General features: G+C 52.7%; 2 protein-coding genes across 2 annotated transcripts; one reads left to right on the forward strand and one right to left on the reverse strand.

Annotated features, from left to right (window-relative positions):
• Positions 1-21,794: 21,794 nt before the first annotated feature.
• Positions 21,795-79,409, forward strand: PRRX2 (paired related homeobox 2). The gene is made up of 4 exons (XM_037994016.2): positions 21,795-22,292; positions 76,151-76,338; positions 77,356-77,534; positions 78,952-79,409. Exons 1-4 carry the CDS (start codon positions 22,034-22,036, stop codon positions 79,085-79,087), a joined length of 762 nt encoding a protein of 253 aa, XP_037849944.1. The 5' UTR covers positions 21,795-22,033; the 3' UTR covers positions 79,088-79,409.
• Positions 79,410-96,758: 17,349 nt separating this feature from the next.
• PTGES (prostaglandin E synthase) lies at positions 96,759-111,265 on the reverse strand. Its single transcript, XM_008005961.3, has 3 exons — positions 111,068-111,265; positions 106,529-106,611; positions 96,759-97,812 (listed from the first exon to the last, which is right to left on the reverse strand). Exons 1-3 carry the CDS (start codon positions 111,191-111,193, stop codon positions 97,563-97,565), a joined length of 459 nt encoding a protein of 152 aa, XP_008004152.1. The 5' UTR covers positions 111,194-111,265; the 3' UTR covers positions 96,759-97,562.
• Between the last annotated feature and the right edge of the window lie 30,699 nt (positions 111,266-141,964).

Here is a 141,964-nt window from a genome sequence, read left to right on the forward strand (position 1 = left end):
TGGCCTCCCAGGCCTCACTCTGCCAAGTTGGGCCCCTCTCCCTGGCACCTGCCAGACAGCGAGAGTTGCCCAGCCCAGGAAAAAACATTTAAAGGCACATTTCAAGACAATCCGATGGGTCTTAGGAGTAAACTTTTTTTTTTTTTTTTTGAGATGGAGTCTTGCTCTGTCGCCCGGGCTGGAGTGCAGTGGCGGGATCTCAGCTCACTGCAAGCTCCGCCTCCCAGGTTTATGCAGGTGACCGCCACCTCGCCCAGCTATTTTTTTCTGGTATTTTTTAGTAGAGACAGGGTTTCACCGTGTTAGCCAGGATGGTCTTGATCTCCTGACCTTGTGATCTGCCCGCCTTAGCCTCCCAAAGTGCTGGGATTACAGGCTTGAGCCACCACGCCCGGCCAGGAGTAAACATTTTTATATTTATTTATTTATTATTATTATTACTTTTCAGACGGAGTCTCACTCTGTTGCCCAGGCTGGAGTGCAGTGTCAGGATCTCAGCTCACTGCAACCTCCCCCGACTGGGTTCAAGCCTACCAGGTAGCTGGAATTACAGGCATATGCCACCACGCCAGACTAATTTTTGTATTTTTAGTAGAGACGGGATTTCACCATGTTGGCCAGGCTGTTCTCGAACTCCTGACCTCAGGTCATCCACCCGCCTCAGCCTCCCAAAATACTGGGCTAACAGACGTGAACCACTACGCCCAGCCAGATGAAACATTTTTAAATGGGCAGAGTAAGCCCTCTACCACGAGCAAAACAAACTGTACAAGGAAACCCAAAGCATGTCCAGGTCCAGCAACGAGGCTCGACCGGCAAGGTTGAGGGTGCGGCAGCAGTGGCTAGTAACTGCTGGCTCTGGGCGTTGAAGCCGTTGTCAGATCCGATGACAGGTTCTCAGAAAACCGTCCCTGATGCCAGACATTCAGAGTGCCTCAGTTTGCTTCCTCTTCCATTACTGAAAGGAGCAGGAAGGAAGGGTGGGGGTGGGCAGCTGGGTTCAAGACCCACTAGCTTGGGCCTCCTAGAAGCAACTGTAGACTACAAGGGTCCACGGCTCCCCGCACACGTCTGCCTTGATTCTTGCTGAGGGAAAGAAGTATCTTCCTGAGTGAAATCGGGACATTTTGCTCACACGGAAATGGAGATTTCCAACTTGCCTTGTAAAAATCAGAAGGGCCCAAATTCTCACCAGACAGCAATGAGCATCCGGATGGGACGCTTGCCCTGGTTGCACCTGCCTTACTCTGAGGGTTTGGAAGCGTCTGCCCCCTGCTTGAAGGGTCCCCCACCCTCTCAATGGATCACAAGGCCCTGAACGGTACAGCTGCTCTCAGAAGACCCAGGTCTTCACAGCCCCTCTCTCGTTTGATCACGCAACACATTTGATCACATGACACCGTGCCCGTGTTGAGTCAGGCCTTGGTCTGTGAAGACCTGGGTCTTCTGAGAGCAGCTGTACCGTTCAGGGCCTTGTGATCCATTGAGAGGGTGGGGGACCCTTCAAGCAGGGGGCAGACGCTTCCAAACCCTCAGAGTAAGGCATGAAGTAAGGCATGAATATTTGGTGCACTGATCTCCCTAAATCCTGTTAAGTAGGTGATATTATCACCCCATTTATCAAGAAACGGGCTCAGAGAGGTTTGGGTGCTTGTCCCAGGCTGCACTGCGAGGTTGGCCCTCCAGCCCTGGTCTGTGCAACTTCCCAAGCTTCTGGCCTCCGGGACTTGAGTGTCCTCACAGTTCCTTCAGCTCTGGGCTCACGACTCTGGACATGCAAGACAGGGAGTTGACCCCCGCCCTCTCACAGCCCTGGGGCACCACCCTGTGGAGCTGGCCCTGCTGCCTGCCCGCCGCCCAGGCTCCTAACGTTAGAGGGCTTCGTGCCCCCGACCTCCCTCCTGTTAGCAGGGGCAGCCTTCTTTCCTCCATCTGCCTCCCGTTAGGGCTCTGTCACTCAGAGCCTCTGGTTCCAGCTCTCCACTTCTCTCTCTTTTCCTTGCCACTGCCTGGCCAGGCCAGCCCCTTCCTGCCACCCACCTCCAGGGATCTTCAGCAGGATGAGGGTCCTGGGGACAAGGACCCAGAGCTCAGCCCTGTCCCTGCCTCCTAGTCCTCAGGGAGTTTGGGAGTCACTCTGACTCGCCAATATACAGAGGGGGATGACCTTAATATATAAAGAGCTGCTAAAAATCAACAACAAGAAGGCAAAAACACCAATAGAAACACAGGCAAAGGACATGCACAGGTGAGTCACAAAGGATGAAAAATGGTCAAAAAACAGGGATAGACACTCAGCCTCTCCTGTGGTCCAACAATGATGGTAGCTAGTAACACGTGGGGTCCTTCTCTATAACAATCCAATAGAGCCCATTACAGAATAGCAGGTACCATATGGTCCCATTTAGGAAAACGTGTGTGTGCCCGTGTGTGTGCAGGAATCATTCTTAAAGGCCCCACGCTGAGATGTTAATGGTGATTGTTTTGGGTGTTGGGATCTGGGACTTTTTACTCTTCTTTGTGCATGAATATATTTCCTCTTTTTTCCTCCAATGAGTGTGTCTTACCTGAGACTTATTATGTAAGCCCAGGGCAGAGAATCAGGCCCTGCCACCCCTCCTGGGATTGAAGGCAGGCCCTGAACACCAGCGGGGGACCCAGGCCTGTCCATAAAGCTTTCTCCCTCTCCCAGGCCATGGAGTGACAGCCTCCTCCTCAGCACGCAGGCCACTCACCCTGGAGGTCCCCCAGCCTGGACTAGTGCTTCACTCACTTCCCTCCTGAGTGGCCGTGAGTCCGTCCACCTGCCCGCCTGCCCAGGCTGGCTGCAGGTATGGCCAATCAGCAGCAACTGTGGCCTCTGCCCGAGTGTGTCCCAGTCCCATGCATTCAATAAGAAGCTCAACAAGTCTCATCAGCTCATCACGACACCCCAGGAAGTGATCCCAGGACTCCTGTGTCATGGTCTAGGAGAGACAGCTGACCAAGCCAAGGTCAGCGAGTGAGGGGCCCAGGGAGGGGGCTTCACACCCAGGGCCTGGCTTCCAACCCCTACTGGAGCCCCTCGAAGAAGGGCACCCACCACCTGCCCGGCCCCTGTCCTGCGTGCGTGTGTCTGTCATACTCACCCACACTTCCACACACACCACTCACACACATAGCACACACACCACTCAAATACACTCACACACATAGCACACACACCACTCAAATACACTCACACACATAGCACACACACCACTCAAATACACTCACACACATAGCACACACACCACTCAAATACACTCACACACATAGCACACACATCACTCAAATACACTCACACACATAGCACACACACCACTCAAATACACTCACACACATAGCACACACACCACTCAAATACACTCACACACATAGCACACACATCACTCAAATACACTCATACACGCTCACACTTACCATGCACACCACTCACACAAATACGTCACTCACACACACTAGCACACACACCACTCATACGCACCACTCACAAACCACACACACACCACTCACACACACACACCACTCACACACTCACACACACCACTCACACACACCACTCACACACACACACCACTCACACACACATGCACACACACACACCACTCACACACATGCACACACACACACCACTCACACACACCACTCACACACACACACACCACTCGCACACACCACTCATACCACACACACCACTCACACACTCACACATACCACTCACACACACCACTCACACACACACACCACTCACACACACATGCACACACACACACCACTCACACACATGCACACACACACACCACTCACACACACCACTCACACACACACACACCAGTCGCACACACCACTCACACACACACCACTCACACACACCACTCATACCACACACACCACTCACACATATGCACACACACACCACTCACACACACACCACTCACACACACACCACTCACACACACCACTCATACCACACACACCACTCACACATATGCACACACACACCACTCACACACACACCACTCACACACACCACTCACACACATACATACCACTCACACACACATACACACACATACACACACACCACTCACACACACACACACACACACACAGCACTCACACACACACACCACTCACACACACCACTCATACCACACACACCACTCACACACACATATGCACACACACACACCACTCACACACACACACACCACTCACACACACACACCACTCACACACACCACTCACACACATACATACCACTCACACACACACACACACACCACTCACACACACACCACTCACACACACATACACACACACACCACTCACACACACTAGCACACACACCACTCATACGCACCACTCACAAACCACACACACACTACTCACACACACACACCACTCACACACACACACCACTCATACAACACACACATACACACACACACACCACTCATACAACACACACATACACACACACACACACACACACCACTCATACAACACACACATACACACACACACACCACTCATACAACACACACATACACACACACACACACACACACACACTGGCTCTCACCCTTTCATGTTTGCTCATAAACACATACACACTCTCACCCAGTTGCACACACACTTCTGCACACACATTCACACTCAGATATTCTCTCACACACACACTCTGACACCCTCACAAATACACACCGTCTCTCTCACACATACTCTCACACACCCACTTTCTCAGGCACGTAATCATACAAGTCACTCACACACACACGCACGTGCCAGGCTGGGTAGCTGCAGGGAAAAGTGGTCTGGCCCCATCCCAGGATGTTCACCCTCCACGGTGCCTGCTGTCTCCCCAGGAGGGGCTGTCGGCCGCCAGTCCTGTCCCTTAGAAGGCCCTGGAGGGGGAGAATTAGGGAACCCCCCCTTTTATTTCTTCTCTTTTTTTTTTCGATTGGTGGCATTTCCATAAAGTGAGATATTTAGAAACGTTAACTATCACCACAAGGACCATTTCAGAGCCTCCAACTTCAGCCCCCGGGCAGGTCCCCAGGGCACCGGGACAGATGAGGGCCGGGCATATTTCTGAAGTGTGGTCATGGAAGTGCCGCCCTCCGCTTCCCTCCCTTCTGCCCTTCTCCTCCAGCCTGGCTCCCCCTTCCTTTCCTTTCCTCCTCCCCCCACAACCTGACCCCACCCTGACCCCCGACCCTCATGACCCAGGAGTGTCCCTGCAGGAGGCCCAGCCTGCCTGTTCTGCCACAGTCCTCAGGCTGGAGGGGCAGGGCCGGATTCCTGGGCTCCCAGAGGCCTGTGTCTGTCGGCTCAGGGGGGAAACTGAGGTAGCAGGGGCTGGAGCAGGGACCGTGTGGCAGGACAGTGGCTAGGCCAGTGAAGGGCTTTTCTGGCCCCTCCCTTATTCTGTTTACTATCCTTAGAAGCACCAAGAAGCATTTCAGGGGCCCCAACCCCCAGGGCGACAAGCCCCAGAGACCTCTGTACTTCTGATGGCCGGGCTTGCTTTCCCCTCCCTACCCACCGCCACCAGGAAGCCCGCCCTGCCGACCACAGCCCCCTACTCCTGGCGCAGACACTGCCAGGTGGTTCCTGGTGCTTGGTCTGAGGGTGGGGCCTGTGACAGCCAGGTAAGGGTGGAGCGAGGCCCTGGTGAAGCCCCCAGGTGGGCAGCCCAGAACCTGGGACAGGATGCCACAGGACCCCGCTTTCTCTGCTCTTCCCCCGTGCCCACGTGGAACCCTCCTCTCCCAGGTGAGGTAAGTCAGCAGTCCAGGGCAGGATGGGAAGGTGCTGAGCGCCCCGGGCGTCTCGCCCTGCGTCTGGAGGGAATCTGGGGCCTGGGCTCTGGCCTAGCTCTCTCTCAGCCTCACTGCCCATCTGCACACGAAGGGGTGGGCTCAGGGTTCCCCTAAATTTCTTCCACCCCGGAAGTCAAGGGTCCTACTGAGAGCCTAGCAGGAAACCTTCCAAGAAATCGCCTTGGCCTATTCCCGGGGGCAGACCTTCACCTTCTAAGCGTGGGTCAGCCTGCCCCTGCTTCTCCCCAGCCCGGCGAGTGATCCTAGCTCGGGCTCACCTTCTCTAAACCTTGCTCATTCTGCCCCGTGGAGGCCGAGGAGGGTGCCCTTCAGGTCTGAGCCTGCCCCAGCTCTGGCTGGTAAGTGGGCCCAGAGTCCTGATCCCAAAGAGTCCCCCATCTCACCCCTGCTGGCACCCACTTGGCATCAGTCGTGGGCAGTCCAGCCCCAAGGTCAGAGCTCTGTGGCGGGGGCCGCTGGGGACCCCTCCAGCCACTGCAGCCTGACCCAGGGCGGGTTCAGGAGCACTCAGACCCCTTTGGAAATGGCAAGGGCCACAGTCCTTTGTGCTCCCTGGGAAGCCCCCCACTCCACCCCCACTGGCCCTGCGTGGCAGAGCCGACGGCAGGAAGAATCGGGTCAGCCATCCGTCAGGGAGACGGAGTGGGCCCGAACGAGGGCTGTTCAAGGAGGAGAACTGGGGAAATTTGATCATTAAGAAACCCTCCTGGCTGTCTGGGGGAATTTAATTAAATTGCTGGAGAAGGCTGAGAGAGAGGGCCACATCTGGAACCAATATGTGGGCTTTGATTTTTTTTTTCCCCTTCTCTTTCTCTCTCTCTCCCTCTTCCCATCTCACTGCTGTAAAAGGGAATGTAGCCGAGCCTTGGAGTATTGGTTCCTCTGGGACAGAATTCCAGGCAGATTGAGAGGAGAGAGACGAGGCAGACAGAAACCAAAAATGAAAGACAGTGAAACCACGATGGACACAGAGAGAGGCAGAAAAACAAATCAAGAAGAACCGAGACAGGCAGAGGCAGGAAGGAGGGGGAGGTGGGCCAGGCTGGGCTTTGGGATTTGGTCATGAAGGTGTAATCGATGACAAGGGTTAAAGACCCATTTTACAGACAGACAAAGTAAGTCAAGTCCTGGAGAACTGCAGAAACCAACATCCCAGGCCAAGAATCCCTTGGGTGGCCAGCATTGCGTTGCTTGGTACATGCCTCGTGGGGTGAACCCTCCGACACACCTAGGGTGTAGATACTGTCATTATCCCTGTTTGCAGATGAGAGGGGATATGACTAGCCCAAGATGACAAGGCCCAGGAGTGGCAGTGCAGGGATCTGGTCCTCAGTCTGTCTGGGTATTGTCTAGACATGCTGCACGGGTCGCTTGGATTGTGGTGATGTCATCTGGCAGCTGTGGGGTTCGTACTTGCTGGTGCCAGGCACTGGGCTAGGCTCTAGGGAGGCAGCAGTGTGGTTGCTGGGCCCGACGCTTCCAGCAAGTATGGGGTGTGCTAGGTGCCGAGTACTAGTGGGAGCCAGGGCAAGGCGGCCCCACCTGGGCAGTCTGCAGTGGTTGAAGTGGGCCCTCCACCAGGGCCGGAGTGAACTGAGAGAGGAGGTGGGGGCAGAGGCAATGGGGCCTCTCTCTCTGCCCCTCTGGAGGAGGAACCCTCCCGGCCCCAGGCCCCAGCACTAGGCTGGGCCAGGGTGGGTGTTCATGCCCTGGGAAAGGTAGATGGTTTTCTCACCTTAACCCCCAAGGCCAAGCTATCTGACACTGTCCTGGTCCCCTCTTTCAGCCAGTTTCCAGCATACGACATGAGGCATCTGTCTCTGGTCTCCAAGCGTACCGTTTCCTCCCAGGTTCCAGAGCGCCCAGGCCCACACGAGGTTCCCAAAGGCCTTTCAGCCAGGCCTGCAGGCGGTGAACATGGCCTCTGGCCTGGGCAAGCAACCTCTGGGGTAACCTTCTCCCCTCTAAGACCCAACACCGGCTCCTAAAACCCAACTCCAGCCCCCTGCTACCTGCTTCAAAGCTGGCTTCAGCCCCTGCAGAGACTTCCCCCAAGAGAAGCCCTCGTTCCCGGACAGCCAGGGGTCCCTTCCCTGCTCCCATCCTGCCAGGGTGACTGACGTCCAATCCTGCTTCCACCGTGGCACCTGTATTCTCCTCCACTGCGCTAGTGGAACAGCCGACTTCAGTCTTCCTCTCTTGGCTGTGGCCCCAAGGGCAGAGGCCACTCCACCTGGTCCCCAGTGTCCAGCCCAGGGTGAGCAGAGGAAGGAGCTTGGTACATATTTGTGGAATGGATGTCCCATAACCTTGGTGCGTGCAGGGTTTCAAAATATAACTTGAGGCTAGGCGCGGTGGCTCACTGTAATCCCAGCACTTTGGGAGGCTGAGGTGGGCAGATCACCTGAGGTCAGGAGTTTGAGACCAGCCTGGCCAACATGGTGAAACCCCATCTCTACTAAAAATACAAAAATTAGCGGGACATGGTGGCGCACACCTGTAGTCCCAGCTACTCGGGAGGCTGAGGCAGAAGAATCACTTGAACCTGAGAGGCAGAGGTTGCAGTGAGCCAAGATCATGCCACTGCACTCCAGCCTGGATGACAGAGTGATATTCTGTGTCTCAAAGAAATATATATATATTTTTTATATAAAATTTATATTTAAAAAATACAGAATTTTTATAGAAAATATATATCAATTTTTTTTTTTTGAGACGGAGTCTTGCTCTGTCGCCCAGGCTGGAGTGCAGTGGCCGGATCTCTGCTCACTGCAAGCTCCGCCTCCTGGGTTCACGCCATTCTCCTGCCTCAGCCTCTCGAGCAGCTGGGACTACAGGCGCCCGCCACCTCGCCTGGCTAGTTTTTTGTATTTTTTTAGTAGAGACGGGGTTTCACCGTGCTAGCCAGGATGGTCTCGAACTCCTGACCTCGTGATCCGCCCGTCTCGGCCTCCCAAAGTGCTGGGATTACAGGCTTGAGCCACCGCGCCCGGCCTTCAATTTTTATATATACATAAAAAATATATAAAACTTGAGCTCTTGGGCATGCAGGGGAAAGTGAGGCACAGTGAGACCAAAAATGCTACTGTGGGTTGCAGTCCCTGGAAACAGGTAAGGCCGGGTGCTCTGAGGATCCTTTGCACATGCTAGGTCTCCTGCTTGGCCACCTCTAGACCTGGTCCTCCTACACCTACTGAATGCAGCTCCACCTGCAAGAGTGGGCTTGTATGGGCATGGTGGCTCATGCCTGTAATCCCAGCACTTTGGGAGGCCGAGGTGGGAGGATTGTTTGAGCTTAGTTTGAGCTTAGGAGTTGGAGACCAGCCTGAGCAACGCAGCAGACCTCATCTCTACTAAAAATAAAAAATAGGTCGGGCACGGTGGCTCAAGCCTGTAACCCCAGCACTTTGGGAGGCCGAGACGGGTGGATCACGAGGTCAGGAGATCGAGACCATCCTGGCTAACACGGTGAAACCCCGTCTCTACTAAAAAATATAAAAAACTAGCCGGGCGAGGTGGTGGGTGCCTGTAGTCCCAGCTACTCGGGAGGCTGAGGCAGGAGAATGGCGTTAACCTGGGATACGGCGCTTGCAGTGAGCTGAGATCCGACCACTGCACTCCAACCTGGGCGACAGAGAGAGACTCTGTCTCAAAAAATAAAATAAAATAAAATAAAATAAAATAAAATAAAATAAAATAAAATAAAATATAAAAAAAGTTAGCCAGGTGTGGTGTGTGTCTGTAGTCCCAGCCACTAGGGAGGCTGAGGTGGGAGAATCGCTTGAGTCTGGGAGATTGAGGTTGCAGTGAGCTGTGATTGTACCACTGCACTCCAGTCTGGGTAACTGAGTGAGACTCTGTTTCAAAAAAAAAAAAGAAAGAAAGAAAGAAAGAAAGAAAAGAAAAGAAGAAACAGGCCGGGTGCAGTGACTCATGCCTGTAATTCTAGCACTTTGGGAGACCAAGGCGCATGGATCACCTGAGGTCAGGAGTTCGAGACCAACCTGGCCAACATGGTGAAACCCCGTCTCTACTAAAAATACAAAAATTAGTTGGGCATGATGGCGCATGTCTGTAATCCCAGCTACTCGGGAGGCTGAGGCACAAGAATCGCTTGAACCTGGGAGGTGGAGGTTGCGGTGAGCCAAGATTGCACCACCGCATTTTAGCCTGGGTGACAGAGTGAGACTCTGTCTCAAAAAACAAACAAAAACAGTGGGCTGAATACCTCTTCCTCAGGGAAGCCCTCCCTGATACCCCTCTCTCGCCCTCCTTTATGGTCCCTGATCTTCTTGCTCCTACGTTCTCTATCAATATTGGCTCAGTGACTTCCCCGCATGTCTGGGCCATCTGATCACAGCTTTATCCCCAGGGCCCCACCCAGTCCCAGATAGTGGCCGCTCCTGTTTAGTGGACCCCACTCTTGTTGTCAAGACACGAAGGTTTGAGGAAACTGGGGGCTGGCTCAGTGAGTGGGTTGGTGAGAGGCAGAGCTGGGACTTGAACTCAGATCTGTGTGGGGCGGAGTCACTGGCACTATTTCCTCCTGGGGCAAAGGAGGGAGGCCTCCAGGAATCTGAGGATTCAGGGCTGAGCAGCGGGAGGCGGGTGGGGTGTGGGTGGGAGGGTGGAAGACCCGAGGCCGGGACCCGAGGCCAAACTTGCTGTACTGAGATCTGGGTGATCTGACGGGGCAGGGTATGGTGGGACATAAAATACAGCTCTCTGCACTGAACTCCTCGGGAGGGAGAGGGAGAGGGAAGACCAGTGGCCGGGACAGCCAGCCAGACTGCAGGACCATTCACACGTCCCGCTAATCTGAAACAAACCAAGGGGGAGGCTCAGGGTCCCGCTTGGAGGCCCTGACAGGGTGATGATATACAGATTTTTAAATAAATGTATCTCATTAGGGACGCATTGTCTGGTGAGAGAAAAATGATGTCCTTCCCCGCCTTGCCTCCCATTTCCAAGAAAAAAATCCAATGCCACAGCTAAAAAGGAAATTGCATTAATACAGATTGTTTTATTTAAAAAACCTTGACCTCGACTTCAAAAAAAGTCATTAGACATTCTCTTTTCTCAAAGGCTGCCGGAGTCATTACGGGGAGGCCCGTTCCTTTCTCAATGACTTACTGTTCCTGCGCTGCTCGGGGAAATGTGTGAGGGATCCGGGAGTAATTTAAGGCTCCCTGCAGAAAGGTGTGTAAATCTTTGCATGTCTAAAGAAACTTTACCAGACCACTAAGTCAGAGGAAAAGAAAACTGGAAGAGTCCGCACCCCCTCCTCCTTTTTTCCGTTTCTTTCCTTTGGAGCTCTGATCTCTTTGATCGTAAACATGGTCATATTTCACCCCCAAAATATCAGCAATCAGTGGACTAAGGAAGTGGGAACCCACGGGGAGTTTCGCCGCCGATTAGGCCCTTGGTTTAATTATTTAACGCCTGCCTGGATCGTGCAGGCTGTGAACACACCCTCCTGGCGAGGGTTCAAGAGTAAGTTATAAATAATAATAACTGTTATATCCCCAATTAAGCCCGTGAGCTGAGAGCCTGGTCCCAATCCTCAGCCCCGCCTGGTCCTCAGCCGCCGTGCTCCCCATCACCACACGCCCCCCCATGCTGTGTGCAGCGGACAGCCTCACACAGCTCCACTGCACCACAGGGTAATCACAGCAAGATGTCGCAGGGCCCAGGGAGGGAGGAGGGCAGGGCCCGAGGGCTCCGGAAGGCTTTGGGAAGGCTTGGCCAGGCCTCAGCCTGTGCCGCTTGCCTCAGGCATCCTTCCCCGGACTCCCAGGGAAGGAACGACAGGGGAGAGTGGGGAAGGTTTGCCAGGAGATAGTTTGGAGAACAGTAGTTGGGGGTGGGTCCTGGATTTGCGGTTAGTCCTTTCTTCTCCGAGCCTCAGTTTCCCCATCTGTAACTGGAGGGAGTTCTCCAGCAAGGGTCATCCTGGGAGCTGTGTCTGTCCCAGAAACCCAAAGCCCACAGTTTGGAAGACGTCTTTGTTGGAAGAGTGGTCAAGCCCGTCCGAGTTCAGTCTGCAGTAGCCAGGCTGCTGCAGCTGGGCCATAGCATCTCCTCAAGAGGCCCACTGGGGTTCATGGCCCGGTGCACACCCGGGATGCCTCAGTGTATAGTAGGTGCTCAATAAATCACTGTGGTGTGAATCATTCAGGATTGTTTCCCACGGGGCTCCCTGTGAAGCCTGCAGCCCCTGAGGGGTCGCAAGGGGGTTGCCTGGCCTACAGCCATGCTCTCCTGGAACCCTGCACCAAGTAGGCGCCCAAAAGTAGCTTGTCATTTGTTTCCACACCCAGATCTGAGCCTGTCCTTGCTCTGCTGGGTCCTCAGGATTCCAACCCACCTAACAGCCCCCACAGCATTGGCCAAAGCACAGTCTATCACCCTGGTGCCAGGCATTTCCTGCCAGGTGGGCAGTGGAGATTTTGACCACCACCATTCAACCAGATGCTCGCTCTTGGGCTTGCCATGTAGGGAGCCCTGCTATGTGCCAGCCGCCCCCGCCTCCTGTAGCGGCTTCTCCTGTGTAAGGCTTGGGGGACTTCATGGTGAAAAGGACACATGAAGTCTCTGGACTCTCAGCTACAGCATCAAGAGGGCACAGCAAGCAGCTTACAATGAGGAAGCTGAGGCTCAGAGAGGGAAGTGAGTCGCCCAAAGTCACACAGCAAGCCCACAGTGGGACCAGCCTCGAACCCAGCAGGATCTTCCCACTTAGGACAGGTTCTCCCTCTATGTTGGCTTTCTCGAAACCTTTCTTCCCATCCACAGGTGATGTTCACTGAGTATTTTCAACATAGAGGCTCCTGCTAGGCTTTTTATTTACGTGGATCATTTCATTTGATTCTCAGAACCCTAGCGGGTAGGTGCTATTATTACCTATGGCTTCACAGGGGTGGAAACTGAAACCCAGAGAGGTGAAGTGACCCACTCAATCTCCGGCAGCGGGAGAATGTCGGATGCAGGGCCAGCACCTATAAAAGATTGAAAACAAAAACAGGAAAACAAAGAACCATGTGAGAGGAGAAGAAAACGGGGGCTAATACACCGACTTGCCATCTGGACAGATAGAGCTACTGTGATTATGTCATAACACTAGCTCTGGGTTTCCTGGTAGCCAAGGCAAAAAGGGGAATACAGCAGGTTAACCAGGTTTCATTTTTTTTTTTTTTTTTAAAGGAGAGACTGTCATTCTTCAAGAAAAAAGATAACTTCCTGGTCCTTAATTCTCATGGAACAACTTGGCGTGATGGTTGAGAGCCTGACGAACTTACTGGGACACAGAGCTTAAGCTCTCTGAGCCTCAGTTTCCCTTCCTTGCATGAGAGTCATAAGGAGGCTTTGAGACAAGTGGTCTCTGTTTCCCCATCTGTGAAACAGGCCTGGTCCTTGAGTCATTGACGATCAAGTGTCTTAGTATTAATACATTGCTGGGCTTACAGTAAGGCTCCTTAAGTGGGACCTTGCTATCATGGAGCACATCTTTATCTTTGAATTTGCAAGTAGGTCAGAACCTTTTTCAAAGGGTTGTACTATTTTGACCCTCACCAAGAGCTGAGCGCCCATCACTTACTTCAGCAGGGTATCCCAGTCAGGAGATCCTCAGGAAGGAAACCAAGGCTAGGAAAGGTTGGGCAGCGAGCCAAGAGAGATAGCCAGATATTCTGCCCCACTGGGCTCAGCCTCCGCTTCCCAGGGGGTAGCCTGGGGTCTGGGATAAGCAGGGAGCCCTGCTGTAATCTCAGCCTGACACAATATTTACAGAACGCTGTGATCCGTCACGGTCACGCCTGGTCACGTCTGAGTCACATCAGCCTGCGGTGTTTACGATTCTCCAGACACACAGCAGTGAGCACGACTTCGCCTGTGTGCCTTTGTGCCCCATCCTTGCTCAACTGCCTTCTTCAGAACAGGATCTTAGGTCTGTGGCCACAGGGGCTGATCAACTGAACCAGAAGGGCTGCAGGATTCCATCTTGTCCTTGGTCTCTGTTTCCCCATCTGTGAAATGGGCCTAGTCCTTGAGTCATTGACAATCAAGTGTCTTGCAGAGGTTGTGATGGTTAAAGAATGACACTAATATAACTCAGTAAGAAATAGAGAATTGTTCCAGTGGAAAATCAGTAGTGAGGTCGGGTGTGGTGTCTCACACCTGTAATCCCAGCACTTTGGGAGGCCAAGGCAGATGGATCACTTGAGGTCAGGAGTTCAAGACCAGCCTGGCCAACATGGCGATACCCTGTCTGTACTAAAAAAAAAAAAAAAAAGCCAGGTGTGGTGGTGGTGTGTGCCTGTAAGCCCAGCTACTCAGGAGGCTGAGGCACAATAGTCGCTTGAACCCAGGAGGCGGAGGTTTCAGGAGCTGAGATTTCCCTTTTGCCCTCCAGCCTGGGTAACAGAGTGAGACTTCATCTCATCTCAATAAAATAAAATAAAATGGGTAGTGAATATAAACAGACATTTCACAAATGAGAAACGCAAGTGGCCATTAAATATCAGACACTTACCTTTAGCAATAACTCCAGATATGCAGATTGAAACAGAGAAATACCTTTTGAAATTTAAAGTAAATTGTAGTAGCTTGTGCTAGCAAGGATTCAGAGAAGCTGCCAGGAATAGAAGTTGATACAACCTTTCTGAAGACAAAGCAGTAATATTATCAAAAGTCTTTAATCTGTGCAGAATCTTTGACCGAGTGTGTTTGTGTTTTTTTGTTTGTTTGTTTGTTTTGAGATGGAGTCTTGCTCTGTCACCAGACTAGAGTGCAGTGGTGCAATCTTGGCTCACTTCAACCTCCACCTCCCAGGTTCAAGCAATTCTCCTGCCTCAGCCTCCTGAGTAGCTGGGACGACAGGTTCACGCCTCCACGCCCGGCTAATTTTTTGTATTTTTAATGGAGGCGGAGTTTCACCATGTAGCCCAGGCTGTTCTTGAACTCCTGAGCTCAGGCAATCCACCCGCCTCAGCCTCCCAAAGTGCTGGGATTACAGGCGTGAGCCACCACACCCAGCCCAGTGTGTTAGTTTTCTATTTTTTGTTACAACTTATCACAGGCTGGTGAGGTGGCTCACAACTGTAATCTCAGCACTTTGGGAGGCTGAGGTGGGTGCATTACTTGAGACCAGGAGCTTGAGATCAGCCTGGGCAACGTGGTGAAACCCTATCCCTACAAAAAATTAGTCAGGTGTGGGGGCCTGCACCTTAGTCCCAGCTACTCTGGAGGCTGAGGTGGGAGGATGGCCTGGGCCCTGGGAAGTCAAGGCTGCAGTGAGGTATGATCACACCACTGCGCTCCAGCCTGAGCAATGAAATGAGACTTTGTCTCAAAACAAAACAAAACAACAACTTATCACAAACCTATGATTTTAAAAACACAAATAGGGCCAGGCGTGGTGGCTCATGCGTGTAATCCCAGCACTTTGGGAGGCCGAGGCGGGTGGATCACTTGAGGTCAGGAGTTCGAGACCAGCCTGGTCAACATGGTGAAACCCTGTCTCTACTAAAATTACAAAAATTATCCAGGCATGGTGAAGCACGCCTGTAATCCCAGCTACCGGGCAGGCTGAGGCACAAGAATCCCTGGAACCCAGGAGGCAGAGGTTACAGTGAGCCGAGATCATGCCACTGCACTCAAGCCTGGGCAACAGAGCGCTCGCTCTGTCTCAAAAATAAATAAATAAATAAATAAATAAATAAATAAATCACATATTGATTATCTTAGCTTTCTTGGGATCAGAAGTCCCGGGCTACGATCCAGGTGCTAGCAGGGCTGCTCCTTCTGGATCCTGTTTCCTGCTTTTTCCAGCTCCTAGAGGCTGCCTGCATTCCTTGGCTTGTGGCTGCCTTCCTCCATCTTCAAAGCCAGCAACAGCCAACAAAGTCTTTCTCACATTACATCACTCTGACACCAACTCTGCTGCCTCCCTTTTCCACTTGTGATTACTACATGGGGCCCACCAGCTAGATAATCCAAAACAATCTCCCAGTGTTAAAGTCAGCCAATAGGCAGCCTTAATTCCATCTGTTACCTTAATTCCCCTTTAACACATTCACGGGTCCCAGGGATTATGATATAAACACCTTTGGAAGGTCATTATTTGCCCACCACACCCTATTCTACGTATTTATTCTTAAGAAAATAACTGTGCATGTATAGCAATAAGGAATAATGTATTGCTAGGCTTTCATTAAAAATAGTGGTGAATGGACTATTTGAGGACAAGGAAAGAAAACAGGAGGTAAACATACTTCCACTTTTATAATATAGGACTGTAGTACACAATCCTATATTTAGGACTTTATACTATAGGACTATCTTTCTTCATCTATCGAGATATATAGAGATAAACTACAAAGTTAGACTCAAATTACTTTTACCTCATTCCTTTTTCTTGTCTTATTGCTTTTTCTAGGCCTTCAATTCAATATTGAATAAATAAGATGATTATCTCCAACCCCTTTCATTAAACCAAATTTAAAAATATGTCTTGAAGCCGGGCGTGGTGGCTCATGCCTGTAATCCAAGCATTTTGAGTGGCCGAGGTGGGCAGATCACCTGAGGTCAGGAGTTCGAGACCAGCCTGACCAACATGGAGAAACCCTGTCTGTACTAAAAAATATAAAAATCAGTCACGCGTGGTAATGTATGCCCATAATCTCAGCTACTGGGGAGGCTGAGGCAGGAGAATCGCTTGAACTGGGGAGGCAGATGTTGCAGTGAGCTGAGATGGCACCATTGCACTCCAGCCTGGATGACAGAGACAGAGTGAGATATTGCTCAAGAAAAAAAAAAAAAAGAAGGAGAAAAGAAAAGGAAAAAGAAAATGGGGAAACTGAAGTCTAAAGAGTTTAGGAGCCTTAATGGAAGCCCACAGTGACTGGGTGTGGTGGCTCACACCTGTAATCTCAGCACTTTGGGAAGACGAGGTGGGCAGATCACCTGAGGTCAGGAGTTCAAGACCAGCCTGACCAACATGGAGAAACCCCATCTCTAGTAAAAAAATAACAAAAATTAGCTGGACATGGTGGTGTATGCCCATAATCTCAGCTACTCGGGAGGCTGAGGTAGGGGAATCGCTCGAACCTGGGAGGCAGAGGTTGCAGTTTGCCGAGATTGCGCCACTGCACTCCAGCCTGGGCAACAAGAGCAAAACTCTATCTCAAAAAAAAAAAAAAAAAAGAAAGAAAGAAAGAAAGAAAAAGTCTTGAATGCCTCCTGTGTGTGTTAAGGCCCTTTAGGAATGGGTTATAGGTGATTTTTATTCTCTTAATCCTAATGATGCTTTCTAAAATTTCAACCATAACATATTACTTCTGCAATAAGAAAAGTTACCTTTTCATTTTTAACATGTGAGCTTTTGAGGCAAATATGAGTTTTCACTGAAGGTCAGACCTAGAACTTAGCCTCAGATGGAACCACCAGTAAATAATCAGCTCCTTCTCCATGAATCCCGTCTGGTGAGCAGGGGCCCTCTTGATTTCCCTTCCCTTTCTCCCCGGCTGGCTGCAGTGCTCAGCTCAGTAACCACAAGTTGATCTGAGAGGTTCCGAATGGGAATCCTATTTGCCCTCCATTTCCTCTTCTGTGTTAGCCTCTCAGATATATCAAAATCATTATTAAATGATTTATTTTTAGCCATATCCCTTTGGGGTGATGAGTCCCTGAGTTCTGCCCTCCTGGGGTTCTCTGAAGTTTCCTTGGGTGTATTCCCAGGCTGGATCAGAGCTGACGCTCATGCTCAGCAGGTTATAAAACAGGTGGTAAACATACTTCCACCTTTATAACATAGGACTATAGTATACAATCCTAAACATAAAACTATATGTAGGACTGTATACTATAGTACTTTCTTCATCTATCTATATATAGAGAGATAAGCTACAAAGATATATTTGAATTCTTTTTAGTTCATTCATTTTTCTTGTCTTACTGCTTTGTCTTATTGCATAGTGCAGCAGCCTGTGCCCCTTGCCCCACCCTGCCATCCCTGCTCCAACCCCAACTCTCACCCCCAGGCTGGGCAAGGGAATGGGCAGCAACAATAATGATGGCAAATCCACAAGAATGCTTTGGATTGGTTCTTCTACTATCCCTATTTTACAGACAATGAGACAGACTCAGGATGAGCAAGGGACATATTCAAGGCCATGCAGCCAGTAAATGGCAGTGGGTAGACTCACACCCATGTCCCTCAGCTGCAGAGTCTGAGTTCACCATCCCTGCCCTGTCTACTTCTCAGAACATATGTTTATTTTATCTATTTTACGTATTTATGTATTTATTTATTTTTTAAGACAGAGTTTCACTCTTGTTGCCCAGGCTGGAGTGCAATGGTGAGAGCTTGCATCACTGCAACCTCTGCCTCCCGGGTTCAAGAGATTTTCCTGCCTCAGTCTCCCGGGTAGCTGGGATTACAGGCACCCGCCACCACGCCCAGCTAATTTTTTGTATTTTTAGTAGAGACGGGGTTTCACCATGTTGGCCAGGCTGGTCTCAAACTCCTGACCTCAGGTGATCTGCCCGCCTCAGCCTCCCAAAGTGCTGGGATTGCAGGCATGAGCCACCACACCCAGCCAGATGTTGAAAAAATAATCACTGTTAACATGTATTAAATGTTCATTAGGTACCAGGTATCCTTTATTTATACATCAGCTTATTTAATCCTCCTAACAGCTCATTTTCTTTTTTTCTTTTTTTGAGATAGGGTCTCACTCTGATGCCCAGGCTAGAGTGCAGTGGTGCCATCCCAGCTCACTATAGCCTCAACCTCCCAGGCTCAAGCAATCCTCCAATCTCAGCCTCCAAGTAGCTGGAGACTACATGCCAGCTATTTTTTTTTTTTCTAGAGATAAGGGTCCCACTATGTTGCCCAGGCTGGTCTTGTATTCCTGGGCTCAAATGATCCTCCTACCTCAGCCTCCCAAAGTGCTGGGATTATAGGCCTGAGCCAGCACACCCAGTCAGCTCATTTTACATTTGAGGCCCCTAAGATAAAGAGGCTAAGTAGATTGCTCAAAGATCAGGCAAGGTCTTGATCTACACCCAGCAGGCTGGTGCCAGACAGCCATCATGCTTCAGAGATGGAGTTACCTCTCAACATGTGTAGGATGAGTAACTGCAGGAGTGAGTGGAAGAAGCCAGTGTGGCCACTGGCCATGCCGAGAGATCAGAACACTGCACTTCCCGGCTCTGGGCCTCGCATTGCCCATCTGTAAAACAAAAGGGCTTAGACCAAACTATTTCCATGATTCTCCCAGCTCTAGAAGAGCTTTCACCTTCTTTTTGGCCTCAGTTTTCCCATCTGTCATTCTCTGTGTGTTCGAGGCCATGGGCCCAGGAGTTCACCTACTATGGAGTCCCCATTGTGCCCAGGAGACAGGCTCTTCGTTACACCTTTTCTACTGGTAGGGAGCTGGGGCTTGGAGAGGGGAGGTGCCAATTTTTTTTTTTTTTTTTTTTTTTTTTGAGATGGAATTTTGCCCTTGTTGCCCAGGCTGGAGTGCAGTGGCACCATCTCGGCTCACTGCAACCTCCGCCTCCTGGGTTCAAGCAATTCTCCTGCCTCAGCCTCCCGAGTAGCTGGGATTACAAGTGCATGCCACCATGCCCAGCTAATTTTTGTGCCTTTAGTAGAGATGGGGTTTCACCATGTTGGCCAGGCTGGTCTTGAACTCCTGACCTCAGGTGATCCACCTACCTCAGCCTCCCAAAGTGTTGGGTTTATAGACGTGAGGCACCGTGCCCGGCCAAGGTGCTGAATTGGAGGCCACATGGCATTACAGGACATAGCTGGGGCTGGAACCTCATCTCCAACACAAAGCTGTTCTGCCTCTGGGATGAAGCCTCCAATCGGTGGGCTGTCCTTTTCCTGGGTAAGACCCCTTCACTCTGCGTGTTTTTGCTGGGTGCAGGGGCAGGGTCCTCCCAGACACCCTGAGCCCAGTAGTGGCCCCACTCTGCTCAGTTCCTCAGAAAGTGGTTCAGCCACACACACTGTGGGCAGCACAGGGTATGCCCTGGAGCCCAGACTGGGCTCCTGCCAGCCACCTAGGATGAGGGAGACTGGTCTCTTTGCCGGCCTTTCTTGCTGGACACTCCTTGGGGCAGAGGTCCAAGGAAGGAGAACCCCGTCACCTCCAAACCCTCCCTACCCATGTGTGCGCCTGCACGGATTGCTGTGGCTAAAGACACTTTGGGGACACTCGGCCTCACATTTTTAATTATTATTTTTTCTTTCATTTAATTAATTTATATATATTTTTGAGAGGGAGTTTCACTCTTGTTGCCCAGGCTGGAGTGCAATGGCGTGATCTCGGCTCACTGCAACCTTCACCTCCCAGGTTCAAGCGATTCTCCTGCCTCAACCTCCCCAGTAGCTGGGATTACAGGCGCCTGCCACCATGCCCAGCTAATTTTTTAAAATTATTATCTTTAGAAAAGACAGGGTTTCATCATGTTGGTCAGGCTGGTCTCGAACTCCTGACCTCAGGTGATCCACTCCCCCCTCGGAGTCCCACAGTGCTGGCATTAGAGGCGTGAGCCACTGTGCCCGGCCTACTCGGCCTCATTTTGAGGGCGATTCCTTTCCGGAGTGGGGGGGGAACACAAGCGAGTCACGCTGTGAGGATTAACCTATTGGTAGGCTTTCCTTAAAAATAGTGTTTCCGATCAGCGCGGAGGCTCACGCCTGTAATCCCAGCACTGTGGGAGGCCGAGGCAGGTGGATCACCTGAGGTCAGACGTTGGAAACCAGCCTGGCCAACACGGCGAAACCCCTCCTCTACTAAAAATACAAAAATTAGCCGGCCATGGTGATGCACACCTGTAATCCCAGCTACTCGGGGAGGCTGAGGCAGAAGAATCACTTGAACTCAGGAGGCGGAGGTTGCAGTGAGCCGAGATTGCGCCACGGCACTCCAGCCTGGGGGACAGAGTCTGACTCTTGTCTCAAAAATAAATAAATAAACAAGTAAATAAATAATACATAAAAATAACAAATAAAAAAATAATGGTCCGCGGGCTTTCAGGGATGTGTGTGGGCCGGTTTTCCATGTGGGAGCCGGGAAGGGATGTCCTGAAGGCTTCCTCCGGTGGCGACTTTGGCTGAGGTGACTTTATGCCTGGTAGTGAGGGCGACAGAGGGATGGGCCGGTGAGCGGCTGCCCTGGAGAAAGAGCCGTGGCATCCGGGGGGCTTAGGGTCTCAGCTCTGCTCACTCCGCACATCTTTTCTGTGCTTTCACTGAAAAACAAAACAAAAATAAGAGCGGACGCCTAATCTGCGTCTTTCTTTCCTGTCACCCGTCTCAACCCGGCTGTCCTCTGTGTGTGCGCTAGGAATCTGCAGCGAAGCGCCTGCCTCCCCGCTTGGTTTTCCTTGGGGAAGGGCCTGGGGCCTTCCGGGGGGGTGGGCACCGGGTGTGTGGGTGTGTGGGGACCTGTCAGGGAGCAGCGGGGGAGAGGCGGGGTGGGCGGGGGTCGCGTACACCCCAGGAGCCTGAGGATGCGCTGCTTGCTGGGAGAGACAGCCTTGGGGCGGGTGGAGTGCACAGAGCTCTCTTGGCCAGCGCGGGCAGGCGGGGCCGTTGTTGGGGGCGCTGGGGGGAGTGAGGCTGGAGCTGGGAGTTGGGGGCTCTTCCCCGTTGTCTCTGGGCCACCCCCTCCACCTGCGGAGGCGATTGTAAATGGAGGAGGGGAATCCCTCTGCCATCACCTCCCAGACACTTGGGGGATGGAAAACGACAAAACACGGAACCTCCCACTCCCTAAAAAGTGGGTGGGGAGGGTGAAGGGAGGACACCCCTTCCCCTCCCCCAGCGCCAGCAGCCGGGGTGGGGGCGGGCGAGGCGCGCGGGGAGGAGGGGGCGGAGGAGAGGACGGAGGGCGAGGTTTGCTTCAAGAAGGGGCGTGTGGCCGGCGCAGCGCGTGCACCAGCGGCTCTCGAGCCAGCGGCCGTGGCTAAGAAGGGGAGGGCGGAAAGTTTGTTTCCCCGACGTCAGCGCCGGGCGGGCCGCGGAGCCAGGAGGCGGCGGGAGCTGGGCAGAGCGCGGGGCGGCCGGGGCGCTCGCTCCGACCCGCGCCCGCGACGCTTCCTGGGACCCGCGCCCGAGACCCCCGCCGGCCCCCCCGGGGCCGCTCGCGGGCATGGACAGCGCGGCCGCCGCCTTCGCCCTGGACAAGCCGGCGCTGGGCCCGGGGCCGCCGCCGCCGCCACCCGCGCTGGGGCCGGGCGACTGCGCCCAGGCACGCAAGAACTTCTCGGTGAGCCACCTCCTGGACCTGGAGGAGGTGGCGGCGGCCGGGCGGTTGGCGGCACGCCCCGGGGCCAGGGCCGAGGCGCGGGAGGGCGCAGCACGGGAGCCGTCCGGGGGCAGCAGCGGCAGCGAGGCGGCGCCGCAGGACGGTGAGTGCGGCCGGCCAGGGACGGGGGCGGTGGGGCCGGGGCGCGGGGCCCGGGGAGCCGGCGCGGGGCGGGCGAAGATGCAGGGCGCGTGGTCGGCGGTGGGACCTCCGGGGGCGCGTGTAAGTGACGGTGGGCGGCGGTTGACCAGCACTCGGGGCTGGGGGATGGGGACCCTCTTCGGGTCTTGGGGTGCGTCCCCACGGGGAAGTGCGCTGCCTTCGCTCCCCGGTGCTCGGCTCCCCAACAGCCTGGGAAGTGGGTGTGGCTGCTGCCGCGTTACAACTGGGGAAACCGGGACCTGAGTAGGGCAAAGCCGCTGAGCTGCACGTTGGGGTTTCAAACCCGCCCCCTCCGGCACGAGCGAGCGCCGCCCCAGCTCCTCCTCGGTCTTAAGTCGGGCTCTTTGGGGGGCGAGGGTGCCTGCCTACCCCCACCCTCCAGTTTGCCCCGGGAGCAGCTGCCTCGGTGGAACGGCCCAGCCAGGCCTCTCTTCCCCTGCGGAGGTCAAAGGTCATCAGGAAGGAGCTTTAAAAACAAACAACCCACCCAAGTGGCCTTTTTCAAAAAGTGACACAGGATGGCAGGGTCCTGAGCCCTTGGTAAGAAGGGGAGGGACTGGGAGAAGATGGAGAAAAAGGAAAGGCCCCAGCCCTGGACGGTTCAGCGGGGGAGGGGAGGACCGGAGTCCTCGCAGCTCAACACATACTGAGGATGGGGGCCGGGTTATCCGAAACCAGGCCCCTGTCCCCTAGCTCTGGGGCCGGCCTGCTGGGGGCTCTGGGTCCTTGAAGTGTGCCCGCCTGATTCCAGCAGCCCTCCCACCCGCTCCTGGGGACACTGTTCCCTGCACCAGCCTCCAGGTCTCAGGGTGTCCAGGCTGGTGGCTGCGTTCCTCGGCTTTTCAGAGACAGGAGGTGCAGGGAAAACAGAGGTGGCTGCGACCTAGTCTGAAACCATGTGCGTCCACCTGCGGCACGCCTACCTTTCACTGGGCACCTTCTGAGTGCACCCAGCTGCTGCCAGCCTGTGGCTGAGATGAAGCCACTGGCTCCCTCACGGCAGTGGCCACCACTCACCGGCCCCAGTGGACTGGCTGCTGGCTGCACCCTCTGGGGTGAGTGTGAAGCCAGCAGACCTCCCAGGAGTTGGGGTTTAACTCCCCAGTGGAAAAGGGGAGGGAGATGTTGACTCTGGCCCGGAGGAAAGCAGGTGCCCTCTGGTTTGTGCTGGGGGAATGCCCTGCCGGCCCAAGGTCATTTGAGGACCTCAGCGGCTCTCAGCCGGCCCTGCAACCCCAGGACAGAGGAGAGGTCCCAGTTTTACCCTGATGAAGGGAGACTCCAGGGGTTGGGAAGAGAAGGAGGAACAACTTGAAGGTGAAGGGAAAGAAGGAAGGGGGAAGACAAGGAAAGGAGGGAGAGAAGGAGGAGAGAGGAAGAGGAAGGAAAGGAGAGGAGAGAGGGGTGAGGAGGGAAGGAAAGGGGCCAAGGGTGTCTTGCCCTCCAGTCCTGGCCAGGGGACAGGATGCCCATTTCTGCCCTAACCCTGCTGTGGGGACAGACAGGGAAGGTCGTGATTTTCCCGGACACAGTGTGGAAGGTCTCTGGTGGCGGGTTTCCCCGGGGATCCCAGAACGGCTAGTGTCAACTAGGGATGTGGGCACCTAGACAAGGCCCTTGGCAGCCTCCGGGCAGCTGGGTGTGCAGTGAGTTAGCCACCTGGGGCTAGCTCTCCTGGAGAGCCCGTGAGGCCTCCAGGCCTTCTCCTAAGAAGGGGCATGGGCACACTGGGGGTACTCAGGCATGCTTGCGACACACTGGGTGTGGGATCAGGTGGGATAGCATCTGAGCCAGGCTCCAGGAGGCGCTCTTGGGCTGGCCCCTGTCTTGGACGCTACCTAGCTCTGCCCTGAGGACGATGGAGCCCTGGCAGGGAGAGTCCCTGGCCTCCGCCAGGGGTGTGGTCTGGATCTGGGTCTGCAGGCAGAAGGTGGAGAGAGGGGACTGCGGGACAGGCGCCAGTTCCCCACTCATCCCTCTGAGTCAGATGACCCCACCACTGCCACTTGCTGTGGACTCCCAAGTCCTGAAGGCTCCAAAGGTGGGGGAGATGGGACCCCTCTTTCCCCATCCTGGACCCTTTGAAAGCGGGCAGCCAAACCTCGCTGGGCTTGCTGGGACTGCAGACCCCAGTCCAGTGGGCTGGGTCTTGGGCTGCGGCATCATCCTCCAGTCCCAGACATACAGGAAGAGCCCAGCCCCTCACCAGGGATCCAGACATGCTTGGAGGTGGGTTTTCTGTTGGCTCTTGGAGTTGTTTTCAGGTCCAGAGAAAGAGATGGTCTGGCCGTTGGTGGCGGCTCACACCTATAACCCCAGTGCTTTTGGAGGCTGAGGTGGGTGGATCACTAGAGGTCAGGAGTTTGAGACCAGTCTGGCTAACATGGTGAAACCCCATCTCTACTGAAAATACAAAATTAGCCAGGCGTGGTGGTGCATGCCTGTAATCTCAGCTACTGGAGAAGCTGAGACAGGAGAATCGCTTGAACCCGGGAGGTGGAGGTTGCAGTGAGCCAAGATTGCACCACTGCACACTCCAGCCTGGGCAACAGAATGAGACTGCATCTCAAAAAAAAACAAAAAAAACAAAACAAAACACCAAAGAGAGAGTGCCCCCACTACAAAAATAAGGGTTTAGCTGGGCGCGCAGTGGCTCACACTTGCAATCCCAGCCCTTTGGGAGGCTGAGATGGGTGGATCACGAAGTCAGGAGATTGAGACCATACTGGCCAACACAGTGAAGCCCCGTCTCTACTGAAAATACAAAAAATTAGCCAGGCGTGGTCGTGGGCACCTGTAGTCCCAGCTACTTGGGAAACTGAGGCAAGAGAAAGGCATGAACCTGGGAGGCAGAGCTTGCAGTGAGCCAAGGTTGCACCACTGTACTCCAGCCTGGGCCACAGAGCGAGACTCATTCTCAAAAAAAATTAAAAAGAAAGAAAGAAAGAAAAGAAAAATAAGGGTTAGCCAGGCGCGGTGGCTCACGCCTGTAATCCCAGCACTTTGGGGAGCTGAGGCAGTTGGATCACAAGGTCAGGAGTTCAAGATCAGCCTGGCCAAGATAGTGAAACTCCGTCTCTACTGAAACTACAAAAATTAGCCAGGTGCGGTGGCAGGTGCCTATAATCCCAGCTACTTGGGAGACTGAGGCAGGAGAATTGCTTGAACCCGGGCGGCAGAGGTTGCAGTGAGCTGAGATTGTACCATTGCACTCCAGCCTGGGCAATAGAGTGAGACTCCGTCTCAAAAAAAAGAAAAAGAAAAAAAGAAAGAAAAAAAATAAGGGTTAATGGAGGACACCAATGAATTAGGAATTAATATGTGGGATAGCAGGCTCAAACTTTTTTTTTTATTTAAAAGTTTTTGTTTGCACAAAGCCACCAGTAGATAAAGCCCGCCACTGCCGATGACTTTCTAAGACCAGGCTCCCTCCAGAAATGGCCGGGAAGACTGTGGCTTCGACGGTGACTCAGAACAAACCAGAGTCGCGGGTTCCTTCCTCCCCAGTCAAACGCTGAGGGCTGCACCAGGCGCTGAGCTATGCCAAGCACGTTAGGAAAACAAACCCTGGTTTGCTGCCTTTGCAATGACTTACAACAAAAGAAACCACATTAATAACTGAGATTTTCTTTAAAGCATTCCCTCCTGTGGGCAGGGCGGAAACAGGGACGTGGACACACTGGGAAAATAAACAAAGTCCCTAGAGCCAGGCAGGGGTGAGGCCTCTGGCCAGGGAAGGCTGGGCAGCCAGTGCTCAGGGCTGCTACCTGCTTTGGAAAACCCCAGGATTCACTGCAGGAGAAACCTTTGGGATCCCACGTGGATTCACTTTCCATAGATTCGGGAAGATGAAGTGCTTGCATCTAAGGCACGGGACAAGGCAGGGTGAGGTGGGAGCCCTCGGGGGGCTGTCGGTGCATCTGTTAATAGGGGTGAGTCTGGTCTGTGGTGGGGGTCCCCAGGGCTCAGCACGGGGTCTGAAGGGACCCCTGAGTTACGAGACTGGCAGATCTACCTCTACCTTCAATTATTTTTTATTGCGGTAAAAGATGCCTAAGATCAGATTGACCATTTTCACCATTTACAAGAATTCTGTCTGGTGGCATTAAGTCTGTTCACATTGTCGTGCACCCGCCACCACCATCCATCTCTAGAACTTTCTCATCTTCCCAAACTGAAACTGCAGCCCCTTGAACACGCATTCCCCCTCCCCCAGCCCCTGGCACCCAGCAGTCTGCTTCCTGTCTCTGTGGATTTGACTACCCTAGGGATCTCGTATATAAGTGGAATCCTACAGTATTTGCCCTTCTGTGATCGTCTTATTTCACTTAAAGTGACGTCTGCGGGGCTCACCCATGTAGCATGCATCAGAGTCTCCTTCCCTCTGAAGGCTGAATCACATTCCAGTGTAAGGATGGACCACATTGTATCCGTTCACCCACCTACAGACGTGTGGGTTGTTCCCATCTACTGTGAACAGTACCGCTGTAGACACGGGTGTACAATTATCTGTTCAAGTCCCTGCTTTTAATGATTTGGGGTATCTACTCAGCATTGGAATGGCTACATCCTATGGTAGTTCTACCTTTAATTTTTTAATTTTTTATTTTTTGACTTAGTCTTGCTCCATCTACCAGGCTAGAGTGCAGTGGTGCGATCTTGGCTCACTGCAACCTCTGCCCCCTGGGTTCAGGTGATTCTCCTGCCTTAGCCTCCCAAGTAGCTAGGATTGCAGGCGCCTGCCACCATACTTGGCTAATTTTTGTATTTTTATTTTTATTTATTTTTTTGAGATGGAGCCTTGCTCTGTCGTTCAGGCTGGAGTGCAGTGGTGTGATCTCGGCTCACTGCAACCTCCGCCTTCCCGGTTCACGCCATTCTCCTGCCTCAGCCTCCCAAGTAGCTGGGACTACAGGTGCCTGCCACCATGCTCGGCTAATTTTTTTGTATTTTTAGTAGAGACAGGGTTTCACTCTGTTAGCCAGGATGGTCTTGATCTCCTGACCTTTTGATCCGCCGGACTCGGCCTCCCAAAGTGCTGGGATTACAGGCGTGAGCCACCGCGCCCAGCCTAATTTTTGTATTTTTAGTAGAGATAGGGTTTCGCCCTGTTGGCCAGGCTGGTCTGGAACTCCTGACCTCAGGTGATCCACCCACCTCGGCCTCCCAAAGTGCTAGGATTACAGGTGTGAGCCACCGTAAGGGACCATAATACTGTTTTCTACGGCTGACTTCGGTTTTTAACTGGCCTCCCTATAACTGATGCTGAAACAGGGCATCATCACAAGACCAGAGCCAGGCTTTGCAGGAAGAGACAAAGGGGTCCCTCCAGAGCCCAGCCTTTGAAAGACAGCTTGCGTTCCTCCCCCTCCCCTCTCCCCTTGCTTCCCCTTTCTCTATTTCCTGGGACAAGGGGAGTCATGCAGTCAGTGAGCACTGGTTGGGGGGCTGGGATGCTGCAGTTGGGGTCCTTGCTTTTGCCGTCCTCTCCGTGTGTGACCTTGGGGGTGTCATGTCCCCTCTGTGTGCCTCGCTCACCACCTGAACAATGGGAGATGGTGTACAAGGGTTGGGAGCTTGGGAACCCCATGATGGGCATGTCTCCCCAGGATGTGGGGTCTCTGAGCCTGGGTCTGAGCTGGGCCTGGTGCCTGGACCCTTAGACAGGTGACCGTGTCTCAGCGGGAGCCCGGGAGCAGGGAGGGAGGAGGAGTGAGCGAGAGGCTGAGTGTCCAGGGAGCTTTCCGTTTGGGAGCTGCTGGGCCTCCCAGCGTGGCTGGGGCGGGACAGTGGCCTGCATCTCGGCCTCCTTTTGGCCAGGGAGGGTTGGTTAATTGTTCGTGGTTCCAGGATGTCTTGCTCCTCTGTCCAGTAGATCATCTGGGTGGAGCTTGGGGGCCTGGCACAGGAGGCTTAGACCAGCTCGCCCTTCTGTGTGGGCAGAAGCTCAACAGGCTGGAGCCACCACTGTCCCCTCCCAGAAAACTCCAGAAAAGTAGCTTGGAGCAGTAGTGACAGTGTCGGCTTACACACTACCCTTGACACCTGAGAAGAACCCTGAGAGTCAGTGTTGCCATCTGTGGGATAGGAACCAGAGCTGTGGTATCCCTCATAGGGTGTGGTGAGCCCTGAGCGGATGAGGGTCCTGGGTACCATGCCTAGTTCGTAGTATCTGCTCAGTAAAGTGTCTCCACGGCAGCTCCTGGAAATGCTCTCTGAGGGCCTGTGAGTCTGGCGAGACGGGTGATGCCATCCCTATATTTTGGAGGCCCAGAGAGGCAAAGCAACCTGTCTGAGGCCTCACAGCTGGGAAACGGGGGGAGAGATTTGGTTTTGGATCGCAAATCCAGGCCTCCCTCTCCTGCACAGTCCTTGGGCTGGAGGAGTCAGGGAAGGGGAGCCCGCCTGGCTGTTGGGGAGATTCTGGCTGAGGCTTGTTGGGGACTAAAGCGGGTGGGTGGGACAGGCCCAGAGGGGCGGCACAGAACAGGGCTCTGGGACAGACCTGTGCATATGTTAGGCGTTTCTGAGTGGCTAGGGGCAGGAAGGAAGGTTTAGGGTGGCTTGTCCTGGGCAAGGATGTGGGGTCAGGCTGGACGGGGCAGAACTTGGGGCACTTCCATGGTTTCCTAGATCCTAAAGGAGAGTGGCTCACCCTGGGTGGAAGGGGACCTTGGGGGTGATTTAAGGGGACCCAGTGCTTTCCTGAACACACCCTACAGCAATGTGCCAACCTGGGCCAGAGGCTGCGCCAGTGGAGCAGAAGTGGGTGGCCATGGTGGGGCTGAAGAAAGGCATGAGGGGACGTGGTGAGAGTGACCAGGAAGCCTCATGGGCACAGCAGCCGTGTGCTCTGCGTGTCAGCTGGGGTGTCACAGGCCTCACTGGAGTTGTCCTCCTGTGAGCCGTGTGAAAAAGGTCCTGTGATTATCCCCATTTTTTTTTTTTTTTTTTTTTTTGAGATGGAGTCTCGCTCTGTCGACCGGGCTGGAGTGCAGCGGCTGGATCTCAGCTCACTGCAAGCTCCGCCTCCCAGGTTTACACCATTCTCCTGCCTCAGCCTCCCGAGTAGCTGGGACTACAGGCACCCACCACCTCGCCTGGCTAGTTTTTTGTATTTTTGTATTTTTTTGTATTTCTTAGTAGGGGTTTCACCGTGTTAGCCAGGATGGTCTCGATCTCCTGACCTCGTGATCCGCCCGTCTCGGCCTCCCAAAGTGCTGGGATTACAGGCTTGAGCCACCGCGCCCGGCCAATTATCCCCATTTTATGAAGAGGGAAACCGAGGCTCAGAGAAGTCAAGGTTCCCATTCCTGTAAGATTCCAGCCTGGCCTTCCTGGTCCAAAGCCCCTGATCGCCACCACTGCCCGAAGCTGCCCCTGGCTCCCTGGAATGCTGGGGTGGCCTGACCGGGGATGTCCACCCCCAGGCAGGTGCAGGCTGCATTCAGGGGGCCGTGGGGTGGCCCGGGGTTGGCTGGGGTTCTCCTCAATATCTCCAGCAACCTGGCCTGGGCCATGTCCCAGGCGTGAGGGAGATGGGTCAGGCCTGGAGAGTGGGGACTGCCCGGGGCTGGGGTGTTTGAAGTGGGAGTGTAGGGGGGATGCCCTTCCCCTCCTGCCCAGAAACAACTGGAATGGCCTCCGTCACCTGTCTCCAGCTGCCCAGATGCACGAGAGCCGTGGAGGGTCCCTGTCTCTGTGGAGCAGCAATAGGACAGGTTCCCTTCCCCCTCCGTCCCCAGCTCCCGCACTTGGTCATTCATTCACTCATTCATTCTACAGTCATTTTCCGAACACCTGTAGTGTGTCAATCCTTGAGTCCCACTGCCGGCCTGTGGTTCCCAGACTTCCAGTTTTCAAGTCCGGTAAAATTCCCAGTAACTGAGAGGAACTGGCAGACAGTGGACAGTGTTAAAGGTTTGCCAAGAAAAGCCATTTACTCACAGCCCTGATGTCCCCACCCTTTCATCCGAGAAAGAACCTTTTAGTATCTTCGTCTCTGAGTAAAGAAAGGTTCTTGGCTGGTCAAGGTGGCCTAGGCCTGGAATCCTAGCACTTTGGGAGGCTGAGGCCGGAGGATTACTTAAGACCGAAAGTTCAAGACCAGCTTGAGCAATGTAGCAAGACCTTGTCTCTACAAAAAATAAAAATTAAAAACAATTAGTTGGGCATGGTAGTATGCACCTGTAGCCCCGGCTACTCGGGATGCTGAGACAGGTGGATCCCTTGAGCCCAGGAGTTCGAGGCTGCAGTGAGCTGCACACCACTGCATTCCAACCTGGGCAACAGAACAAGACCCTGTCTCAAAAAAATTAAAAAAACTAAACAAACAAAGGTTCCCAAAATTGACTTCATTTAGCTTCACAAAAAGCTCACTCATTGCCCCTATTTTTGTCATTTTGTCGGTGAAAACTTTGTCCTAGGCTGGCATTTGGGAACCACATGGTCTGGCTTTCCTGGACTCCCAGACACAAAGACACACACAGACCCACACCCCCCATGCCACACACACACACACGCTCAACAGGCACACCCCCTGACATCATGAGGGCTCCAGCCTGGCCCCCTGATGGAGCCCTGGCTGTTAGTGGTCAGGGCGGTCACAGCGGCTGGAGAGTAGATGGGCAGACGCATCTGCACCCGTGTGGGCCAAGGGTTAAGTGCCTTTTGCGAGGTGGTGAGTAGGAGAGAGCTGTGGGAGCTTCCTGTTTAGACAGAGGGAGGTTGGGGAAGTTACCTCGCTGGCTCTCACACTGAACAGACGAAGAGATGGGGTGCCCGGTGGTCAGCATCCGGCAGGTAGGGAGGTGACACGGGCAGCGGGGCAGGTGGCAGAGCATCCCCAGCCTGGGAGAGGCAGAGCTGGCCACGGCTGACCCTCCCAAGGAGCATGGGCTTGTCGGGACACCCTGCTGTGGCCAGAACCCGGGAGCCACGGAATCACCCAAGTCCTGGACGCAAAGGTTGTTAGGAGACCCAGAAAGTACTGGGTCCCCAGTTGCTCTCGCTGCCCTGAGCCCGGGTCCAACCGCCCCGCTCTGTGTCCCTTCCACATCACGGAAGCTGTTTGTGCCCAGCCAGGCTCTGGGGGGCCACCAAGATGACAGGATGGGTCCACATGGGGCCCTTAATGGCTAATGGTATCTTTTTTTGTGTCCTAAAAATGAAGCAGGCTCTGGAAGATACTATTTTGGTTTATCTCTGTGATCGATTCTGCTTTTCTGTGCGTGGGATGGGCAGCCTGGACCTTCCGGTTTGGGGGTGGTGGGAGGGGCTAGGAGTGAATGGGGGCGACGGGTCATGGAGCAGCCAAGGAGCTGAGGCCTGTAGAATTGGAGACCGGGCAACAGGCTGCGAGCTGCAAAACTTGCGGTCTTTGGAGAAGCCTTGGGAGTGAGACAGTGACAGAGAAGGAGGCCCAGGCTGTGGGGCCTGGAAACTTCCACAGAGGGACGCTCCCCCCAGAGCTGAGCGAACACCTCAGTTGCTTGAGATTTGACAAGGTGAGGGCAGGTGACCTCCCGTAACTCTGCTGCTCAAGAGGCAGTGAGGGGGGCCCCAGCCTAGGAGTCAGGACATGGGGTTCCGGCCTTGCCTCACCCAGCTCTACAGCTTGAGACACACCCTGTTGCTGGTCTGAGCCTCCGTGTCCCCATATGCAAGACAAGAAGGTTGGACATTTGTTTACGGGCATATTTTTTGTGGTCCCAGGAGTCCCTATATTAGAATCACCCAGGGAGCTGGTGCGTGTTCCTAGGCCCCACCCTGACCCACCGGATCGGACTCGGAGCCTGGGCCTGTGCATCTGCATTCAATAGCACCCCTGCCTGGTGATTCTTCCACCCTGCTGTGGGCTTCCTCCAGAGCTGACTCTACCTCTATCGCCCTCCTCAGTTTACCCGAGTGGAAAGCGGTCCTCTCGAGGGGACGGAGAGGCTGGGCAGAGCTGCGCAGGATGTATAAGGCTGGCTCTGGACCTGGAAGGGCTCGGAAGTGTCCAGTATAAGGAGAGGGAGGGGGCTGCACTGAGGCTGAGCCCCAGCATCCCCAGGGACTGGATTTTGTGCCGAAGCTGCACCGCCGGGTCTAGGAGGAAGCATTTGCTCTTGACCATCCACCACCATCCATTGAGCACCTACTGAGTACCAGCCCAAGGCAGCCCAGGGGATTGGAATGCAGGGGTGATGTGATAGGGACAATTCCTGTCTCTTCCTCACCAGCATCCTGACCCCCTCTAGCTTCGGTGGCCAGGGTCAGGGTGTGGGGGGGTGGCGGTCAGAAACCCCCCTGCTGAGCGGGAGCCACTGGACAAGCCCCCTCCTGCCATCCTCCCAGCCCCTCCTGCCCCCTGCTACCCTCCCTCCTCCATGGGCTCCCCTCAAAGGGCTCCCTTGGGGATGGGGATCCACTACCCCCAGGGGGCAGCTGCCTTGCCCCAGACTTTGTCCTCCTGCCCCCGCCCCCGCCTCCCTGTCTGTCCTCCCCCACTGCTGGTCTCCCCCTCGCTGGCCTCCCCTCTTGCCGTGGGCGCAGACGTTTACACGCCAGAGATGGCGTTATTAAAAATGACATTTAACCAGAGCTGGAATTACCACGCGGATGGCTGCAAACCTCGGAATCAAAGCGGGAGCCGCCGGGCGGGCGCGCCTGGCAGGGGCCTCGCGGCCTCTCTCGCCGCCAGAGCTCTGCACGGGCCTCCCATATAAAACCCCGCAGAACGCCGAGGTCTTGAAAGCCAGTGCACCTCCTTTCATTAGACTAACAAATAACACGTAACAGAAAACAGCTGTTAACAGCAGCCCCTAATGCTCTCAAGATGGTGCTTCAGGCAGCCGGTCCAGCCAGTGGGCAGCCGGTGGGTAACCCAGCCTCAGGTGGAGGCTACCCCCACCCCAGGTGGGTGTGGCGTGCCTGGCACCCTCCCGTTTTTCCAGGCCTCCATCTGCACCCTCCCTGACCTGGGAGCCTCCCTCTCCTTCTGTCCTTCCTCCTGCTCAAGTCATTCACCCCGCTCCTTGTTGAGACCCCGTGTCTGAGGGTCTGTTTGCAAGGGGTTGGGCCCTGGGACGGTGGGAATCAGGGGTGACATAGCCAAGAACATGGGAAGCAATGGCCGGATCTTGAGCTCCAGCCCCGCCTCTGGCCCGCTGAGGGACCGTGGCCAGTTTCTCTCCAAGCTCCTCATTTGTCATCTGGGGAGGACAAGAGTCACACCTTCTTGCAGGGAGGTTTTAAGGATTTGGGAGATGATGGAAGTGGAGTGCTCAACAGACAGACAGACAGTGCTCAGAATAAAGAGTATCTGCAATCATGGTTACAGCTGGGGAACCCGGTGCTCAGAGAAGCTAAGTGACTTGCCCAAGGTCACACAAGGGGTGGAGAAGCCAGAGCCCGTGTGCTTTCAGGACACTGTGAAGCAGGGACTGAGGCATTCAGAAGTGAGTGTGAACCAGCCCCTGCCCTCAGAGGGCTTCTAGTCCACAGCTGATGCAGAGGGTGAACTCCCCAGCCCTCACTGAGACCAGGCAACCCCTCGAGGCCCCCACCACTAACCCTGCGGGCTTGGAAGCCAGAGGGGCCTCCAGATGCAGACATCATTCCAAGTGTGGGTGCTGGGAGACTCGGGGCCTTCCCAGAACCCGAAGCGTGATCCCCGCAGCTCAGAGGGGCTCTGTCCTCAAACCTGGAGAAGGAAGTGCTGCATCCTAGGCTAGGGAGAAAAATCCAGAGAAAACCTCCCTAAGTTAGGAAGAAAGACAAATGGGCATTTTGTTTCATTTCCCCTCATGATGAAACCACAGTAAAGAGACCCCTTTGCCTTTCTCCTAAGAGACTGCATGTTAAACTCGGTGCCTCCCCACTCCCCACCGTGATCCTGCTCTGCATTTTGATTGCAAGGAAACTGCATAGGATTCTCCTCGTTTGCTCGTTTGTTCAGCGCGCATGCGTGTTGTTTTGAGGCATGGTGCTGGGAAAATCCCAGTGAACAGGCCAGCCCTGGTCCCAAAGGGCATAATCTCAGCACAAAGCGCCCCCAGCGATCCCATTCTTACCATCTGCCAGTCTCTGAGCTCTAGGATTTATGCAGAGCCTCCCACTGAATCACTCAGCAACCTCACGAGAGAGGTGAAGCTTCATCCTCATCTTACAGGTGAGGAAACTGAGGCTCAGAAGGATAAAGTGACTTGACCTAGGAAATACGCAGTGATCCCCAGAGCCCAGGTATCACACTGGCCGCCCCACGCCGGTGCCTCAGATGGCCAAGGAGCCGTGCGGAGTTCTCTTGCTAAAAGCAGCCTAGGCTCTTCCTCTGGGGGAGGCCCACGAGGGATGGGGGATTCCTTCCCACCTCCTGGTTCCCACCTGGAGACCTCTGCAGTGTCCTGAGGAAGGCCCCCCTCCAGGCCCCCCGTTTCCAGGAACACACCCATGCAGACACTGGTCCGTGGCGTGGTCAGGCGGGGAGGCTCCAGGCCTCGCTGTGATGGGGAGGGGGGTGGCCTGGGAGGGGCCCTTGCCTTAGGGAAGCTCGTGTTTCCTAGAGACATCATGTTTTAATTGGAAGGCCAGCCTCTCCCGCAGAGCCGGCCGCCCCACCACCACATCCCTGGGGGAGGAGAGTGTCAGGGCTCAAAGCGGGAAATTGCTAGAGACAAGAAGTAAAAACGGACTACTCTGGTTTCACTGGGAAGGAAGAAAGAAAAGGCAAAGATCTAATATCAGCCGAAAGCAGGGTTGCTGTTTAAATAAAACTGTTGCTGTTGCAGCAAATTCAAGGCTGGGGCTGCTTTTTCTTTTCTTTTTTTTTTTTTTTTTTTTTCAATTTTTTTTTTTTCTTTTTTAATTTTTTTTGAGATGGAGTCTCACTCCGTCACCCAGGCTGGAGTGCAGTGGTGCAATCCCGGCTCACTGCAACCTCCACCTCCAGGGTTCAGGTGATTGTCCTGCCTCAGCCTCTTGAGTAGCTGGAATTACAGGCAGGCACCACCACACCCAGCAAATTTTTGTATTTTTAGTAGAGATGGGGTTTTGTCATGTTGGCCAGGCTGGACTCGAACTCCTGACCTCAGGTGATCCGCCTGCCAAGGCCTCCCAAAATGCTGGGGTTACAGGTGTGAGCCACTGCCCCCGGCCTAGGGGACGGCTTTTTCAAGGGTCTGGTTTCTCTGTTAAGGGAGGAAAAGTTGGGGAGGCATTCTGTGAACCCTTCTCTCCTTCCACTAGTATTGTTGAGCACCTACTGCACGCCAGGCCCTGGCCAGGCACAGGGGCCCCTGTGGGAAACAAGGGAGCTGTGGTCCTTGGTATGAAGGAAGACATGCTGGATGCTATGACGACAGACGATGGGCCCCTACATTGTCTGGAGGTTCCGGGAAGGCTTCCTGGAGGAAGCAGAATTTCAGAAAGGACCTCAAGAATGAGTGGAGTTGTCCAGAAGAGGAGGTCAGGGAGGGCACGCCGGGTGGAGGAAACGGCAGACGGAAAGGCTCCGAGTTGGAAAAAGCATGGCCGTTCTGGAGCAGAAAGTGTGGGAGAGAGCACGGTGGGGGCCTTCGATCTGGCAGACCTCGTTTGAGATTTGTGACTTTTGTATTAAGAGCAGTGGGGATGCGTTCTGTGTGTCTGTGAGTGTCCAGAGTGGCCACTCACTCCAGCCCTCTCTGGGGGCTCTCTCAGTGAGCATCTTTTCCGGTCACATGGGAAGCCAGTGTCTGACATGGGGATGACAGTTGTGTCTCAGTTGCCCAGAGCTCGCTGGGCTGCCCCAGTCTCCAAAGGAGCTGACCACAAGCCCCTAACTGGCTGCCCCTGGCCCAGCTGCTCTGAGACCTGCACTGCCTGAGAAGCCCAGATCCTGAGCCAGCGGGGGAAAGCTCCAGGAGCCATTTAGAGCCAGAGGGGGGGCAGGTGGCCATGCCCCATGTCGTAGTCCACCGCGTGCAGGATGGCAGCACCAATCGGGGAGGTGGGGAAGGGGGTGCAGGCAGCCAGGCACTGGGCAGCCATGGCTGATGATGAATTCATGGTGTCAGGGACCCAGGACCAGGGCTGTGTGTCCCAGGTACATGATGACCCTGGGGCGGAAGCTTTGTTCACAAGATGAGGAAGGAAGGCCATCCCAGGCTATCTGACCTTGAATCCTGTATTCCACAAGAAATGGAGGGAGTCGGGGGTGCTGTCGCAGAGTCAGGACAGTTAAGCTGGGTGACGGTGGCAGCGGGGAGGTGGCTGTGATGGCCCACCTCCATCATCGTCAGCCCCGTGATCCAACAGGACCATTTATTGTGCACCTGCTAAGTGCTACACCCTCTGCATGGATCATCTCATTAAATCCTCCCGAACACTCTCAAAGGCAGGCAGTTTTATGACCCAATTTTCCAGTTGAGGAAACTGAGGCACAGGAAGGCAAGTTACACAGTGAGTACATGGGGGCACCAGGCCTTGGGCCCTTGACTGTGGTCTGTTCCCCACCCCTGCCGACCTAGAGTCCCTGGATTGGGCTGACTGCGACCTCACCCAGCCACTCCAGGCCAGTTTAGGAAGGGAAAGGTAAGAAGGTTCCATAACGCTGCTGAATGAAACCACAGCTGCTCCCTGACCCAGACAGGCAGGCTAGGGCCGGGGCAGCCCCTGTTGTCCCCCCATGCAGCTCAGTGGATGCAGGCAGAGAAAGGTAGAGCCAGCTCCAGAGAGCTCCCAAGGGCACCCCTCCAGGGCCTCCTCTTTCCAGGGACAGGACGTGCTGGGGAATGGCCCAGCTCCGCTATGGAGATTCTGGCCCCAACCTCAGCTCCACTTGCTGGGTGATCTTGGCAAAGCACTCGCATCTCTGAGCCTCAAATTCCTCAAATTCCTCAAATTCCTCACCTGCCAAATGATCATCATAATAGTACCTGGGGTTTGGGCTGCGCAGAGGAGTTGATGAGACAGGCAGGTAGGGGCTTAGCTTTACGCCTGCCTCGCCCCTGAAGAGTGCTCAGTAAACACCAATTTAGCCAGGCATGGTGGCTCATGCCTGTAATCTCAGCACTTTGGGAGGTCAAGAAGAGGGGATCACCTGAGGTCAGGAGTTCGAGACCAGCTGGCCAACATGGTGAAACCCCGTCTCCACTAAAAATACGAAAATTAGCTGGGCGTGGTGGCGTGCACCTGTAATCCCAACTACTTGGGAGGCTGATGCAGGAGAATCACTTGAACCTGGGAGGCGGAGGTTGCAGAGAGCTGAGATAATGCCACTGCACTCCAGCCTGGGTGACAGAGCGAGACTCCGTCTCAAAAAGAAAAGAAAAGAAAAAAAAAATTTCTCTCTCTCTCTTTCTCTCCCTCCCTCCCTCCTTCCCTTTCCTTGACACGTGGGAGGAAGGGCAGATGTCCCATCACGTTCCCTTCACAGATGGAAAAACTGAGGGAGAGGTTTCCCCAAGCCCCACAGGAAGGAGAGCTGAGATTAGGAACAGAGTTCTGGGTGTCAGGAACTTGCCTCATGGCTTTGCTGGTACCTAACTATGCTTTCCAAAAGGGAGATAAGTTACCCAGCCCAGCACCCTGCCCCCAGCCCGCACACAGGACCCAGATCCCTCTCCCCTGCCCAGCCCTACCTGGCGACCTGGGATCCCCTCTCTGGAAAGACAGTGCTGATCCACTGCACTGAACCTAGCTTCTGGCTGGATGTGACCGCCACTCCCGTGCAGAAGGAGGCATCTTGCTTTATTTTCCACAGCATAAATTGTAACCATACATAATGGCAGATACCATCTATAAAACACAACTATTTTTATAATGTGGTGTTTGAGGTTAAAAATTCAAATTAGAGATTAATTACAACGTCTAGAAGGTCTGTGGCTAAGACGACTTTGGGGAGGAAGGCTGACACGTTCAGATTTGCAGCCTGGGGCGCTGCAGGTGGGTTCTCCCTGCGTGCCTAGAGCATGCGCACCCACTCGCACCCACTCTCTGAGCCAGTCCCTGGGCTCCGGCAAAGCTGAGTTCCATGTGGCATTGGCATCCTTGGGAGAGCTGGCTTCAGTGCTGGCTCTTTTTCTGCCTAGGACACTGAGGTCCAAGCAGCCATCAGAGAGCAGGTTCTCTGGTCGGGTGTGGTGGCTCACGCTTGTAATCCCAGCACTTTGGGAGGCCGAGGCGGGTGGATCACCTGAGGTCAGGAATTCAAGACCAGCCTGGCCAATGTGGTAAAACCCCGTCTCTACTAAAAATACAAAAATTAGCCGGGCATGGTGGTGGGCACCTGTAATCCCAGCTACTCGGGAGGCTGAGGCAGGAGAATTGCTTGAACCCGGGAGGTGGAGGTTGCAGTGAGCCAGGATCATGCCACTGCACTCCAGCCTGGGCAACACAGCAAGACTCCGTTTCAAAAAAAAAGGAAGCAGGTTCCCTGATGATAAAGCAGCCCTGGGGGTTGTGGATGTGGCAGCAGGTGGGGAGATGCCAGTGTCTGGGGCACCCAGAAAAGTTGTGAATGTCTTGATTTTGCCTCCATCCGGTGCCCGTTCTCTGCTCCTCCCTAAACCCGCCCTCCCTCCACCCCCCAAAACCAGAATCAGATGGAAACCCGAGTGAATATGGGTCTGAGCGGGGGGCAGATGGCGTGGGATGGGAGCCCCGGTGTGGGGAGTGAGCCCCATTCCAGAAACACTAAAGGCCAATGTGCCTCCTTCAGCACAGGGACAGCTTGGAGCCCACTGCAGAAGAAACTCCAGGTTCTGGTGGCTTCTGGGCTCCCTGGGGATCACGGGCACATGTTTGCTGCTTTATTCAAAATGGGGAACCACAGCAGTGACTGGAAGCTTAGGGCTGCCTGTGGCGCCGAGAATTTTCCTCCCTCCACCTTCCCACGGTACAGGCTGGTCCCTGAGGAGGAGGCGTGGGTCTTAGGAGGAAAGCAGCTCTGGGGAGCTGTTGGTCAAACGTCCGTAGCCTCCTCCTGTGCCCGAGGTACCCCAGGGAGAGGAGGTTCCGAGTGGGACCAGGGTATCACATGGATCCCACTTGGCTCCCTGGGGCAAGGGACTTCTTTTCTCTCAACCTCAGTTTCTTCGTCTTTGAGGTGGGGATGGTGACAGCACCTACTCAGAGGCGTGGGTGGTGAGGATGGAGAGACGTGGGAAGCACTTCACAAAGTCCTGGCACAGATGGCCCCGCCGCTGCCACTGTGCTCCCGATGTTATTATTACTGCCATCGCTATTGTTCGCGACTCCTGTGAGGGTCCCTGAGAGAGGATGGGCTGAGGATCCAGCCATACCCCTGGCAACCGCAGGTCCCCAAGGACTCTCATCTCTCTAGCATGGGGTTGGAGAACTGTCCCAACCCAAACTAGCTCCATTTTAAGGCAAAAGCTCCAACCCTCCGGCCCCAGCCCCACCCTGGGGCGGGGCACTGAGAGTAGAGACTTGTTTATTCCCTTGTCTCTTGACTGGTCCAGGGTGAAGCTGGAGGGAGGAGGGCAGGGAGTGTCTCCACCCCCTCTCAGCAATGGCTTCGCCCCATCCCGGAAACAGCTCAGGTATCTTTGGCCCTACCCAGTGTTTGGCACAGCAGACAAAAGCCTGGGCCTGCGGTGGGGTCAGAGGTCCTCCAGTGCCACCATGGAAACCCCAGACCCATCCCTCAATCCTCCCCTCCTCAGCCGGGCGCGGTGGCTCACGCCTATAATCCCAGCACTTTAGGAGGCTGAGGTGGGCGGATCACCTAAGGTCAGGAGTTCGAGACCAGCCTGACCAACGTGGTGAAACCCCCGTCTCTACTAAAAATACAAAAATTAATCCGGCATGGTGGCGTGCACCTGTAGTCCCAACTACTCGGGAGGCTGAGGCGGGAGAATTGCTAGAACCCGGGAGGCGAAGGTTGCAGTGAGCTGAGATGGCACCACTACACTCCAGCCTGGGTGACAGAGTGAGACTCTGTGTAAAAATAATAATAAAAATAAAAAATCTTTCCCTCCACTGGCTATGCCAGTTCCTGCCAGGCCACCATTAAGTCTTACTTGGGTGAAGTCACTGCCCACCAGGAACCCCTCCTGGGACCCCCTTCATAGCAGTAATTAATCATCTCCCTTTTAGGAGGCCCCCACTATGGACTAAGCATATGACACACACGATCCCCCCTCATCTTTATAGACGGATATTGGCATTTCCATTTTACATACGAGAAACGGAGGCTCCTTCCTGCAGCACGTATTTCTTGAGAGCCCCTGCTCTGTGCAGGCACTGGGCGGACATCCACCTGCCAGCCCTTAGGGAGCTTGCAGGTAACTGATAAATACACAGGCAGGTAATTTACTACAGTGCTGGTAAGTTCCACCGAAGAGAAGCACAGGGGCCTCTGGGGCTCAGAGACGGGAGCGCCACCCCAGGCTGCACAGCCAGCACCTGCGGAGGTAAGGCTAAAGCCCAGGATCAGACTTCAGAGCCTTCCCATCCCTACCCTCTTACTGTACAAGGCTGTGGCTAACGGGAGCCCCCTCCCAACAGGCTGCAGAGACTCACATCCCAAATTCGCCCAGAGAGGGACCCGTGACCCTGGACCCCGTGTGGTGGAGGCAGCGATGGGAGGAGAGGAGAGAAGGTTCCTGAGGCAGGTCCACAAGTCCCTCTGGCACTGTGCTGTCCGCAGACCTGAGGGTGAGGGGTTCCCAGAGTGGGAGTGACACTACTCTAGTTCTGCCAGGTGAGGACAAGGGTACAGATATAGTTGGACTTTGGCATTGTATCAGTCAAGGCTGTCACCTATGGTGGGTAGAAGACTGGTCCCAGCTAGCTTAAGCAAAACTAGGATATATTCATTAGCCTAATTTAGAAATCCAGGGTGGGACTTCAGGCACTGCTGGATCCAGGCTTAAGCAATGGCACTGAGCCCTCGGTTCTCTCTCTCTGGCTTCACCCTTTCCTATAGAGGAGACACACACACACATACACAGACACACACAGACACAGTCACAACACACACACACACACAGCCAACAGAAAAGAAACCAGAAATCTCCGAAAAAGTCTCGCTGTGCCATGATTAGGTCCCTGCCCACTTATTTATTTATTTATTTTTTGAGACGGAGTCTCACTCTGTCGCCCAGGCTGGAGTGCAGTGGCCGGATCTCGGCTCACTGCAAGCTCCGCCTCCCGGGTTCACGCTATTCTCCTGCCTCAGTCTCCTGAGTAGCTGGGACTACAGGCACCCGCCACCTTGCCTGGCTAGTTTTTTGTATTTTTTTTTTTTTAGTAGAGACGGGGTTTCACCGTGTTAGCCAGGATGGTCTCGATCTCCTGACCTCGTGATCCGCCCGTCTCGGCCTCCCAAAGTGCTGGGATTACAGGCTTGAGCCACCGTGCCCGGCGCATGATTTCTTTTATTTATTTATTTATTTATTTGAGACAGAATCTCACTCACTATGTCGCCCAGGCTGGAGTGCAGTGGTGCCATCTCAGCTCACTGCAACCTCTGCCTACCTGCCCACTTTTGAACCAATCATAGTGGCCAAGAGAAGCAGAGGGCTGATTGGCCGAGGCCTGGGCTGTGTGGGGTGGGGCCTCACTGGCACCCCTTGGAGGGAGGATGGAGGGAGGCTGCTCTCCACGTGGTGCTCCTGGGTGTAACAGAGCTCACGTTTATAAAGAAAGAGTTCTCTAAACAGCACAGGCAGTGCTTCAAGTACATCTCATGTATTGTCTCACCTAATCACGGAGGGACCGTTATTGTACCTGCTTTATAGACGAGGCAGCCAAGGCTCGGAGAGGCCAAGAAGCTTCCCCAAGGTCACTCAGCTTGGGGGTGGAGTTGAGGGAACTCATTCCAGGGTTCCTGTGTCAATCATGACTCTCAAAGCAACCAGGAGGCCTGGACAGCTGGCACTGGGCCACCCTTCCACCATCTTGTCCCCTCTACCAGGGCAGGCAGTGTGCCACTGACGCCCCTCCTGCCCTCTCCCTGGGCTCAGGGCATCACTCTGGCCAGGGTGGGCCCCGTGGGCTGAGTGGTGCTCAGGAAGCTGTGGAGGGGTCAATCATCACCCTACCTAGTCCCAAGCACAGGCCTGGGAGGGACTGCCCAGACCAGGGAGCAGGGCAAGTTGGGGTCTGGCTGGGCCCAGGGCCCCCTACCAGTGGCAGCATCCCCCTCACGTTACATTAACACAGTACTTGTTACTGTGGCAAGTATGCTGGAGCCAAAAGCAGGGTGGACTGTGGTTGTCCGCTTGCTGCGCCATCACAGGCAGTCCACATTTCACTTATTTGGTTCATTTTATTTATTTATTTACTTACTTACTTATTTATTTATTTAGAGACAGGGTCTCTGTTGCCCAGGCTGGAGTGCAGTGGCACGATCACAGCTCACTACAGCCTCGACCTCCTGGGCTGTTGATCCTCCCACCTCAGCCTCCTGAGTAGCTGGATGACATGTCCCACCACACCCACCTGGCTAATTCTTTAAATTTTTTGTAGAGATGGGGGTCTCGAACTCCCGGACTTAAGCAATCCTCCCACCTCAGCCTCCCAAAGTGCTGGGATTACAGGCATGATTCACTGCGCCCGGCCAGTTTCCCTTCTTCACTGTACTTGGGAGCTAAGTTAAAAACAATTTCCAGTCTCCCATTTTCCTGGGCCTTTAAAAAGCCTCAGCACCTTAGGTATGGTGCACCCAAAGACTTAAGGGTGTAGTTTGTCAGTCATTCATTCATTCATCCATGCAGTGTTTACTGAGCACCTACCATGTGCCAGGCGCCACTGGTGACACAGCCCTGAGGGTGCAGAGGGCGGTTCTTGGTGCAGTGTAAACAGGTTGAATTAGTGAAGGTGGAGACGCAGCCAGACCCCTGCGCCTTTCTGGGCCAGTGAGGGAAGGGTTTCCACAGGAAGTGTTGTCTAAGAAGAGAGGTGAGGGCTGGGTTGGGCTTTGTGAAGAGGTGGGAAGTCTTCCAGCCTGGGGGAACCATGAGATGTCTCAGGAGCAGAGGCAAGGAGGCGTCCGCTGTTAGGGCTGGGCCCGTGCGGTGCAGGTATCTGGACGCAGGCCTCCTTACTTTAGTTTTGTTTTTGAGACGGGGTCTCGCTCTGTCACCCAGGCTGGAGTGCAGTGGTGAGATCTCAGCTCACTGCAGTCTGCCTGTCCTGGGCTCAAGTGATCCTTCCGCCTCAGCCTCCCAAGTAGCTGGCCACAGGTGCACGTGCCACACTGTCTAATTTTTTTAAAAGGAGTCTTACTGGGCTGCCCAGGCTGTTCTTGAGCTCCTGGGCTCAAGTGATCCTCCCACGTCATCCTCCTAAAGCGCTGGGATCATAGGCATGAGCCTCCCACCTCAGCCTCCTAAGGCACTGGGATTACAAGCGACAGCCACCATGCCCAGCTGACCCTCTTACTTTTGCAGCCTGGGTGCCTCCCTCGCCTAGCCCCACACCAGGACCTGCTCAGAACAGGGTTCCCTGGTCATCTGCAGCCTCTGGATTCACCCTCACCTGCCACCCCTCCTCCACCCAGGCCCCTCCCCTCCCTTCTGAAAAAACTCCAATGTCCTGATTTTTTCAGGGGAAGGTCTTCATGGGTCCAGCAGGGGAGTGGGGTCTGGGCAGAATGCTAATGAAATCAGAGGAGCCCGGGTGGGGGTAGGCCCTGGGCAGGGGAGAATTAAGCAATTGGAGGCAGGTTCTTTTCCATATTTGATTGGCGCTGGCTGAGGGACAGCCATCCACAGGGCAGCCCCTTGCAGAGGGGGTAGGGGAGTAGTGAAGGGGTCAGATCTGCTTCTTCAGGTGTCCTCCTCCTCTTTGGCAGAGGCAGGCTGCAGGCCGCACGGTGTAATCCCAGCACATCGGGAGGCTTAGGTGGGAGAATCACTTGAGGCCAGGAGTTCAAGACCAGCCTGGGCCACAAAATGAGACCACTGACTCTATAAAACATTAAAAAAGAAAGGAAGTGGGCTGCATTCAGCATGCACAGATGCTTCGTGGAAGGAAAGGGGCAAAAGTGGCCTCGAGGCCTGGCAGGGGTGTTGGCCTGTTTAGTGGGTCCTTTGGGGTTGGTGAGGGGTGTGGAAGGCCCCAGGGACCTCTGTGAGTCCTACCACCTGACCACCTTCCAGGCATCATCTCAGAATCCTTACAATGATCCACGAGTGGCTGGGAAACTGAGGCATGGAGGGGAGGAGCCGCGTGCCAGAGGGAGGGCCCGCAGCCACTCCGCCGTCACTAACTTAACTTGCTTGTGCGGCACCAGCCGGCTTCCCTCTGCATGCTCAGGGCTGTGTCAGCAGTGGCGCCTGGCACGAGGGCGGTGCTCACTAAATGCTGCCTGGATGAATGAGTGACTCACAAACTACACCCTTTTGGTCGCTGTGCCAACTCCGTGGAATCCTAGCAGCCTGGCTGGCGTGGGAACTCATCACACCCGAGATTTGGAGAATAAAAAGGTAGCATGGCCCGGGAGACAAGGGCAGGCAGACAGACTGGCTCAGACCCTCGCTGGGCAGGCCTAGGCAGGCAGCATCAGCTCTCTGAGCCTCAGTTTCTCCTTTTCTAAAGCAACTTGATGACAGTACCCCCCTTGCACAGTGACTGAGGGTGGATGAGAAAGGGCTTTTCTGGAGGTAGTGGGGAGAGGGTGTCTCTCTGTCACCCAGGCTGGAGTGCAGTGGTGCTACCTTGGCTCACGGCAATCTCTGCCTCTCTCACCTCAGCCTTCCAAGTAACTGGGACTACAGACATGCCACTACCACACCTGGGTAATTTTTGTCTATTTTGTAGAGACGGGAATCTCACTCCGTTGCCTAAGCTGGTCTTGAACTCCTGGGTTCAAGCAATCCTCCCACCTCAGCCTCCTAAAAGTGCTGGGATTACAGGTGTGAGTCACCGTGCCTGGTCAAGAAATGGCTTTGAGGACTGGGTAGAGCCCCATGATGTAATGGGGGTTGTTTGAAGAGCGACTCTGGACCTGTGTCTACAGTGTCGTCTCTGACCATGATCTCCCTCCCCCAGTCTCTGCCCCGGGTACCTTCTTTTCCCTACCCCCAAAACACACGCAGTAGCGTATCAACCTCATGTTTCTCCCAAGAAGCATCATCCATGTCAGGTCAAGGTCCCTTGACTCTAAACGAGAATGGCCAGGAGGGCTCACTGGGTCCACATTTCTGTCACTCTGTCTCCTGCCTTTCAATGGCATGGGCCCCAAAAAGACACCCGAAACCTGGGATCCTAGCAGAGCTAGGACAGGAGACCAAGCCTGGAACCCAGTGTGAGGAGGCTGAAGCAGACGTGCATAGGGGTTCTGGGCATCAGGAGAGGGCTTTTCCAGTTGGGTCTTGTAGGATGAATAGGAGCCCATTGTTTACTGTCTTCACCAGTTCACGCAGCACCACCCTCTGGTTGGGTGGCTCTAGGCCTAGCATCCTCCCCTCTGCAGCCTCAGGCTTCTCATTCATAGAATGGAAAGGAAAGTGCCTGCCGTGTTGCTAGAATCATACAGAATAGAATCTTTTCAGGTTGGGTCTCACAGAAAAGAGGTGAAGTGTGCACGAGGCCAGGAATGTTCTGTGTCGTTGGCTGCAGGTAGGCTCATATGGCTTGGGGTGCTGGTTTGGCTTCATGGCGCAGAGAGACACTCCTGTGCTCCCGAACACACTCCTATCTTCTCTGCACTTCTCTCCTACTTCAAGCTTCCCTGCCTTCTCCACTCCTAAGCTCTTCTCTGAGCTCCCGGAGCACAGGGGTCTTCAGTAAGAAGCCTGCCTGCTTCGGCTGGAATCCTGCCTCTGCCACTTGCGCAAGTCACCACGCTCCCTGAGCCAGGGCTTCCTCGTCTGGAAAAGGGGAATAAGTGATAATGCTTGTCTCCCAGGGCTGCCAGATTTCGGTGTGACCAGGCATTTGGCTCAGTGCTTGAAGGAATCGCTCCATGCGAGTTAGCGGCATCCATCGTCATTTCCCATTCTCCCACCTCCCACTGTGCGTGGTTGCTGGAGTTATCACCAGTACCCACCCTGTAAGCAGGTATCGCTTTTGCAGACGAAGAAACCGAGGCTTATTTGGGACAAGTGGTCCCTGGCCATGGGGCTGGGCCTCAACTCTAGGCTGGTCTGATGCCCAGAGGCCTTGCTCTTGGTGGCACCAGTGAGTGACCCTCAGCCCTGGCTGCACGGTAGCCTGAGCTGGGGAGCTTTCAGTGAATGCTGATGGCCAGGCCTCACCCTGAACCTGTGGAGTCTGACTCTCCGGGGTGGGGGCGGGGACTTGGCATCTTATTTTGTTTATTTATGTATTTATTTATTTATTGAGACAGAGTCTCACTGTGTCGCCCAGGCTGGAGTGCAGTGGCACAGTCTCGGCTCACTGCAACCTCCGTCTCCTGACTTCAAGCGATCTCCTGCCTCAGCCTCCACAGTAGCTGGAATTACAGATATGCGCCACCGCACCCAGTTAATTTTTGTACTTTTATTACAGACAGGGTTTCGCCATGTTAGTCAGGCTGGTCTCAAACTGCTGACCTCAGGCAATCCGCCTGTCTCAGCCTCCCAAAGTGTTGGGATTATAGGCGTGAGCCACTTCGTCCAGCTAATGGCGTATTTATTTATTTATTTATTTATTTTTTGAGATGGAGTCTCGCTGTGTCACCCAGGCTGGAGTGCAGTGGCGCGATCTCGGCTCACTGCAAGCTCCGCCTCTGGAGTTCACGCCATTCTTTTTCCTCAGCCTCCCAAGTAGCTGGGATTACAGGTGCCCGCCACTATGCCTGGCTAATTTTTTGTATTTTTAGTAGAGACGGGGTTTCACCGTGTTAGCCAGGATGGTCTCGATCTCCTGACCTCATGATCCACCTGCCTCAGCCTCCCAAAGTGCTGGGATTACAAATGTGAGCCACCGCACCCGGCCTGTTTTTTTTTTTTTTTTTTTTTTTTTTGAGACAAAGTCTTGCTCTAACCTCACCAGGCTAGAGTGCAGTAGTGTGATCTTGGCTCACTGCAACCTCCATCTCCCAGGTTCAAGTGATTCTCCTGCCTCAGCCTCCCAAGTAGCTGGGATTACAGGCATGCACCACCACGGCTGGCTGTTTTTTGTAGTTTTAGTAGAGACGGGGTTTCACCATGTTGGCCAGGGTGGTCTCAGTCTTTTGACCTCGTGATCCGCCCGCCTCAGCCTCCCAAAGTGTTGGGATTATAGACGTGAGCCACTGCACCCGGCCAATGGCATCTTATTTTTAAAGGCTCCACCCTCTACTGCTACCCAGTGATACCCCGTGCAGCTAGGGCTGAGGCCCCATTCCATGCTGCTGCCTCCATCCCTCGCACCTTACCCAGTCTGTCCTCCTCTTCGCTAGGGTCCTCTGTTTTCAGGGCTACATCATTCTCTCCCTGAGAGTTGGCCTAATTGTTGGGGCCCGAGTTTTCTCCAATGTGATTTTCCAGCCCTCCGCACAATTTTGAGGGTAACAACTCGCTTTAGAAAGTCCCCTGCTGTCCAGCACGGATGATGGAGTTGACACAGGGGTTGTATCACACCGATGGATAGGATCTGAACCCTGATCAAGGTACCCAGGATCTGGGGGCCTGAGAGGGCCCTCTCAAAGTCAGCAGCTCTGGGGGCTGCTAGCCCTTGGATAGACATGACTAGCACCACAACTACGGTGCCAGCTCTTTTTTTGAGATGGAGTCTCGCTGTGTCACCCAGGCTGGAGTGCAGTGGCGCGATCTCGGCTCACTGCAATCTCCGCCTCCCGGGTTCAAGCGATTCTTCCACCTTAGCCTCTCAAGTAGCTGGGACTATACAGGTACACACCACCACGCCCGGCTAGTTTTTGTACTTTTTTTTTAAGAAGTGACAAGGTTTTGCTCTGTTGACCAGGCTGGTCTCAAACTCCTGACCTAAAGTGATCTACTCTCCTCTGCTTCCTAAAGTGCGAGGCATGAGCCACCACGCCTAGCCTAGACTTTATTTTTTTTTTTTTTAATTTTTTTTAAATTTTTTTTTTTGAGACAGAGTCTCGCTCTGTCGCCCAGGCTGGAGTGCAGTGGCCGGATCTCAGCTCACTGCAAGCTCCGCCTCCCAGGTTCACGCCATTCTCCTGCCTCAGCCTCCCGAGTAGCTGGGACCACAGGCGCCTGCCACCTCGCCCGGCTAGTTTTTTGTATTTTTAGTAGAGACGGGGTTTCACCATGTTAGCCAGGATGGTCTCGATCTCCTGACCTCGTGATCCGCCCGTCTCGGCCTCCCAAAGTGCTGGGATTACAGGCTTGAGCCACCGCGCCCGGCGCCTAGACTTTATTTTTTAAGCAGTTTTAGATTCACAGCAAAATTGAGTGGAAAGTACAGAGATTCCCCATCCACCTTCTGTCCCCACCTCCACCCCCACCGTCCCCCACCAGAGTGGTACATCTGTTACAGTCAATGAGCCTACAGTGCACACGGTCATCACTCAAAGTCCATAGTTTACATTGGGGTTCCCTCTCGGTGTTGTTCATTCTGTGGGTTTGGAGAAATGCATAGTGACATGGATCCGCCACTGCAAAACCACCCAGAGTAGCTTCACTGCCCTAACAATCCCCTGGGTTCTGCCTCTTCATTCCTCCCTCCCGCAGCTCTGAAAACCACTGATTCTTTTACTATCTGCAAAGGTTTGCCTTTTTCAGAATGTCACATAGTTGGAATCATACAGTATGTAACCTCTTGAGGTTGGCTTCTTTCCCTTAGTAAATATGCATGTAAGTTTCCTCCACATTTTTTCATGGCTTGATAGCTCCTTTTTTTTTTTTTAGTGCTGAGTAATATTCCTTTGTCTGGATGTACCACAGTTTATCCATTCACCTACTGAAGGACATGTTAGTTGCTTCTAAGTGTTGGCAATTATGAACAGAGCTGCTATAAACATCCCTGGGCAGGCCTTTTTATGGACAGAAGTTTCCATCTCATTTGAGTAGGAACCGAGGAGCGTGATTGCCACATCGTCCGGTAAAAGCGTTTAGTTTTGTAAGAAACTGCCAAACTGGCTTCCAAAGTGGCTGTACCATTTTGCATTCTCGCCAGCAGTGGATGAGAATTTCTGTTGCCCCACGTCCTTGCCAGCATCTGGTTGTCAGTGTTCTGAATTCTGGGTCTTCTAATAGCCGTGTAGTGGTATCTCACTGTAGTTTTTTGTTTTTGTTTTTTTGTTTTTGTTTTTTCTCACTGTAGTTTTAATTTGCATTTCCCAAGTGATACATGACACAGTGTATCTTTCATATGCTTACTTGCCATCTGTCTGCCTTTTTGATGAGGTGTCTGCTCAGAGCTTCCGTCCATTTTAAAATCAGGTTGTTTATAATTTAATTTGCTAAAAAAGTTTTCTCATGGTAAATAGTCTTTAAAAAAATAGATTGTTCTCAGCTGGGCACAGTGGTTCATGCCTGTAATCCCAGCACTTTGGGAGGCCGAGGCGGACGGATCACCTGAGGTCAGGAGTTCAAGCCCAGCCTGACCAACATGGTGAAACCCTGTCTCTACTAAAAATACAAAAATTAGCTGAGCATGGTGGCGGGTGCCTGTAATCCCAGCTACTCGGGAGGCTGAGGCTGGAGAATCGCTTTAACCTGGGAGGCAGAGGTTGCAGTGAGCCGAGATCACGCCATTGCACTCCAGCCTGGGCGACAGGAGCGAAACTCTGTCTCAAACAACAAAGAAAAAGAAGATTGTTCTTTTGGGGCAAAACTCACCTTGCCATCATTACTGGCTAATTCAGTATTTATGTGCAGGGGGCAGAATATTGTCCCTATTGGAAATATGTCCAGAGAGGTTGGATAATTTTTCCTGCCACCACCAAGGCCTTGGAAGAGGGACGAGGGTTTGCCTCCTGGCAATGCCAGATTGCTGCTTGTTTATTTTAAAAGGCAGAATTGAACATCATTCTCTTCAAATGTCCTTCTGTGGTCTATGTGGAACTTCCCAAAATGAGCATGTCGAGGAACAAGGGATGGTAAGGCGATGCCACACGTGACATAGTTTGCTGTGTCCTTGGAGGTGGAAAGGGCCCCCAGCAGGGAGTGAAGGCAGAGTCCCCACTTGGGCTTTTTCTGGAGCTCTTCCTGAGCCCATGGCAGACAGAGCTCACCAACCAGAGACCCTCCCAATCCTCCGTAACACAGGGTTCCAGGCAGCTACTAGCAGGCGATCAGGAGTGGCAGGGAGATGACACCGTGAGCCAGCCCTGACCTGAGTGCGCTCAAAAATACCCCACCTTCCCCCTTTAATTTTTTAAGACATAGTCTCCGTCTGTCACCCAGCCTGGAGTGCAGTGGCCCAATCTTGGCTCACTGCAACCTCCACCTCCTGGATTCAAGCCATTCTCCTGTCCTTAGCCTCCCAAGTAGCCGGGACTACAGGTGTGCACCACCATGCCTGGCTAATTTGTGTATTTTTAGTAGAGGTGGGGTTTTGCCATGTTGGCCAGGCCAGTCTCGAACTCCTGACCTCAAGTGATCCGCCTGCCTCAGCCTCCCAAAGTGCTGGGATTATGGGCATGAGCCACCACGTCCAGCCCTTCAGAAGTCCCTTCTGACTTTGACATTCTGTGCCGGCTGCCTCCTGGGGAGGAGGTGAAGGCAGACTCGTGTGCTCAGCAGGGAGGCAGTGTGGTTCAGGGGTTAGGAGCTTGGGTGCTGGAATCTGGTGCTTCAGGATGTGGATGAGTCCCAGTTCTTCCACCAACTGGCTGTGTGGCCTTAGAGAAGTCACTTGACCCCACAAATCCTGTTTCTTCCTCTTGTTGATACTTGCTTCCTGGGTTTGCAGGAGTGAGGATTCCTCAAAGCTCTGTGTGTGTGTGCGTGCGCGCGTGTGTGTGTGTGTGTGTGTGTGTGTGTTTAAAGTGCCTGGCACATAGGGGAGTCCATGGGGGGCAGTGGAGGGAGCCCCATTCAGAATAGTGATAAACACTCTGGTGTGTGCCATGACCCTGTGTTCCAATGAAGGCTTCATGGCTGGGCCAGGCCTCTGGCGTGGGAGATTCAGCCACCGGTTCCCCTCTCATCAGGCCCCCAAGCCCCACCTGCCTACAGCTTCCAGATGAAAGGGCTCACCATGGAGGAGGAATGGGGCGAGCTGCAGGCCAGCTCAGAGAGGTCTGGGGACAGGGTCCCAGTACTCACTGATGAATTTTTTGGGGTCACCTAGCAGTCCAGGGAGAACCCCAACACCCCACAGGCAGGTGGCCAGACCTGGCCAAGGCCAGGGCCTCATGAACATTCAGGGTCATTCTAGAAGTTCTAGGAGGATTATTCCCTTCTCCACCCCACAGTCCATGAGTGTGGATAGGTAACCTGTAATCAACACCCCCTCCAGAGGTTTCTGGCTAAGGGGGACAGAGGAGAGGCCATGGAGGAGAAGGAAAGGTACGAGGACAGAGTTCTGTGACCCGAAATTGCCACCAGCTCTCTTTAGCCCCAGTGGAAACTGTCTTTTCAAAGAGACAGGCTGCGGAAGTGGCAGATGCCTTGGAGAATCAGCTTCCCTCCAAATTCCCGGTCTCTTGCTCCGGGCTTCACTTGACCAATATGCTTGTTTGGTTTGGTTTTTTTAACACCCCACAGCCTTGTTGGTGTTTACCCCCTTTTCAGGCCTGCTGGGGAAGGGCCCAGTCTTAGCCTGGCACAGACCTGGGAGCTGGACTAGGAGCCCCCAGCTGGCAGGCACCTCCCTTTCCTGCCCCACGCTGCTCTTCCTCCAGGCCCCCGCCACCCCAAACCTTTAACAGGAGACGTGGCTGGAAAGTCAAAAGGACTTTCCTGCTGCTGTCAGATGCCTGGGCACATCCACTAGGCCATTATGGGCCTTATTACCTTTAGGCTGGGAACTGTTTTAAAGTGAGTTTTTTTGTTTTTTTTTTCCTAAAATCCAGAATTTCTGACAGCCCAAGTTAACAAGCCCCCCCAGGTGAATTCAGAGAGCATTAATAGGAAAGTTCTAAACAGAACCTCTGCTGTCATGTAAGCAGCTCAGAAAAAAAAACTCTTCTCCCATTTTAAGGGTGAGCATGGCACTTTGATGTGGCCCCATTTCCTTATAAAGCCCCCTCTGAGAAGGCGGAAAGCTGAAGTTTAATCTGGAGCCAACAAATTACTTGCAATTTGCAAGCACACATGCTTAGCCCATAGGGGCTAAAGTCCACAGTAAAAGAAAGAAAACGAAAAAAAAAAAAAAAGGGTAGGGGGCTCAGAAAGAGAGGGAGGAAGACAAAACCCACCTCCACTCACCAAATGGCTAAGACTCAGATGTATTATCATGGAATCTAGTGTGGGGGGTCCTAATGCTCACAGCCCCCTTTTCAAAACCAAACAAGCCACACACCCCTGAATAGTAGAATGGTACTTCTAAAGCAGGGCAGCTTGGCTGGGCATGGTGGCTCACGCCTGGAATCCCAGCACTTTGGGAGGCCGAGGGGGATGGATCGCTTGAGCCCAGGGGTTGGGGACCAGCCTGGGCAACATGGTGAAACCCCATCTCTACAAAAAATACAAAAATTGGCCGGGCGTGGTAGCAGGCGCCTGTCATCCCAGCTACTCTAGAGGCTCAGTTGGGAGGATCGCTTGAGCCTGAGAGTTCAAGGCTGCCGTGGAGCCCAGATCGCGCCGCTGCACTCCAGCCTGTGCCACAGAGTTAGACGCCGTCTCGAAAACAAAAATAGTAATAATAATTTATATATAGATATATATTTTAAAAAGCAAATCTAACCTCGGTTCCCGGTTTGATAAGGGGTGGATTCCAAATAAGCAGCTGTCTTGCCGCCTTGCCAAAGGAAAGGAGTTGCCCAAATTCCTGCAGAGTCCCCACAAAGCCTCACTTCCCCCAGATGCTTGGGTAGGAGGACCCTCACTAAGGGATCAGGGTTGCAGGTGCAGAGGGGCTCCCTGACAGAGGGCGGGCAGGGGAGGGGCGCCCCGGGTGAAGGTGACCTTGAGTTCCAGGTGTGTGCCTTAGCAGTTGAGGAGGGAGCGTAGCGCGGACCCTCCCGGGGCGGGAGTCCGGTAGACCAGCTGAATGTGTGCTCTACAGCTTTCTTGCTGTGTGACTTTGGGCGACTGACCTCCCTCCCCAGTCTCGATTTTCCCGGCTGTGAAATGGGGACGGTAGCAGCAGTACCTGCCTCATAGGGTTACCGTGTGTGAAGACACGCCCATAGGCGCCCGGCCCGGCCTGGCCCTTAGCCTTGGCCTTGGCTGGCGCTGGGCACGTGGGCACTGCCTTTGTCACTAATCGGGAGTTGGATTCCCCTGCACTCGGTGCCAGGATGGGAAAGAGCAATCAGTCCTGGCTCCCACCCGGGACCTGCCTGGAGAGCAGGGGTGGAGGGGGAGGTGTCTGAGTTGCAAGGAAGGCGAGGAGGGAGCGGGCTGGGCTGGGGGGAAGAGCTGCGCCCCGTTCCCCCTCCCCCAAGCCGCGCCCCCTCCCGCCCGGTCGGGGCGCGCACCCTCGGAGCAGCTGGGCGGCGGCGGCGCGGGCAGCGCGGGGCTGGGCGCGGGATCTATTAACGTCTGTGTGTCTGGGCCGCGGGACTGCGGCGAGGCAGGCGCCAGGGGCTCGCCTGGAACCAGATGTGCCGCGGCGCCGCTCTGGCCGCCACCGGCGCGGCGCGCTCGCACGCACGGGCTGGCGCGCACATGGCCGGGCTGGGCGGCGGCGGCTGGCGCGCCGGCCCCGGCACCCCCAGGATTTCGGACCGACCCCAGACCTGCGCGTGCGGAGGGGAGACCCCTGCCCAGCAAGCCAGCGCCCCGCCCAGATGGGAAAGCCACCCACGAGACGGGTGGGGTCCGCCTCGCCCCTCGGTCCTGTCCCCGGGGAGGGAAAGATGGCTTCTCAGAAACCTGCCCCCCTGCTAACGCCCCCGCTGTCTCCACCCCACAAAGGGCTGGGGACGCTTCCCCGCCCCCCGAAGTTTGTTTTCCTAAGTTTGTGCGTAAGATTTTTCAAAGTTCTGAGTCAGAGCTTCCCCTAAGATGAGGCCTTTGGGGCATGTGAGAAACGCCAAAATGTGGGTGGGGGAGGGGAGCGTGGGGGTCGGAGGGTTTTTAAGCGCCGGGATTCGGAAGGGGGCTTTTCACCCACTGGGTGAGTACAAGGGCTTCATTGAGGCCGGTCCCAGCTCCGCACCAAGTCTGCCTCAAGCACAAGGTGGTCCTTGGCCCTGGCTGCTGTCAGCACCGACCCTTCCGGTCCCCAGGCAGCCTCGGGGTGCACTGCCTCTCCGGACCAGCCCCTTCAGCTCTCTGGGCCCCCTCCCAGGGCCTATAAAGTGAGCAGTGGAGCTGGGAGCTCCCAGCAGGGGAGCTTAGGAAAAAGGGGTGGTTGGATGGGGAGGGGGCACTTAGGTTCTGCCTCCATGGTTCTCCACCAAAGGAAGCGTAGGACCAGGCGGTGGTGCTGCCAGGCTGGGCTGGGCCAGGCCAACGCAGTCTGGCTGCAGAGAAGAGGGCCTGCCCAGGGCTTGGGACTCAGCAGTTCCCCGAGTTCCCCCTGGTATGCAGCCCTTCTTCATGCTTGGGAGGACAGTGTTTGGTAAAACACACGTGGCAAGAGCGGGTTTTTCCCGCCACGCCTGCTTTCCTTGTTCTGGAAAAGGGGAGCTGGGATGCTGGATGGTGCGGGAGGGGGGCGGTGTCAGCCATGCACATCAACGCAGAGACTGATCCCTGCTAGGCGCGTGTGGGCAGAGGTTGAGACAACCCAGACTGGGCAGCCAAGGCTTTGGCCTTTTGTCAGAGCCGGGTGGACGCCCCCTCACGTCACTACCATCCCATCTGAGGCCCCATGGGCCCACTTCACAGGGAAGCAGGCCCAGAGAGGAGCGGCCACAGGCTGAAAGTCACAGAGCTGGGATGTGGAGAAGGTAGGATGTCCACCCTGCCTGCTGGACTCCAGAAATGAAACCTTGGGCTTGGGACCAAATCTTATGGCGTCTGGGGGCTCAGGAAGCAAGGTGGTTCGTCCCTAAACTCCGGGAAGTAGAGGGAGGACGCTGGCCCAGCTGGAGGGCCATCAGGATAGCCTGACTGTCCCTTCCCTCCCAGGGCATACTGGAGGCCCCTCCCCACAGGAAGGCTGCTGTGTCTGTTCCTCTATGAGCACCAGCAAAGCCAGGCTGAAGCCTCTCCCTCGTGGGAGGCGAGTTCCCTAGCCCGTGCTCTGGCCTGTCCATTTCAAAAAGCCATCAATAGGCCGGGCGCAGTGGCTCACACCCGTCATCCCAGAACTTGGAGGCCGAGGCAGGCGGATCACTTGAGGTCAGGGGTTCTAGACCAGCCTGGCCAACATGGTGAAATCTCGTCTAAAATATACACACACAAAATTAGCTGGGCGTGGTGGTGCGCGCCTGTAATCTCAGTTGCTTGGGAGGCTGAGGTAGGAGAAACACTTGAACCCAGGAGGCGGAGGTTGCAGTGAGCCCAGATCACGCCACTGCACTCCAGCCTGGGCAACAGGGCAAGACTCTGTCTCAAAACAAATAAACGAATAAACAAAAATATGTATGTGTGTGTGTGTGTGTGTGTATAGTGTGTATATACATATATACATCAATATATTAGTTTCTGCAGATAGGAGGGTCCAGAAGGGAGAAGGCTTGTAATGGTGGGCAGTGTATACAGACTTTCGGGTGTTTGGGCAAGCAGATAATTGAGATTATGTTCCCATCAGGAGCCAAAATCCATTCATTCATTCATTCACGTACATATTCATTCAGTATTTATTGAGGACCTGCTATGCATCTGCCCAGAATAAAAAAATCTCCGGCCGGGCGCGGTGGCTCAAGCCTGTAATCCCAGCACTTTGGGAGGCCGAGATGGGCGGATCACGAGGTCAGGAGATCAATACCATCCTGGCTAACACGGTGAAACCCCGTCTCTACTAAAAAATACAAAAAACTAGCCGGGCGAGGTGGCGGCGCCTGTAGTCCCAGCTACTCGGGAGGCTGAGGCAGGAGAATGGCGTAAACCCGGGAGGCGGAGCTTGCAGTGAGCTGAGATCCGGCCACTGCACTCCAGCCTGGGCGACAGAGCCAGACTCCGTCTCAAAAAAAAATAAAAATAAAAAATAAAAATAAAAAAAATCTCCAGTGTGTGACTATGCCACGGCTTTCTGCCTGGTCCAGCCCAGCTTTCCCGGAAGCATCCTTGAAGGATGAACTCTTTCCTTGGGCACCTTCAGGGCAGCCTCTGCTCTGTGTGTGTCAGTGCGAGCTTTGGGGAGGACGTGTCCCAGGGAGCAGAGAACTTGGTCTCTGAGGCACCGACAGCTGCTGTTCAGCAGAGAGACCTCAGCATGCCAGGCATACGGTTGCTTCTGCCTCTCAGCATCCCAAGTCTCCGCTAGATGGTTACAAACTGAGGTCTAGAGAGGTTAAGTCAATTGCCCCAAGGCTGCACAGCCAATACGTGGCAAGTGTGGGATGGGAACGCAAACGCATCTAACTCCAGATAAATATACTAATGGCTAACATAATTTAGTACTTACTATGTGCCACGCGCTGCTTTAGGAACCTTATATATATTCATTCATTTGATTTTCACAACAACCCTGGGAGGAAGATCTGGTTATCCCCATTTTCTAGATGGGATAACTGAAGCATGGAGAGGTTGTAACTTCCTCAGGGTCACACAGCAGTGAAGATGGGAGTTGAACTTGGGCAGCCTGCCGCCAGAATTCAGCTCTTCCTCACTGCAGTGCTGTATCTTTTTTTTGGTTTGTTGTTGTTGGCTTCTTTTTTTTTTTTTTTTTAGATGGAGCGTTGCTCTGTCGCCCAGGCTGGAGTGCAGTGGCGTAATCTCGGCTCTCCACCTCCCAGGTTCAAGCGATTCTCCAGCCTCAGCCTCCTGAGTAGCTGGGATTACAGGCACACACCACCAAGCCTGGCTAATTTTTGTATTTTTAGTAGTGACGGGGTTTCACCATGTTGGCCAGGCTGGTCTTGAACTCCTGCCCTCAAGTGATCCACCCGCCTCAGCCTCCCAAAGTGCTGGGATTACAGATAATTGAGATTATGTTCCCATAATCTCAGAGCCACTACACCTGGCCAGTATTGTTGTTTTGAGACAGGGTCTCAACCTGTCACCTAGGCTGGAGTGCAGTGGCACAATTGTGGCTCACTGTGACCTCCACCTCCCAGGCTGAAGTGATCCTCCCACTTCAGCCTCCTGAGTAGCTGGGACTACAGGTGCGTGCCACCATGCCCAGCCAATTTTGTATTTTTTGTTAAAAAATGGGGATTTTGCCATGTTGTCCAGGCTGGTCCCAAACTCCTGTCCTGAAACGATCCACCTGCCTCAGCCTCCCAAAGTGCTGGGATTACAGGCGTGAGCCACAGTGCTTAGCCGCTGTGCCACCTTGTGTTCTTTTGTGGACTGGCCTGTTCTGACCAACTTGGTGGCAAGAAGGTTCCTTCTGGAGAGGAGAGCACTGTTAGAAGAACGTCTGTGAAGCATTTGGGGTCTTGAAATCCAGCGGAAGGACAAAGAAATGAGACATTTTTCACAGTGTTTACAATAGCGGAAAATCGCAAGAGACCTAAATATCCCACAAGAGGGGAAGGGCTGGTGAGGCCGTTTTGGCATCCCCACTAGGGGAAGTGATGCAGCCACTCACGCTGACGTGAGGAAGAAGATCGGAAATAGAGCAGAGGGTTTAGGATGGGGCTTGAGGGACCATCGTTCACTGCGTGTCACTCACAGTGGGAAGCCCTCTACCTGCACCGTCACATTGACTTTGCTCCATAAAATGGTGAGGTCATGGCAGTCACCAGCGTGATAGCTGATGTTACTTGACCACTGACTGGGTGCCAGGTGTTGTCGAAGCACTTTAGTATCGCTGTTCCCACTCACAGAGCTTACAGAACTGGCATAGAAAGCCAGAACTGGAATGCAGCTATTTCCAGGAAAGTGGGATATGGTTGGGCAGGTTGTCCACTGCATAACTGCAGAGGACACCAGTCACACTGGAGTCTGTGGGAATGGCACTCCTGAAGTTGTGCAGTGCCCAACCTGTGCAACCATGTGCAGCATGCCTGGGTGTGTCTGATCACAATCCTAGGCTCTTAATCCATGCCCCATCCAAAACAGAAAATAATATTCATGCACGCTGTAAATGGGGTCATGTGATAGCTAGATACATGTGGACATGCAACAAAAAGTATGCAAAGAATTAAACAGATATGCTGGTGTCATGGGATTTATAGGAGATTTTTTTCCTTTCAAATGTCCTTAGGCCGGGCAAGGTGGCTCACGCCTATAATCCCAGCACTTTGGGAGGCCAAGGTGGGCGGATCACTTGAGGTCAGGAGTTCGAGACCAGCCAGGCCAACATGGTGAAACCCCATCCTACTAAAAATACAAAAAAAATTAGTCAGGCCTGGTGACGGGCGCCTGTAATCCCAGCTACTCAGGAGGCTGAGGCAGGAGAATCGCTTGAACCTGGGAGGCAGAGGCTGCCGTGAGCCAAGATCGCACCACTGCACTCCAGCCTGGGCGACAGAGTGAAACTCCGTCTCAAAACTTTCTAGAACTCTCTGTAATGATGGAAATGTTTCCTATCTGTGCTGTCCAATGTGGCGGCTGCTGGCCATGTGTGAATATTAAGCCCTTGAAATGTGGCCTGTTCAACTGAGGAATGGAATTTGTATTTTCATTTCATTTTAATCCATGAGAATTTCATTGAGATGGCCACATGCAGCTCGTTGCTTCCATGTTGGATGGTACAGAGCTAGAGTGTGGATTGGTGTCTTTCATTCTGAGCCATGTCATTCCCAGATGTCTGCTCTGAAGCTTGTGGTTCCTAAACTTGCGGGTAAGGGAGTGTCTACTGCAGATTCCCAGCTGGACCCTTGGGATGGGAATGTCTGTCTTTAACAAATTTCCTGGGGAATTCCCAGGCAAATTGTCAGTGGACTCCCCTTTAAGAAATGCGGAAGATCTGGCGCCAACATCTCCACGTGGCGAAGTGTGGCAAGGGGGGCAGGTCAGCTCCCAGAGCTGTGGCTGAAGGCGCCGGAACAGCTGCCCTCAGAGGTTAGCAAGGTGGTCTTCAGGAAGAGAGTCCTGTATGCTGCCCCTCAGAGTGTAAGCACAGCATATCGTGGGGACCACAGGGAGATGGACTAGGACCCACTGTAATGGAGAATTTTCTAGAGCCAGGGTTGGCTGTTGTGCAGTGATGTGATTGGAAACATGTTGGAGATGTCGAAGATGGCCCTGTGCCCAGACTCTGAGCGTGCACCCCACTGGTGAGGCTGTCCTGGGTGGGGCGCGGCAGCTGGTGGGTACCCGGTGGAGGCTGAGACAGCAGGGGAGCCAGGTGGGTGGGTGTGGGCCGAGCATTCCGACTTGTTCATGTAGAGAGGGGTGGCCAATGAAGCCACAGAAATCTGAACGGTCTCTGCGCCTGGCCAGCAGCCCTCACCCTGGCTTCCCTGCAGGTCCTGGCTGCAGACTTTGAGCGGCCCAGGAGCTCTTAAATGGGGAAGAGCTCATCTCCCACACGGGACCCTTAGCAGCAACTTTGCCTGGTCTGGAAATGGTTAACTTTTCCAAGGGCAGCTTTCATCCAGATACCAGCCACTTTGGGGACAGACAGTCTGGACATAAGTCGCCCCGATCACGGGCAGTGTGACCTGGGTTCGGTACTTTACCTCTCTGAATCTCATTGCCCCTGACTGTGAACAGGGCTTAATAACAGTGCCCTCCGCATTGTAGGAGGCAGGGCTCCATAACCCAGTGCCAGGCGCATAATAAAGTGGGGTAAATGGAAACCAAAAAAGAAAAAAAATTAAGGGTGTGCAAGAAGAAGCCCTTCTTGCCTCACCACAGTCCCACGCTGCGGTGAGGGGCGCGGCAGAAACACTCAGGACGCCCTTGGAGCTTCGCCGAGCGAGGCTCAGACTCACATTTTCCAGCACTGCCCGGAACTCACAAATGGGTCATAGAAACCTCCAGCGATGTTTAAAGTTGAGCCTCTCTGGGAGTGCAGCACTGCCCAGAGCCAGGGTCACGGCAGGTCCCATCAGCCTCTCAGGCACTGCCCTTGTCTGGGCTGCTCGCCATGAAGGGCTGGCCAGGGGACCCCAAGATGGGGCAGAAGGGCAGGTTCTTCCAGGGCAGAGAGAACTCTTCCATGGAGCTGGCGCTTTAGGGTGGGGTCTGTGGACAGGATTCAAAGTGTGTGAACCACCTCACCCCACAACATTGCATGCAAACTTTAATGCACGCCTGTGTTTTTCTAGGGAAGGGTTTGTAGAGTTCCTCAGAGTTCTCAAGGGGGGTTCATGATTAAAATGGGGAAGAACCACCAGGCCCGGCCTAGCCTTCATTTGGGACAAATAACAGTGGGGTTAGCTGTCATTTCTGGAGCACCATGTTGAGCATGTCCTTGGGAGAGCCCTGGGCCGTGCCATCCTCGCTGCGCCACCTGAGAGGGAGGGAGAGATACCGTTTTGTCCTAATACAGATGGTGAAACCAAGAACGCAAGAGGAGACACCTCTTGTCTGAGGACACACGGGGCAATTTTTCTCATTCTCAGATGCTCAGGGGAGGCAGGAGTTTGCTGTCTGGGCGGGCTGCTGGTAGCCCCTGTAACCCAATTGCTGGGTGGGGAATATTCTCTCCTGCATCCTCCCAGGAAACCTGGGAACAGAGATGGGAGCAGGAAGGAAGGGCATGTGTAGGCATCACATCTCAGCGGTCAGATCTCGGGGACCTACTGCCTTGCTGTGAGCGTATGGCCGAGTCACTGCTCCTCCAGGCCTCAGTTTTCCTATCAGCAAAATGAGGAGCCTTGACAGATGATCTCTAAGGTCCCTTCAGACCCTGAGTCCTTGAGAGGACAAGAATGACAAGTTTGAGACCGTAGAGCTGTTTGCAGGTTTGTTGCAAACCCAAGCCACATGAAATCGGAAGGTCTTTGTGTCCGGGCCTCAGACCTCACCCCAGGTTCCCAACTGGCTCCAGGCCTTGGAGGCCCAGGAGCTCTTAAATGAGAGAGAAAAACCCACCTTGGGCCCTGAGCAGAAAACTTCACCGTGGTCTGGAAACAGTTAACAAGGGCAGCTTTCCTCCTCCCGATACCAGCCCCTTATTAAAATGTAGGCTTTACAATAAACCTGGCATTTGGCCATCAACCTTAGATTAAAACCAGACAGAACAGACACGAACCCCTCTCTTAGACCGAATCGCGAGCAGAGCGCTGCTCCCCTTCCTTCTGGGTGGCTCCATGCCTCCCACCCACCCTGCACCCCGTTCCAGCAGGTGCCCCCACTTTCTGGAGCTTGGTTTTGGGGTCTCAGGAGTAGAGGAGAGACTGAGCTGGACTTAGGACCCCTGGCTCCTAGTGCAGAGGGAGGTAGTCAGGCACCAAAACTCAGGGACTGAGGGATATGAGGGGAGGCTCCTGTTAGGGCCACGCTGGGGAGCCAGGGCCTCAGAGCCGCTTGGCTGCATCTTACCCTTTGATTGCCTGTGAACAGGAGGCAAATGGAGTACACTGGCTCGATCCCGGCCCACGGCAACCTCCGTCTCCCGGGTTCAAGCGATTCTCCTGCCTCAGCTTCCCAAGTATGGGATTACAGGCAGGTGCCACTACACCTGGCTATTTTTTGTATTTTTAGTAGAGACAGGGTTTCACCATGTTGGCCAGGCTGGTCTTGAACTCCTGACCTCAGGTGATCTGCCTGCTTCGGCTTCCCAAAGTGCGGAAATTACAAGCGCAAGCCACTGTGCCTGGCCCTGAAGACCCCTTTTCTCAAGGCTCCTGGGCCCAGAAGAACTTTTGGCCTCACCTGCCCCCAACTCTGGCTCCCCCCTACCGTGAGCCTGCTGCTGTGACAGAGCCACATGGGGACATTCTGTGTGAGAGCCACTTCTGGCTGGGCGCGGTGGCTCATGCCTGTAATCCCAGCACTTTGGGAGGCTGAGGCAGGTGGATCACCTGAGGTCAGGAGTTCAAGAGCCACTCCTGCTGACTCTGTCACTGAGGGTTCCCCAAAGACCCTAACCCAGAGGCCCCTGGCCTCTTGGGGCCTCCCTGGCACCCCAGCCCACCTCACTCCTCACCCCCTGTCACTCCACTACCTGTGGCACCCCCAGAGACTCAGGAGATATCCTGTTTGCCATTCTCTCCAATCTCAATGCTTCTCTCAAACCCCCCTCCTTTTTCTGTGTGTTCTTAGGAATGATTGTATTTCGTGTATTTCACATACTGTACAATCACCCATTTAAAGTGCACAGTCCAGGGCCGGATGCGGTGGCTCACATCTGTAATCCCAGCACTTTGGGAGGCCAAGGAGGGCAGATCATTTGAGGTCAGGAGTTCAAGACCAGCCTGGCCAACATGGTAAAACCCCGTCTCTACTAAAAATACAAAAATTAGCCGGGTGTGCTGGCATGTGCCTGTAATCCCAGCTGCTTGGGAGGCTGAGGCAGGAGAATCGCTTGAACCTGGGAGGCGGAGGTTGCAGTGAGCCGAGATCGAGCCACTGCACTCCAGCCTGGGCAACAGAGCGAAACTCCATCTAAAAAAAAAAAAAAATGAACTGAGCATGGTGGCGCATGCCTGTAGTTCCAGCTACTGGGGAGGCTGATGTGGTAGGATCACTTGAGCTTAGGAGTTCAAGGCTGCAGTGAGCCACGATTGCAACACTGCACTCCAACCTGATGCAGAGCAAGACCGTCTCAAAAAGTAAAATTTAATTAAAAAGATAAAATGTGCAGTCTAGTGATTTTTTAGTATATTCAGTTGTACAACCATCATCACAATCGATATTAAAACATTTTCACACCCCCAAAAGAAGCCCTGCACTCTTTAGCTGTTGCTCTCCAGCATCCTCACTGCCGTCCCCCCAGCTCCAGCAACTGCCAGTCTGCTTCCCATCTCTATGGATTTGCCTATTCTGGACATTTCATATAGAAGAAATCATGCACTAGGGCTTGGCGCAGTGGCTCAAGCCTATAATCCCAGCACTTTGGGAGGCGCAGGCGGGCGGATTACTTGAGGTCAAGAGTTCGAGATTAGCCTGGCCAGCATGGTGAAATCCCATCTCTACTAAAAATACAAAAATTAACCAGGCATGGTGGCGGGCACTTGTAATCTCAGCTAATTGGGAGGCTGAGGCAGAAGAATGGCTTGAACCCAGGAGGCAGAGGTTGCAGTGAGCTGAGATGGCACCACTGCACTCCAGCCTGGGCGACATAGTGAGTGAGATTCTGTCTCAAATAAATAAATAAATAAATAAATAAAAGAAATCATGCGCCGGGCACGGTGGCTCAAGCCTGTAATCCCAGCAATTTGGGAGGCCGAGACGGGCGGATCACAAGGTCAGGAGATCGAGACTATCCTGGCTAATACGGTGAAACCCCGTCTCTACTAAAAAATACAAAAAAACTAGCCGGGCGAGGTGGCGGGCGCCTCTAGTCCCAGCTACTCGGGAGGCTGAGGCAGGAGAATGGCGCAAACCCGGGAGGCGGAGCTTGCAGTGAGCTGAGATCCGGCCAGTGCACTCCAGCCTGGGTGACAGAGCGAGACTCTGTCTCAAAAAAAAAAAAGAAGTCATGCACCATATATTCCCTTCTGGCTGGCTTCTTTGATTTAGCATCATGTTTTCAAGGTTAATCCACAGTTACCATCTCTAAGTGTTTCATTTACTTTTATTGCTGAATACTATTTTTATTTTTAATGCTGAATACTATTCTATTGTATGAATGGACCGCATTTTATTTATTCATTCACCAGTTGAGGGACATGTGGGTTGCTTTCACTTTTTGGCTATAATAAATAATGCTGCTATGGCCGGGCACGGTGGCTCATGCATGTAATCCCAGTACTTTGGGAGGCCAAGGCTGGTGGGTCACCTGAGGTCAGAAGTTCAAGACCAGCCTGGCCAACACTTGGTGTTATCAGGCCACCTGCCCTGGCTCTGCCTACTGGAGTCTTGCTCTGTTGCCCAGGCTGGAGTGCAGTGGTGTGATCTCGGCTCAGTGCAACCTCCACCTCCCACGTTCAAGCCATTTTCTTGCCTCAGCCTCCGAAGTAACTGGGATTTCAGGAGCCTGCCACCACACCTGGCTAATTTTTGTATTTTTAGTAGAGACAGAGTTTCACCATGTTGGTCAGGCTGGTCTCGAACTCCTGACCTCAAACAATCCACCTGCCTCGGCCTCCCAAAGTGCTGGGCTTACAGGCCTGAGTCACCATGTGTGACTGTTGTCTGTCTTTTGATTCTAACCATCCTAGTGGGTGTGAAGTCTATCTCATCATGGTTTTGAATTGCACTTCCCTGCTGGTTGATAATCTTGAGCATCTTTGTGCCTATTGGTCATTTGTGGTTTTTTTTGTTTTTTTTTTTGAGACGGAGTCTCGCTCTGTGGCCCAGGCTGGAGTGCAGTGGTCGGATCTCAGCTCACTGCAAACTCCGCCTCCCGGGTTTACGCCATTCTCCTGCCTCAGGCTCCCGAGTAGCTGGGACTACAGGCGCCCGCCACCTCACCTGGCTGGTTTTTTGTATTTTTTTTAGTAGAGACGGGGTTTCACCGTGTTAACCAGGATGGTCTCGATCTCCTGACCTCGTGATCCGCCCGTCTCGGCCTCCCAAAGTGCTGGGATTACAGGCTTGAGCCACCGCGCCCGGCCTATTTGTGTATTTTCTTTAGAGAAATGTCTATTCAAATCCTTCACTCATTTTAAAATGGGGTTATTTGTCTTTTTATTGAGCTGTAAGGGTTCTTTATATTTTCTAAACATAAGTCCCTTACCAAATATGTAATGTATAAATAACCTTTCTATTCTGTGGATTGTCTTTTCAGTTTCTTAATGGTTATAAAAGTTACAAAACTGTTTAGTTTTCATGAAGTTCCATTTATCTTTTTTTCTTTAGTTGCTTGTGTTTTTGGTGTCACATCTAACAGCCATCGTCTGGCCCTTTTGAAGATAAAGGGACCTGGCTTTGGAAATTGAGACTTCAGATCCTTTTCTGGAGTGAGCTGCTCCTTCATTTACATAGTCATTCATTCAGAAATATGTTTGAAGCCAAACTTCTTGCTTGGTCCTGGGGATACAGCACTGACAAGGAAAATCCAGTTCCTACCCGTCTTGATCTTGGAGTCAAATGTGGGATAGACAGGCATGAAGCAGATAACCGAAACATGTCATTTCTCTGTTTTAGTTAATTACAGATGTGCAGGAGAGGGAGAAGACCTAGGAGTCCATAACAAGGAGACCTGTGCTTGTCTGGGAGCCGGGAAGGCCTCTCAGGGCAGGGCATGTAGGCTGAAATCTAGGGCCGGGTCAGCTTTAACCGGTGCGGTGGGGACGGGGGAAGGGTGCCTTAGCTAGAGGGAACAGCAGATACCAAGGCCCAGAAGTGGGAAGATGCTTGTGCTTCCTGCCAGGGGCAGCTCCTGCTGGGTCACTGGCCCCTTCACTAGGGTTTCTTGCGGGTCTGGTGGCCCCATGGAAATGTGTGCATGTCATGGATTTAGGGGTGAGGCTCCCGATCCCAGAGAGACCCAGATACCCCGCAACTGTCTCCAAGCACGGCTCTGCTGAGGTTTGTGGGGGACATGAGGGAACCTCCTCTAGACTATTCCAAACTCCTGGGTCATTCTGAGCCTGCAGAGGCCACACTAGCCACCATTCTTGCAGCCACACTGGCCACCGGCCCCCAGGACTGGGAGCAGGTCAGAGCACGGCAGTCCCAGGTGGGGCGGCCCATGCCTCTTGCTCTTGTGTGCTGTGGAGAGACCTGGGGAAGCCATAGGATGGGGCCCCGTGGGGACCTGTCCTCGGGCCCCACTTCGGCTTCCATCATCACCTTCCTTCCCGGGATGTGTTTCTCCTTCTCCAGGCTGGTAGCTATAAAAATGTGTCAGCGTCACCGGTTTTTGTTCAAAATTAATGAGGTGAAACATTCTTAAAAGTGTGGCAGGGCAGTGGCTGGTGGTGGCTGGCCTCCCCCAGCCCCTTCCTCACTCGGAGGACGTGTCCTCGCCAGGCCTCCATGGCTCCAAGGGAGGAACCTAGACCCCTGCACAGGAGGGCGGGCTCTGCAGGCTCAGCCGGCCCTTCCCATGCCTCCTCCTTCACTCAACACTCAACACTCAACGCAGATTGATGAGAGGTTCCCTGTGCCAGCCCGTGTGATGCATTCCAAGGAGACAGAAAACCGTAAGTCCCAGCCCCTACTGGACCGATGACCCCGCACTTGCCCTACAGTGTGACAGAGTTACAATGGGAGAGGCACAGGGCTTTCTGGGAGCTGTGGGTCCAGGATGGCTTCTGGGAGGAGGAAGCATCTCTGCTGAGACCTGAAAGTGAGCAACAGAGGGAGGAGACATTGCCAGCTCAGGCAGGGGTCCATGGTGAGAGGGCGTGGTGTGTGTGATGCGAGCAGTGACCCCAAAGAGGCAGGGACCTGGAACAGCGGCTATGCAGCCCTGAGGCCACCTGCCCTGGCTCTGCCTACTGGAGTGGCCTAGATGGCCCCATCCAGCAATGGTCCAGTGAGGTGAAGATGGACCTGTGCCTTGTAACTCGCACCAGAGGACCTCAGACCCTCCTTTGTGCCTTACCCCTGGTCCCTGAATTTCTGGGGCTGAGGCCAGCTTGGCCTGATTGAAAGCCAGCTTGGCTGGGTGCAGTGGCTCACACTTGTAATCCCAGCACTTTGGGAGGCCGAGGTGGGTGGACCACAAGGTCAAGAGATCGAGACCATCCTGGCCAACATGGTGAAACTCCATCTCTACTAAAAATACAAACAATTAGCTGGGTGTGTGGTGGACACCTGTAGTCCCAACTACTCGAGAGCTGAGGCAGGAGAATCGCTTGAACCTGGGAGGTTGCAGTGAGCAGAGATTGCGCCACTGCACTCCAGCCTGGCAACACAGCGACACTCCATCTCAAAAAACAAAACGAAACAAAACAAAAACGAAAGTCAGCTCTTGGGCCCCTTGGTCGGGGTGCTGGCTGGGGCAGGGCTGTACTCCTGGGTTTGGAATAGTCTAGAAGCCCCAGCATCCTTCTCCATAAGGCCCCAGGGACCATGTTTCTTCTCTATCCTCCCTTCTTCCCTTCCTTCTTTTCTATCTTCAAATGTTGTTGAGCCCTCTCTGTGTCCGGCCTGACTGTGGCCCACCCTCAAAGGGCTTGGGGCTAGGCCTGCACGCGTCTCTAATCCTTGCTGCCCTGCTGTCTGCATGCCTGAAGCCGCGTGCTGCAGCCCCAAGAATGTTTCTGTTGCCTTCAGCCTCCCTCCTTTTGGTTGTTCCATATACCCTTAAGCCACCAGGGAAACCCCCCCAGAATCCCAGCACCGCGAGGATCTTGGGCAGGGGGATTCTTGGGGCTGGCTGTCCATGCCGAGGTGACTCAGACAGCGGTGTAGGGAAGCGGCTAAGATGCCGCACTATGTGCTGGTCTCTGAGTTTCAATCCCAGCTCTGGCCTTTCCTGGCCATGTGGCATTAGCACATCATTGAACTCTCTGTGCCTCCTACGTAAAATTGAACTAGGGGCCAGCTGTGTCGGATTGTTATGAGGGTTAAATGAGGTAGCTCCTGTTATTCCCATTTTTCAGGTGAGATTCTGTCTCCTTTTTTTTTTTTTTTTTTTTTTTGGAGACAGTCTTGCTTTGTTGCCCAGGCTGGAGTGCAGTGACAAGATCTCGGCTCACTGCAACCTCTGCCTCTCGGGTTTAAGGAATTCTCGTGCCCCAGCCTCCCGAGTAGCTGGGATTACAGGCACACACCACCACACCCAGCTAAATTTTTTGTACTTTTAGTAGAGACGGGGTTTCACCATGTTGGCCAGGCTGGTTTCAAACTCCTGACCTCAGACATTCCACCTGCCTCAGCCTCCCAAAACGCTGGAATTACAGGCGTGAGCCACCGTGCCCAGCCTCAGGTGAGATTCTTGAGGCTGGGAGCAGTTAAAGGTTCACCCCCGGCGCTCTGCTAGTGAAGGGAACCTGCCTGAGAGCCAGACCCAGACCGGCCACCTCCTTAACCACTAGGCGGTACTGCCTTCCATTCCTTACTGGGAGAGGTAAGAATTGTCCCTCAAGCCTCCCTCAGGGCCACTTGTGTCCTTGCTGATGCTGCCAGGCAGTGGCTAAGGATGTGGTTTCAGAGTTCCTGCCTGAGTGCTTCTCCCAGGGGCTCTTCAAAGGAACCCAAATCTCTACCAAGAAATCCCAGGGGGAAACTGAAGCCTCCCGGCCTCTGCACCCTACCCCACCTCCACTTCCTGCCTAAGACGTTTCCAAGCTGTAAATATTTCTCCAGCTCTGAGGCTTCTCTGAGAAGGCCCAGTGTTAATTTGTTAAATCCACATCGAGGTCCCAGGGACCCGTTGTTTGTTTTTTCGATCCTGTTGGCAGAGATCACGCTGGGGGTGGTGGGGAGGGCTGCTTATTTGGTCAGAATAAATGCTAATTAATAAAAGTTATTTATTTGGGTTGGAGCTCACCTCAGCCCTGGGGTCAGGCGCAAACTGACTATTTGAAGCAAAAACAAACAGAGTGTGTCTCTCAACAGCTTGAGAAAGGGAGGAACGAAGAGGCTGAGTTTATTTGTCTTAGGAAGAATTTGCAGTTAATTCCCTCCAGACTATTTAGACCCTTAAATTACACGGAATAAGAAAAACCATGGGCACAGGGGAGGGCGGTGGGAACAGTTGGTCATTTGGCTGAGAGCAGAGTTTTTAAATGTCTGTAGCCCCCAGTCAGCCAAATAAATGGTACGTGTGAAATAATTTAATGGCAGAAAACTGTGCACCAGTCATTTTTTCATTGTAATGTAATCGGGGACGATGTCGTTTTGGTTTTAAGGAGGAGAGAGCGTGAGGCAGGCCTCCCCCATCTGAGCTCGTTTCTCTTCTCCCGGATCCAGGCCTCCACAAAAGCAGCTAAACAGCCTGGTCAAAGGGAGGCGGTTTCATGCTTTGTTTCAATCTCAGGGAAAAGCAGAACTTTTCCTGAACAAAAAGAAACTCTGGGCACAGCCCTCCTTGGAGAGTGCAGACCCAGGGCCTGCTGGCCGGAGGAGAGGGGCCTGTGAAAAGGCAGGGACCCGGCGCCAATGGCCTGAGGCTTACAGAGTATTTATTTAATTTATTTCCTAAATGCTTTAAGCCCAAGCCTGGAGTCCCCAGAGGAACACATACGCCCACCACAATGCATTTCTCAGGAGGTGGTTCAGGAACTTAGAGCGACATATCCGGCACATCTGCTCAGACGCGGAGGCTAGCGCCAGAGCCCCCCTCTAAGTCCAGAGCTGTGGGTTCGAGTTCTGGTCCCCGGGGAGGTGCTGCCTGGGTCCTTCTCCCCGTCAGCGTTCCTTCCCAGCCTCAGCCCACGGCAGGGTGCAGCCCCATCTTTCTGCTGTAGGCTGGGAGAAAGGTCCTTGTCTTCTCATACAAAGCTGGCTGCACAAAAGCAATCATGTTAAGGGGAGTGAACATTTACTGAGCAATTACTATGTCCTTGGCACTGAGCTACACTCAGCTCCTCACAGCAGCTTGGTGTGTCCTTCAGCAAGCTGCTGTCCCACACCCTCCCAGGGGTGAGGGCTTCCTTTAGATCGAAGGGGTGACGTGAGGCTGGAGGCCTCCCACCATGGCATCTCCTGACCCCACCCACCCATGGGTTCAGAGAGCTGGGACCAAGCGTGTGACAGGCCCCCTACGCCGCGGAGCCTGGGAGCGAGGTAGAAGAGGGAGGAAACCCTGCGAAGAGGGGTTCACAGCCTTGGCTTCGCCAAGCCTCCCAGCAGACATTGATTTCTTCTTTTTTAGACGGAATTTCATTCTTGTTGCCCAGACTGGAGTGCAGTGGCATGATCTCAGCTCACTGCAACCTCTGCCTCCTGGGTTCAAGTGATTCTCCTGCCTCGGCCTCCTGAGTAGCTGGAATTACAGGTCCCCACCACTGTGCATGGCCAACAGACATTGATTTCAATCCCAGATGTATGACTTTGGGGAAGACACTCTCCCAGCTTCAGTTTCCCTGTGTGTAAAATGATGCAGTTGGCAGCTCACAGCTGTAATCCTAGCGCTTTGGGAGGCCAAGGCTGGTGGATCACCTGAGGTCAGGAGTTCGAGACCAGCCTGGCCAACATGGTGAAACCTCATCTCTACTAAAAATACAAAAAAAAGTAGCTAGGCATGTGGTGGTGCACCTGTAATCCCAGCTACTCGGGAGGCTGAGGTAGGAGAATCACTTGAACCCAGGAGCCGGAGGTTGCAGTGAGCCGAGATCGTGCTGCTGCACTCCAGCCTCTAATCCCAGATGCTCGGGAGGCTGAGGTAGGGGAATCACTTCAACCCAGGAGGCAGAGGTTGCAGTGAGCCAAGATCGCGCCACTGCACTCTAGCCTGGGGGACAGAGCGAGACTCTGTCTCAAAATTAAATTAAAAAAAGTAATGAAATAAAATGGCACAGTGCCTCCTAGGGTGGATGCAGGGGACGGTGGGTGGCCACACGTGGAGCACTTAGCACCACTCCTGGCCCAACTGGCTCTGGCTGAGCGCATCACATCACAGCTGCCTTGGCACGACCCTGGGCAGAGCTGACTTGGGAAGCAGTGGGGACGCCAGCCAGTGTTGGGGGCGGTCTGGGGCTGGCTGGGGTGGGGGTAAATGCCTTTGCGTGAGGGTTTTGGCTCCACGTCGCCACATAGCTTAACTGGCATGAAAGTGGAGCTGTTCCTTCAGACACTCGCTCGGCGAGGCGAAGGCTGCAAAATGGTTTTCATTTAAACACCCCCAGGTTTGAATTGCTCAGAAACTTCCCGAAAATGTCTCCTTTTTTGGCTGAAATGCCTCCTGTGTTGGGTGTGTGCCCAAGAGGAATTGCCTGAAAGGGGGTGGAAATCACCCCTGCAATGACGGGCTTTCCAGAAACTTCCATCCCTGCTTTCAGGCTATTGATCACCACCCAGTTTTCAGCGCAAGAGCTCTTGTTTTCGGTTTAAAGTTTCTTCCTTGTCGAGGCGGTGGGGGTGGAAAGACATTCACAGGCAGCAGACATTCTCATCCATCCTCACGTTTGCTTGAGGAGTGAAGAGTGAAGCGGTCCCAGCAATGAGAACAGCTCGCACAGGGCCACTGCGTGCTCCCTCACCACTGCCCCCCCAGCCCCCACCTGGTCCCGTGTGTTTGCAAGTATTTCCCAAAGGGGGAAACTTCTGAACATAACCTCCTAGTCATCCCTCTAAACCAGGGTTTCTCAACCTCAGTACTATTGACATTTTGGACAAGATAATTCATTGGCATGGGAGGCTGTACTGAAAGGTATTTAGACTGGGCGCGGTGGCTCAAGCCTGTAATCCCAGCACTTTGAGAGGCCGAGACGGGCGGATCACGAGGTCAGGAGATCGAGACCATACTGGCTAACACGGTGAAACCCCATCTCTACTAAAAAAAAAATACAAAAAATTAGCCGGGCCCGGTGGCGGGCGCCTGTAGTCCCAGCTACTCGGGAGGCTGAGGCAGGAGAATGGCGTAAACCCGGGAGGCGGAGCTTGCAGTGAGCTGAGATCTGGCCACTACACTCCAGCCTGGGCGACAGAGCGAGACTCCGTCTCAAAAAAAAAAAAAAAAAAAAAAAAAAAAATATATATATATATATATATATATATATATGAAAGAAAGGTATTTAGCAAGGCCAAGCGTGGTGGCTCACACCTGTAATCCCAGTACTTTGGGAGGCTGAGGCAGGAGGATTGAGGTCAGGAGTTTAAGACCAGCCTTGGCAACATAGTAGGACCTCATCTCTACATTAAAAGAAAAATTAGCTGGGCGTGGTGGCAGGCACCTGTAGTCCCAGCTACTTGGGAGGCTGAGGTGGGGGAATTGCTTGAGCCCAGGAGGTCAAGGCTGCAGTGTGTTACTATTGCACCACCGCACTCCAGTTTGGGCGACGGAGGGAGACCCTGTCTCAAAAAATAAAATATTTAGCAGCATTCCTGGCCTCTTTACCATTAGATCCTAGTAGCACCCCTTCCCCAGTCCTAACGATCATAAATGTCTCATGGGGCCAAAATAGCCCTTGGTTGAGAAGCAGTGTTCCAAACGCTGCTTCAGGGTCATCTTTCTCCCAGACACCTCCTTGATTCCTGCCTGACAACCCTACACACACACACACACACACATACACACACACACTCATTTACAGTCTCATGGAACAATTTAACCTTACATCAAATCAGTTGATTGCTCAAGAGTCAGTAAACCCCCCTAACCTGGGAACTGATTAAAAGCAGATATTAAGCAGTACCCGTCACTGGGCTTGGCATGTTCCAGAAGCTCAGTAACAGTTCACCGAACAAATGCCCAGTACTGTGCAAAGAACATCGGGTGTAACATGGGAACATGTAACTGGGGAAACAAAAAGACAAGGTATGAACTAAAATCCAAAGCTCTTCTGTTGGCCAAACTGTAGGCAAAACATGTCGCCCCGAACCTGGCCGTGGGAATGCAAAATAAGACCAGTCATACGGGGGAGTTTGGCCACATCTAGCATTCACTCATTGGCCCAGAAATTCCGCTTCTAGGAATCTGTCCTAAATATGCACTGGCAAAAATAGAAAACCATATTTGCATGAGGTTATGCATTGTGGCATTCTTCTTGTTCCAAGAGATTGGAAACCCTCCAAATGCTCATCAATAGGACTCTGGTTGAATAAACAGCAGAATGGCACAGCAGACTGCTATGCAGCTGTGAAAAGGAACATGGAGGGCTCTGGTGTGCTGAATGTAGAATCCCTGGGAAATATCTTTAGGTGAGGCAAAAAGTGAACAGTACATGCTATTTTTTCTTTCTTTCTTTCTTTCTTTCTTTCTTTCTTTCTTTCTTTCTTTCGTTCGTTCGTTCTTTCGTTCTTTCGTTCGTTCTTTCGTTCTTTCGTTCTTTCGTTCTTTCGTTCGTTCTTTCTCTTTTCTTTCTATTTTCTTTCTTTCTCTTTCTCTTTCTTTCTTTTTCTTTCTCTCTCTCTCTCTTTCCTTCTTTCCTTTCTCTCTCTCTCTCTTTCTTTCCTTTTCTTGACAGAGTCCCACTCTGTCACCCAGGCTGGAGTGCAGTGGTATGATATTGGTTCACAGCAACCTACAACCCCCAGGTTCAAGTGAGTCTTCTGCCTCAGCCTCCCAAGTAGCTGGGATTACAGGCACCCGCCACCACACCCAGCTAATTTTTGTATTTTTAGTAGAGATGGGGTTTCACCATGTTGCCCGAGCTGGTCTTGAACTCCTGACCTCAGGTGATCCACCTGCCTCAGCCTCCCAAAGTGCTGGGATTACAGGCATGAGCCACCATGCCCGGCCGCTATGCTTTCTTTTGATAGAAGAAAGGGAGAAAATATTATACGTATTTTGTTATATTTGCAAAAAGCAATGCTGGAGGGATAAAGGAAAAACTCACTCTTAAAATGGTTCCTGAAGGTAGGGGAGAGGGAACAAGAGGGAAAATACGTTTTGGAAAAACAATGACAAAATCACAATAAAGATGGTTAGGTTTGTTTCACTGAGATGGAAGAGTATCCAGAATATTATTAAATAAAAAGACGCAAGTCGAAGCCCCAGTGTGTGCTTGTCAATTTTTTATTTTATTTTAAACTTTTATTGATTTATTTTTTGAGACAGAATATTGCTCTGTCACCCAGGCTGGAGTGCAGTGGTGTAATCTCGGCTCACTGCAACCTCTGCCTCCTGCATTTAAGTAATTCTTGTGCCTCAGCCTCTGGAGTAGTTGGGATTTCAGACGCTTGCGACCATGCCTGGCTAATTTCTTTTCTTTCTTTTTGTTTTTCGGTAGAGATAGGGTTTCACTATGTTGCCCAGGCTGGTCTCAAAATCCTGGCTTCAAGTGATCCACCTGCCTCAGCGTCCCAAAGTGATGGGATTACAGGTGTAAGCCACCACGCCTGGCCATTTTTTAAACTTGTATTTGTAGTCTTAGAAAATGTGGGCAGTGGGGTCGGGCATGGTGGCTCACACCTGTAATCCCAGCACTTTGGGAGGCCAAGGCGGGCAGATCGCTTGAGGCCAAGAGTTCGAGACCAGCCTGGCCAACATAGTGAAACTCTGTTTCCACTAAAAATACACAAAATAGCCAGGTATGGTAGTGGGCACCTGTAATACCAGCTACTCGAGAGGCTGAGGCATGAGAATCACCTGAACCCGGGAGGCAGAGGTTGCAGTGAGCCAAGATCGTGCCACTGTACTCCGGTCTGGAGGACAGAACAAGACTCCACCTCAAAAAAATAAAAAAATAAAAAAATAAAAAGAAGAAAGAAAATGTGGGGAGTGGGATAGGGGAGGGGAAAGTATTTTGTTTTACTTTATACCCATCTGTGTTGTTTGAATCTGTTACTGTGACAAGCAGTGTGGTTACTTGGGTATTAAAATAGACATTTTTAATGAGAAAATCAGATACACAGGGAGGTGCTGAACCGGCAGCATTGGTTGATTCTAAGTGCTGGAGGGAAGGGGGTTCCACGTGGACTCAGGATCGGGGAGGGCGCCCTGGAGGAGTGGACAGTGGGCTGGGCCCTGGAGGATGAAAGGTCAGGGGTTTGGCCCCTGGATAAAGTTTAAATGCGGAAATAGTAGCTGGATGCCCCACCCCATCCCCCAAGGTACAGGCTGGGCCCAGAGGTTGCCACCCCAGGACCTCCCCAGGGTTCTGCTGGACCCTCCTTACCAGAACTGCTAGTTCTGTACCACAGGCCAGCGCCACCCTCGGTCAGGTCTGCTGCTGGGATCTTCCACTACCCCTGCTGGGCCTTGGCTGGACACCCTCCCTCACTCTCTGGCTGATGGGAAAACTCTTGGGGATCCTTCAAACCCTCTGCAAGCTGCACCTCTCCTGAGGGGCCTCGCGGCCAGCTCCTCATCCCCACCAGAGCTGAGCATCCTCCCGTGCCCTGGCCCACACCTGCCCCTGACCCACCTCACGGCCCCACCAAAGCTTATCCGGGGTCTGCCTCCCCTGCTGATGAATCTGTCTGGTTCGTCTCTCCCTAGTCCCAGCACAGCCTCTGGCTTAGTAGGCCCTCTGGAAAGGAAGGCTGCTCTCAACAACTGCCTGATTGGCTAAATAGGAGAGGATGAGGACTCTGGTACCCGATTGGTGGGTTCAGAACCCTCCCCCAACAATGACTCCACTGGGTCCTTGAGCTTGGGCCGGAGACCATAGCCTCTCTGACTCTTCCTGCTTAGGAGTGATGAGGATCGCGACATCTATCTTTAGGGCTCCTGGGAGCTTCCTAGAATCTGTGGGTCCTGAGCCTTGACTCCCACTGCTCTTTATGACATATGAATTATTATTATTACACGTCAGCAACAGGTGTCCATGCAGAATGTGCCATGCCCCACAGCCTCGGCCGGGTGCTGAGGACAGTCAGGTGTCTCCTGGGCCCTCCTTGAGCAGGTCACTTGTCCCTGGTGGAGGGGACACCTGTCCCCAGGGCTCTTGCCGTGGTTCCATCTCAGTTGGCTCAGACTGGGGTTTCCACAGGGCAGCGGTGTGGCTGCTTTTGTTCACCATTATCTCCCCGGAGTCTGGCACTGGGCCTGCCACATAGTAGGTGCTCAGTAAGTATGTGTTGAAGAGTGAATGGATGGGTGGATGCCGGAAGGAATGAGGGAGTGAATTAAAGGGATGCATTCCGGGCTGCGGGGCTGGACCATCCGTCTGCAGGGGAGGCACTAAAGCACTCAGAGCAAACTGCGGAGTTGGGGGCTGAACCGTGACGTAGCCACTGGCCGCCCTGCTGACCATCCACCTCCCACCCCCGACCTCCTTAGGTGAGTGTCCCAGCCCGGGGCGCGGTAGCGCCGCCAAGCGGAAGAAGAAGCAGCGGCGGAACCGTACCACGTTCAACAGCAGCCAACTGCAGGCGCTGGAGCGCGTGTTCGAGCGCACTCACTACCCCGACGCCTTTGTGCGCGAGGAGCTTGCCCGGCGCGTCAACCTCAGCGAGGCGCGCGTCCAGGTGAGCGCTCAGTCCCGGGAAGGGCCTGCTGTAGGAGCGTGCACCTGGGAGCGCACAGCCACTGTTCTCCTGGGATTACACAATTGCCCAGGAGGGGTGTTTAAGAGCAGGAGCATCTGAGGCCAGGAGGATGGGGGTTCAAATCCCAGCCCTGTCACTTATTGGCTGTGTGACCTTGAGCAAGTAACTTAAGCTCTCTGTGCTGCAGGCTCCTGCCTCCCTGGAAAATAAGGATCACGTAGGCCTTTGCTATAGGGGTCCTTCAAGAATTAGAGTTAAAATTTTCATAAAGTGGCCAGGCACAGTGGCTCATGCCTGTAATCCCAGCACTTTGGGAGGCTGAGGCGGGTGGATCACTTGAGGCTAGGAGTTTGAGGCCAGCCTGGCCAACATAATGAAACCCCATCTCTACTAAAAGTACAAAAATTATCCGGGCGTGCTGGCGTGCACCTGTAATCCCAACTACTTGGGTGGCTGAGGCAGGAGACTCGCTTGAACTCGGGAGGTAGAGGTTGCAGTAAGCCGAGATTGTACCACTGCACTCCAGCCTGGGTGACAGAGCGAGACCCTGTTTCAATAAATAAACAAACAAATAAATAAAAGTAAGTTTTCGTAAAGTGCTTAGAGCAATGCCTGGCACAAAGGGTTCTGATAAAGAAGTCCTTTTTCCAGTTTCAAGTTCTTACTGTGTGCCAGCACTGAGCCAAGTGCTCAGCAAGCACCTCCCTCCTCAAGTGCTCAGCAAGCACCTCTCCCCCCGAGGGCTCAGCAAGCACCTCGCTCCCAGTGGCCGAGTGCCCCTCCATTCGTTCCTTCATTTATTGGCGTTCTCATTCTCCAACACATACCCAGCAGCAGGCGTCATTTGTCATCCCCATTCTACAGATGAAAAAACTGAGATTCAGAGAGGTGACGCTGCCAGCCCAGGGCTGGTGACAGAGCAGGCACACACCCAGGTCCAAAAGGACTTGGGTCCCCTCTGCCCATGCTGCACCCTGCTCACCCTCCCACCCACAGGTCTGGTTTCAGAACCGCCGTGCCAAGTTCCGCAGGAACGAAAGGGCCATGCTGGCCAGCCGCTCCGCCTCGCTGCTCAAGTCCTACAGCCAGGAGGCCGCCATCGAGCAGCCCGTGGCTCCCCGGCCCACCGCCCTGAGTCCGGATTATCTCTCCTGGACAGCCTCGTCCCCCTACAGGTGAGAGCGGGAACACCTTTAGGCCGGGAGCGGGCAGCTGGGGGAATTCCAGAGAGGCTTTTCCAGCCTGGACTCTGAGGGTCTGGAGAGAGCTTGAATGTTGTCCACGGCCCCTGGGATCTGGGGTACACACCAAGTGATGTGTGGCAAGTGTGCCCATGAGTGGGTGTTCACGGGCACGTGCACGCGCATGTTGTAAGAGTTTGCGTGTGTGTGTCAATGTGCATGTGTCCACACGTGACTGTGAGTGTGCATGCACGTGCCTGCGTATGTGAAGGAGTGTGCAAGCATGCGTGCCTGGAGCCGGGAGAAAACAGGCCTATCTGGAGGGGGAGCAAAGTACAGGCATCACCCTGGGGGAACAGAAAACCTGCGGGAAGATTCCTAGGCTGGCACGGGGGCCCCAGCGCCCTCTGTCCACCCTCCAGGAGAGAAACTGAGGCTAGGAGGGCTGAGGAAATGGTCTCCCTGGCCCGTGGGCATGGCTGGGGCCCAGAGCCAACTTCTGGGGCAGTTTTGTCTGGCTCAAAGCTGGAAAGACTCTGACAAGGTGGGCAGGAGGTGCTCAAGAGTCGGGCCACCATACCCCACAGCTTCAGAGACACCATCTGCTCCTTGGGCTGTGAGGGTGGCTCTGCTGGAGCCATAGTCCTGCAGGGGGACAGGGATTTCGTGGGTTGGCTTGAGGGATCTTAGCCTTCACCACCCTCCTGACTTCCCTCCCTGTTCATCCTTACATGGGGCGGGAAAACCAACGGGCATCCTTATTTATTTATTTATTTATTTATTTATTTTTGAGACAGAGTCTCACTCTGTCACCCAGGCTGGAATGCAGTGGTGCAATCTCGGCTCACTGCAACCTCCGCCTCCCAGGCTCAAGCAATTCTCCTGCCTCAGCCTCCCAGGTAGCTGGGATTACAAGTGCCCATCACCACGCCCAGCTAATTGTTTGTATTTTTAGTAGAGACCAGGTTTCAACATGTTGGCCAGGCTGGTCTCGAACTCCTGATCTCAGGTGATCCATCCACCTCGGCCTCCCAAAGTGTTGGGATTACAGGCGTGAGCCACCACGCTTGGCCCCAAGGGGCATCTTTAAATTCAGGTGCCTGTTCATTCTGCCTCCCTCCTGCTGTGAGCCAGGCCCAGGGTACTCATGGAGGGGAGCAACAGGACCCACCCTGGCCCCACCCTCAGGAAGCTCATGGTTCACAGGGAGGCTCCTGTGTCCCAGCACCAAGCTGGGTGGACTTCTAACTCCTGCCCAAACCCTGCAGCTCCAAACCACCCCCAATCCTGGGTGAAGGCTGCCCAGGAGAGCAAGCTAAGGAGGGGGGTGGCGGGACCAGAGGCTGGGGTCGAGCACTGACACCCAGAAGCCACCCACACCCATGTGTCCTGTGTCTCATGTCACCCCCAGCACAGTGCCACCCTACAGCCCTGGGAGCTCAGGCCCCGCAACCCCGGGGGTCAACATGGCCAACAGCATCGCCAGCCTCCGTCTCAAGGCCAAGGAGTTCAGCCTGCACCACAGCCAGGTGCCTACGGTGAACTGACGTCCACTCCCACCAGGACCCAGCCACCTCCCTGGGTGGACAGCAACAGAAAAGGGGGCAGATGCCCAGGAAGTGACCTTGTCCTGGATGGGCTCTCCTGGCCCGTCTCTCCAGCCTGGACTCCCGAGCCCGCGAGGCTGTTGAGGCCCCCGCAGCCGGGCCCAGCTCTTCTGTCCTCGGCCGCCAGAGACTACAGCCCACAACCCTTGGAGGGGTTGGGCCAGAAGGTGGAAGAGCCTGCCAAGGACCTCATTTAGTTTGTGTATTAAAACCAAAAAGCTTTTGTCTTTAAGAAATAAAACCATTTTTTTAAGCCCCAAAAGGTTGCAGGAAGGTGGGTAAGGGCTGCAAACAATGTTGGTGACTGAGATGAGAGCTGGGACCCCACAGGGCTGGATGGCTTCCTGGGCCCCCTGCAGCAGGCATGGGGACTGCCCTGGCCTGGCTGAGACCAGCAGCCATGGGAGGCCCACCGCCCTCATATCTGTACTGTTCCCGGGAACGAAGTCCTCGGTCACCCTGCAGAGCCCCCAGAAGTGGAGGCTGGGGGGTGGGGGTTGGGAGTGGAGGACAGAAACCCACCTTAGACCCCATCTCCCACCTTGAGCCCCAAGGGGACACCCAGATGTTTGGGCAGAGCCTTGCTATGTGACCCTGGGCAGGGAGCGTCTCCCCATCCTATTGCGGGGCAGGATCGGTGATCATGGATTCCTAGACTGGCCAGACAGTATGTGGGAAACATGCAACGACATTCAGTCCCTTGCTTCTGGGCACACAGAAGGCGTGGGATCTCTCTGATCATTTGACCACGGAGGGGCTGGGGAAATGGCCCAGAAAACTGAGGTGCAGACTGCAGGTCCCAGCCAGGCTCCCAGGACAGTGGTGTACTCCATGACAGTTGAGGCCAGTAGAAGATCCAAGTCCCTCAACCCACCCATTTGCAGCCAGTAACTGGGGGTGCCACCAGCCAATGACACCACTTACGAGGAGTCTGCAGAAAACAGGGTAAGGGAAGGTCTGAAGCCAGCCCCTTTACCTGTCCCCACATCCACCAGGGAAGTCAGGAGAGCCTTTCCACTCAGAGTCACCCCAGTCCAGCCCCCAGGAGACAGGACAACACTCCCCCATCCCAGAGGGCACAAAGACGGTCAGTCCTGGGCAGCGGTGGGTGAGAACCCTGGCCCTTGGGGTGGTGGGGTGGCAGGTGGCATAGCAAGGAATCTCGATGGAGTCAATGAGCTGGGCTGATTCTCCCATATCCCGCCCTGCCCACGCAGCTTCGCCGTGCCCCTAAAGCACCAGCCATGGGGCTCCACACATGAGTAGCCCGCACGGGGACACCTTTATTTATTTATTTATCTATTTTATTTTAGTTTTTTGAGACAGAGTGTTGCTCTGTTGCCCAGGCACGAAGTCAGCTCCACCTCCAGGGGTTCAAGCAATTCTTCTGCCTCAACCTCCCAAGTAGCTGGGATTACAGGCATCAGCCACTACACCCAGCTAATTTTTTGTATTTTTAGTAGAGATAGGGTTTCACCATGTTGGCCAGGCTGGTTTCGAACTCCTGACCTCAGGTGATCCTGATCCACCCACCTCAGCCTCCCAAAGTGCTGGGATTACAGGTGTGAGCCACCATGCCTGGCCCCCACTTTAGTTAGAAGGTACAGCAGCTACACCTGTGAGTAAAGTGAGGCCCCCCCCGCCGTCTCCCACCTGCCCCCAGTACACCCCTGAATAATCTTCCCCGTACTCCATCCGGATTTCCACCACAGGACCTGGCCCCTTCAGATATGCAAACACACCTGGGGAAGAGTGACTGCCCGGTCGCTGTGTGACTTCTCTTCTCCTTTGGTGGCTGGACGGCTTCCTCCCAGGCCGCATCAGGGACTCTGACCAGCAGGAGAGCCTGGGGCACCAGTGAGGGCTGGGGTGGAGGGGAGGGGGATTCTACTGAGGTCTTCAGCTGCTCAGGCCCACCCAACTGTGAGGGCCAGGCCTGTGACCTGGACTCGGGGAGGAGGGGGAGTCAGATTTGTGTTTTCTGACTCAGTTTGGCCTCTGCCTCAGGTAAGTGCTTTCTGGACTTCCATTTGCCATTCTTGCACTGAAAAAATATTATGAAACACAAGGTTCCTGGTCACGGAGGCTGCATCATGCTACGAGTAAGCAAAGGCAAAGGAATAATTACAGCACCACTAAGGCTATGAGGGGGTGCTGCAGGGGCCCAGGGAGGACAGAAAGGGGGCCCCAAACCTTGTTGAAGGCATCTGGGCAGGCTTCCTGGAGGAGGTGTGTCTGGGAGGATGAAGAGTTCAACAGAGAAAGAGGGGGCGGGGCAACAGTGTTGCTGGCTGAGGGGACTGTGTGAGTGTAGCCCTGGGGCAGGCCAGAAGCTGTCTCTTTGGGCAAGTGATAGCTGTTCCCGGGCTGGATCTCCTGGTGCCAGGCGAAGGTGGAAAGGAACAGGGGAACAGGAGCTGGCTCAAACGAGGTCTGTGTGGCCTGGACTAGATGTTTGGATGTCACTGTGTCTGTGGGGAGCCATGGAGGGGATTTGCTTGGTGGAGGACCGTGCCCTGAGCCTCCATGTGGAAGAGGGACTGTGGGCTGAGAGTGAAGGAGAGAGCCCCTTGCGGAGGCCAGGGTGGGTGCCCAGGTGGGAGAGGCAGTGGCCTGAGCCAGATGGGGACAGAGCTGGTAAACCTGGGAGATGTTTCAGATGCAGCAAAAACAAAAACAAAAAACAGGAATTGGTGACTTGGTGATGGGCTGGGGAGACTGGGAGCCTTCAAAGCCAGTTTGGGGACCGGGCATGTTGGCTCACATCTGTAATCCCAGCACTTTGGGAGGCCGAGGCGGGCAGACCACTTGAGATCAGGAGTTCGAGACCAGCCTGGCCAACATGATGAAACCCCATCTCTACTAAAAACACAAAAAAGCGGGGCATGGTGGGGCACACCTGTAATCCCAGCTACTTGAGAGGCTGAGGCAGGAGAATCACTTGAACCTGGGAGGCGAAAGTTGCAGTGAGCCAAGATCAGGCCACTGCACTCCAGCCTGATAGAGTGAGACTTTGTCTTAAAAAAAAAAAAAAAAAAGCCGGTTTGGGCTTAGAAACACAGGAGTGCCCAAGAAGAGCAGACCCTGGCCATGGGACCTGCCTGGTGGAAGCTTCTGGAAGATGCAGACCTGTCTTCCCACCCAGACAACAGCTGGGGTCCAACCTGGCTTGAGCGTCCTCCTAGGCACAAAGCTTGCTCCCTTTCCCCATCTGGGGGATTTGTACTTGCAATTAGTCCAGAGCATGGGGGCCCAGAGCAGAGCACTCATTGGCAGCCAGGAAGAGCAGACTTTTTTCCCCCAAGAAACGCTAACCTGGGAGCTCATGAGTGGACAGCACCACCCCCAACCCAGGCCCCTGGCCAGTGCTCCAGGCCTGGTGCAGGCATCTCATGCCTTTCTACTTTTCAACCCAAAGGGAGGGCACCCTGAAGAAACGCCAGGCTGAGGCTACCTGTGCAACGATGAGGTCACACCAGGTGGGGGCCTGGGAGGCCCGTCCCAGAAAGGCTGGCTTCAGAAAAAGCCGGGGCCCTTCCCATGGAGGCACTGGCCCTGCCATTGGACCATGAGGATGTCAATGTCACTTCCTCCGAGCGCTCTTGAGAAAACAAACCAGCTTAATCGTTTACACATGCTGCTCCGGGAAGCTGAGGGAGGGGTCGAGGTGGCCCTCCCTATAAAAGAGAAAATATTCAAACACTGCTGTCGCTATTGTAGCCCTAATTGCAGGGCTGTGTGGGCAGCTTCCTGGGCACCCGTCCCAGGATATCATTTTTCCATGAGGACAAGGTACCCAAGGCCCTGCCCCGGGCTGGAGAACTTGCTGCCTTTGCCCATTTGGCTAAGTGAGCTTGAGCTTGGGAGAGGGCATTGCGTGTGTCTGCTTTTATTTTTTTATATGAAATAAAAGAACTTGAGAGAGAAAGGGAGGGGGAAGGAGAGAGAGAGATTGAAGGAAAGACAGTCAGCTCTTGCAAAAACTCAAACCACAGAAATAAAGACTAGCGTTTCTGGTCCTGTGACCCTGGACAAGGTACTTCTCTGGGCCTTGGTTTCCTTGTCTGTAAAATGGGGATAATTACAGAACCCACTGCACAGGGCTGTCGGCACAGAGCTCCCCCCCATAAATGGGCGCCTCCGTGTTTACGGTGGAGGAGCACAGGGTGAGGGATGGAGTTTGAGGAAATGTATGTACTCCCCTTCCTGGGGTGAAATGGCACTTTGCCTTTCCAGAGAACCGGCACACCCGGTCCAGAGGCTCTTCCCTCGTTCCTTTGATACCCACCCGCCTTAGGAGCCCCAGTTGGGGGACCAAAATCAGGTACCTCCAGCTCCTGCACCTCTGCTTCTCGCCCCTGGAGGGCGCCGTGGGAGCCGCTGCAGGGCCCTGGGCTGGGTTCCCGCGATGTGGCGGAACACACCCCATCCTCTCTGCTCTCCTGGAAGATCTCCAGGGCTGGCAGCGGGCTGCTGACCCAGCCTCCTCTGGAAGGACAAAGAAACAAGCAAATCCCAAACCACCAGCAGGGGTTCCGGCGTAAAGATCAGCATAAGCGTTAGGGAACAGGAACCAAGAGCGGTGAAGATTTTCGCATGCTTTCACCCAGCAAACCCATCTCTAAGCTCTACTTTGAAAAATAATCAAAATCTCAAAATCGGGGGGCGGGGGAAGCAATGTGCACATCAATGTCTATCACATGTTTTATATGTGCAATGTAAAAAATCTGGAAAGACACAAGCCAAAATGTGCATAGCTTAAAAAAATTTTTTTTTTTTAAAGACTGAGTCTCACTCTGTCGCCCAGGCTGGAGTATGGCACAATCTCGGCTCACTGCAACCTCCGCCTCCCTGGTTCAATTGGTTCTCCTGCCACAGGCTCCCGAGTAGCTGGAACTACAGGCCTGCACCACTACACCCGGCTAATTTTTTGTATTTTTAGTAGAAACAGGGTTTCACCATGTTGGCCAGGAAAAATCCTTTCACCTTTGCTGTACTCTATTCCTCAGAAACAAGCCACAGTTTCCACTCAAGGAGAAGGGATTACACAAAGGTGGGGCCACCTGGGGTGGGGATCACAGGGCCATCTTTTTTTTTTTTTTTTTTGAGACAGAGTCTCGCTCTGTCGCCCAGGCTGGAGTACAGTGGCCGGATCTCAGCTCACTGCAAGCTCCGCCTCCCGGGTTCACGCCATTCTCCTGCCTCAGCCTCCGAGTAACTGGGATTACAGGCGCCCGCCACCTCGCCTGGCTAGTTTTTTGTATTTTTTAGTATAGACGGGGTTTCACCAGGTTAGCCAGGATGGTCTTGATCTCCTGACCTTGTGATCCACCCGTCTCGGCCTCCCAAAGTGCTGGATTACAGGCTTGAGCCACCGCGCCCGGCCTTTTTTTATTATTATTTTTTTATTTATTTTTTATTTTATTTTTATTTTTTTTTTTAGACGGAGTCTTGCTCTGCCACACAGGCTGGAGTTCAGTGGTGTGATCTCAGCTCACTGCAACCTCCACCTCCTGAGTTCAAGTGATTCTCCTGCCTCAGCCTCCTGAGTAGCTGGGATTACAGGTGTGTACCACCATGCCTGGCTAATTTTTTGTATTTTTAGTAGAGATGAGGTTTCACCATGTTGGCCAGGCTGATCTCAAACTCCTGACCTCAGGCAATCCACCTGCCTGGGCCTCCCAAAGTGCTGGGATTATAGGGGTGAGCCACCCCGCCAGGCCAAATAAATTTTATGGTGACTCACAATCCACCAGTCTCCATATTTTTAAAACAACTTTATAGAAAAATAAACAATCTTTAAAAAGAAAGCAGGTCAATGTAACAGCCTCAAGTACATAATAAGCTCTTCAAAGGTTAAAAAAATGTGCTTTCAGCTGGGACTGGTGGCTCACACCTGTAATGCCAGCACTTTGGGAGGCCGAGGTAGGCGGATCACCTGAGGTCAGGAGTTTGAGGTCAGCCTGGCCAACATGGCGAAACCTTGTCTCTACTAAAAATACAAAAAATTAGCCAGGCGTGGTGGCGCACACCTGTAATCCCAGCTACTCGGGAGGCTGAGGCAGGAGAATCACTTGAACTCAGGAGGTGGAGTTCGCAGTGAGCTGAGATCATACCACTGAACTCCAGCCTGTGTGGCAGAGCAAGACTCTGTCTCAAAAAAGAAAAATAATAAAAAAAAAAGATGACCCTGTGATCCCCACCCCAGGTGGCCCCACCTTTGTGTAATCCCTTCTCCTTGAGTGGAAACTGTGGCTTGTTTCTGACGAATAGAGTACGGCAAAGGTGAAAGGATTTTTCAGATGTAAGTGAGGTCTCCAATCAGTTGACTTTGATGTAAGCAAAAAGAAGATTCTCCCTGGTAGGCCTGACCTAATCAGGCGAGCCTTTTGAAAGATCCAGATTGTCCCTGAAAGAAGAGATTCCAAGCAGAAAGCCACTTTCCCGCTGAGCTGGAAGACACAAACAGCTATGCTGTGAAGTGCCTGCAGAGGGGGAGGCCACTAGGAGCTGAGGGCTTCACCTTCAGAACCACAAGGAGCCAAATTCTGCCTGCAATTCAAACGAGCCTGGAAGAAGACACTGAGCTCCAAGTGAGACTCAGCCGGCATGACACCTTGATTGCAGCCCTGAGAGATCCTGAGCACAGCACCCAGCTGAGCCCTGCCCAGACTCCTGACCTACAGAAACTGTACGATCATAAGCGTGTGTAGTTTTAAGTTGGCAACTTGTTACACAGCAATAAAAAAACTAACACAGGTGAGAATGAAGCTTGAAAGTTTACCTTGGTCAGGCACAGTAGCTCACACCTGTAATCTCAGCACTTTGGGAGGCCGAGACGGGAGGATCACTTGAGGGTCAGGAGTTTGAGACCAGCCTGGCCAATAAGGTGAAACCCCGTCTCTACTAAAAATACAAAAATTAGCCGGGCGTGGTGGTGCACACCTGTAATCCCAGCTTCTCCAGAGGCTGAGACAGGAGAATTGCTTGAACTCGGGAGGCAGAGGTTGTAGTGAGCTGAGATTGCCCCACTGCATTCTTCCTGGGCGACAGAGCAAGACTGTCTCTCCAAAAAAAAAAAAAAAAAAAAAAAAAAGTAGTTCACCTTGAGCTTGGCCTCCCTTGGCCCACGGGACACCCAGAGCACCCCCAGACCTGCCACAGAGCAGACTGGATGGCAGGCCCCTGCTCTAATTACCTGCCAGGCCACAGTAACAGCCTCATGTCTTTTTTTTTTTTTTTTTTTGAGACGGAGTCTTGCTCTGTCACCCAGGCTGGAGTGCAGTGGCCGGATCTCAGCTCACTGCAAGCTCCGCCTCCCAGGTTTATGCCATTCTCCTGCCTCAGCCTCCTGAGTAGCTGAGACTACAGGCGCCCGCCACCTCGCCCGGCTAGTTTTTTTGTATTTTTTAGTAGAGACGGAGTTTCACCATGTTAGCCAGGATGGTCTCCATCTCCTGACCTCGTGATCCGCCCGTCTCGGCCTCCCGAAGTGCTGGGATTACAGGCTTGAGCCACCGCGCCCGGCCAGCCTCATGTCTTATTTATCTCCTTCCTGGCCATTCTGCACAGTCAATAGGCCAACTGTCAAACCACAGCCTTGATCACGTCTCTTCCCTGCCTAAAGCCTCCCTTGGCTCCCCAGGGCCCTCGCAGCAAAGATCAATCACCCAGGCCAGGTGTCCACAGTGCCACCATCCAACCTTAACCCCGCCTTGTCCCCTACCCCAGATTATTATTATTATTATTATTATTATTACTATTATTTGAGACAGAGTTTTGCTCTTGTCTCCCAAGTTGGAGTGCAACTGCACAATCTCGGCTCACTGCAACCTCCACCTCCCAAGTTCAAGTGATTCACCTGTCTCAGCCTCCTCAGTAGCTGGGACTACAGGCGCATGCCACCATGCCCGATTAATTTTGTATTTTTCGTAGGGACAAGGTTTCACCATGTCGGCCAGGCTGGTCACAAACTCCTGACCTCAGGTGATCCGCCCGCCTCAACTTCCTAAAGTGCTGGGATTACAGGCGTGAGCCGCTGCGCCTGGCCAGATTCTTCCGACAATCGGAACAATTCGGTCCCCTCGTTCCACTGTGTCCCTCCTCCCTGTCCCCCTGCAGCAACACCTTCCCATCCAACCCCTTTGCCAGCAAAAATCCACTCCAATGAGGTTGCAACATAGTGTCACCTTTTACATTTATTTTTATTTATTATTATTTTTTTGAGACATGGCCTCACTCTGTCACCCAGGCTGAAGTGTAGTGGTGTGATCTGGGCTCACTGCAACCTCCACCTCCTGCCTCAGCCTCCCAAGTACCTGGGATTACAGGCATGCGCCACCACACCCAGCTTATTTTTGTGTGTGTGCGTGTGTGTGTGTGTATATATATATATATATTTTTTTTTTTGAGACGAGGTTTCACCATGTTGCCCAGTCTAATTTCGAACTCCAGGCTCAAGTGATCCACCCACCTCGGCCTCCCAAATTGCTGGGATTACAGGTGTGAGTCACTGCGCCTGGCCAAGTTCAATTCTGGACAGTCAGCAAATATAAAAAATATATATATAACTCTGTGTTATAATTTTATATTTGGAAAATGGGGGGAAAAAAAAGCCCCAGTTCAAATAATTCAAACTTCCAAAAGTGAAGCTACTCAAAGTCTTCTTGGCTGGTGTAGATACTGAGGCGGCAGCTACCATCACCTGGGTGGCCTCAAACCCGCATCTCCAGGGACCATCACAATAACATCATCAAAAGGGGCTTAGAGGTGGAGAAACACTGCCTACCTCCCAGGCCCACTCTCTCTTTTAGATATACATATCCACATACATCCATATTACATTGTATATGTTTAACATGCATAGTAAAAGAATCTGGAAAGTCATAAACCATAATGTGACCAGTGATTTTCTCAGGGAGGTGGGATCCTGGGTGGTCCCTATTGTTTATATATATGCTTGTAAATTTCTCTACTTGGGTACTGAAAACTGACAACACTCTAAAAAATCCTGTCCAAATTGGAACCATCTTTTTGGAGGACACTATGTACTACACGTCTTACAATCAGACATGCCATTTTGACCCAGCAATTTTACTTCTAGAAACGTACTTTAGGTAGGGCACGTGGTTCACGCCTGTAATCCCAGCACTTTGGGAGGCTGAGGCAGTAGGATCGCTTGTGTCCAGGAGTTTGAGACCAGCCTGGGCAACAGAGCGAGACCTTGTCTCTACAAAAAAGTCAAAACCTTGGCCAAGTGTGGTGGTGCATGCCTGTGGTCCCAGCTATTTGGAAGGCTGAGGTGGAAGGATCACTGGAGCCCAGGAGGTCAAGGCTGCAGTGAGCTATGACTGTGCCACTGCACTATAGCCTGGATGACAGAGCAAGACCCTGTCTTGAAGGAAGGAAGGAAGGAAGGAAGGAAGGAAGGAAGGAAGGAAGGAAGGAAGGAAGGAAGGAAGGAAGGAGGGGAGGGGAGGGGAGGGGAGGGGAGGGGAGGGGAGGGGAGGGAGGGAGGAGACAGAAAGAACAAAAGAAAATGAAAGAAAGAATGAAAGAATGAATGAAAGAAAGAAAGGAAAGAGAGATGGGGAGGGAGGGAAGGGAGGAAGGAAAGAAAAGGAAGGAAAGAAGGAAGGAAAGAAGGAAGGAAGGAAGGGAGAGAAGGAAACACATTGTAACGAAATGGCTGTGAGGTAGGAAGTGGAACTCAACTCTGGAGGTGGGGCTCAGACACCGGACCAAATTGAGGACTAGCTAAAACAGGGACGGGGGCAGAAGCAGCTTTCCATAACACAGGTCACCAGTGTACCATGTCAGTTTACTATTGCCATGGCAACACCCAGGAGTTACACCCCATTTCCATGGCAGGGACCCAACAACCCAAAAGTGACTACCCCTTCCCTAGAAATTTCTGCATAAACTACCCCTTAATCTACATTAATTAAAATGTAATTAAAAGTAGGTATAAATATGGCCACAAAACTGCCCTGAGCTGCCCCTCTCTACCCATGGGGGTAGCCCTGTTCTGCAGGAGCAGTCACGGAGCTGTGACACCGTTGCTTCAATAAAGCTGTTTTCTTCTCTTCTACCATGGCTTGCCCTTGAATTATTTCCTGCGCAAAGCCAAGAACCATCACGGGCTGAGCCCTGCTTTGGGGCTCTTCTGTCCTGCATCCGCTTTGCACAGAGATTGATGTGCGAAGATGCCCATTGAAAGCATGGAGTGCTCATGCACCCTGATGAATTAATTATCCAACAACAAGGGCTGATTAAATAAATGATGAGGGTCTCCAGGATGATGGCGTACCGTGCCAGGGCACTGTCGCCTTTCATGCTACTGACCATCGAGACCCCTAGGAGTACGTGCAGATGTATGATCGGAGGAAATTCTCAAGCGATGACATAAAAGCAAGTCCGAGGTGTCTCTTCAAAGCTGTGATCCCCGAGCACAGACAGCACCCACCTCTGTGACACAGTGGCGTCTCCCCGGTGCTGAGAAACCCTCTGTAAATACCTTTTGCTGTGGAATTCCATCCTGAATATAAACAACCCTCTAGTGTTCAGTTTGGTCCAGTGGGGGAAAAATCAACCTGAACCTCCCTGTGGCCCTCTGATTATATCCATACACACGGGTATGTGCATACTCATTGTTCACATCTGTTTCTTCACTTAACGGATCTGGCCTAGGGAGTCAGGGACACAGTCATGGCAGAGAACAGCACAGACCTAAATCCCAGTACCCCTCAAGTGCGCATCCCAGGGGGACACAGGCAGTGAGATAAAGACACAGAAGGTAAAGGGGTTCTGCACACTGACGACCTCAAGGGACCTTGCTGGCCTCTTGAGAACTTGGCCTCCCTCCAAGCGGGATCAGAGCCACCTGAGGGCTTTGCACACAGGAGTGATGGGGGCCTCTGACTCTGGGTGGGGAGTGACCGTAAGGGCCCAGGGTAGACTCAGAGATCCAGTTGGGAGGTACTGCAGTGACCCAGGGCCTCACCGCAAGACGCTTGAACAGGAGTCCCAGAGCGCCCGGAGCCTGGCCTGGGTCAGCCTCTGCGTGGTGAGTCCCGGAGGGGGAGATTTTCCTCTGTGAGCTTTCCTGTGGTTTCTAACCTGTGACATTGACCAGTACTTGCAAGTACACACAATTAACAAGTTCAGAAACTTAAACAAGTCTTTCTTTTGTTTTTGAGGCAGAGTCTCCTCTGTCACCCAGGCTGGAGTGCTGTGGTGCGATCTCAGCTCACTTCAACCTCCACCTCCTGGGTTCAAGTGATTCTCCTGCCTCAGCCTCCTGGGTATCTGGGATTATAGGCATGTGCCACCACACCTGGCTAATCTTTGTTTTTTTTATTGCTGTTGTTTTTTGTTTTTTGTGGGTTTTTTTTGAGATGGAGTCTCGATCTGTCACCAGGTTGGAGTACAGTGGTGTAATCTTGGCTCATTGCAACCTCCGACTCCAAGGTTCAAGCGATTCCCCTGCCTCAGCCTCCCGAGTAGCTGGGATTGCAGGCATGCACCACCATGCCCAGCTAATTTTTGTATTTTTAGGAGAGATGAGGTTTCATCATGTTGGCCAGGATGGTCTCGATCTCCCGACCTCGTGATCCGCCCGCCTCGGCCTCCTAAAGTGTTGGGATTACAGGCATGGGCCACTGCGCGCGAACTAATCTTTGTATTTTTAATAGAGATGGAGTTTTGCCATGGTGGCCAGGCTGGTCTTGAACTCCTGGTCTCAAATGATCTGCCTGGCCTCCCAAAGTGCTGGGATTGATTTACAGGAGTGAGCCACCGCGCCCAGCCTAAAAACGTAAACCAGTTTTAAATATCCCATCGTTCCAATTCAAGCGATGCCTCTCCTGGGATGCCTCTCCTGCCTGGATTCTCAGCAGCCCCAGCAGATAATCCCCTCTTTGGACTGCCTTGAATTAGAAACAGTGCAACCTTCCCGCCTGACCTACCTGGAAACCTGTTCCCAACCGCAGCATCCTCCTGGAATACACCCACAGAGGCCCAGGAATCCCCTCAATCCTGTGGACTCTGCTTCCCCAGGGGGTCCCCAGGTTCAATCCCTGCCTCGCAGACCAGCATCCAAGGCTGTGAACAGCAGGCCCCTCTGTCCACTGTCATCATTGCCTGCCCTTATCCATACCCACAAGGTCCTCACACACCAGGGAGGTTCTCAGAAGGCTTGAGCCATTAGACTTATTAACCTGTTTGACTACGGAGCCCCAAGAGGTCCTCAGTGGGGCTGTCACGGGAGATGCGGGAGCTCAGGTGGGCAGGGCACAGCCGCCATCACCTGCCTTGGGCTTCCTCCTAAGAAAGCGTGTGGGGTGGGAATGAAGGCTTCTGTAACATGAGATCTCATTGGCATATCATGAAGAGGGCCCCAGATTGCGATCCTGTTCCCTGGGCCTTGGGTCTACATGAATTTCAACTCAGCTCTGGCACCCCCTGCTCACTCAGAGCTTGGGAGAAGATGCCCCAGACAGTGGGCCCCAACCAGGGCAACTTCAGTTCGCAGGCCTGGACCTTGGCCCCATTCACTGCCCCCAAGAGGAAAAAGTCCTTGCCTACCTCTCTGAATCTAGGCTCTAGGCCCCCCAGGCTTCTGCTCAGTGCCCTCTGCCTCCTAGCCATAGACAGCCAAGGCCCACCCTTCCCAGAGCCCCCAACCCCAGGGGTTGAGATAAATCTGGGGGCAGTTGGGAGGAAGATGGGCTGCAGGCGTGGGGATGAGGTCAGGAGGAGTCCCGCCGGTGCCTAAGGTCATCTTGCATTCTGGGCCAATTCCCACTCTACCTCTGGTCAGTTCAGAAAATTCGATCAACCATGAGGTGCTTTAGCCAGGCATGGTGCACACACCTGTGGTCCCGGCTACTCAGGAGGCTGAGGTGGGAGGATTGCCTGAGCCCGGGAATTCAAGGCTGCAGTGAGCTGCAATCGCGCCACTGCTTTCCAACTCGGATGACAGAGCGAGACTCTCCCCGCCCCCACCTGTTAAAAAAAATAAAAAGATGCTTGTAATCCCAGCACTTTGGGAGGCCGAGGCAGGTGGATCATCTGAGTTCAGGAGTTCGAGACCAGCCTGGCCAAGATGGTGAAACCCCCCGTCTCTACTAAAAAATACAAAAATTAGCCTGGTGTGGTGGCGGGCGCCTGTAATCCCAGCTACTCGGCAGGTTGAGGCAGAAGAATCGCGTGAACCCGTGAGGCGGAGGTTGCAGTGAGCTGAGATCGTGCCACTGCACTCTAGCCTGGGCTAGAGCAAGACTGTTGTCTCAAAAAAAGAAAAAGAAAAGAAAAAAACCATGAGATGCCCTCCCTGTCTCGCTGGCCCACTGTGCCACTGCTGCCCAGGAGATGGGCACTGGTTCTCTGGAACCCTGGCTGTGGAGCCAGGAGACCTCTCCCCAGCCCTCTCCATCCCCGAGGGTTGGGTCTGATCTTGGGCGGGAGCAGCACAGGCCTCCAGGTCTTCCTTCTCTCCTTTAAAAAATTCAGTGGGCTCCTGATAGCAGCCCAGACACCATCCTGGGTACTGCCCCTCCCTTCTTTCCCCCCCACCTGGGTCCTCCAGCTCCTGGGTGAGTAGCCAGGGCACTGTCCGAGCCACTGTGGAAGCAAGAGCCATGCCACTACCCACTGTGTCCACTGCCCAGCTGTCCACACCCCCTGTCCTCCCACGGCAGAGTCAGAGGTCCCTTTAGTAGGCAAAGCCAGCCATGCCAAGCCCACCCTGGCGTGACCCACAGCCCCACCCCGACTTCCTGATAAGGGCCAGAGGCTCCAGTGACCCCACACTGCTGATCCCTTTAACCCCTCCCACACCTCCACCTCCTTTCTAGGCCCACCTGTCCCCCACCCCCACCTCCCTTCCATATCTACCGCTCCCCGACACCTACCCCCAACCCAGCCCAACCCAAGCCTCCTTTCCATACCCACCACTCCCGCAACACCCACACCCACCCCACACCACCCTTAGTCTCCCTTCCATACCCCAATCCTCCCCCACACTCACCCCCAACACCCACCCCAACCCACCCTTCCCTTTCATACCCACCCCTCCCCCACCCCACCCCAACCCACCCCAACCCAAGTGTCCCTTCCATACCCCACACCCACCCCCAACCCACCCCCAACCCAGCCTAACCCAAACCTCCCTTCCATACCCCACACCCACCCCCAACCCACCCCCAACCCAGCCTAACCCAAACCTCCCTTCCATACCCCACACCCACCCCCAACCCACCCCCAACCCAGCCTAACCCAAACCTCCCTTCCATACCCCACACCCACCCCCAACCCAGCCTAACCCAAACCTCCCTTCCATACCCCACACCCACCCCCAACCCACCCCCAACCCAAACCTCCCATCCATACCCCACACCCACCCCCAACCCACCCCAACCCAAGTGTCTCTTCCATACCCCACACCCACCTCCAACCCAGCCTAACCCAAACCTCCCTTCCATACCCCACACCCACCCCCAACCCAGCCTAACCCAAGTGTCCCTTCCATACCCAACCCTCCCCCGACACCTACCTCCAACACTCACACCCACCCCACTCCACCCACCCCCACTCCCACCCCACCAGACCCATGCCTCCCTTCCAAACGCCAATCCTCCCCACACCCACCCCCAACCCACCCAACCCCACCCCACCCCTCCCTTCCACATCCCAATCTTCCCCACACCCACCCCCAATCCGCCCAACCCCACCCCACCCCTCCCTTCCACATCCCAATCCTCCCCACACCCACCCCCAATCCACCCAACCCCACCCACTCCTTCCTTCCACATCCCAATCTTCCCCCACACCCATACCCACCCTCCCCCACACTCACCCCCAACACCCACCCCTCCCCTACCCCTCCCTTCCATACCCACCCCTTCTCCACACCGCCCAGGTCTCCCTTTCGTATCCCATCCTTCCCCCACCACTCCCTCCCCACCCCCACACACCTCTGTACATCTCCCCTCCACACCGTCAACCCCCACACTTCCCCTCCCCCACTCTCCCCACCACCCTCCGCTTCCCAGGCTCGAGGTGGAGGGGTCTGGGGAGAGCTGCTGAGCTCTTGTCTTTGCTCCTTGCTTTCTTGGCTTGGATGGTCCCCTTAAAACCGGTCTTTCACCCCCCACCGCAGGTGAGTTGCCCACTCCCCAGGCAGCCTCTCCCCAGCAGGGATTAGAAGGCCCCATCCGCCTCCATCAGGGCGCTGAGCACTTGGGGTTGTCCCGGGCCCTGTCCTGCGGAGCCTGCCCACCCCAGGCTGGAGCTGCGTGGGGCTGGGGACAGGATGAGGTTGCCACCCCAGCATCAGGCACCACCCCACCCCGAGGAGGCACTCGCAAGCTGACAGAACAGGGGCGGTGCTGGGGAGGGGACCTCATGGTCTTGCAGTCTCTGCAGCTCCAGTGTGGCAGACACTGCCTCCGTCACCCACGCCCCAGGTTCATGTTATTGCCATGGGCATCCGATGCCCCTGCTCACCTGGGTCCCGTGGGTTCTCAGCAGGTTATTTTGCCCACAGAGCCCCTCTTTCCCCAGGAAGGAAAATATAAATTTAAAAATGCACGCTGGTGTGGCTAGGCACAGTGGCTCATGCCTGTAATCCTAGCACTTTGGGAGGCTGAGGCAGGCAGATCACTTGAGGTCAGGAGTTCGAGACCAGCCTGGCCAACATGGTGAAACCCCGTCTCTACTAATAATACAAAAATTAGCCAGGTGTGGTGGCACATGCCTGTAATCCCAGCTACTGGGGAGGTGGAGGCAGGGGAATCGCTTGAACCTGGGAAGCAGAGGTTGCAGTGAGCCGAGATGGTGCCACTGCACTCCAGCCTGGGTGACAGAGTGAGACTCAGTCTAAAACAATAGCGACAACAAACAGCAACAAAAATGCACGTTGGGTTGACCTCCTGGATGGCCCCTGCCCTGGGGTCTGCCCTCCCTCTGGCCTTACAGTGTCCCAGCCCAGGGACGGCAGGCAAGTCACCTCTGCCCTGTGAGGAGATCCCCCCACAAGCCTCCTTCCTGTGAACCTCGCCTCTCTCATCTAAAAAGCCTCACCTTCCTCATCTAAAAAACAGAAATCCCTCCCGCCTCGGATTGTTTTAGGGAATTTTTTTTTTTTTTTTTTTTTTTTTTTTTTTTTTTTTTTTTTTGAGACAGTTTCCCTCTGTTGCCCAGGCTGGAGTGCAGTGGTGGGATCTCAGCTTACTGCAGCCTCAACCTCCCAGGCTCAAGCGATCCTCCCGCCTCAGCCTCCTGAGTAGCTGGGACCACGGGCAGGCACCATTACACGGGCTAATTTTTTTTTTTCGGTAGAAAGGGGGTCTGGCTCTGTTGCCCAGGCTAGTCTCAAACCCCTGGGCTCAGATCTTTCCACCTCGGCCTCCCAAAGTGCTTGAATTACAGACATAAGCCAACTCACCCAGCCTGTTTTAAGGATTAGGTGAAAAAATCCAACTAGTATGCCCAGCCCAACGCTTAGCAAACAGTAGGTGCTCAATCTGGATGGCGCCCTCTCCGTTTCTCTCCTGGGGCCGCCGCGGCCCCAAACAGAGGCGTCTCCTTACCACCAGGGGGCAGTGTTTCCTCTCGCAGCTCCGAACGGGAGCCGGGAACTCACGGCGCTTTCTGGCGGGGCCTGGGGTCCCTGCACTGCCGGAGAACGCCCCCGGCACTGCAGCTCACATCCGTCAGAGGGGCGCCGGCCTCGGGGTGCTGGGAGGGGGCGTGCAGGGAAAGTGAGGCCGTGCAGCACAGGGGCTGCCCACAGGGGCTTTGGGAGCCTGGCAGTCCCGCCTTTCAGACCTGGCCCAGCGCTTCAGGGCGGTGGCCTCCTGGAGTCTCCGTGTCCTCGTTGACGGAGCTGATGGCAGCCCGCGGGCGGGGCAGCCCCGTAGGGAGGGGTGACTTGACCGGGGCAGGATTCGGGTGCTCCTGGCTCCCCTTGACAGATGCCACCTTGCCCGCCCCAATGGGAGGCAGGAGGCTGCTGCTCGCTGTGTGATTAACACCCAGTCAGAGACCCTGTCCCGCCACACTGGCTCTAGACAGTCACCGGCAAGAACGCCCAGCGCGCTGGAGCATCAGTACCGCTTGGGCAGCAGGGAACACCAAGAACACGCAACCCAAGACAAGGTGCTGGGTGGAGTTGGTCAGACACTTCCATTTAATGACTAAAAATCACACATCTCAGGTCAGGGGTCTAGGAGAAACCACACACACGCATACCTAAGGATTCCACATCGAGGAGACATTTGCAGTTTCCAAATCTTGAAGATAACTGAAGGGACCAGAACGTTCCTTTGAGTGACTGGTCACCCAAAGTTCCCGCTCCTCCACCCACAGCCCTTTGGAGGCACTCCAACTTTGGGAGGAGAAGGCTGAGCTTTCTGTGGGCCCCTCCCACCCACACCTGAGCCAGAGAGAAGACTCCAGCAAAGACGTCCAAAGCCAAGGGCAAGGGAAGTGTCTCCCAGGGCAGAGGAGCCAGTCCTGTCATTGGCTCACCCAGCTTCCACTGTACAGGAACCCAAGACTCCAGCCTTGCTTCCACAGAGAACTGGCAGGGGTTCCCTGGCCTGGCCATCACAGGGACTCACATGGGAGCCTTTTAAAACTCCAGATGGTGGCTGATCGCAGTGACTCATGCCTGTAATCCCAGCACTTTGGGAGGCCGAGGTGGGTGGATCACTTGAGGCCAGGAGTTTGAGACCCTCCTGGGCAACATGGTGAGACCCTGTCTCTACTAAAAATACAAAAATTAGCCGGGTGTGGTGACACACGCCTGTAATCCCAGCTACTCAGGAGGCTGAGGCAGGAGAATCGCTTGAACCTGGGAGGTGGAGGCTGCAGTGAGCTGAGATCATACCACTTCACTCCAGCCTGGGCAGCAGAGCAAGACTCTGTCTTGGGGGAAAAAAAAAAAATTCCAGGCCAGTCTTGCCTCTAGATTGGCTGGGCCAGAATCTCTGGGGTGAGTCTGAAAAGTCTGCATTCTTAGTATGGGATTCAGATGATCATTAGGTTTAGGAATCTTAGAGTCTCTCTTCTCTCTTTTCACTGTTAGGGAGGGAGAGGGAGTGGTGTTTTTGATGTTCTGTTTCTTTAGCTGAAGGATTTTCTGTCAATCTTAACAATCTGTCTTGAAATGGTTCCCGTCAGTCACTTCATGCAGGAATCCAAGGGGCTAAGAAACATACACACACACATACACACACATACACGCACACACACACAGGCCCACTGGGCCCAGAGACCCATATGCGCAGCAGGCCGCCTGGAAATCAGGACTCAGGGCCCGCCGCAATCTGGAAGGAACACCAAGTCCCCAGGTACAGCCGCGGTGGCTCTTGGCCCATGGTCTGGTGGCCAAGGAGGTGTCAGCTGCTGGTCACAGGTGGCGGGCGGCTTCCCAGAGGATCTGCAGAGCCATGGAGGCGCAGGGGAGCTGGGCCAGAGTGTAGGTCACGGAGCGGATGGGTGCCCGCAGCTTCCCCAGGTAGGCCACGGTGTGCACCACACGGCCCAGGAGGAAGACCAGGAAGTGCATCCAGGCGACAAAAGGGTTAGGACCCAGAAAGGAGTAGACGAAGCCCAGGAAAAGGAAGGGGTAGATGGTCTCCATGTCATTCCGGTGGGCCCTGGGGAGACAAGAGGGGTATAGTCAGTCAGGTGTTAGCTTTGGGGCCATAGGCCCTTCTGAGAGTGTCATGGAAGCTGGGGTGCTCTGCCCTGACAAGGCTTTGACCCACTGGGGGTCATTTCAGGCATATCAGACACTCACATCCATTAATGGCCAGGTCAAGGAGATGGATACCCCAGAGTCCGGAGGAAGAGCAGCTCCAAGCTTATGCTTGCAAGCAGCTGAGGCCGCGAGGCCACGCCATGTGCTGGGAGTCACAGAGGGCTACTGGTCTAGGATGCTCTTACCACACCTCTAGGGCTTGCCAGGACCCCACTCCTGCCATGCTCTCCCCCACCTTCCTCTCTAGCCATTGGACACCAGGCAGGAAAAATGGGACTCAGAGGTGCTGAGTGCTTTACAGAGCCAACGAGTGGAGGAGCTGGGATTAGAACCGAGTTCTGACTCGAGTTTGTGCTCTTTACCTCCAGAGCAGGACTTCTCTGAGTCAGGCCTGAGGTCATCCTCCTTCTGAGTGCAGCTTCCTGGGCCTCTGCCGAGCAGAAGGGGCTAGAGCCCAAGAGGCCTTTGACATGAATGTCGGGCTATGTCCCCTGCCCCTAAATCTAAGTACCACCCATCCTTTCAGGGACAATCATAACAAGATCTGCTTCCACTCATTGGCGTCAACCGATGACCAGTCCCTGGTGAAGCTCTTCATTTTACACATCATTTCCTGCCTCTTTTTTGTTGAAAGTGATCAAGCATGTGCATTTGTGTGGCGGGGGTGGGGGAGCTCTGTATAACCCCACCATCAATAAATGACCAAGAAAGAAAACGCAGAAAACTCACCCTCTTCTGCTAAGAGCTGGTTCACATTTTCCAGACTCCTACTAATGGCCTGCTTCCTTTATGAAAGGTGAGGAGGTTGAGTCCCATAAATTAGAGACTGAATGAGCAACTCAACCCGTAGATTGCCACATTGGAAGCTCAAATAAACAGGAATTCAGTGCCCAGGGCATGACCTCCCCCAAGGACAGGCCACGCGTGTGAGGTGCAGGAACAGAAGCATGTTCTCCAGGCCTTGCTGCTGCCGTGCATTCCACCAATAATGCCGTGTCCTTGGGCCAGGCTCAGACTAGCAGCACCTGTGTGGGGACCCACTGCAGGGTCCCTCCTCTTCCCTCCCACTGGCAAGACGATTCTTGGGCCAGGGCGATGGTGTGTGGGCCTGACCAAAAGAAAGAGGGCAGGACAGGGCGGGAGCCTGGAGTGCTTGGCCACTCCACACTGTAGGAAGCTCTGCACCTTGTCTGGGGTGAGGATGGGCAGGGAAGGAGACACCCGTGCAGAAGCCTGAATGATGAGAAGCTGGCCCTGCAGGGGAAAAGCTTTCCAGGAAGGAAGACCAGTGTGTGCAAAGGGCCTGGGGTCAGAATAAGCACAGCATATTCAATGTGCAGAAAAGCGAGCCCATGGCTACAGTGTGGTGCACATGAGGGAGTGAGGCAGAATAAGAGTGGGAGAGGAATTCAATCTGAGTGTACAAAACTCCTGTAAACCCAGCAGGGCCTAGATCTTTCTCAGGCCAAATTCAGGACACAGCACCTGGCATCTGGGTCCCCATATCCCGAGACTGACATGAACCCCTCTTCTCCTTTTCCCCCAGATCCTGACCTTGCAACCCAGACACAAGGAAAGCAAGTCTGTGGCAGGGCAGGTCTCACCCAGCAGTGGGGAACACTGTGGCCTGTCTGCGTCAGAGAGGCTGGCTCTGGATAGATCCTGGGGTACTCCCTTCAGGGAAGACATGAGAGGGAAATTACAGACTCACACCTGTAATCCCAGCACTTTGGGAGGCTGAGGCGGGCAGATCACCTGAGGTCAGGAGTTCGAGACCAGCCTGGCCAACATGGTGAAACCCTGTCTCTACTAAAAATACAAAATTAGCCGGCCGTGGTGGTGCATGCCTGTAATCCCAGCTACTCGGGAGGCTGAGGCAGGAGAATTGCTTGAACTGGGGAGGCGGAGGTTGCAGTGAGCTGAGATCATGCCATTGCACTCCAGCCTGGGCAAAAAGAGGGGAACTCTCTCTCAAATAAATAAATCAATCAATAAATCAATAAATAAAAGAGAGGGAGAAACCAAAGACTGGGGCCACCTCCCAGTCAAGTAAGTCCCTTACCAGGACTCATGAGGAAAGGCAATGGGTGTTCCTCCAAAATCACTCCATCCTTGGCCGGGTGCAGTGGCTCATGCCTGTAATCCCAGCACTTCGGGAGGCTGAGGTGGGTGGATCATGTGAGCACAGGAGTTTGAGACCTACCTGGCCAATATGGCAAAATCCCATCTCTAGTAAAAGTACAAAAAAACAAAAACAAAAAAATTAGCTGGACATGGTGGCGTGTGCTTGTAATCCCAGCTACTCGGGAGGCTGAGGCAGGGAGTCACTTGAACCCGGGAGGTGGCGGTTGCAGTGAACCAAGGTCATGCCACTGCACTCCAGCCTGGGCAACAGAGTGAGTGAGACTCTGTCTCAAAAATAAAAAACAAACCAAAACAAAAATCACTCCGTCCTCTGGCAATGGAGCTGTGGGTACCCACATCCCGATACAGACTGATTAGAGGGACACCCTTGGAAAACCCATTTTTGATTGTCCCAAAAGGAGGTCGGCCTGTCACAAGTGATTCCAAGGGAATGCCACCTGGATGAGGACTTTGTAATGTTTATTTGAAAGTTTCAGGAAAAGCACAACCAGCACATGCAATCTGTTCACTCAGCCACTCCTTAAAGTTTGTGTTGATATTTTAAGAAAAAGTTCTTCCGGAGGCTGAGCTGGTTGGATCACGCAGGAGATCAAGACCATCCTGTCTAATACGGTGAAACCCCGTCTCTACTAAAAATACAAAAATCAGTCAGGCGTGGTGGCAGGCACCTGTAATCCCAGCTACTCAGGAGGCTGAGGCAGGGGAATCGCTTGAACCCTGGAGGCAGAGGTTGCAGTGACCCGAGATCGCACCACTGAGCCACCGCACTCCAGCCTGGGCAACAGAGCGAGACTCCATCTCAAAAAAAAAAAAAAAAAAAGAGTAAGTCAATGTTTGGAAAGCTGTTAAGAGAATCACAGTACAGATAGTTCACAAACATAGCCAAACCCTGAAGAGTGGGTGAAGGAAAGAAGTTGGGGAAGACAGGGTGGGAAGGAGGAACAAGACAGGGAGAAGTTCATGGCAGAAGTGGATCCTGCTCTGCCTGGCACGTCTGCAGGCTGGGGAGGAGCAGGCCTTGCAGAAAAAGCGGAGACTGAGCCCCACCTTCTATTTCCAGCCATTGGGCAGCAATTCAGCAGTCACCAGCGTGGGAGGAGAGGTGGTCAGGAGCTCTGACTGTCAGCCCCTGGGGCTGGCCCAGCCCCCCCCCCTCGTCTGGTCTATCTCAAACCGCAGAGAGGCCACTCCGAGGCTGCAGTGGCCAGGGACGGGGAGCAGTGGAGACACCAAGAAATGATGGAAGAAAGCTCACCTCCCTCCTCCCACCTCCAGGCGCCAAACCGAGAGACATGGAGGCAGGCACGTACCACGGACATGCTCGGGTGAAATGCATCATTCAAACAATAACCACTTGTTTAAGGTAAAAGCCACCCAAAGCAAATTCCTACTAGACTGGACCTGTATCGCCTCCTGCAGCCTCAGGCCTGCCCTCACCCTCCACAGACTTTTCCACACCAACTGCATTTTCCGGCATTAGGTGACAGCGGTGAGGACAGTGACCCCCAGAAGGCCAGGACAGGGACAGTAGCTGGTCGTTCCACAGGGTCTCCTCTTCTCTCCACCACCTGCTGGCATCCATGGTGGCAATTTCCTTGAATTTGTATGAGGGTGGATACAATGCAGTGCCTGCTTCATTTCAAAGACAGGTGTACAAGACAGTGAAATCGCCTTCCCGTAGAGGGACAGCCTCAGGAGCAGAGGCAAGAGGGCCAGGCCCCTCCTCAGAGTGCCAAGTGAGTGGATTCCTGGAAAGTGCTTATAACACTCCTGGACACTGAGTAGGGAGATCTTTTTTTTTTTTTTCTTTTGAAATGGAGTCTCTGTTGCCCAGGCTGGAGTGCATGGCGCGATCTCGGCTCACTGCAACCTCCGCCTCCTGGGTTCAAGCAATTCTCATGCTTCAGTCTTCCGAGTAGCTGGGACTACAGCCGAGCCCCACCATGCCTGGCTAATTTTTGTATTTTTGGTAGACATGGGGTTTCGCCGTGTTGACCAGGCTGGTCTCAAACTCCTGAGCTCAGGTGATCCACCCGCCTCAGCCTCCCAAAGTGCAGGGATTACAAATGTGAGCCACTGTGCTAGGCTGAGTAGGGAGATTTTAAGCAAGCCTCCATCTCCTCCATCGCCATCACCAGCCCTGTCCTGGACACCGTCGTTAAAGCTCACGTCACCCTCTTGGCTTTGCCAGACTTTCTGACTGCCCTCAGATGCTCAGGCCAAATAAATAAAAAGCACGTTATGGGGCTGGGTGTGGTGGCACACACCTGTGATCTCAGGCTGAGGTGGGAGGATCACTTGAGCCCTGGAGTTTGGAATCAGTCTGAGCAATATAGCAAGATCCCATCTCTACAACAATAAAAATTTAAAAATTAGCCAGGCCTGGTGGCACGTGCCTGTGGTTCCAGATACTCAGGAGGCTGAGGTGAGAAGATCGTTTGAGCCCAGGAGGTCAAGACATCAGTGAGCCGGGATTCCATTGCACTCCAGTCTGGGCGACAGAGCAAGACCCTGTCACAAAAAATAAAAAATAAAAAAATAGAAAAAAAAAAGATCAGGCGAGGTGGCTCACACCTGTAAACCCAACCCTTTGGGAGGCCGATGCAGGCGGATCACTTGGGGTCAGGAATTCGAGACCAGCCTGGCCAACATGGTGAAATCCTGTCTCTACTAAAAATACAAAAATTAGCCAGGTGTGGTGGTGGGTGCCTGTAATCCCAGCTACTCGGGAGGCTGAGGCAGAAGAATCACTTGAACCTGGGAGGTGGAGGTTGCATTGAGCCAAAACCACACCATTGCACTCTAGCCTTGGCAACAAGAGTGAAAGTCCATCTCAAAAAAAAAAAAAATTTTTTTTAAGCACTTCATGGTGTAGTGGGAAGGGAGTGTTAGGTCGGAAACCTCCAGTTCTGCTGTGGTGCCCATTAGCTCCACGGCCTCAGGCAAATCTCTCTCACTTTCTGGGCCTGCGATCACTATGTACAAAATGTACATGCTAGATGATATCTAAGGGACTTCCAGGGCTGACATTTTGGGACCCAATTTCCTGACAGACCTGTTCACTCCGGTTAAGTCTATATGCTCCAAATAGAAATGCTCCAAGCTTAGGCTGTGCATTTGCCTCCCTTCCTTGGGACCACACAGATAACCCCTCCGTGCAGTTCCATACACCCAACCTCAGATTCTGGCCCAAACACACATTGCCAGGAACTCCGGATAGGTATCCTGAAAAGGTGACTGGTCCTCGGCTTCTCCCAGAGCTAGGCTCACATTTGGACTCCAGCATGTGCTAAACTGCAAGGCAGATTTATGCTCCAAGAACCAAGATTGCAGTGCTTTCCTGTTTGACAGAAGAGTGACTCGAATCATACCATAAACCCTGGTCTAATATTTAACCAACTTCTGCTTCCAGGTGGTCTCCCCCTTCGGGTTCCAGCCAGTTCTCCCGTAGCAGACGGCAGGATATAGAATTCTCTTAGTTCTGCACGCTCAAGTTTCCATGATGTTCTGTGAAATCAGGTGGCGGAGGAAGGGCCCAGGGGACCTGGGCAGTGCCTGGGTCTGACATGGGCCCAGTATATGGTCGGCCTCCAGTAAGTCCTCACCAAATGGCTACAAAGTATTATTAGATAAGAGACACTCAGAAAGTGCTGAAATGAATTGCAACCATTTAAGCCCCACTACTATAGATGATGGGTTATTTTGGGCTGGGCGCAATGGCTCATGCCTGTAATCCCAGTACTTTGGAAAGCCGAGGCAGGTGGATCACCTGCGGTCAGGAGTTTGAGACCAGCCTGGCCAACATGGTGAAACCCTGTCTCTACTAAAAAAAAATACAAAAATTAGCTGGCGTGGTCACAGGCGCCTGTAATCCCAGCTACTCAGGAGGTTGAGGCAGGGAAATTGCTCGAACCTGGGAGGTGGAGGTTGCAGTGAGCCAAGGTCGTGCCATAGCATTTCAGCCTGGGCAACAAGAGCAAAACTCTGTCTCAGAAAAAAAGAAAAGAAGAAAAAGATTGGTTGGGTGGAAATGTCTCGGCACCACCCGGGTCTATTGTCCCTCCATGGGGCATGGTTTCAGCCAGTAAAAATAAACCAAGTATCTGTAAGGCCACTTGGCCACTCCTGTGCCACATGAAAGCGTTGCTACATGAAACCTCTGTAGCCTGGGAGGAGCCAAAACGCATCCTCTTGGTGGCTGCTGTGAGCTAGCCCCGGGTGACCCACCATCCCGGCCTCCTGCTGCCTGGACAGCTCATTCCGTCCTTCTCCACTGTCCAGGAGGGCCGAGACAGCCAGGGGCAAGAGTCTCCAATGGAAGTCATGTATGGAGAAGGCTTTTGTTCATGAAAGTACAGCCAGTGCTTAGCACAGTGTCTTGGACATAGTAGGTGTGCATTGATGGAGAGACGGACCTCATATGAAGGATTTGAAAGGGTGAAATAGCAAGGAATTTAACTTCCTACATAACACAGGTCTGTAATTTTTTGAAAACCACAAGTGGACATGTTATCGTCAGTGGCCAAGAAAAACATAAGAAAAAAACCCACAGACTTTCTTTCAAGTGAAAGAAATGTGTATTATTTAAATGACAGTGTCCCACCCATTTCCGCCTGTGATGCAGGGGAATGTGTTGAGACCTGTGCGACAGTTTGTCTCCAGCCTCAGCCTGTCCAGCTCCCTGTCCTCCCCACTTCCCCTTCAAACTCCTCCGATGACCCTCAATCCCTGAAGTGCCACCGCCTCACTCTCCAGGTCCCTGGTGAAAAATGGCAGAGCAGAAACTGCCAAAAAAAAATTTAATATTGACTGTAATTATGTGAAATTAACATTTGGTCTCTGATGGGATTTTACAAGGCCAGTTTTTTAAGAATCTTTTTTTTTTTTTGGAGATGGAGTCTTGCTCTATCCCCCAAGCTGGAGTGCAGTGGCATAATCTCAGCTCACTGCAACCTCTGCCTCCCGGGTTCAAGCAATTCTCCTGACTCAGCCTCCCAAGTAGCCGGGACTACGGGCCCGTGCCACCATGCCCAGCTAATTTTTGTATTTTTAGTGGAGACAGGGTTTTGCCATATTGGCCAGGCTGGCCTAGAACTCCTGACCTCAAGTGATCTGCCGGCCCTCGAAAGTGCTGGGATTATAGGCATGAGCCACCGCACCAGGCCAAGAATCATTTTTTGAGTAACATTTACCAACAAGGAACGTGTTAGCAAAATAATGTTAACAAAAGAAAATCAGAACTCCAAACTGGGTGTACCTAATGCATGCCTAATTTTATGAAAAATATTTAGATATAGAAGACAAAGAGGAGAGAGATGCAAGTGTGAACCGTGACTAGGACCGTGAGTGGTTCTCCTTTCTGTCTCTGTGCTTTTTCAATATTACCCAACTCGTCCGTAATGAGTTCTGATTTTTATAATGAGGAAATTCATTTTAATTGACCAGGGGGATGTTAAGCATATGAAAAGATGTTCAACCTCACTAAGAATAAAGAAGTGCAGGCCGGGCGTGGTGGCTCACACCTGTAATCCCAGCACTTTGGGAGGCCAAGAGATCGAGACCATCCTGGCTAGCATGGTGAAACCCCATCTCTACTAAAAATACAAAAAATTAGCCAGGTGTGGTGGCGGGCGCCTGTGGTCCCAGCTACTCAGGAAGCTGAGGCAGGAGAATTGCTTAAACCCGAGAGGTGGAGGCTGCAGCGAGCTGAGATCGTGCCACTGCACTCCAGCCTGGGTGACAGAGCGACACTCTGTATCCAAAAAAAAAAAAAATAAAGGCCAGGAGCGGTGGCTCACGCCTGTAATCTCAGCACTTTGGGAGACCAAGGCGGGCAGATCATGAGGTCAGGAGATTGAGACCATCCTGGCTAACATGGTGAAACCCCATCTCTACTAAAAATACAAAAAAATAGCCAGGCGTGGTGGCGGGCGCCTGTAGTCCCAGCTACTCGGGAGGCTGAAGCAGGAGAATGGCGTGAACCCTGGCGGCAGAGCTTGCAGTGAGCCGAGATTGTGCCACTGCACTCCAGCCTGGGTGATAGAACGAGACTCCGTCTCAAAAAAAAAAAAAGCCCAGTACCAGACCAGCGGATAAAGGGTGATTCTATGGGGCACAATGGGAAAAGTGTGGCACGCATGTTTGTAAATGCAGAAAGTCTCTATGGGAAGATGCACGGCCACTGGCAGGAGTGTTTGCCCCTGGCCAGTAGAACTGCGTAGTGCCTGGAAGTCAGAGGTAGGAGGGAGACACCTTTCTCACTTTGTAATTGTGAGTCATGACCACGTCTTACTTTTCCAAAGTTCATTAGAAATGAAATCATTGAATAAAGTAAAACAGTCAGAGAAGATCAGGAACACAGCAAACCTCGGCGCCTGAGAGTCCTCCAAGCCCCTTGTGTGCAGAAGAAGGTCTGAAAGGGCAGGCCGTGGCCAGGTGTGGCCAGGCTAGGGGCCCGAAGTACTTGCCTGAGGCAGCGCTCCACATCAGGGTCGCTCCGGCAATACTGAGGGCCTCCGTGTCTCAGGGCATCTTCGGGGTTGGCAAAGGCCTGAAATACACCAGTTGAGAGTCACTGGTAGTGAGACAAACAGCCTAGTTGACTGGGGCTGTGTTTTGTCCACGACCAGAGTTCACAGTGGCAGGACAGAGGTGCAGTTACACACACGCCCATCCAACCATCATCCATGATTCCTACCCTGTGCTGGGGGCTGGGAGCTCACCATGAAAAGGCCCCCCTGTCTCTGCTTTTATGAAGCTCACAGTCTGATAGGGGAGTTGCCTATGAACCAGGGAAGACCAGGGTGTCTTAAGGAGAAGACACGGCTGGCCTTGAGAACGTTTACATGGGACCTGACCCAGTCTGAGGGTCTGAGAAGGCTTCTCTGAGGCAGTGACGTGAAAGCTGAGGCTTAGGGCTAGATGAGGTGGCTCACACCAGTAATCCCAGCACTTTGGGAGGCCAAGGCAGGGGGATCACTTGAGCCCAGGAGTTCAAGACCAGCCTGGCCAGCGTAGCAAGACCCCACCTCTAAAGCAAGCCAGTTGCAGTGGCTTATGCTTATAATCCCAGCACTTTGGGAAGCCAAGGTAGGAGGATTGCTTGAGCTTCCAGGAGTTTGAGACCAACCTGGGCAACATAGCAAGGCCAATCTCTAAAACAAACAAACAAGCTGGGTACGGTGGCTCATATCTGTAATCTCAGCACTTTGGGACGCCGAGGCAGGTGGATCACTTGAGCTCAGGAGTTCAAGACCAGCCTGGGCAACATGATGAAACCCCAACTCTACGAAAAATGCAAACATTAGCTGTGTGTGGTGATACACACCTGTGGTCCCAGGTACTTGGCAGGGGGGCCGAGGCAGGAGGATTGCTTGAGCCCGGGAGGTCGAGGATACAGTGAGCCATGATCTTGCCACTGCACTCCAGCCTGGGCAACAGAGCCAGACTCTGTCTCCAAAAATAATAATAATAATAATAATAAAACAAACGATCTGAGGCTTGAAAGATGCATTGACACTAACCAGATGAAGGGAGGGCTGGAGGAACAACACTCAAGGCAGAAGGGAGAGCACATGCAAAGGCCCTGAGGCTGGAAGAAGTTGGGCTTGTGTGAAGAACAGAAAACCAGCACACTGGAGCACAGAGGGCAAGGGACAGGGGCCCAAGATAAAGGTACAGGGGTCATCAGGGTCCTGGCGGCACCTGAAGAATTTGGACTTTGCACTACAAGCCATGAGAGGGTCTTGAGAGCCCCAGGCTGACAACCCAGCTCCACGCTGATTCACCACAGGATCCTGAACTCTGTAAACTCAGGAGAAGTCACAGCTCATGTGCTGTGTGCCGAGTGAGAGGGAGACCTGGAGAAGCCACTAGGACAAAGCCCAGCACAAGGAGGTGCTCAGTGAATTGTCACTTTCTCTCATTGGAAAGCAGAGACATAAAGTCACACTGAGATCATCGGAGGCCCATGACTCCTGCTCCACTGTTCCCTGCTGGCATCCAGACAGCCAAACCCCACCAGCCCCACAGCAGAGCCTGAATATCAGCAGCAGGTTTTCTAAATTGTTCAGATGCGGCAAATCCTGTGCTTCTGACTCATGACTATCCCAAGAGCTGGTTTGTCCTCCCTGGTGGGCCTGCCCTACCCTACCCCAGAGAAAAATGAAGCTCAGGTCTTCGAGACTGGAACCTTCACACTCCAAATTCCTCTCTGCTGGCCCTTAAATCAGTGAATCGCCAACACCAAAGGCCCTGTCCGTGGATCCGTGATACCTTTCAAGGGGCCTCAGCATACAGTGAGCACTGCCTTAGGAGTCCACTGCCCATCGGGTTGCTCCCCCTGGAGATACAACTCAAATACAAACCAGCCAGGCCAAAGCCCAGTGAAGACCAGGAAGCCCCCTGCTTCCTGGTCAGTGAAGTCAGCAGCCGAGGTGCCACCTTAGCTGGGGTGGAGGCCAGCCTTTGGTTGCTCTCCCTTGAAAGTGACCTGAGGCTGCTGTGCTCACATTAATTTCAGTTACTTATAAGTCTTTTTGTTTTTTGAGACGGAGTCCCGCTCTGTCGCCCAGGCTGGAGTGCAGTGGCCGGATCTCAGCTCACTGCAAGCTCTGCCTCCCGGGTTCACGCCATTCTCCTGCCTCAGCCTCCCGAATAGCTGGGACTACAGGCGCCCGCCACCTCGCCCGGCTAGTTTTTTCTATTTTTTTAGTAGAGACGGGGTTTCACCGTGTTAGCCAGGATGGTCTCGATCTCCTGACCCCGTGATCCGCCCGTCTCGGCCTCCCAAAGTGCTGAGATTACAGGCTTGAGCCACCGCGCCCAGCCACTTATAAGTCTTAAGGACAAACATTGGTGGGGCGTTGCATTCTCCTGGCACTGCTGTCATGACCCCCACTTACAGATGAGGACACTGAGCTCCCAGACTTGTCCAGGTCCCCAGGCTGGTGGGTGGAGGAGCCAGGGCCTGCGACTGTCACCTCCAGCAAGTCCTTCCTGAATGACACTGAGCGCCCAGAGCAGAGATAAGAGGGGACCACGTTGTCATGAGGAACAGCTCAGGAGCAGCCCAAGGAATGGGGCTTTCCTTCTGCGGTGTCTCTGCCAATCAGGCAGAAAGGCTCTGAGACAGGTTCGCCTCCTCCCCTCCCTGAATTCATGTTAAAAGGAAATCACGGCTGGGCACAGTGGCTCACACCTGTAACCCCAGAACTCTGGGAGGCCAAGATGGGATGATCACTTGAGCCCAAGAGTTTGAGACCAGCCTGGGCAACATGGCAAAACCCCATCTCTACCAAAAACATAAAAAATTAGGCACGGCAACACACACCTCCCAGCTCCCTGGGAGGCTGAAGTGGGAGGATCACCTGAGCCTGGGAAGTCGAGGCTACAGTGAGCTATGATTGCACCATTGCACTCCATCCTGGGCCACAGAGCAAGACCCTGTCTCTAAAATAAATACATAATATTTAAAAAAAAAAAAAGGAATCGTTGGCCTGCTGTTAAGAACCCAAGCCTCGGCGAGGTGTAGTGGCTCACACCTGTAATTCCAGCACTTTGGGAGGCCGAGGTGGGTGGATCACCTGAGGTTGGGAGTTCAAGACCAGCCTGGCCAACATGGTGAAACCCCATCTCTACTAAAAATACAAAACTTAGCTGGGCATGGTGGTGCGTGTCTGTAATGCCAGCTACTGGGGAGGCTGAGGCAGCAGAATTGCTTGAACCCAGGAGGTGGAGGTTGCAGTGAGCAGAGATCATGCCACTGCACTCCAGCCTGGACAGCAGGAAAAAAAAATCAAAAAAGGAATCCCAGCCTCCAAGACAGGATGTGGGTTCTGAAGCTGGACACTGGAGTTCAAACGGGGCTGTGTGACCTTCAGAAGTGATGTCTCCTCTCTGAGCCCAGGTTCCTCACCTAGAAAATGGGATAACTGTGGCGCCTCTCCTGCTCCCCGGTGCTGTGGCGGGGATCTCATGCTCAGTTCCAGGCCACATTCAGTCCTCTGGGAAGGATTCAATGAGTGAATGCAGCTGTTCTGCTTGATGCACAGATCCCATATCCCAGGACCCAGCCAAGGCAGGGAGAAGTCAGAAGCCATCCGCGTGCTGTAGCCTCCAGGCATCCTATCACTTGGGCAGCTGCCCTGCCTTTAATCCTGCCTGTACCTGCAGCAGGGCCTGAGCCTGGCTCATGGCCAAGATCCTCACTCCCCAGGATCTACCCGCATGCAGTGCCAGAGCCAGCCTCGCATTGCCTTTGAACTGGACACAGGGGAGGACAGAGGCAGTTTCAGGAAAAGATTGCTCTATGAAAATACCTGGGGCAGAAGCCACAGGTACCCGGGGTCTTTCTGCATTCTGCTGCCAGGACAGCCGACAAGATCAGCCCATGACTTTGCAGACTCGCCGTCCAGTGTGACGGACGCTGCTGGAACTCGCCCCGGCCCAGCTCTGGGACTCGTTAATGTTGTTTTGGTTCAGGGGCTCAGATTAGTGGGGAAATTCCTCCCTGAGCACCCCAGTGGTGCCCGGCTGGAGCTGGCCTCTGGAGGCTGCAGTGGGTTTGTTAGTGACATTTGCCGAGAGCTGGGAATTTCCACTTAAACATTTCTCGGACTCCTGTTTTGCCGGTTCCCACTCCACCCAGATATCAGACCTCCCGTGCCGGGAAGCCACCAGGTTAGACAGAGGCTTTGTGCTGTCACGCTCCCACACTCCACCCTCCAGAACCTGCTTCTCTCACAGACACTCGCTGGCTGTCTCCGTGCCAAGAACTCAGCCTGGTGGCACGGCAAGCGAGTAAGTGCTCTTAAGCCAGAGAGGAGAAGGTGCAGGCCTTGCTGACAAGCGGGGCTGGCAGGGAGCACCCAGTGAGGCTGCAAGAGGTGCCCAGCTCCCAGCCCTGCACACACCTTGGCCACATTTCACTATCCCGGGGCTTTCCTGACAGGACATGGAGAGAAGCAAGTACGACCCAGGCCGGGGACTCCCAGGGAGGCACGTACCTTCTTCCGCAGCCTCACTTGGCCCGTAATGATGGCCACCACGTACATCTTGATGACCAGCAGCGTGCTGCAGAGCAGGAAGGCCGGGAGGGCCGGGCTGCTCATCGCCAGGCTGTGGGCAGGCATCTCTGGCCAGCGCAGCTCAACTGTGGGTGTGATCAGCTCGACGGAGGAGCAGCCTTCGGGGAAAGCACAAAGGGGGCGGGGAGAGCCTTTCTGCGGCCAGCGCCGCCCATGCCCCGCCCCACCGCCGTGGCAGCAGGGTCCCCTTCTCCTGTGAAGAGAAAGAAAGCAGCCCCTGGAGCTCCAAGAAGCAGAGTTTCGTGGTGTCCCGGACCCCGTCCCTGGCTCTGGATCCCTCTTCCCCGGCAAACCTTCAAACACTTTCAAATCTGTTTCAAAGCTGTTTTCTTATCTGTAGTGTGGGAGCATGTGGTGGTGCCTGCCTTCTAGGGAATGATGAGGCCGGGCATCTGGCGGGACCTCTGCACGTAGTGAGTATTGCTGCCTCCTGTCCACCTCCACAGGGTCAGGGTAGGTAGTGGGCATGAGGACCACGCCATGTACCCCCACGCTCTGCCTGGACACTGGAGCTGCAGCCACAATGACATGACTTTGCCATCTGTGGCAGGCTGAAGGATGCCCTCCACCCCCAAAGACATCCATGTCCCAATCCCTAGAACCCATGACTGTGACTATGTGGCAAAAGGGACTTTTACAAGGGATTTAGTAAGGATCTTGAGATGGGAGAGATTATCCTAATTTATCTGGGTGAGCCCAGTGTAATCAGAGGGGCCCTTCCAAGAGGGAGGCAGTAGAATTAGAGAAAAGATATAGAAACAGATGCAGAATTAAGACAGGAGATGAAAGGACAGAGCAGGAGTCAGACAGGAGAGATGCTACCCTGCTGGCCTTGAAGATGGAGGAGAGATCACGGTCCAAGAAATACCAGGGGCCTTTAGGAACTGGAAAAGGGGACGAAACAAACTCTCCCCTGAGCCTCCAGACAGAACGCAGCCCTCCCGACACTTTGATTTTAGCCCTGTGAGAGCCACTTCAGGCTTCGTCCACCAGAACTGTCAGAGAATGAAGTTGTGTTGTTTTAAGCCACTAAGTCTGTGGTAATTTGCTATAGCAGGGATGGGGAAACAGCACGTGGCTCCACTGACTTCCTGAGCATCACTTGACTATTCTGGGACTCTTTTCCCAGGCACATGCTTTGATTCTTCATCACAAGATCTCCCCAAAAGACCCATCAACGGACTCTTCAGTAGAAAGCGTCACTGGGCCAGGTGTGGTGACTCACACCTGTCATCCCAGCCGGGCAGATTGCTTGAACTCAGGAGCTTGAGACCAACCTGGGCAACATAGGGAGACTCTGTCTCTACAAAAAAAAATTTTAAATTAGCTGGGTGTGGTGGTGCTAGCCTGTAGTCCCAGCTACTCAGGAGGCTGAAGTGGGAGGATCACCTGAACCCAGGAGGCTGAGGCTGCAGTGAGCCGTGATCTCGCCTCTGCACTCTAGCCTGGGTGACAGAGCAAGACCATGTCTCAAAAAAGAAAGCAAGCATCAACATTTGTTTCCTAAGATTCTTTGAATCCCTCACCTCAAAATCCTCACCTTGGCCAGGTGGCTCACACCTGTAATCCCAGCACTTTGGGAGGCTGAGGGGGGCGGATTACCTGAGGTCAGAAGTTCGAGACCAACCTGGCCAACATGGTGAAACCCCCTCTCTACTAAAAATACAAAAATTAGCCAGGTGTGGTGGCACGCACCTGTAATCCCAGCTACTTGGGAGGCTGAGGCTGGAGAATCACTTCAACCTGGGAGGTGGAGGTTGCAGTGAGCCAAGATTGCACCACCGTACTCCAGCCTGGGCGACAGACCGAGACTCCGTCTCAAAAAAAAATCCTCACCTTGCTGCAGCCTGTCACCTTCTCCGGGTTCTGGCAGGACCTCCACAAGGGCAGGGAATTTTTTTTTTTTTTTTTTTTTTTTTTGAGATGGACTCGTGATCTGTCACTGAGGCTGGAGGGCGATGGTGCAATCTTGGCTCACTGCAACCTCTACCTCCCAGGTTCAATCAATTCTCCTGCCTCTGCCTCCCAAGTAGCTAGGACTACAGGTGCGCCACCACGCCCAGCTAATTTTTGTATTTTTAGTAGAGACGGAGTTTCACCATGTTGGCCAAGATGGTCTCAATCTCTTGACCTTGTGATCCACCCGCCTCGGCCTCCCAAAGTGCTGGGATTACACCACTGCACCTGGCCAAGGGCAGGGATCTTGTACAAAGTTCTTGCTCATTTATTTTTGCCAACACGTTTGGCTTTGCTGTGAGGTGCCCTTGGGAAGTGGGGCAAAGGGGAAAGAGAAAAACCGGTCTCCTATGCCTACTCCACTCTTGGGTTTGACCGGGTGCTTTGGGAAAGCACCTGCCCAGAGGGACAGCTGTGTCAGTCTAACCTATGCCCCAAAGCAGCACAGACCAAAGGGAAGATTTGCCAGAGACAGATTTAGCCACTTCCAATCCCAAAGCCAGCCCTCGGCTGTAGTTGTGTGGCGTCGGGCAGGCAGGTTCCCTCTCTGAACCAGTTTCTTCAGCTGTAAAATGCAGCTGACCCTAAGTCGCTCCCCAGTGCAGTTGTGGGAGCTAAATAATTATTAAGCCCCTGGAACACGGTAGGGCCTCCATTCAGTACCAGCCTCTGAGCTTCCGTTTCCTCCTGCTTAAAGGGAATAATGATCCCTACCTAGTAGGGTTGTCAGGAGGAAGACTCATAGAAAACCCTGCCCTTGCTGCTGGGGGAGGTGGGTGGGAGCAGGGTGGGAGTGGCGCCTTGCCCATTTGCTGTGTGCCAAGCAGTTCTTTATCCGAACAAAAGATGTGCTTGATAAACTGACTCCTGTGGGGAGCTGCCAGGCCAGGCTGTCCTGGCCCCACAAGATAAATGATAGGTCACCGTACTGTCAGGGACAGAACATGGAAAGTACGAGACGTCCTGAGACACGTTTTATCTCTGGTTGTCGGAGGAGCTGTGCAAGCTCGCTTCTGGCTGGTATTTCTGTCGGAGAAGAGAGAATGCCTGCCTCTCTTGCCCCCAGCCCGTGGGAACCCCTGCAGGCAGCTACCTTCCTTGTCAAAAAGCTCAGTTTTGAGGTTGGGGTCTGGTGGCTGTACCACCCCCCAGAATCGTGGACCAGACGCAGCCCAGGAGGGGCCCTTTGGTTGTCCTCCTTGGACTAGGAAGAGTGGGTCTTCCCTGACTGGTCTTCTGAAATAACAAGATAGAGGCCGGGCGCGGTGGCTCAAGCCTGTAATCCCAGCACTTTGGGAGGCTGAGATGGGCGGATCACGAGGTCAGGAGATTGAGACCATCCTGACTAACATGGTGAAACCCCGTCTCTACTAAAAAAAAAATACAAAAAAAACTAGCCGGGCGTGGTGGCAGGCGCCTGTAGTCCCAGCTACTCGGGAGGCTGAGGCAGGAGAATGGCGTAAACCCGGGAGGCAGAGCTTGCAGTGAACTGAGATCCAGCCACCGCACTCCAGCCTGGGTGACAGAGGGAGACTCTGTCTCAAAAAAAAAAAAAAAAAAAAGAAATAACAAGTTAGAAAGCAGAGACTGGGAAAACCAGCTTAGGGCAAAGAACAGACAATCACTTCCTGCTATCCTGAGCCGAAAATAAGAGAGACTGTGTGGGGGAATTTGTACAACTGATGGACGTGATCTCAAGATAGGAATCTTCTCTTCACTGTCTGCTGAAATGGACCCGCTAAGCCAGGGCCTGCCAAGGAGGACAAAATCTCTGATCTTTCACCAAGAATCTCCCTGAAGCTGCCCTTGGCCAATGGAAGCTGCTGTGGTGGCTGCTGGGGGTGACAGTGATGGTGGTGTCACTTCTCTCTGAGCTTCCATTTCTTTGCCTGTAAGACGGGCTTGGTGTCCCCTGCCTTGCAGAGGGTGGGGGACAGGAGATGGTGTGTGCACAGTGCTGGGGGCTGAGGGACACTCTCTGTGGCCTGGTCCTGAGGCCCACGGGAACTACAGCAGTGCGCTCACAACAATGAGGACGAGAGAAGCCCCTGGAAATATTTTACATCTTGTCCTGGGTGGTGATTACCCATATGTCAAAAGTCATGAGATGGGCTGGGCCCGGTGGCTCATGCCTGTAATCCCAGTACTTTGCAAGGCTGAGGCAGGCGGATCACTTGAGGTCAGGAGTTTGAGAACAGCCTTGCCAACACAGTGAAACCCTGTCTCTACTAAAAATACAAAAATTAGCTGGGCATGGTGGCGTGTGCCTATAATCCCAGCTACTCAAGAGGCTGAGGCAGGAAAATCACTTGAACCTGGGAGGCAGAGGTTGCACTGAGCCACTGCACTCCAGCCCGGACGACAGAGCAAGACTCTGTCTCAAAAAGAGAAAAAAAAATCACTGAATGTATCTTCAAACCTTTTTACTTTACTATATATTTTTTGAGCCATGAAAGTGAAAGTTGTTCCTATCCCCACTCGAAACCCTGAGCAGAGGCGCTGCTCAGAGGCACTGCTCTGTTGAAAGCCATCCTGTGACTTAGTCCATCGCCCTCCTTGGCATTTCCTGAGGATCAGAAACTAAGCTCTTCATGCTGGCTGATTGTCCCTAACATCAGAGGAGGCTTAGAGAGAGGAGGAAGTGGCCCCACCTTGGCTGCTGGTTCCTGACCTTTGGGAGTATTGCTAGGCTTTCTGTAGCCAGTGATGGGCAAATAAATACACAGTGATTTTTATTTTATTTTATTTTATTTTTTTGAGACAGAGTTTCGCTCTTGTTGCCCAGGCTGGAGTGCAGTAGCGTGATCTCGGCTCACGGAAAACTCCGCCTCCTGGGTTCAAGTGATTCTCCTGCCTCAGCCTCCAGAGTAGCTGGGATTACAGGCATGCGCCACCACTCCCAGCTAATTTTTGTATTTTTAGTAGAGATGGGGTTTCACCATGTTGGTCAGGCTGGTGTCAAACTCCTGACCTCAGGTGATCCACCTGCCTCTGACTCAGCTCAACCTAGAAATCTAGGATTTTTCATTTTTGCTTAAAAAAAAAAAAATGTCAAATCACTTCCTTCCTTTTCAGCAAATACCACAGTGGCTCCCAATCTTACTCAGAGTAAAGCTGTCTGGGACGGGCACAGTGGCTCACTCCTGTAATCCCAGCACTTTGGGAGGCCGAGGCAGGAGGATCAAGAGGTCAAGAGATTGAGACCATCCTGGCTAACATGGTGAAACTCTGTCTCTACTAAAAATATAAAAAATTAGCTGGGTGTGGTGGCGCCAGCCTGTAGTCCCAGCTACTTGGGAGGCTAAGGCAGGAAAATCTCTTGAACCTGGGAGGTGGAGGTTGCAGGGAGCTGAGATCATGCCACTGCACTCCAGCCTGGCGACAGAGTGAGACTCCACTGTCTCAAAATAAATAAATAAATAAATAAATAAATAAAAGCCAACGTCTGGACAACATCTCATGGTCCTGTCCTGTCTGCTCCCCATTTCTCTTGGAACTCCTATTTTCTTCTGCCCCCCTCACTCAGCGCAGCCACACTGCCTTCCATCCTGGTCTCGAATCTGTCAGACACAGTCCTGCCTCTGGGCCCTTGCTATGGCGGATCTCTCTGCCTGGAATTCTCCCCTAGGTTTCCATGAGGCTGACATCTCATCTCCTTCAAATCGTGATTTCAATCTTATCTTCTCCATAAGGCTCACCCTGGCCACCTTATCTGTTCTGCAGTCTGCCCTGCCTTCCCCACTCCTGAGGCCACTTCCCTGCCTCTACTTTTCTTTCCATAGCGTATATCACCCAATAACACACTATCTAACTTTTTTTTTTTTTTTTTTTTGAGATGGAGTCTTGCTCTGTCACTCAGGCTGGAGTACAGTGGCACAATCATCTAGGCTCACTGCAACCTCTGCCTCCTGGGGTCAAGTGATTCTCCTGCCTCAGCCTCCTGAGTAGCACCCACCACCATACTCTAGTTTTCTTTCTTTCTTTCCTTCTTTCCTTCCTTCCTTCCTTCTTTCTTTTTCCTTTCCTTTCCTTTCTTTTCTCTTTTCTTTTCTTGTCCCTTCCTTCCTTCCTTCCTTCCTTCCTTCCTTCCTTCCTTCCTTCCTTCCTTCCTTCCTTTCCCTTCTTTCCTTCTTTCCTTCTTTCCTTCTTTCCTTCTTTCCTTCTTTCCTTCTTCTTTCTTTCTTTCTTTCTTTCTTTCTTTCTTTCTTTCTTTCTTTCTTTCTTTCTTTCTTTCTTTCTTTCTTTCTTTTCTTCAATCTTGGTCTGTCACCCAGGCTGGAGTACGGTGGCCTGATCTCGACTTACTGCAACCTCTGCCTTCTGGGTTTAAGTGATTCTCCTGCCTCAGCCTCCCAAGTAGTTGGGATTACAGGCACGCACCACCACGCCCAGCTAATTTTGTATTTTTTAGTAGAGACGGAGTTTCACCATATTGGCCAGGCTGGTCTTGAACTCTTGACATCAGGTGATCCACCTGCCTCAGCCTCCCAAAACGCTGAGATTACAGGTGTGAACCACCGTGCCTGGCCATGCCCGGCTAACTTTTGTACTTTTTAGTAGAGACGGGCTTTCACCATGTTGGTCAGGCTGGTCTTAAACTCCTGACCTCCAGTGATCTGCCTGCCTTGACCTCACAAAGTGCTGGGATTACAGGCATGAGCCACCATGCCCAGCCTCACACCATCTAACTTATTATCCCTACTGCCTAACGTCTGTCCTCCTGAGGCAGGGCTCTTGGTTCATCAATGAACCACAGGCACCAGTATCGTGCCTGATATACAGCCACAACCACAATTTGTTAAATTGCACTAAGTTAATAATTTGTTTTGGATTTCTCTCCCTTATAAACAAAAAAGTCTACACTGATACGAGTGAAAACCTCCACTTCTCTTCCAGGAGCTTGGCTCTGCGTCCTGAAGCTTGGCCCTGGGTCCTGACTCCTGCCCGCCTGCTTCCCAGAACACTCCGGGGGGGCTTGGCTGCCTGTCTTCTGATGGGGAGAGAGCCAGGAGAGAGGCCTGTGTGTCTCCAAGAGGGACTGGGTGCTGGGCCAGCTGGTCCCCGAGAGGGGCTGGGTGCTGGGCAGTCTGGTCTCCGAGAGGGGCTGGGTGCTGGGCAGGCTGGGATCGGAACAAGGCCACTGAGGCATTACCCCAACACACCCACCTTTGGTAACCATTCCGTTTGGACTGGAAAAGACCGTGCATTTTAAATTTAGTTTGCACATTGACACACGAACACCCATCCAGGAGTGAAGAACACAGAAGCTGATATTTATTGACAAGTATGGGTGGTTAGGACTAGAAGCTCCCTGTTAGGGAACTACTAATTGGGAGCTGCCTGCCTGGCTGCCAAGCCCAGCCCAGCCCCTGGAGTTCATTCCTCAGATAGCCAAGATGGCTTTCAGGGGTGATGCCACCCTGCTTAAGGACAGCAGTCAGATGGGTGATGGCCACAGGGTCACTGGGCATTGTCCTCTCACTCGACACTGGGCTAATCACAGAGGTCATCAGATTTCAGGGAAGTATGCTTAGGAGGCCCGTTTTAGAGATATGGAGCCTGAGTCCTGAGTTAGAGGTTGTCCTTAACCTGACCCCACAGCTGGCCTTTGGTAGTGGAGGATGTTCTCATCACACAGGCAGCCCTGTTCTAGCTGTGGGGCTGTGGGCTCGTGCCCATAGCACCTGGTACCTGGTAAGCTCTCAAGAGACAGCTGACTTTACTACTCAGCCTTTCTTTCTTTCTTTCTTTTTCTTTTTTTTTTTTTTTTTTTTGAGACAGTCTCACTCTATCGCCCAGGCTGGAGTGCAGTGGCGCGATCTCAGCTCACTGCAAACTCCGCCTCCCAGGTTCACGTTGTTCTCCTGTCTCAGCTTCCCGAGTAGCTGGAATTACAGATGCCCACCACCACGCCCAGCTAATTTTTTTTTTTTTTTTTTTGGAGACAGAGTCTGGCTCTGTCGCCCAGGCTGGAGTGCAGTGGCATGATCTCCGCTCACTGCAAGCTCCACCGCCTCCTGGGTTAACGCCATTCTCCTGCCTCAGCCTCCCTAGAAGCTGGGATTACAGGTGCCTGCCATAATTTTTTGTATTTTTAGTAGAGACAGGGTTTCACCATGTTAGCCAGGATGGTCTCGATCTCCTGACCTCGTGATCCGCCTGCCTTGGCCTCCCAAAGTGCTGGGATTACAGGCGTGAGCCACCGTGCCCGGCCTACTACCCAGCCTTCCATGTGCAATTTCAGGGTTCCTCCATTCTCTAACTTTATGCTTCCCTGAGTCAGGAAACTGAAAGTGAGCTCTTCCCCTCTTAGAAATGTGGAAAAGCAGGACTGCTCCAGTGATAAGAAAGTTCCGGTGGTCAGAAAAGATTGGAGGGCTAGGCATGGCGGCTCACACCTGTCATTCCAACACTTTGGGAGGCCAGGGCAGGAGGGTCGCTTGAGTGCGGAAGTGTGAGACCAGCCTGGGTAACACAGTGAGACCCTGTCTCTACTAAAAAAAAAAAAAAAAAAAAAAAATAGCCAGCCATGGTGGTGCACCTGTAGTCCCAGCTACACTTGACCCCAGGTGTTCAAGGCTGCAACGAGCCATCCGTGATTCTGCCACTGCCTGGGTGAAAGAGCGAGACTCTGTCTCAAAAACAAACAAACAAAAACAAAACAAAACAAAACGGGCCGGATGCGGTGGCTCACGCCTGATATCCCAGCACTTTGGGAGGCCGAGGCAGGCAGATCACGAGGTCAGGAGTTCAAGACCAGCCTGGCCAACATGGTGAAACCCCCATCTCTACTAAAAATACAAAAAAGTTAGCTAGGCGTGGTGGCGGGTGCCTGTAATCCCAGCTACTCGGGAGGCTGAGGCAGGAGAATCACTTGAACCCGGAAGGTGGAGGTTGCAGTGAACTGAGCTCACACCATTGCACTCCAGCCTGGGTGACAAGAATGAAACTCTGTATTCAAAACAAAACAAAACAAAACAAAACCGGAAAAGAAAGAAAAGACTGGGTATCCATGCAATGGAATATTACTCAGCCATAAAAAGAAATGAAATCCTGACTCATGCTGTGACGTGGATGAACCTGGAAAACATGATGTGAAGGGAGAGTAGTCAGACATAAAAGGTCACTTTTTTTTTTTTTGGAGATGGAGCCTCGCTCTGTTGCCCAGGCTGGAGTGCAGTGGCACCATCTCGGCTCACTGCAACCTCCACTTCCCGGGTTCAAGCGATTCTCCTGCCTCAGCCTGGAGTAACTGGGACTACAGGTGCACAGTCACATGTTTTGTGATGATTCCACGTATATAAAATGTCCAGAATGGACAAATCTATACATACAGAAAAAGCAGATTTGTGGTTGCCCAGGGGGTAGGCAGGGTGGGGAAATGGGAGTGACTACGTCATGCGTATAAAGTTTCCTTCTGGGATGATGAAAATGTTCGGAAATGGATGGTCAAGATGGTTGCAAAATATTGTGACTGTACCAATGACACGGAATTGCACACTTGAAGATGGTTAGTTTTATGGTAAGAAAAAAGTAAAACTGAGCTTCTGTCTTGTTCATGGCTGAATTTACAGTGCCTAGCACGGTGTGCGCCCAGGGCTGTGCTTGGTAAATATTTGTGGAAAGACAGACGGCCTGAACGTGTGCGTTAAATGCGGGGGAATTCCTGGAGCCGATTGTGATGCCGTGCCCTCCTTCTGTCTCTGGAGAGACAAACACACTTATGACTGCCTGAGCTCTGACCACGGTCCAGCAGCCCCTGACGGAATCCATCTGCTGCTCCTTGGACTCTGGGCCTCTGATCCCAACGCCGATGTGCAGGGCTGTGGACACACAAGGAGCATTTCCTGGATGTAGCTCCGGGACAGGACCCAACTCCCAGGAGAGGCAGATGGGGGAGGAGGAAAAGGAGAAATGTTTGCCTCAGCACAAACCACTTCCATTTCCAGGGAAGCTGCTGTCACCCTGAGTGTGGCACGAGGCAGAGGCTCTGGAGTCAGAGGGAGCCACGACCCTCCCATGCCCGGCTGTCCATGCATTAACTAGGCACATACAGTCTCATGCTCACACGCACACGGCCCATGGATGCCGGTTCCCACAGGTTGCAGAGGAGATGGGCAATTCCTGTGTGCAGCTCTCAGACACATCAGGGACCCATTTCCTAGGAGCCCTGTGGGGAGCTCTGCCTTCCCCGGATTGGATTCCACCAGTGATTAGCTCCTGGGGAGTTGGCTGGAGTTTTCAAACCACTCCCACTTTCTGAGTAGCCTCCAAGCCCCAAAATAACCTCCATTCCACAAGAAGTACCACCCCTTTCCCTGAGGGCCTTTCTCACGGGACAGCACTTTATGACTGGTTTGTGTTTTTTTCTGTTTTTGTTTTTGTTGTTTGTTTATTTATTTATTTATTTATTTATTTATTTACTTTTGAGATGGAGTCTTGCTCTGTTGCCCTGGCTGGAGGCTGGAGTGCAGTGGCACGATCTTGGCTCAGGTTCAAGCACTTCTCCTCCCTCAGCCTCCCGAGTAGCTGGAATTACAGGTGTGCACTACCATGCCAGGCTAATGTTTTTGCATGTTTAGTAGAGACGGGGTTTCACCATGTTGGCCAGGCTGGTCTTGAACTCCTGACCGCAAGAGATCCGCCCACCTCGGCCTCCCAAAGTGCTGCGATTACAGGAGTGAGTCATCACGCCTGACCAACTGGTTTTTACTAATCATCCAAATATGCCAGATGCTGCAATTGTCAAGAGGGAAATGTGTGCGTCTTCTTTCACTTCTGATACGAGAGCCATCTCTGCAACTTCCTGAGTTTCATCTCAACTGCAACTTTGCCAGGCACCGGGAACTCATTATAGTAATAGTAATAACAACAGCAAATGGCTGGGCGTGGTGGCTCATGCCTGTAACCCCAGCACTTTGGGAGGCCAAAGCAGGCGGATTGCCTGAGGTCAGGAGTTCGAGACCAACCTGGCTAACGTGGGGAAACCCCATCTCTATTAAAAATACAAAAATTAGCTGGGCATGGTGGCAGGCGCCTGTAATCCCAGTTACTTGGGAGTCTGAGGCAGGAGAATTGCTTGAACCTGAGAGGCGGAGATTGCAGTGAGCCAAGATTGCACCATAGCACTCCAGCCTGGGCGACAAGAGTGAAACTTTGTCAAAACAAAACAAAACAAAACAACCAAAAAAAAAAAAAAAAAAACCGCAAACAATGGTGTCATTTGTTAGGCACCTTCTAATGGCCAAACACCCTTTAGGTGCCATATATATATATATATATATATTTTTTTTTTTTTTTCTTTTTTTTTTTTTTTGAGGTGGAGTCTTGCTCTGTCGCCCAGGCTGGAGTGCAGTGGCGCTATCTCAGCTCCTTGCAACCTCTGCCTCCCAGGTTCAAGCAATTCTCCTACCTCAGCCCCCTCAGTAGCTGGGATTATAGGCGCTTACCACTACACTGGCTAATTTTTGCATTTTTAGTAGAGACGGGGTTTCACCATGTTGGCCAAGCTGGTCCTGAACACCTGACCTCAGGTGATTCACCCGCTTCGGCCTCCCAGAGTGCTGGGATTACAGGCGTGAGCCACCACGCCCAGCCAGGTGCTTTCTATTTTATACCAGCATCATCACCCTGTACTGTGCAGCATTATCAGGCCCCTGTTACAGAGAGAGATAAAGGATCAAGTCAGTGAATGACCTTATCTAAGATAACAGATCTGGACAGAGATGTGGCTGGCTCCAGCCAGAGCCCATGATCTTGAACCCCAGGCAGAGCTGAGAGAGCTGAGGTTTGAGTTCAGGCCAGCTGTTCCCTTCTTGCACAACTTTCCTTGTTCAAAATTCTTCAAGATTCTTTCTTTATAGTGAGCTGGATCTGCCTTTTAGGGCCACACATGTACACACACACACACACACACACACACTCGCTTTTCCTCTCCACTGCCCTTCAGAAACTGGAGGACATCACCCAGTTCACCCCAAATCTTGTCTTCCAGGCAAAACAAGCGCTGCCCCGTGAGCTCATCTTTGCATCTCAGGTTTTCCAGTCCCTGTGACCACCAGTTGGTTGCAGTTTGTAAAGGTCCTTCTTAGACGGGCCTTATCCCATGTGCTGCTGACTCAGCTCAGACTATTGGGAGCCTCCAGCCTTTGCGGGGCCCCCCTCACTGCTATAAGCACAGGAAGAATTGTGACTCCAAGCAGGTCTGGCCACATCATTTGTGAAGTCCAGTGCAAAATGAAAATGCAAAGCCGCTTGTTCAAAAATTGTTACGAATTTCAAGACAGGGACAGAAAACATTAAAGCAAGCCTTGGGGGGTCCTTCTTCATGCAGGGCCCTGTGTGACTGCAGGAAGCCGGCCCAGGTTCCAAGCTCAGGATGACTCAACATAGGGCCAGTAAGGAAGGCACGTCCTAACCAAAACCCACACAAGGATAACATCAGAGATAACTGAAGACACAATCAGCTTCATAGGGCCTCTCATGATATAGTGAATACCAACATGTTATTATGAATAATAACATGAGCAGTAAATAGCAGCTAGCATTCTTTTGTGCTTCACCCCAGCCAAGCAACATACAATTTTTTTTTTTTTCTGAGACAAAATCTAGCTCTGTCATCCAGGCTGGAGTGCAGTAGCGAAATCTCAGCTCACTGCAGCCACCGCCTCCAGGGTTCAAGCAATTCTCATGCCTCAGTCTCCCAAGTAGCTGGGATTACAGCACCCACACCACACCCATATAATTTTGGCATTTTTAGTAGAGATGGGGTTTCGTCATGTTGGCCAGGCTGGTCTCAAACTCCTGGCCTCAAGGTATCTGCCTGCCTCGGTCTCCCAAAGTGCTGGGATTACAGGCATGAGCCGCCAGGCCCGGATGCAATTTTTTTTTTTTTTTGAGACAGAATCTCACTCTCTTGCCAGGCTAGAATGCAGTGGCGTGATTGCAGCTCACTGCAAGCTCTGCCTTCCGGGTTCATGTGATTCTCCTGCCTCAGCCTCCCGAGTAGCTGGGACTACAGGCATGTGCCACCACGCCCAGTTAATTTTTGTATTTTTAGTAGAGACAGGTTTCACCATGTTGGCCAGGCTGGTTTCGAACTCCTGACCTCGTGGTCCTCCCGCCTCGGCCTCCCAAAGTTCTGGGATTACAGGGGTGAGTTACTGCGCCTGGCCTGTTTTTTAATTTTTAAACTTTTTTCTTAAAAATGAAGACACAAACACACATGTTAGCCTGGGCCTACACAGGGGCAGAATCATCAATATCACTGTCTTCCACCTCCACATCTTGTCCCACTGGAAGGCCTTCAGGGGCAACAACATGCATGGAACTGTCATCTCCTATGATGACAATGTTTCTTCTGGAAACCTCCCTGAAGGACCTAATTGAAGTTGTTTTACAGTTATCCTTTTTTTTTTTTTTTTTTTTTTCCTGAGACAACGCTGTCACACAGGCTGGAGTGCAGTGCTGGGATCGTGGCATACTGCAGCCTCAACTCCTGGGCTCAATTGATCCTCCTGCCTTGGCCTCCCAAAGTGCATAAGCCACTATGCCAAGTTTTGTTTTGTTTTGTTTTGTTTTTAAATAAACCTTATAGTGGTACAATGGCTAAGACATCCCTAGGTGATAGGAATTCTTCAGGTCCATTATAATCTATGGGATCACCACCGTATATGCAGTCAGCTGTTAACCAAAATGTCATCATGAGGCACATGACCATAAATATATCCTTTTATATAAAAACAGGAACCAGACATGGCAGCCCACATCGGTAATCCCAGCACTTTGGGAGGCTGAGGGAGGAGGATTGCTAAAGACCGGGAGTTCAAGACCAGCCTGGGCAACATAATGAGACCTCATTTCTAAAATCAAATTTTTTAAAATTAGCCAGGCGTGGTGGCTCACACCTGTGTTCCCGGCTACTCAGGAAGCTGAGATGGGAGGATCACTTGAGCCCAGAAGGTTGAGGCTGCAGTGCAGCAGTGATTGCACTGCTGCACTCCAGCCTCCTGGGTTAGATAGATGTACTTCTCTGCCCGCCTTGGCCTCCCAAAGTGCTGGGATTACAGATGTGAGCCACTGCACCCAGACAAATTTTTGTATTTTTAGTACAGGCGGGGTTTCACCATGTTGGCAAGGCTGGTCTTGAACTTCTGACCTCAAGTGATCCACCTGCCTCAGCTTCCCAAAGTGCTGGGATTACAGGCATGAGCCACCGCGCCCAACCTGCATTTTGTTTTATTCAAGCCTGTAACAGATTAGACGATGCCCACCGCCAATGGGGAGCACACTCTATTGTGTCTGTGGATTCACATGCCAGTCACAGCCATACCCAGAGACAATGTGTAATCTGGGCACCTTTGGCCAGTGAAACTGACCCAAAAGACTAACCGTTACAAGTTCACCCCTTGCCAACTAGGTACCCCGTAGACATTTCCTAAACTGTACCTAATCTCCAAGTAAAGACAAAGCAAAGTCATAATTCCACCTAACACGATGCAACTCTCCTGCATATACCAAAAACACACACATCCCTTCCCCAGAAGAGGACGTAAGAAGAGAAAGGTGGCCGGGCGTGGTGGCTCAAGCCTGTAATCCCTGCACTTTGGGAGGCCGAGACGGGCGGATCACGAGGTCAGGAGATCGAGACCATCCTGGTTAACACGGTGAAACCCCGTCTCTACTAAAAAAATACAAAAAACTAGCTGGGCGCGGTGGCGGTCGCCTGTAGTCCTGGCTACACGGGAGGCTGAGGCAGGAGAATGGCGTAAACCCAGGAGGCGGAGCTTGCAGTGAGCTGAGATCCGGCCACTGCACTCCAGCCTGGGCGACAGAGTGAAACTCCGTCTCAAAAAAAAAAAAAAAAAAAAAAAAGAAGAAGAGAAAAGTGATGTTTACGCTTCTCCTTGACATCCCATAGCTTAAATACTATGATACATCTTATGTTACATGATAAGAGAGTAAGAGAGGAAAGAAAACAAAGATATATATATATACATATATATACACACAGACACACACAGACACACATGCATAGAAAAATAAGGAGGAGAAACTAATGACAATCACAGTCTCTGTTTCTGTGGCTGATCACGTGGTTATAGCTGGTATTTATAATCACCTTCTTCCACTACTGGTTCTGTACAGCCTTTGCCTTCAGCAAGCACCTCAGCTGGTCATGTTTTGGGGTGTTTTTTTGTCACCCAAGCTGGAGGGCAGTGGTACGATTTTGGCTCAATTCAGCCTCGACCTCCTGGGCTCAAGTGATCCTGCCACCGCAGTCTCCCAAGTAGCTGGGACCACAGGCGCGCAGTTTTTGTATTTTTGGTAGAGGTGGGGTTTCGCCATGTTGGCCAGGCTGGTCTCAAACTCCTGACCTCATGTGATGCACCCGCCTCAGCCTCCAAACTGCTGGAATTTCAGGCGTGAGCCACCACGCCCAGCCAAGTCGTGGTTCTTTATCTGGGTGGAGTGACCCAAACCTTCATTCCTGAAGGGTCTGGGCCATTCATAGTCTAATCCAGATTTGGTTATTGTCATTTTCCACAGGACATGATGATACTAAGAGATGGCTTAAGGAGGCCAGGCGCAGTGACTCATGCCCGTAATCCCAGCACTTTGGGAGGCCAAGGCAGGTGGATCTTGAGGTCAGGAGTTCGAGACCACCCTGGCTAACACTGTGAAAGCCTGTCTCTACTAAAACTACAAAATATTAGCCGGGCGTGGTGGCGAGCGCCTGTAGTCCCAGTTAGAGGCAGGAGAATGGCGTGAACCCGGTAGGCAGAGCTTGCAGTGAGCCGAGATCGCGCCACTGCACTCCAGCCTGGGAGACACAGTGAGACTCCGTCTCAAAAAAAAAAAAAAGAAAAGAAAAGAAAAGTGCACAACTAGGTACACTGCTCAAGTTTCTGCCCGCTGGGAGGATTGCTCTTCCCCACTGTCCCTCAGGGGTGTCCCTGAGGGGAGCTACAGTGCTGCAGTTGTCCACCTCCAGAGGATGCCCACATATCCTGAGGAACCATCCGTAAATCGGGCCTGAGTCTCCTCTTCCTCGGCCACCTGATAGCAGGGAACTCCCTGTGAGCTGTGGATGCTTGAAGAGAGAAGGCAGGGTGGCAGGAGAGGGGACGCTTAGCATTTGGGCCACTTCATGTCACTTACTTGTGCCTTCAGGGCCTGCTCTGGCCTGGCCATGTGTCTACCACTTCTGCATGATGATGGGGTGCTGCTGTGCACACCCAACGTTATGGCTTGGTGGTCAAATCGCACCCAGTTCATGATGAGAAGCTCACGTCACGTGGTAATTTGGTTGTCCACGGTTAGGTGTTCAGTCTATACTAAGGCCCTGTTCTGAACCTTACCCAAACTAGTAGTTTTTTAGGTCACTCGGTAAATGGGCTGGAGTAACTAACACACCCAGATAAGGAATATGCGGCCTCCACAATCCAAGGATGCCCACTGGACATTGTGCCTCTTTTTTGCTTGTAGGAGAGGCCAAGCAACAATTTATCTTTCACCTTAAAAGAGATAGCTGGACAGGCCCCACACCACTGGACTTCTAGCAATTTTCACTGATACAGAACTCCTCTGAATTTTACTCATATTTATTTCTAACCTTGACATGCAGATGTCTTACCAACAAGTCTAGATTACTTTTTTTTTTTTTGAGATGGAATCTCGCTCTGTCATCCAAGCAGGAGTGCAGCGGCGCGATCTTGGCTCACCGCAACCTCTGACTCCCAGGTTCAGGCAATTCTCCTGCCTCAGCCTCCCGAGTAGCTGGGACTATAGGAGTGTGCCACCACACCCAGCTAATTTGTTTTGTTTTGTTTTTGTTTGGTGGGTTTTTTTTGAGACGGAATCTCGCTCTGTTGCCAGGCTGGAGTGCAATGGCGTGATCTCAGCTCACTACAACCTCTGCCTCCCGGGTTCAAACAATTGTCCTGCCTCAGCCTCCCAAGTAGCTGGGACTACAGGCACGAGCCACCACGCCCAGCTAATTTTTGTATTTTTAGTAGAGACAGGGTTTCACCCTGTTGGCCAGGCTGGTCTCAAACTCCTGACCTCAGGTGATCCACCTGCTTCGGCCTCCCAAAGTGCTGGGATTACAGGTGTGAGCCACTGCGCCCAACCTAGAGTACTTATGGCTACCAATACTTCTTGCTCACGAGGTCCAATCAGAATAATGTCATCAGGTTGGGCTGGTACCAGCAGCTGCAATTGGAGTTACCACCTGTTTAAATGTATCATAATCCACTGTCATTCTCCAAGATCCTTCTGTTTTCTGCACAGGACAAATAAGAGGGTTAAACAGGGATGTGGGAGAATCTTCAACCCTGCATCTTTCCTGTCCTTGATGGTGGCATTCATCTCTGCAGTCCATCCAGGAATAAAGTGCTGCCTTTGATTTCCTAGGTAGAGGCAGTTCTCACGGCTTCCACACTTCAACTTTTCCCACCATCAGGAAATCAGTGTGGGATTCTGCCAGCTACTCATATGTCTGTTCCAATCATGCACCTGGAGCTGGGAAAATAGCCACAGGATGGGCTCGAGGACCCACTGGATCTACTGCACCCACTGTGAGAAGGAACTGAGTGAAAACCCGTGGGTCACGTGACCTTCATAAGCCCCTGCTTTGACTAGAGGGCCACGGTGACAGGTGAGGTCTCCTGGTGTCAGTATCAGTTCAGAGCCAGTGTCCAGTAGTCCCTGAGATATCTGATTATTTCCTTTCCCAGTGCAGTTACCCTGGTAAAGGTCTCTTTGGGGGAAGGTTGGGAGAAAGATTGAGAGTACAAATTTTCAGTAGCATACCGAAGTCCTTTGCCAAGGGGACCTGGCCTCCTCTTCATTCAAGAGGTCCTGGGTCTATAAACTGTCTCAAGTGTGAGAATTCATGGAGGGGCCATAACCTTTTTTTTTTTTTTTTTTTTTTTTGAGATGGATCCTCGTTCCCGTCACGCAGACTGGAGTGCAGTGGCGTGATCTCGGCTCACTGCAACTTCTGCCTCCTGGGTTCAAGCGATTCTCCTGCCTCAGCCTCCTGAGTAACTGAGACTACAGGCGCTCACCGCCATGCCTGGCTAACTTTTTGTATTTTAGTAAAGACGGGGTTTCACCATGTTGCCCAGGCTGGTCTCAAACTTCTGAGCTCAGGCAATCTGTCTGCCTCAGCCTCCCAAAGTGCTGGGATTACAGGTGTGAACCCCCACGCCCTGCCAATATTGACAAATTATTAGTAAGATATTTAACTTTTTTTTCCGTGTTAGGTCTCAAGGTCCAGCGTTGATTTTACACTCACTACACGTGTCAGTTGTACTCAATTTGGACTTACCATATTTTGGGTGCTCCACGACCACACCTGGCTTGTAGCTGCCATATTGGACAGCACAGTTCTATAAAAAGAGATGGGCAAGTGTCCTTTACTTTTTACTATGTCATAAAATGTTCTAGGGCCAGGTGCAGTAGTGACTCACGCCTGTAATCCCAGCACTTTGGGAGGCTGAGGCAGAAAGACTGTTGAGCCCAGGAGTTCGAGACCCCATCTCTACAAAGAAACAAAAAATTAGCCGGCCATGGTGGCACAGGCCTGTAGTCCCAGCCTCTCGGGAGGCGGAAGCAGGAGGATTGCTCCAACCCAGAAGCTCAAGCTGCAGTGAGCTATGATCACGCCTGTGAATAGCCACTGCACTCCAACCTGGGCAACATGGCAAGAGCCCATCTCAAAAACAAAATAAACAAAGCAAGATGAAGCTGCCTTTGAGGGAGGTGCCCAAGTCACGGGCTAATTTTGAGCAAACTGGTCTTAAAGGTCACCTCTATAAACCCCAACTTAATGCAGAAAGAACAGCAAAAATCCTCTTCCCTCCATCTGTGAAATGGGAAATGTTAAACAAGGAAAAGAAAAAAAAAAAACAACTCCCCTTTCCATGCAATATAATAATCCCAAACTAGGGGCTGAGTTTCACTGTTTGAAAAGTGCTTATTTTCTGTGACCACTTCATGCATTAAACTTTCTTTCTTTTTTTTTTTTTTTCTGAGACGGAGTCTTTCTCTGTCGTCCAGGTTGGAGTGCAGTGATGCGATCTCAGCTCACTGAAACCTCTGCCTCCCGGGTTCAAGTGATTCTCCTGCCTCAGTCTCCGGAGTAGCTGGGATTGCAGGTGCCTGCCCGGCTAATTTTTTGTATTTTCAGGAGGGACAGGGTTTCACCGTGCTGGCCAGGCCAGTCTCAAACTCCTGACCTCAAATGATCCTCCCACCTCGGCCTCCCAAAGTGTAGGGATTACACGCGTGAGCCAGCACACCCGGCCACATTAAACTTTTTTTTTTTTTTTTTTTTTTTAGGCAGAGACTGGCTCTGTCACCATGCTGGAGTGCAGTGGCATGATCTTGGCTCACTGCAACCTCCGCCTCCCAGGTTCAAGTGATTCTCCTCCCTCAGCCTCCTAAGTAGCTGGGACTACAGGCGAGCGCCACCACACCTGGCTAGTTTTTGTATTTTTAGTAGAGACAGGGTTTCACCATTTTGGCCAGGATGGTCTCCATCTCTTGACCTCATGATTCGCCCACCTCTGCCTCCCAAAGTGCTGGGATTAGAGGCATGAGCCACCGCACCCAGTCACATTAAACCTTCTTAACCCACTCGCAGACAAGGGGAAACTGAGTCCTGGAGAGGCCGACTAACCTGAGGAGCAGGAAGGAGAGAAGCCCTGAGTCCCCGCCTGGTTACCACCAGGCACTACTGCTTCCTAACTGAGCACCATACTGAGCCTCACTTCTTCCATCTCTAAAATGGGCATGATAATAGACCTTCCTTCTAGGATTACTGAGACAGTCCAGGTAGGTACTGAGATACCTGGTGTTACATGTAAGCTCTCATTGCTATTGATATTGCTGTTGTTATTTTAACAACTGAGACTCAACCAGGCCAGGCTAAACCCAGAGGCAAAGCTTTTACCCAGAGGACAAGCTTTTATCCAGTCCCACCAGCTAAAAGGGGTAGGAAGTGAGTGCACCACCAACCACATTTACTCAGTCAACAAATACGCAGCAGCCACTTAGGACACACAAGGAAGTTAACTCATCCCCCTTATGACCCTGGGTCGCCAGGGTTAGATGTGCTCCTGCCAACATAGCCCGAGGTGGAGGGAGGGTTTTGTGGGAGCCACCTAATACCCTGTCCTCCGCACCCGGTGAGGTCAGCACCCACTTTCCCACGACTGTTGGGTAAACACACACCCAGCAAACCCTGCCTGAGGCCCAGGGCCAGAGACTCACGTGTGAAGGTCTGCAGCCCTCCACTGACTGTCAGTGCAATGGGGTAGAGACTGGGAGAGAAATCGTTGTCTCAGTCTGGGTGCAGTGGCCCATGCCTGTAATCTCAGCACTTTGGGAGGCTGAGGCAGGAGGATTGCTTGAGCCTTAGGAGTCTGAGACCAACCTGGGCAATACAGGGAGATCTCGTCTCCACAAAAAGTTTAAAAAAAAAAAAAAGCCAGGTATGGTGGTGTACGTCTGTGGTCCTAGCTACTTGGGAGACTGAGGTGGGAGGATCGCTTGAGCCTAGGAGGTCGAGGCTGCAGTGAGCCATGATCATGCCACTGTACTCCAGCCTAGGTGCAAGAAAGAAAGAAAAGAAAGAGAGACAGAGAGAAACAAAGAAAGAAGGAAGGAAGTGGGGAAAGGGAAGGGAAGGGAGGGGAGGGGAAGGGAAGGGAAGGGGATGGGAGGGGAGGGGAGGGGAGGGGAGGAGAGGGGAGGGAAGGGAAGGGAAGAGAAGGGAAGGACGGGTTTGTCTTTCAACATAAGAACCAAAATGAAGACCCGTGTGTCTACTAGGTGAGGAGAGAAGCACAGAGAAGAAAGTGGAGGGTTGGTGGGTCCCCCAGGAGTCTGGTTGGTTGGTTGGAAGCCAGAAGGTGTACTGGACAAGGCCCAGAATGCGGACCTGCCTGGGCCCCTATAAGGGATCCCTCCCCATTCACAGGTAGATACATTGCCCCGAGGGAAGAATCCCTCGGCCACTCCTCACGTGCAAGCCACACGCTCCTCTCACAGCTCCCACCACCATGGCCACAGCTGATGGGCAGGGATGAGCACCTGGCTGCAGGCAGCCAGTGGCGAGGCCAGCCAGCAGTCGATGAAGTCAACAGCCCGGCCAGAGCTCCACCCAAACAGGCCCTCCCCAGGTGTGAACTGAAGATGCAAGCAAGAGACAGAAAGGTGGATGTGGACCTGGGCTGAGACGCACTCCCCAGAGGAGGCTGGGCTCGGGGACAAGGACTAGGCTGCCAGCAGCCGGAGTGGCCGGAAGAATATGTACCCCTGGGGATGACAAGAAGCCCTTATAGTGAAATCCATTTCCGCTCTTCACGGGCCCTGGGGTCTTCACCTAGGTCCTGTGCCCACGAGGTCTTGGGCCCCAGCATCCTCACTGTGAACCCCTTTATCCTGGGGTCCTCAGTGCGCGTCTGGCCCAGCAATGGCAATGAAACTGACAAACTGCCACGCACTAGAGCTGGTTCCCGTGGCTCTGCCACCTGCTGTATCGAACGCTGGGGTCCACCAGAAGTCATGGCCCCCGCCAAAGGTCATTTCAGGTCTCACTTGTCATCTGGGTACTTAGGGTAAAAGGATATTTTCTGTGCAAGCCCCTCATTGCTTCCCTGTCTCTCCCATCCCCTCACTCCACCACCATGAAGGCCTCCCTGCTCTCACCCCCTCCAAGAGCTGGATTTTCCCTGGCACAGAGAGCATAGCACTGACCCAGACGAGCCCTTTGCCACGTGCGTCCTGCCAGGCTGTTCTCCGGGCATGATTCTGGCCACACGGACTCATCAACTGCCACTGGAGCTGTGGCTGTGTTGTCACTGTGAAGCGCATTGCTGCAGCGGCTGAGAGGAGAGACCAACCAGCACCCTGGGGAGGGGGCCGGATGCAGAGTTTGGGAAGCCACAGTTTGGCTTCAAGCCAAGCAGAAGATTTGGCCCAAGAAAACCTCCTGGACAGGGTGGCCGAGAGACAGAGCTTCAGCTCAGGCTGGGACACCAACTAGGCAATAAAATTAATGATAATAATTGTCATTATATAACAATGTTGATGACATTACTGGCCAACTTTACCTGCCAGACACTAGGCTTTATGTGGATCAGCTCATCGTCCTCATGTAGCAATCCTAGCAAGTGGGTCTATTATTATCCCTATTTTATTTTATTTTATTTTATTTTATTTTATTTTATTTTATAATTTTTAGAGGCGGAGTCTTGCTCTGTCACCCAGGCTGGAGTGTGATGGCATGATCTTGGCTCACTGCAACCTCTGCCTCCCAGTCTCAAGCAATTCTCCTGCCTCAGCCTCCTGCGTAGCTGGGACTACAGGTGCGTGCCACCACATCTGGCTAATTATTTTGTATTTTTTAGTAGAGTGGGGTTTCACCATGTTGGCCAGGCTGGCTTTGAACTCCTGACCTCAGGTGATCCACCTGCCTTGGCCTCCCAAAGTGCTGGGATTACAGGTGTGAGCTACCTCGCCCGGCCTAATATCCCCATTTTGGAGATGAGAAAATTGAGGTTCAGAGGACTGATATGACTCAATCAATGTCTGTGCTAAACTACAGTAAGATATAGATAGATGATTGGTAGATGATTGAGGATAGATAGATAGGTAGGTAGGTAGGTAGATAGATAGATAGATAGATAGATAGATAGATAGATAGATAGATGATAGGTAGATCCCTATGTCTATCTACCCACCTACCAACCTGCCTACCTCTCTCTCTATGTGATAGATGTGAAAAAGACTCTTCAGAGAACTGACTCTGCTGATGCCCAGAGTCGGGTGCGGGAGATTCGTCGAGCTGATCTCCCATGCTGGGCCAGTTGGATGTTCTGACCTTACCCAGAGTATCTGGATTCCAATTAACTATCTCGGAACCACAGTAAAGGAGCGTGTGCACGATAGTTGATTGCTCAGCCCAGAGCACAGGACTGGGTAATCTTACTCTCAGAGGGTTCTGAGGTTGGACCCTGGAATGGACCAGCTATGTCCCTCGCCATCCAACCCCACCCCCACCCTGGAGCCAGGGACCCACGCAGCCCAGCTTGACAGTCCTGGGAGGCCCTGACCCCCGGCTGGGATCTCATCATCAGCAACGCACCCAAGTCCTGGGGACAGCATGGTGTAGGGCCTCTGAATTGGCCATTATCCCAGCGGGGAGAAATGCTTCTCCCTCCTGGCTGAAAGCTGTCTTTGCTCCCAGTGATCACTTGTTCCCCAGCTCTGCACAGATCGACCCACACACCCAGACAAGCAAACACAGCAGGCCTGAGACCAGAGAGCCAGGGTGAGGCCCTGGCAGAACAGCCATTGGAATGGGAGGCTGGAATGTCCCCAGATGGTGCTGGAGGGTGGGGTGGACCTCTCACCACAACAGAGTCTTCAACTGGAGGCTGGGCTTCACCCAGGCCCTCCCTCTCACCTCTTACCCCGTCCCCAGGCGCCTCTGCCTGAGCTCATCAGGCAATGACCGCAGCCACGTCACTCGGGAGGCCTTGGCCAGCTTGAAATCCAGGTGGCTCTGGGATCCTGCCTGTTCCTCCTTCTCTCTCAAGCATGACTCAGGCAGGGACTGGCCCTGAGCTGCGGAAAGGCTCTCCACTTTTACACAATCGCTTTCCTCACTCAAACCACAGGCCCTGCGGGGGCCCCCTCCTCTGTCTCTCAACTCTCTGCGGTTAGGGTTCAGATGCTGGGCAGATGAAGACCCTGTTTGCTGTGGGAGGCCAAGACCAAGCCTCAGGAAATTGCCACAGTGAAGAGGAACTTCCTCCAGAGACACCCTCTGCCCTGCACTACTAGGTCCCATCAGAGCTTCTTCATCCTCCCTCCTCCCTCCTCCTCTTCCTCTTCCCATCTCCTCCTTCCTTTTCCTCTTCTCTAACCAAGAAGGTGACCTGATAACTAAATTCAACTGGTTAGTGATAGGACCTATGATTTTTGCAAAGGGTTGCTATATTTCTGAAAAACAAAATCTGGTAATAGAACAGGTGTTCGTTCGTTCATTCATTCATTCATTCATTCATTCACTCATGGAGGCATGGAAGAGCAGTTAAAATCACGGGCAGAGGCCGGGCGTGGTGGCTCAGGCCTGTAATCCCAGCACTTTGGGAGGCCAAGGCAGGTGGATCACGAGGTCAGAAGATCGAGACCATCCTGGCTAACACAGTGAAACCCCACCTCTAATAAAAATACAAAAAAATTAGCCGGGTGTGGTGCGGGCACCTGTAGTCCCAGCTACTCAGGAGGCTGAAGCAGGAGAATGACGTGAACCCGGGAAGCGGCGCTTGCAGTGAGCCGAGATTGCGCCACTGCCCTCCAGCCTGGGCGACAGAGTGAGACTCTGCCTCAAAAAAAAAAAAAAAAAAAATCACGTTCAGACACCCTGTGGATGTGTCCCAGCTCCTCTGCCATTTTCCATCTTTGCAACCATGGCCTGGTGACTTCCTGTCATTCCCCCATCCCCTCATCTGGGCTGTGGCTCTGGCTTGTTAAGATGAGGCTTGCTGGGGGCTCCCAGCAGTTAGGACCCAGCCCAGGGCAAGGTGATGATTAGGAGAAAGGTTGAGGCTGGGCGCGGTGGCTCACGCCTGTAATCCCAGTACTTTGGGAGGCCGAGGTGGGCAGATCACATGAGGTCAGGAGTTCGAGACCAGCCTGGCCAATATGGTGAAACCCTGTCTCTACTAAAAATACAAAAAATTAGCTGGGTGTGGTGGCGGGCACCTGTAATCTCAGCTACTTGGGAGGGTGAGGCAGGAGAATCGCTTGAACCTGGGAGGTGGAGGTTGCAGTAAGCTGAGATTGCACCACTGCACTCCAGCCTGGGAGACAGAGTGAGACTCTGTCTCAAAAAAAAAAGAAAGAAAGAAAGAAAGAAAAGAAAAGAAAGAGGATGTCTCCAAAGGAGATGGGACGGTTCTAGAAACCCAAATAGTAGAGTAGTGGAGATGGGCCCCAGGGGTGGAGAGGCCCAGGAAGGCAGATTTCTCCTTAATCACAAGGAAAGAAAGAACATTTTCTAGCAACAGAGAGGCTCTGGGGACATGGGATGCACAGCCTCAGGCCCACAGTACCTATCACTGAACGTGTTCCAGCGTCCTGCAGGGGAGGGAGGCAGGCCTTGGAAAGTTCCCCAAAGAGGAATACATGGAAGCTTCTTTCTCTGCTGTCTACCTTAGTCAGCACAGGCTGCCATAATAAAATGCCATCGCCAGGTGTGGTAACTCACACCTGTAATCTCAGCACTTTGGGAGCCTGAGGCAGAAGGATCGCTTGAGCCCAGGAGTTCAGGACTAACCTGGACAACATAGCAAGACCCCATCTCTAAAAAACAAAAAAATAGCCAAGCGTGGTGGCACACACCTGTATTCTCAGCCACTCGGAATGCTGAAGCAGGAGGATCCCCTGAGCCCCGCCGTCTGAGGCTGCAGGGAGCCATGATGGTGGCACTGCACTCCAGCCCAGGTGACAAAACAAGACCTTGGCTCTAAAATAAATAAACAAATAAATAAATAAATAAATAAAATGCCACAGACTGGCTGCTTAAACGACAGGAATTTATTTCTTACATTTATGGAGACTGGGAAGTCCAAGATCCAGGTGCCTTCTCACTGTGTCCTCACATGGCAAGAGAGAGCGGAAGCAAGTTCCCTGGTGTCTCTTCTTACAAGGGCACTGATCCAATCTCGAGGGCCCCACCCTCATGACCTTATCAAACCCTACTCACCTCTGAAAGGCCCCATTTCCAACACCATCACATTGGGGATTTGGAGTTTGACACACAAATTCTAGGAGGACATAATTCAGGCCTTAGCAAAAGGCCCCAGTGGGTGTCTGCCCTGCCTCTCAGAACTGAACCCCACACCAGCAAAAGGGGGTAGCAACCTCCATGTTAGCTTCCAATAGTATTTATTTATTTGTTTATTTATTTATTTATTGAGACGGAGTTTTGCTCTTGTTGTCCAGGCTGGAGTGCAATGGCATGATCTCGGCTCACCACAACCTCCACCTCCCGGGTTCAAGCGATTCTCCTGCCTCAGCCTCCCGAGTAGCGGGGAATACAGACGGGCGCCACCATGCCTGGCTAATTTTGTATTTTTAGTAGAGACGGAGTTTCTCCATGTTGGTCAGGCTGGTCTCGAACTCCCGACTTTAGGTGATCTGCCTGCCTCAGCCTCCCAAAGTGCTGGGATTACAGGCGTGAGCCACTGTGCCTGGCCACTTCCAAGGGTTATTGAGGAGGCATTGAATGAGCTTGTGTGTTGGGCATGGAATTGGATGTGGGAACAGCCAGGAATAAGGTAGCTGGAGTCCCTGGCCTGGGGATCCCCCGACCTGTGCTCCTACACACCAAAGCCCGTGGGACGAGGCACAACTAGCTGGAGCCACAGGCAAAGCAGGTTCCTTCTTCCCAGTGACTGCCCCAGAGTGTCCTTCCAGCCCCTTCCCAGATAGCGAGGAGAGAGATGCTTCCTTTAAAGTTACCAGAACTTAATTCCATAAGCTTTCAGTCGCTTTTGTTATCAAAACACTTCTTAAGACTGAGATTATTTAATAATTGGTGTGGTCTATCCAATTCACCACTTCTAGCCCTCCCCATTGCTCCTGCCTAGTATTGAGTGGAGGCCGGAGTCTCCCTTCATGAGACCCCACTTGGGCTGCTGACCTAGCCTGTGGTCCAAGTGTTCATGTCGATGTAGCAAAATGGACAGATGGCCAAAACATCCTTACATTTCTTATTAACTTGTAAAATTTTTGTACAATATGTTACATTTCTTAAAAGAACAAGAGCTATTGTATAAATTTCTTTTTTTGTAAAAACAAAAGCAAATTTCCAGGCCTAGAGAGAGCTGTGCGTTTATATCAGCAGAGCAAAAGGTCTGAAGAAGGAAACCCAGTCAGTAACAGTGTTCATCATCTCAAGGACAAGGACTGGGAAAAGCAGGGTGGGAGACCTCCTGTCCCTCATTGACACGTCTGTGTCACTGGAAATTCTATTCACAGGCTCGTTTCACACCAGGAAGCCTTGCTTTATGTATTAGTGTTCTCCAGAGAAACAGAACCAGTAGGTGATAGATATATAGAAACACATGCACATATATAGTCTATGTATGTTTATATGTAGAATAGAAACAGACCAATAGGAGATAGATATATCTATAGAAACACATGCACACACACATATATATGTCCTCTATATATGTTTATATATACAGAGAATAGAAACAGAACCTAGAGGAGGTAGTTATATATATAACTACACACATATATAAATATATATATTAAAAATACATAAATGTGGCCGGGCGCGGTGGCTCACACCTAGAATCCCAACACTTTGGGAGGTCAGGAATTTGAGACCAGCCTGACCAACATAGAGAAACCCCATCTTTACTAAAAATAAAAAATTAGCTGGGCACGGTGGCAGGTGCCTGTAATCCCAGCTACTTGGGAGGTTGAGGCAGAAGAATCACTTGAACCCAGGAGGCGGAAGTTGTGGTGAGCCTAGATCGCGCCATTGCACTCCAGCCTGGGCAACAAGAGCGAAACTCCATCTCAAAAAAATATATATATACACACACATATATATGTGTATATATGTGTGTATATATAAAAATGCGTGTGTTTCTACATATATATCTATCTCCTATTGGTTCTGTTTCTATTCTAGACATAAAGAATATATGTGTGTGTCTATATATAAAACTATATATGTTATATATAACTATATATAGTTTATATATTATATGTATAACTGTAACTATGTATATATATAAATAAATAAATATATATATATATTTTTTTTTTTTTTTGAGACACCCAGGCCAGAGTGCAGTGGTGCAGTCTCGGCTTACTACAACCTCTGACTCCTGGGTTCAAATGATTCTTGTGCCTCAGCTTCCCAAGTAGCTGGGATTACAGGCGCACGAGCCATCACACTTCGCTAATTTTTGTAGAAACAGGGTTTTGCCATGTTGGCCAGCCTGGTCTCGAACTCCTGACCTCAAGTGATCCATCCACCTCAGCCTCCCAAAGTGCTTGAATTACAGGCATGAGCCACTGCGCCTGGCCTAGATACACACACACACACGCACGCGCGTGCACACACATGCACACACACATTCTATGTATGTTTATATAGAGAATACAGAACCAATAGGATAAACACACATACATGTATCCTCTCTATGTATTAGAAAGAGAGCTCTATCATAAGAAATTGGAAGCCGGGCACGGTGGTTCACACCTGTAATCCCAGCACTTTGGGAGGCCGAGGCAGGCGGATCACTGGAGGTCAGGAGTTTGAGACCAGCCTGACCAACATGAAGAAGCCCCATCTTTACTAAAAACAAAAAATTAGCCGGGTGTGGTGGTGCATGCCTGTAATCCCAACTACTCGGGAGGCTGAGGCAGGAGAATCGATTGAACCTGGGAGGCGGAGATTGCGGTGAGCCAAGATCATGCCACTGCACTCCAGCCTGGGCAATAGGAGTGAAACTCAGTCTCAAAAAAATAGAAGAAAAAAGATATTGGCTTACACAGTTATGCATGTTAAGTCCCAAGACCTCAGGAAGCTGGAGACCCAGGAGAACCATGGAGTCGTTCCAGTCCAAGTGCGAAGGCCTGACAACCAGGAGAGCTGATAGCACAAGTTCCAGCATGACAGCAGGAGATGATGCCCCAGCTCCTGCACTCGGGCAGGCTATCTGCCCTCCCAGCCAGCCTTTTGTTCTCTTCAGGTCTTGGGTTGATTGGATGGTGCCCATCCCCGTTAGAGAGGACAATCCACCTTACTCAGCCTACTGATTCCAATGTTAATTTCATCCAGAAATGCTCTCACGGACACACTCAGAATAACGTCTGACCAAATGTGTGGGCATCACGTGGCCCAGTCAAGTGGACACATAAAATCACCGGCACACTTTAACTTCCAGCTTGGAGGAAATACAGGGGATAGGGAATGAGTTGAACAATGTCAGGAGCAGCAACAGATCCAGAGGGTGGGGCTTCCCATGGGACATCTGTCCCAGTTCCCTCTTGGGCACTGTCACAAGAGAGGGGCACACCAGATTGAACCTCAGGGACACAGCAATCGGACGTAGTACACCGCACCAGCATGCACAAACTAGCTGTAAAGATAATTTTGAGCCTGGCCAACATGGCGAAACCCCGTCTCTACTAAAAATAAAATTAAAAAAAAAAAAATTACCCAGGTGGCACACGCCTGTAATCCCAGCTACTCAGGAAGCTGAGACAGAAGAATCGCTTGAACCTGGGAGGCAGAGGTTGCAATGAGCCGAGATTGCCCCGCTGCACTCCAGCCTGGGTAACAGAGCAAGACTCTGAAAAAAAAAAAAGAAAGAAAAAGATAATTTTGAGCCTGACCATAACATGGTGAAACCCCGTCTCTACTAAAAATACAAAAAAAAAATTAGCCAGGTGGCACTTGACTGTAATCCCAGCTACTGAGGAGGCTGAGGCAGGAGAATCACTTGAACCCAGGAGGCAGAGGTTGCAGTGAGCTGAAACTGAGCCACTGCACTCCAGGCTGGGCGACAGAGGATACTCTGTCTCAAAAAAAAGAAAGAAAGAGAGAGAGAGACAGAGAGAGAGAGAGAGAAAGAGGGAGAGAGAGAGAGGAAAAAAAGAGAAAGAAAGAGAAAGAAGAAGGAAGAAAAAGAGAGAGAGAGAGAGAAAGAGAGAGAGAAAGGAAGAAAGAAAGAAAAAGAAAGGAAGAAAGAAAGAAAGAAAGAAAAGAAAGAAAGAAAGAAAGAAAGAAAAAGAAAGAAAGAAAGAAAGAAAGAAAGAAAGAAAGAAAGAAAGAAAGAAAGAAAGAAAGAAAGAAAGAAAGAAAGAAAGAGAGAGAAAGAAAGTTAGTTAGTTTGGGTACGGCTCATGTCTGTAATCCCAGCACTTTGGGAAGTCGAGGCAGGTGGATCACCTGAGGTCAGGAGTTTGAGACCAGCCTGGCCAACATGGTGAAACGCCATCTCCACTAAAAATACAAAAATTAGCTGGCCGTGGTGGTCATGCCTGTAGTCCCAGCTACTCAGGAGGCTGAGGCACGAGAATTGCTTGAACCTGGGAGGTGGAGGTTGCGGTGAGCTGAGATCACACCACTGCACTGCAGCCTGGGCGACAAGAGCAAAACACTCCATCTCAAAAAAAAAAAAAAAAAAAAAGATTATTTAATCAGCATCTCCTAAGAACAATAACATTCTTATATAAAACCATAGCTCCCATCACCCAGTGATCCAGTCATAGAAGATCTCAGTTGGGAAAACTGAACTAAAACAAAACTCCGATATGCAATGTCTGGAAAAAGATTCAGAGGCTGTGCGCTGATATTTAAAGGAAAACGGCTGTCAGTGGTAGGGATGTGAGATTTCTGTTTATTTTTGCTTGTTTGTATTTTCTACTTTTCTTCAACACATGTCCTGTGTTTCTGTCATTTAAAAAAATATATCTTAAAATATACATACCCATTGTAGGGGCTTCTTTTTTTTCTCCCTTAATTCTCAAGTCAAAAGAAACAATGGGCAGCAGCCCAAGGTTCCCCACAACCCCTCCCTTATGCCTTTCACTCCACAGCTCCGTGGCTTCCACGCAGATGTGAGGTCTGCAGTGGGGTAGAGAAGCCGACTAGGAAAATGGAACAGGGGCAGGGTGCCCAGGCAAGGGGTGCAGCCAGCGCAGTGGCGCCAGCAGGCGGTGCACGTTGTTTGCTCAGCTCTGGCAACCCCCTAGCGGCCTCCCGGACTCACACAGCTTAGCACAGTCTGAGTGCAGCCACCACAAGGG

The sequence above is a fragment of the Chlorocebus sabaeus genome, chromosome 12, assembly GCF_047675955.1.
Source record: "Chlorocebus sabaeus isolate Y175 chromosome 12, mChlSab1.0.hap1, whole genome shotgun sequence".
Taxonomy (NCBI): Eukaryota; Metazoa; Chordata; class Mammalia; order Primates; family Cercopithecidae; genus Chlorocebus; species Chlorocebus sabaeus.

Bases quoted from the DNA above. Each gene is read 5' to 3' on its own strand.
- PRRX2 (XM_037994016.2), top strand. From the start codon at position 22,034: ATGGACAGCGCGGCCGCCGCCTTCGCCCTGGACAAGCCGGCGCTGGGC. The intron at 22,293-76,150 runs GTGAGTGCGGCC...CGACCTCCTTAG, and splicing joins CGAGGCGGCGCCGCAGGACG to GTGAGTGTCCCAGCCCGGGG. The intron at 76,339-77,355 runs GTGAGCGCTCAG...TCCCACCCACAG, and splicing joins TCAGCGAGGCGCGCGTCCAG to GTCTGGTTTCAGAACCGCCG.
- PTGES (XM_008005961.3), bottom strand. From the start codon at position 111,193: ATGCCTGCCCACAGCCTGGCGATGAGCAGCCCGGCCCTCCCGGCCTTC. The intron at 106,612-111,067 runs GTACGTGCCTCC...GGTGTATTTCAG, and splicing joins AAGTGAGGCTGCGGAAGAAG to GCCTTTGCCAACCCCGAAGA. The intron at 97,813-106,528 runs GCAAGTACTTCG...TTGTCTCCCCAG, and splicing joins GATGTGGAGCGCTGCCTCAG to GGCCCACCGGAATGACATGG.